This window comes from Bombus huntii, chromosome 1, assembly GCF_024542735.1.
Source record: "Bombus huntii isolate Logan2020A chromosome 1, iyBomHunt1.1, whole genome shotgun sequence".
In the NCBI taxonomy this organism is placed as follows: Eukaryota; Metazoa; Arthropoda; class Insecta; order Hymenoptera; family Apidae; genus Bombus; species Bombus huntii.
In genome coordinates, this window is record NC_066238.1 from 23225824 (window position 1) to 23370002 (window position 144179).

Below are 144179 nucleotides of genomic sequence, written 5' to 3' on the forward strand. Positions count from 1 at the left end.
TTACGTTCTATGTTATAACGTTCTAACGTATTACGTTATATGGTATACGGTTATAACGTATTACGTTATATGGTATGACGTTATAACGTATTACGTTATAGGGGAAGACGTTATAACGTATTACGTTATATGTTATAGCGTTCTAACGTATTACGTTATATGGTATACAGTTATAACGTATTACGTTATATGGTATGACGTTATAACGTATTACGTTATAGGGGATGACGTTACAACGTATTACGTTATATGTTATGACGTTATAACGTATTACGTTATATGGTATGACGTTATAACGTATTACGTTATATGGCATAACGTTATAACGTATTACGTTATATGGTATGACGTTATAAGGTATTACGTTATATGGTATAACGTTATAACGTATGACGTTATATATTATAATGTTATAACGTAGTAATTTATATGGTATGACGTTATAACGTATTACGTTATATGGGATGACGTTATAACGTATTACGTTATATGGTATAACGTTATAACGTATTACGTTATATGGTATAACGTTACGACGTATTACGTTATATATTATAACGTTATAACGTAATAATTTATATGGTATGACGTTATAACGTATTACGTTATATGGTATGACGTTATAACGTATTACGTTATATGGTATGTCGTTATAACGTACTACGTTATATGGCATAACGTTATAACGTATTACGTTATATGGTATGTCGTTATAACGTATTACTTTACATGTTATAACGTTATAACGTATTACGTTATATGGTATGACGTTATAACGTATTACGTTATATGGCATAACGTTATAACGTATTACGTTATACAATATAACGTTATAACGTAATACGTTATATGGGATGACGTTATAACGTAATAGGTTGTATGATATGACGTTATAACGTATTACGTTATATGGTATGACGTTATAACGTATTACGTTATATGGGACGACGTTATAACGTCTTACGTTGTATGGTATAAAGTCATAACTTATTACGTTATATGTTATAACGTTATAACGTATTACGTTATAGGGGATGACGTTATAACGTATTACGTTAAATGTTATGACGTTATAACGTATTACGTTATATGATATGACGTTATAACGTATTAAGCTATGTGGCATAACGTTATAACGTATTACGTTATATGTTATAACGTTATAACGTATTACGTTATATGGTATGTCGTTATAACGTATTACTTTATATGTTATAACGTTATAACGTATTACGTTATATGTTATAACGTTATAACGTATTACGTTATATGTTATAACGTTATAACGTATTACGTTATAGGGGATGACGTTATAACGTATTACGTTAAATGTTATGACGTTATAACGTATTACGTTATATGATATGTCGTTATAACGTATTACGTTATATGGCATAACGTTATAACGTATTACGTTATATGTTATATCGTTATAACGTATTACGTTATATGGTATGTCGTTATAACGTATTACGTTATATGGCATAACGTTATACGTTATATGGGATGACGTTATAACGTATTACGTTATATGTTATAACGTTATAACGTATTACGTTATAGGGGATGACGTTATAACGTATTACTTTATATGTTATAACGTTATAACGTATTACGTTATATGGTATGACGTTAGAACGTATTACGTTATATGTTATATCGTTATAACGTATTACGTTATATGGTATGTCGTTATAACGTATTACGTTATATGGCATAACGTTATACGTTATATGGGATGACGTTATAACGTATTACGTTATATGGCATAACGTTATAACGTATTACGTAATATGGTATGCCGTTATAACATATTACGTTATATGGCATTACGTTATAACGTATTACGTTATATGGTATGACGTTATAACGTATTACGTTATATGGTATGCCGTTATAACGTATTACGTTATATGGCATTACGTTATAACGTATTTCGTTATATGGTATGACGTTATAACGTATTACGTTATATGGTATGCCGTTATAACGTAATAGGTTATATGGTATGACGTTATAACGTAATAGGTTGTATGATATGACGTTATAACGTATTACGTGATATGGTATGCCGTTATAACGTATTACGTTATATGGTATGACGTTATAACGTATTACGTTATATGGTATACAGTTGTAACGTATTACGTTATATGGTATGACGTTATAAGGTATTACGTTATATGGTATAACGTTATAACGTATGACGTTATATATTATAACGTTATAACGTAATAATTTATATGGTATGACGTTATAACGTATTACGTTATATGGGATGACGTTATAACGTAATAGGTTATATGGTATGACGTTATAACATAATACGTTATATGTTATGACGTTATAACGTATTAAGTTATGTGGCATAACGATATAACGTATTACGTTATAGGGGATGACGTTATAACGTATTACGTAAAATGTTATGACGTTTTAACGTATTACGTTATATGGTATGACGTTATAACGTATTACGTTATAGGGGATGACGTTACAACGTATTACGTTATATGTTATGACGTTATAACGTATTACGTTATATGGTATAACGTTAGAACGTATTACGTTATATGTTATATCGTTATAACGTATTACGTTATATGGTATGTCGTTATAACGTATTACGTTATATGGCATAACGTTATACGTTATATGGGATGACGTTATAACGTATTACGTTATATGTTATAACGTTATAACGTATTACGTTATATGGTACAACGTTATAACGTATTACGTTATATGTTATAACGTTATAACGTAATACGTTATATGGGATCACGTTATAACGTAATAAGATATATGGGATGACGTTATAACGTATTACGTTATATGGTATGACGTTATAACGTATTACGTTATATGGTATAACGTTATAACGTATTACGTTATATGGCATAACGTTATACGTTATATGGGATGACGTTATAACGTATTACGTTATATGGGATGACGTTATAACGTATTACGTTCCATGTTATAATGTTGTAACGTATTACGTTATATGGTATACAGTTGTAACGTATTACGTTATATGGTATGACGTTATAACGTATTACGTTATATGTTATAACGTTATAACGTATTACGTAATATGGTATGTCGTTATAACGCATTACGTTATATGGCATTACGTTATAACGTATTACCTTCTATGTTATAACGTTGTAACGTATTACGTTATATGGTTTACAGTTATAACGCAGTACGTTATATGGTATGACGTTATAACGTATTACGTTATATGGGACGACGTTATAACGTATTACGTTATATGGGACGACGTTATAACGTATTACGTTATATGGTATAACGTCATAACGTATTACGTTATATGTTATAACGTTATAACGTATTACGTTATATGGTATGTCGTTGTAACGTATTAAGTTATATGGGATGACGTTATAACGTATTACGTTATATGGTATTACGTTATAACGCATTACGTTATATGGGATAACGTTATAACGTATTACGTTATATGGTATGACGTTATAACTTAATACGTTATTTGTTATGACGTTATAACGTACTACGTTATATGGGATGACGTTATAACGTATTACGTTATATGCGACTCGTTATAACGTATTACGTTCTGTGTTATAACGTTGTAACGTATTACGTAATATGGTATGTCGTTATAACGTATTACGTTATATGGCATTACGTTATAACGTATTACGTTATATGGCATAACGTTATAACGTATTACGTTATATGGGATGACGTTATAACGTATTACGTTCCATGTTATAACGTTGTAACGTATTACGTTATATGGTATACAGTTGTAACATATTACGTTATATGGTATGACGTTATAACGTATTACGTTATATGTTATAACGTTATAACGTATTACGTAATATGGTATGTCGTTATAACGTATTACGTTATATGGCATTACGTTATAACGTATTACGTTATATGGGACGACGTTATAACGCATTACATTATATGGTATAACGTTATAACGTATTACGTTATATGATATAACGTTATAACGTAATACGTTATATGGGATGACGTTATAACGTAATAGGTTGTATGATATGACGTTATAACGTATTACGTTATATGGGATAACGTTATAACGTATTACGTTCTATGTTATAACGTTCTAACGTATTACGTTATATGGTATACGGTTATAACGTATTACGTTATATGGTATGACGTTATAACGTATTACGTTATAGGGGATGACGTTATAACGTATTACGTTATATGCTATAGCGTTCTAACGTATTACGTTAAATGGTATACAGTTATAACGTATTACGTTATATGGTATGACGTTATAACGTATTACGTTATAGGGGATGACGTTACAACGTATTACGTTATATGTTATGACGTTATAACGTATTACGTTATATGGTATGACGTTATAACGTATTACGTTATATGGGACGACGTTATAACGTCTTACGTTGTATGGTATAAAGTCATAACGTATTACGTTATATGTTATAACGTTATAACGTATTACGTTATAGGGGATGACGTTATAACGTATTACGTTAAATGTTATGACGTTATAACGTATTACGTTATATGATATGACGTTATAACGTATTAAGCTATGTGGCATAACGTTATAACGTATTACGTTATATGTTATAACGTTATAACGTATTACGTTATATGGTATGTCGTTATAACGTATTACTTTATATGTTATAACGTTATAACGTATTACGTTATATGGTATGACGTTATAACGTATTACGTTATATGTTATAACGTTATAACGTATTACGTTATATCTTATGTCGTTATAACGTATTACGTTATATGGCATAACGTTATAACGTATTACGTTATATGGTATGTCGTTATAACGTATTACGTTATAGGGGATGACGTTGTAACGTATTACGTTAAATCTTATGACGTTTTAACGTATTACGTTATATGGTATGACGTTATAACGTATTACGTTATAGGGGATGACGTTACAACGTATTACGTTATATGTTATGACGTTATAACGTATTACGTTATGTGGTATAACGTTAGAACGTATTACGTTATATGTTATATCGTTATAACGTATTACGTTATATGGTATGTCGTTATAACGTATTACGTTATATGGCATAACGTTATACGTTATATGGGATGACGTTATAACGGATTACGTTATATGTTATAACGTTATAACGTATTACGTTATATGGTATGTCGTTATAACGTATTACTTTATATGTTATAACGTTATAACGTATTACGTTATATGGTATGACGTTATAACGTATTACGTTATATGGCATAACGTTATAACGTATTACGTAATATGGTATGTCGTTATAACGTATTACGTTATATGGCATTACGTTATAACGTATTACGTTATATGGGACGACGTTATAACGCATTACATTATATGATATAACGTTATAACGTATTACGTTATATGATATAACGTTATAACGTAATACGTTATATGGGATGACGTTATAACGTAATAGGTTGTATGATATGACGTTATAACGTATTACGTTATATGGGATAACGTTATAACGTATTACGTTCTATGTTATAACGTTCTAACGTATTACGTTATATGGTATACGGTTATAACGTATTACGTTATATGGTATGACGTTATAACGTATTACGTTATAGGGGAAGACGTTATAACGTATTACGTTATATGGTATGACGTTATAACGTATTACGTTATATGGTATGTCGTTATAACGTACTACGTTATATGGCATAACGTTATAACGTATTACGTTATATGGTATGTCGTTATAACGTATTACTTTACATGTTATAACGTTATAACGTATTACGTTATATGGTATGACGTTATAACGTATTACGTTATATGGCATAACGTTATAACGTATTACGTTATACAATATAACGTTATAACGTAATACGTTATATGGGATGACGTTATAACGTAATAGGTTGTATGATATGACGTTATAACGTATTACGTTATATGGTATGACGTTATAACGTATTACGTTATATGGGACGACGTTATAACGTCTTACGTTGTATGGTATAAAGTCATAACGTATTACGTTATATGTTATAACGTTATAACGTATTACGTTATAGGGGATGACGTTATAACGTATTACGTTAAATGTTATGACGTTATAACGTATTACGTTATATGATATGACGTTACAACGTATTAAGCTATGTGGCATAACGTTATAACGTATTACGTTATATGTTATAACGTTATAACGTATTACGTTATATGGTATGTCGTTATAACGTATTACTTTATATGTTATAACGTTATAACGTATTACGTTATATGGTATGACGTTATAACGTATTACGTTATATGTTATAACGTTATAACGTATTACGTTATATGTTATAACGTTATAACGTATTACGTTATAGGGGATGACGTTATAACGTATTACGTTAAATGTTATGACGTTATAACGTATTACGTTATATGATATGTCGTTATAACGTATTACGTTATATGGCATAACGTTATAACGTATTACGTTATATGTTATATCGTTATAACGTATTACGTTATATGGTATGTCGTTATAACGTATTACGTTATATGGCATAACGTTATACGTTATATGGGATGACGTTATAACGTATTACGTTATATGTTATAGCGTTATAACGTATTACGTTATAGGGGATGACGTTATAACGTATTACTTTATATGTTATAACGTTATAACGTATTACGTTATATGGTATGACGTTAGAACGTATTACGTTATATGTTATATCGTTATAACGTATTACGTTATATGGTATGTCGTTATAACGTATTACGTTATATGGCATAACGTTATACGTTATATGGGATGACGTTATAACGTATTACGTTATATGGCATAACGTTATAACGTATTACGTAATATGGTATGCCGTTATAACATATTACGTTATATGGCATTACGTTATAACGTATTACGTTATATGGTATGACGTTATAACGTATTACGTTATATGGTATGCCGTTATAACGTAATAGGTTATATGGTATGACGTTATAACGTAATAGGTTGTATGATATGACGTTATAACGTATTACGTGATATGGTATGCCGTTATAACGTATTACGTTATATGGTATGACGTTATAACGTATTACGTTATATGGTATACAGTTGTAACGTATTACGTTATATGGTATGACGTTATAAGGTATTACGTTATATGGTATAACGTTATAACGTATGACGTTATATATTATAACGTTATAACGTAATAATTTATATGGTATGACGTTATAACGTATTACGTTATATGGGATGACGTTATAACGTAATAGGTTATATGGTATGACGTTATAACATAATACGTTATATGTTATGACGTTATAACGTATTAAGTTATGTGGCATAACGATATAACGTATTACGTTATAGGGGATGACGTTATAACGTATTACGTAAAATGTTATGACGTTTTAACGTATTACGTTATATGGTATGACGTTATAACGTATTACGTTATAGGGGATGACGTTACAACGTATTACGTTATATGTTATGACGTTATAACGTATTACGTTATATGGTATAACGTTAGAACGTATTACGTTATATGTTATATCGTTATAACGTATTACGTTATATGGTATGTCGTTATAACGTATTACGTTATATGGCATAACGTTATACGTTATATGGGATGACGTTATAACGTATTACGTTATATGTTATAACGTTATAACGTATTACGTTATATGGTATAACGTTATAACGTATTACGTTATATGTTATAACGTTATAACGTAATACGTTATATGGGATCACGTTATAACGTAATAAGATATATGGGATGACGTTATAACGTATTACGTTATATGGTATGACGTTATAACGTATTACGTTATATGGTATAACGTTATAACGTATTACGTTATATGGCATAACGTTATACGTTATATGGGATGACGTTATAACGTATTACGTTATATGGGATGACGTTATAACGTATTACGTTCCATGTTATAATGTTGTAACGTATTACGTTATATGGTATACAGTTGTAACGTATTACGTTATATGGTATGACGTTATAACGTATTACGTTATATGTTATAACGTTATAACGTATTACGTAATATGGTATGTCGTTATAACGCATTACGTTATATGGCATTACGTTATAACGTATTACCTTCTATGTTATAACGTTGTAACGTATTACGTTATATGGTTTACAGTTATAACGCAGTACGTTATATGGTATGACGTTATAACGTATTACGTTATAGGGGATGACGTTATAACGTATTACGTTATATGCTATAGCGTTATAACGTATTACGTTAAATGGTATACAGTTATAACGTATTACGTTATATCGTATGACGTTATAACGTATTACGTTATAGGGGATGACGTTACAACGTATTACGTTATATGTTATGACGTTATAACGTATTACGTTATATGGTATGACGTTATAACGTATTACGTTATATGGGACGACGTTATAACGTCTTACGTTGTATGGTATAAAGTCATAACGTATTACGTTATATGTTATAACGTTATAACGTATTACGTTATAGGGGATGACGTTATAACGTATTACGTTAAATGTTATGACGTTATAACGTATTACGTTATATGATATGACGTTATAACGTATTAAGCTATGTGGCATAACGTTATAACGTATTACGTTATATGTTATAACGTTATAACGTATTACGTTATATGGTATGTCGTTATAACGTATTACTTTATATGTTATAACGTTATAACGTATTACGTTATATGGTATGACGTTATAACGTATTACGTTATATGTTATAACGTTATAACGTATTACGTTATATCTTATGTCGTTATAACGTATTACGTTATATGGCATAACGTTATAACGTATTACGTTATATGGTATGTCGTTATAACGTATTACGTTATAGGGGATGACGTTGTAACGTATTACGTTAAATCTTATGACGTTTTAACGTATTACGTTATATGGTATGACGTTATAACGTATTACGTTATAGGGGATGACGTTACAACGTATTACGTTATATGTTATGACGTTATAACGTATTACGTTATGTGGTATAACGTTAGAACGTATTACGTTATATGTTATATCGTTATAACGTATTACGTTATATGGTATGTCGTTATAACGTATTACGTTATATGGCATAACGTTATACGTTATATGGGATGACGTTATAACGGATTACGTTATATGTTATAACGTTATAACGTATTACGTTATATGGTATGTCGTTATAACGTATTACTTTATATGTTATAACGTTATAACGTATTACGTTATATGGTATGACGTTATAACGTATTACGTTATATGGCATAACGTTATAACGTATTACGTAATATGGTATGTCGTTATAACGTATTACGTTATATGGCATTACGTTATAACGTATTACGTTATATGGGACGACGTTATAACGCATTACATTATATGATATAACGTTATAACGTATTACGTTACATGATATAACGTTATAACGTAATACGTTATATGGGATGACGTTATAACGTAATAGGTTGTATGATATGACGTTATAACGTATTACGTTATATGGGATAACGTTATAACGTATTACGTTCTATGTTATAACGTTCTAACGTATTACGTTATATGGTATACGGTTATAACGTATTACGTTATATGGTATGACGTTATAACGTATTACGTTATAGGGGAAGACGTTATAACGTATTACGTTATATGTTATAGCGTTCTAACGTATTACGTTATATGGTATACAGTTATAACGTATTACGTTATATGGTATGACGTTATAACGTATTACGTTATAGGGGATGACGTTACAACGTATTACGTTATATGTTATGACGTTATAACGTATTACGTTATATGGTATGACGTTATAACGTATTACGATATATGGCATAACGTTATAACGTATTACGTTATATGGTATGACGTTATAAGGTATTACGTTATATGGTATAACGTTATAACGTATGACGTTATATATTATAATGTTATAACGTAGTAATTTATATGGTATGACGTTATAACGTATTACGTTATATGGGATGACGTTATAACGTATTACGTTATATGGTATAACGTTATAACGTATTACGTTATATGGTATAACGTTACGACGTATTACGTTATATATTATAACGTTATAACGTAATAATTTAGATGGTATGACGTTATAACGTATTACGTTATATGGTATGACGTTAAAACGTATTACGTTATATGGTATGTCGTTATAACGTACTACGTTATATGGCCTAACGTTATAACGTATTACGTCATATGGTATGTCGTTATAACGTATTACTTTACATGTTATAACGTTATAACGTATTACGTTATATGGTATGACGTTATAACGTATTACGTTATATGGCATAACGTTATAACGTATTACGTTATACAATATAACGTTATAACGTAATACGTTATATGGGATGACGTTATAACGTAATAGGTTGTATGATATGACGTTATAACGTATTACGTTATATGGTATGACGTTATAACGTATTACGTTATATGGGATGACGTTATAACGTATTACGTTCCATGTTATAATGTTGTAACGTATTACGTTATATGGTATACAGTTGTAACGTATTACGTTATATGGTATGACGTTATAACGTATTACGTTATATGTTATAACGTTATAACGTATTACGTAATATGGTATGTCGTTATAACGCATTACGTTATATGGCATTACGTTATAACGTATTACCTTCTATGTTATAACGTTGTAACGTATTACGTTATATGGTTTACAGTTATAACGCAGTACGTTATATGGTATGACGTTATAACGTATTACGTTATATGGGACGACGTTATAACGTATTACGTTATATGGGACGACGTTATAACGTATTACGTTATATGGTATAACGTCATAACGTATTACGTTATATGTTATAACGTTATAACGTATTACGTTATATGGTATGTCGTTGTAACGTATTAAGTTATATGGGATGACGTTATAACGTATTGCGTTATATGGTATTACGTTATAACGCATTACGTTATATGGGATAACGTTATAACGTATTACGTTATATGGTATGACGTTATAACTTAATACGTTATTTGTTATGAAGTTATAACGTACTACGTTATATGGGATGACGTTATAACGTATTACGTTATATGCGACTCGTTATAACGTATTACGTTCTGTGTTATAACGTTGTAACGTATTACGTAATATGGTATGTCGTTATAACGTATTACGTTATATGGCATTACGTTATAACGTATTACGTTATATGGCATAACGTTATAACGTATTACGTTATATGGGATGACGTTATAACGTATTACGTTCCATGTTATAACGTTGTAACGTATTACGTTATATGGTATACAGTTGTAACGTATTACGTTATATGGTATGACGTTATAACGTATTACGTTATATGTTATAACGTTATAACGTATTACGTAATATGGTATGTCGTTATAACGTATTACGTTATATGGCATTACGTTATAACGTATTACGTTATATGGGACGACGTTATAACGCATTACATTATATGGTATAACGTTATAACGTATTACGTTATATGATATAACGTTATAACGTAATACGTTATATGGGATGACGTTATAACGTAATAGGTTGTATGATATGACGTTATAACGTATTACGTTATATGGGATAACGTTATAACGTATTACGTTCTATGTTATAACGTTCTAACGTATTACGTTATATGGTATACGGTTATAACGTATTACGTTATATGGTATGACGTTATAACGTATTACGTTATAGGGGATGACGTTATAACGTATTACGTTATATGCTATAGCGTTCTAACGTATTACGTTAAATGGTATACAGTTATAACGTATTACGTTATATGGTATGACGTTATAACGTATTACGTTATAGGGGATGACGTTACAACGTATTACGTTATATGTTATGACGTTATAACGTATTACGTTATATGGTATGACGTTATAACGTATTACGTTATATGGGACGACGTTATAACGTCTTACGTTGTATGGTATAAAGTCATAACGTATTACGTTATATGTTATAACGTTATAACGTATTACGTTATAGGGGATGACGTTATAACGTATTACGTTAAATGTTATGACGTTATAACGTATTACGTTATATGATATGACGTTATAACGTATTAAGCTATGTGGCATAACGTTATAACGTATTACGTTATATGGTATGTCGTTATAACGTATTACTTTATATGTTATAACGTTATAACGTATTACGTTATATGGTATGACGTTATAACGTATTACGTTATATGTTATAACGTTATAACGTATTACGTTATATCTTATGTCGTTATAACGTATTACGTTATATGGCATAACGTTATAACGTATTACGTTATATGGTATGTCGTTATAACGTATTACGTTATAGGGGATGACGTTGTAACGTATTACGTTAAATCTTATGACGTTTTAACGTATTACGTTATATGGTATGACGTTATAACGTATTACGTTATAGGGGATGACGTTACAACGTATTACGTTATATGTTATGACGTTATAACGTATTACGTTATGTGGTATAACGTTAGAACGTATTACGTTATATGTTATATCGTTATAACGTATTACGTTATATGGTATGTCGTTATAACGTATTACGTTATATGGCATAACGTTATACGTTATATGGGATGACGTTATAACGGATTACGTTATATGTTATAACGTTATAACGTATTACGTTATATGGTATGTCGTTATAACGTATTACTTTATATGTTATAACGTTATAACGTATTACGTTATATGGTATGACGTTATAACGTATTACGTTATATGGCATAACGTTATAACGTATTACGTAATATGGTATGTCGTTATAACGTATTACGTTATATGGCATTACGTTATAACGTATTACGTTATATGGGACGACGTTATAACGCATTACATTATATGATATAACGTTATAACGTATTACGTTATATGGTATGTCGTTATAACGTATTACTTTATATGTTATAACGTTATAACGTATTACGTTATATGGTATGACGTTAGAACGTATTACGTTATATGTTATATCGTTATAACGTATTACATTATATGGTATGTCGTTATAACGTATTACGTTATATGGCATAACGTTATACGTTATATGGGATGACGTTATAACGTATTACGTTATATGGCATAACGTTATAACGTATTACGTAATATGGTATGCCGTTATAACATATTACGTTATATGGCATTACGTTATAACGTATTACGTTATATGGTATGACGTTATAACGTATTACGTTATATGGTATGCCGTTATAACGTATTACGTTATATGGCATTACGTTATAACGTATTACGTTATATGGTATGACGTTATAACGTATTACGTTATATGGTATACAGTTATAACGTATTACGTTATATGGTATGACGTTATAACGTATTACGTTATAGGGGATGACGTTACAACGTATTACGTTATATGTTATGACGTTATAACGTATTACGTTATATGGTACGACGTTATAACGTATTACATTATATGTTATAACGTTATAACGTATTACGTAATATGGTATGCCGTTATAACGTATTACGTTATATGGCATTACGTTATAACGTATTACGTTATATGTTATAACGTTATAACGCATTACGTTATATGGGATGACGTTATAACGTATTACGTTCTATGTTATAACGTTGTAACGTATTACGTTATATGGTATACAGTTGTAACGTATTACGTTATATGGTATGACGTTAAAACGTATTACGTTATATGTTATAACGTTATAACGTATTACGTTCTATGTTATAACGTTGTAACGTATTACGTTATATATTATAACGTTATAACGTAATAATTTATATGGTATGACGTTATAACGTATTACGTTATATGGGATGACGTTATAACGTAATAGGTTATATGGTATGACGTTATAACGTAATAGGTTGTATGATATGACGTTATAACGTATTACGTGATATGGTATGCCGTTATAACGTATTACGTTATATGGTATGACGTTATAACGTATTACGTTATATGTTATAACGTTATAACGTATTACGTTATATCTTATGTCGTTATAACGTATTACGTTATATGGCATAACGTTATAACGTATTACGTTATATGTTATATCGTTATAACGTATTACGTTATATGGTATGTCGTTATAACGTATTACGTTATATGGCATAACGTTATACGTTATATGGGATGACGTTATAACGTATTACGTTATATGTTATAACGTTATAACGTATTACGTTATAGGGGATGACGTTATAACGTATTACTTTATATGTTATAACGTTATAACGTATTACGTTATATGGTATGACGTTATAACGTATTACGTTATAGGGGATGACGTTACAACGTATTACGTTATATGTTATGACGTTATAACGTATTACGTTATATGGTATAACGTTAGAACGTATTACGTTATATGTTATATCGTTATAACGTATTACGTTATATGGTATGTCGTTATAACGTATTACGTTATATGGCATAACGTCATACGTTATATGGGATGACGTTATAACGTATTACGTTATATGTTATAACGTTATAACGTATTACGTTATATGGTATGTCGTTATAACGTATTACTTTATATGTTATAACGTTATAACGTATTACGTTATATGGTATGACGTTATAACGTATTACGTTATATGGCATAACGTTATAACGTATTACGTAATATGGCATGCCGTTATAACGTATTACGTTATATGGCATTACGTTATAACGTATTACGTTATATGGTATGACGTTATAACGTATTACGTTATATGGTATGCCGTTATAACGTATTACGTTATATGGCATTACGTTATAACGTATTACGTTATATGGTATGACGTTATAACGTATTACGTTATATGGTATACAGTTATAACGTATTACGTTATATGGTATGACGTTATAACGTATTACGTTATAGGGGATGACGTTACAACGTATTACGTTATATGTTATGACGTTATAACGTATTACGTTATATGGTACGACGTTATAACGTATTACATTATATGTTATAACGTTATAACGTATTACGTAATATGGTATGCCGTTATAACGTATTACGTTATATGGCATTACGTTATAACGTATTACGTTATATGTTATAACGTTATAACGTATTACGTTATATGGGATGACGTTATAACGTATTACGTTCTATGTTATAACGTTGTAACGTATTACGTTATATGGTATACAGTTGTAACGTATTACGTTATATGGTATGACGTTATAACGTATTACGTTCTATGTTATAACGTTGTAACGTATTACGTTATATGGTATGACGTTATAACGTATTACGTTATATGGTATGCCGTTATAACGTATTACGTTATATGGCATTACGTTATAACGTATTACGTTATATGGTATGACGTTATAACGTATTACGTTATATGGTATACAGTTATAACGTATTACGTTATATGGTATGACGTTATAACGTATTACGTTATAGGGGATGACGTTACAACGTATTACGTTATATGTTATGACGTTATAACGTATTACGTTATATGGTACGACGTTATAACGTATTACATTATATGTTATAACGTTATAACGTATTACGTAATATGGTATGCCGTTATAACGTATTACGTTATATGGCATTACGTTATAACGTATTACGTTATATGTTATAACGTTATAACGTATTACGTTATATGGGATGACGTTATAACGTATTACGTTCTATGTTATAACGTTGTAACGTATTACGTTATATGGTATACAGTTGTAACGTATTACGTTATATGGTATGACGTTATAACGTATTACGTTATATGTTATAACGTTATAACGTATTACGTTCTATGTTATAACGTTGTAACGTATTACGTTATATATTATAACGTTATAACGTAATAATTTATATGGTATGACGTTATAACGTATTACGTTATATGGGATGACGTTATAACGTAATAGGTTATATGGTATGACGTTATAACGTAATAGGTTGTATGATATGACGTTATAACGTATTACGTGATATGGTATGCCGTTATAACGTATTACGTTATATGGTATGACGTTATAACGTATTACGTTATATGGTATACAGTTGTAACGTATTACGTTATATGGTATGACGTTATAAGGTATTACGTTATATGGTATAACGTTATAACGTATGACGTTATATATTATAACGTTATAACGTAATAATTTATATGGTATGACGTTATAACGTATTACGTTATATGGGATGACGTTATAACGTAATAGGTTATATGGTATGACGTTATAACATAATACGTTATATGTTATGACGTTATAACGTATTAAGTTATGTGGCATAACGATATAACGTATTACGTTATAGGGGATGACGTTATAACGTATTACGTAAAATGTTATGACGTTTTAACGTATTACGTTATATGGTATGACGTTATAACGTATTACGTTATAGGGGATGACGTTACAACGTATTACGTTATATGTTATGACGTTATAACGTATTACGTTATATGGTATAACGTTAGAACGTATTACGTTATATGTTATATCGTTATAACGTATTACGTTATATGGTATGTCGTTATAACGTATTACGTTATATGGCATAACGTTATACGTTATATGGGATGACGTTATAACGTATTACGTTATATGTTATAACGTTATAACGTATTACGTTATATGGTATAACGTTATAACGTATTACGTTATATGTTATAACGTTATAACGTAATACGTTATTTGGGATCACTTTATAACGTAATAAGATATATGGGATGACGTTATAACGTATTACGTTATATGGTATGACGTTATAACGTATTACGTTATATGGTATAACGTTATAACGTATTACGTTATATGGCATAACGTTATACGTTATATGGGATGACGTTATAACGTATTACGTTATATGGGATGACGTTATAACGTATTACGTTCCATGTTATAATGTTGTAACGTATTACGTTATATGGTTTACAGTTATAACGCAGTACGTTATATGGTATGACGTTATAACGTATTACGTTATATGGGACGACGTTGTAACGTATTAAGTTATATGGGATGACGTTATAACGTATTACGTTATATGGTATTACGTTATAACGCATTACGTTATATGGGATAACGTTATAACGTATTACGTTATATGGTATGACGTTATAACTTAATACGTTATTTGTTATGACGTTATAACGTACTACGTTATATGGGATGACGTTATAACGTATTACGTTATATGGCATAACGTTATAACGTATTACGTTATATGGGATGACGTTATAACGTATTACGTTCCATGTTATAACGTTGTAACGTATTACGTTATATGGTATACAGTTGTAACGTATTACGTTATATGGTATGACGTTATAACGTATTACGTTATATGTTATAACGTTATAACGTATTACGTAATATGGTATGTCGTTATAACGTATTACGTTATATGGCATTACGTTATAACGTATTACGTTATATGGGACGACGTTATAACGCATTACATTATATGGTATGTCGTTATAACGTATTACGTTATATGGCATTACGTTATAACGTATTACGTTATATGATATAACGTTATAACGTAATACGTTATATGGGATGACGTTATAACGTAATAGGTTGTATGATATGACGTTATAACGTATTACGTTATATGGGATAACGTTATAACGTATTACGTTCTATGTTATAACGTTCTAACGTATTACGTTATATGGTATACGGTTATAACGTATTACGTTATATGGTATGACGTTATAACGTATTACGTTATAGGGGATGACGTTATAACGTATTACCTTATATGTTATAGCGTTCTAACGTATTACGTTAAATGGTATACAGTTATAACGTATTACGTTATATGGTATGACGTTATAACGTATTACGTTATAGGGGATGACGTTACAACGTATTACGTTATATGTTATGACGTTATAACGTATTACGTTATATGGTATGACGTTATAACGTATTACGTTATATGGCATAACGTTATAACGTATTACGTTATATGGTATGACGTTATAAGGTATTACGTTATATGGTATAACGTTATAACGTATGACGTTATATATTATAATGTTATAACGTAGTAATTTATATGGTATGACGTTATAACGTATTACGTTATATGGGATGACGTTATAACGTATTACGTTATATGGTATAACGTTATAACTTATTACGTTATATGGTATAACGTAACGACGTATTACGTTATATATTATAACGTTATAACGTATTACGTTATACGATATAACGTTATAACGTAATACGTTATATGGGATGACGTTATAACGTAATGGGTTGTATGATATGACGTTATAACGTATTACGTTATATGGTATGACGTTATAACGTATTACGTTATATGGGACGACGTTATAACGTCTTACGTTGTATGGTATAAAGTCATAACGTATTACGTTATATGTTGTAACGTTATAACGTATTACGTTATAGGGGATGACGTTATAACGTATTACGTTAAATGTTATGACGTTATAACGTATTACGTTATATGATATGACGTTATAACGTATTAAGCTATGTGGCATAACGTTATAACGTATTACGTTATATGTTATAACGTTATAACGTATAACGTTATATGGTATGTCGTTATAACGTATTACTTTATATGTTATAACGTTATAACGTATTACGTTATATGGTATGACGTTATAACGTATTACGTTATATGTTATAACGTTATAACGTATTACGTTATATCTTATGTCGTTATAACGTATTACGTTATATGGCATAACGTTATAACGTATTACGTTATATGGTATGTCGTTATAACGTATTACGTTATAGGGGATGACGTTGTAACGTATTACGTTAAATCTTATGACGTTTTAACGTATTACGTTATATGGTATGACGTTATAACGTATTACGTTATAGGGGATGACGTTACAACGTATTACGTTATATGTTATGACGTTATAACGTATTACGTTATATGGTATAACGTTAGAACGTATGACGTTATATATTATAATGTTATAACGTAGTAATTTATATGGTATGACGTTATAACGTATTACGTTATATGGGATGACGTTATAACGTATTACGTTATATGGTATAACGTTATAACGCATTACGTTATATGGTATAACGTTACGACGTATTACGTTATATATTATAACGTTATAACGTAATAATTTATATGGTATGACGTTATAACGTATTACGTTATATGGTATGTCGTTATAACGTATTACGTTATATGGTATGTCGTTATAACGTACTACGTTATATGGCATAACGTTATAACGTATTACGTTATATGGTATGTCGTTATAACGTATTACTTTACATGTTATAACGTTATAACGTATTACGTTATATGGTATGACGTTATAACGTATTACGTTATATGGCATAACGTTATAACGTATTACGTTATACAATATAACGTTATAACGTAATACGTTATATGGGATGACGTTATAACGTAATAGGTTGTATGATATGACGTTATAACGTATTACGTTATATGGTATGACGTTATAACGTATTACGTTATATGGGACGACGTTATAACGTAATACGTTATATGGGATGACGTTATAACGTAATAGGTTGTATGATATGACGTTATAACGTATTACGTTATATGGGATAACGTTATAACGTATTACGTTCTATGTTATAACGTTCTAACGTATTACGTTATATGGTATACGGTTATAACGTATTACGTTATATGGTATGACGTTATAACGTATTACGTTATAGGGGATGACGTTATAACGTATTACCTTATATGTTATAGCGTTCTAACGTATTACGTTAAATGGTATACAGTTATAACGTATTACGTTATATGGTATGACGTTATAACGTATTACGTTATAGGGGATGACGTTACAACGTATTACGTTATATGTTATGACGTTATAACGTATTACGTTATATGGTATGACGTTATAACGTATTACGTTATATGGCATAACGTTATAACGTATTACGTTATATGGTATGACGTTATAAGGTATTACGTTATATGGTATAACGTTATAACGTATGACGTTATATATTATAATGTTATAACGTAGTAATTTATATGGTATGACGTTATAACGTATTACGTTATATGGGATGACGTTATAACGTATTACGTTATATGGTATAACGTTATAACTTATTACGTTATATGGTATAACGTAACGACGTATTACGTTATATATTATAACGTTATAACGTATTACGTTATACGATATAACGTTATAACGTAATACGTTATATGGGATGACGTTATAACGTAATGGGTTGTATGATATGACGTTATAACGTATTACGTTATATGGTATGACGTTATAACGTATTACGTTATATGGGACGACGTTATAACGTCTTACGTTGTATGGTATAAAGTCATAACGTATTACGTTATATGTTGTAACGTTATAACGTATTACGTTATAGGGGATGACGTTATAACGTATTACGTTAAATGTTATGACGTTATAACGTATTACGTTATATGATATGACGTTATAACGTATTAAGCTATGTGGCATAACGTTATAACGTATTACGTTATATGTTATAACGTTATAACGTATAACGTTATATGGTATGTCGTTATAACGTATTACTTTATATGTTATAACGTTATAACGTATTACGTTATATGGTATGACGTTATAACGTATTACGTTATATGTTATAACGTTATAACGTATTACGTTATATCTTATGTCGTTATAACGTATTACGTTATATGGCATAACGTTATAACGTATTACGTTATATGGTATGTCGTTATAACGTATTACGTTATAGGGGATGACGTTGTAACGTATTACGTTAAATCTTATGACGTTTTAACGTATTACGTTATATGGTATGACGTTATAACGTATTACGTTATAGGGGATGACGTTACAACGTATTACGTTATATGTTATGACGTTATAACGTATTACGTTATATGGTATAACGTTAGAACGTATGACGTTATATATTATAATGTTATAACGTAGTAATTTATATGGTATGACGTTATAACGTATTACGTTATATGGGATGACGTTATAACGTATTACGTTATATGGTATAACGTTATAACGTATTACGTTATATGGTATAACGTTACGACGTATTACGTTATATATTATAACGTTATAACGTAATAATTTATATGGTATGACGTTATAACGTATTACGTTATATGGTATGTCGTTATAACGTATTACGTTATATGGCATAACGTTATACGTTATATGGGATGACGTTATAACGTATTACGTTATATGTTATAACGTTATAACGTATTACGTTATAGGGGATGACGTTATAACGTATTACTTTATATGTTATAACGTTATAACGTATTACGTTATATGGTATGACGTTAGAACGTATTACGTTATATGTTATATCGTTATAACGTATTACGTTATATGGTATGTCGTTATAACGTATTACGTTATATGGCATAACGTTATACGTTATATGGGATGACGTTATAACGTATTACGTTATATGGCATAACGTTATAACGTATTACGTTATATGGTATGTCGTTGTAACGTATTAAGTTATATGGGATGACGTTATAACGTATTACGTTATATGGTATTACGTTATAACGCATTACGTTATATGGGATAACGTTATAACGTATTACGTTATATGGTATGACGTTATAACTTAATACGTTATTTGTTATGACGTTATAACGTACTACGTTATATGGGATGACGTTATAACGTATTACGTTATATGCGACTCGTTATAACGTATTACGTTCTATGTTATAACGTTGTAACGTATTACGTAATATGGTATGTCGTTATAACGTATTACGTTATATGGCATTACGTTATAACGTATTACGTTATATGGCATAACGTTATAACGTATTACGTTATATGGGATGACGTTATAACGTATTACGTTCCATGTTATAACGTTGTAACTTATTACGTTATATGGTATGCAGTTGTAACGTATTACGTTATATGGTATGACGTTATAACGTATTACGTTATATGTTATAACGTTATAACGTATTACGTAATATGGTATGTCGTTATAACGTATTACGTTATATGGCATTACGTTATAACGTATTACGTTATATGGGACGACGTTATAACGCATTACATTATATGATATAACGTTATAACGTATTACGTTATATGATATAACGTTATAACGTAATACGTTATATGGGATGACGTTATAACGTAATAGGTTGTATGATATGACGTTATAACGTATTACGTTATATGGGATAACGTTATAACGTATTACGTTCTATGATATAACGTTATAACGTATTACGTTATATGTTATATCGTTATAACGTATTACGTTATATGGTATGTCGTTATAACGTATTACGTTATATGGCATAACGTTATACGTTATATGGGATGACGTTATAACGTATTACGTTATATGGCATAACGTTATAACGTATTACGTAATATGGTATGCCGTTATAACATATTACGTTATATGGCATTACGTTATAACGTATTACGTTATATGTTATGACGTTATAACGTATTACGTTATATGATATGACGTTATAACGTATTAAGCTATGTGGCATAACGTTATAACGTATTACGTTATATGTTATAACGTTATAACGTATTACGTTATATCTTATGTCGTTATAACGTATTACGTTATATGCCATAACGTTATAACGTATTACGTTATATGGTATGTCGTTATAACGTATTACGTTATAGGGGATGACGTTGTAACGTATTACGTTAAATCTTATGACGTTTTAACGTATTACGTTATATGGTATGACGTTATAACGTATTACGTTATAGGGGATGACGTTATAACGTATTACGTTATATGTTATGACGTTATAACGTATTACGTTATATGGTATAACGTTAGAACGTATTACGTTATATGTTATATCGTTATAACGTATTACGTTATATGGTATGTCGTTATAACGTATTACGTTATATGGCATAACGTTATACGTTATATGGGATGACGTTATAACGGATTACGTTATATGTTATAACGTTATAACGTATTACGTTATATGGTATGTCGTTATAACGTATTACTTTATATGTTATAACGTTATAACGTATTACGTTATATCTTATGTCGTTATAACGTATTACGTTATATGGCATAACGTTATAACGTATTACGTTATATGTTATATCGTTATAACGTATTACGTTATATGGTATGTCGTTATAACGTATTACGTTATATGGCATAACGTTATACGTTATATGGGATGACGTTATAACGTATTACGTTATATGTTATAACGTTATAACGTATTACGTTATAGGGGATGACGTTATAATGTATTACTTTATATGTTATAACGTTATAACGTATTACGTTATATGGTATGACGTTATAACGTATTACGTTATAGGGGATGACGTTACAACGTATTACGTTATATGTTATGACGTTATAACGTATTACGTTATATGGTATAACGTTAGAACGTATTACGTTATATGTTATATCGTTATAACGTATTACGTTATATGGTATGTCGTTATAACGTATTACGTTATATGGCATAACGTTATACGTTATATGGGATGACGTTATAACGTATTACGTTATATGTTATAACGTTATAACGTATTACGTTATATGGTATGTCGTTATAACGTATTACTTTATATGTTATAACGTTATAACGTATTACGTTATATGGTATGACGTTATAACGTATTACGTTATATGGCATAACGTTATAACGTATTACGTAATATGGTATGCCGTTATAACGTATTACGTTCTATGTTATAACGTTGTAACGTATTACGTTATATATTATAACGTTATAACGTAATAATTTATATGGTATGACGTTATAACGTATTACGTTATATGGGATGACGTTATAACGTAATAGGTTATATGGTATGACGTTATAACGTAATAGGTTGTATGATATGACGTTATAACGTATTACGTGATATGGTATGCCGTTATAACGTATTACGTTATATGGTATGACGTTATAACGTATTACGTTATATGGTATACAGTTGTAACGTATTACGTTATATGGTATGACGTTATAAGGTATTACGTTATATGGTATAACGTTATAACGTATGACGTTATATATTATAACGTTATAACGTAATAATTTATATGGTATGACGTTATAACGTATTACGTTATATGGGATGACGTTATAACGTAATAGGTTATATGGTATGACGTTATAACATAATACGTTATATGTTATGACGTTATAACGTATTAAGTTATGTGGCATAACGATATAACGTATTACGTTATAGGGGATGACGTTATAACGTATTACGTAAAATGTTATGACGTTTTAACGTATTACGTTATAGGGGATGACGTTATAACGTATTACTTTATATGTTATAACGTTATAACGTATTACGTTATATGGTATGACGTTATAACGTATTACGTTATAGGGGATGACGTTACAACGTATTACGTTATATGTTATGACGTTATAACGTATTACGATATATGGTATAACGTTAGAACGTATTACGTTATATGTTATATCGTTATAACGTATTACGTTATATGGTATGTCGTTATAACGTATTACGTTATATGGCATAACGTTATACGTTATATGGGATGACGTTATAACGTATTACGTTATATGTTATAACGTTATAACGTATTACGTTATATGGTATGTCGTTATAACGTATTACTTTATATGTTATAACGTTATAACGTATTACGTTATATGGTATGACGTTATAACGTATTACGTTATATGGCATAACGTTATAACGTATTACGTAATATGGTATGCCGTTATAACGTATTACGTTATATGGCATTACGTTATAACGTATTACGTTATATGGTATGACGTTATAACGTATTACGTTATATGGTATGCCGTTATAACGTATTACGTTATATGGCATTACGTTATAACGTATTACGTTATATGGTATGACGTTATAACGTATTACGTTATATGGTATACAGTTATAACGTATTACGTTATATGGTATGACGTTATAACGTATTACGTTATAGGGGATGACGTTACAACGTATTACGTTATATGTTATGACGTTATAACGTATTACGTTATATGGTACGACGTTATAACGTATTACATTATATGTTATAACGTTATAACGTATTGCGTTATATGGTATGACGTTATAACGTATTACGTTATATGTTATAACGTTATAACGTATTACGTTCTATGTCATAACGTTGTAACGTATTACGTTATATATTATAACGTTATAACGTAATAATTTATATGGTATGACGTTATAACGTATTACGTTATATGGGATGACGTTATAACGTAATAGGTTATATGGTATGACGTTATAACGTAATAGGTTGTATTATATGACGTTATAACGTATTACGTGATATGGAATGCCGTTATAACGTATTACGTTATATGGTATGACGTTATAACGTATTACGTTATATGGTATACAGTTGTAACGTATTACGTTATATGGTATGACGTTATAAGGTATTACGTTATATGGTATAACGTTATAACGTATGACGTTATATATTATAACGTTATAACGTAATAATTTATATGGTATGACGTTATAACGTATTACGTTATATGGGATGACGTTATAACGTAATAGGTTATATGGTATGACGTTATAACATAATACGTTATATGTTATGACGTTATAACGTATTAAGTTATGTGGCATAACGATATAACGTATTACGTTATAGGGGATGACGTTATAACGTATTACGTAAAATGTTATGACGTTTTAACGTATTACGTTATATGGTATGACGTTATAACGTATTACGTTATAGGGGATGACGTTACAACGTATTACGTTATATGTTATGACGTTATAACGTATTACGTTATATGGGATCACGTTATAACGTAATAAGATATATGGGATGACGTTATAACGTATTACGTTATATGGTATGACGTTATAACGTATTACGTTATATGGTATAACGTTATAACGTATTACGTTATATGGCATAACGTTATACGTTATATGGGATGACGTTATAACGTATTACGTTATATGCGACTCGTTATAACGTATTACGTTCTGTGTTATAACGTTGTAACGTATTACGTAATATGGTATGTCGTCATAACGTATTACGTTATATGGCATTACGTTATAACGTATTACGTTATATGGCATAACGTTATAACGTATTACGTTATATGGGATGACGTTATAACGTATTACTTTCCATGTTATAACGTTGTAACGTATTACGTTATATGGTATACAGTTGTAACGTATTACGTTATATGGTATGACGTTATAACGTATTACGTTATATGTTATAACGTTATAACGTATTACGTAATATGGTATGTCGTTATAACGTATTACGTTATATGGCATTACGTTATAACGTATTACGTTATATGGGACGACGTTATAACGCATTACATTATATGGTATAACGTTATAACGTATTACGTTATATGATATAACGTTATAACGTAATACGATATATGGGATGACGTTATAACGTAATAGGTTGTATGATATGACGTTATAACGTATTACGTTATATGGGATAACGTTATAACGTATTACGTTCTATGTTATAACGTTCTAACGTATTACGTTATATGGTATACGGTTATAACGTATTACGTTATATGGTATGACGTTATAACGTATTACGTTATAGGGGATGACGTTATAACGTATTACGTTATATGTTATAGCGTTCTAACGTATTACGTTAAATGGTATACAGTTATAACGTATTACGTTATATGGTATAACGTTATAACGTATTACGTTATATGATATAACGTTATAACGTAATACGTTATATGGGATGACGTTATAACGTAATAGGTTGTATGATATGACGTTATAACGTATTACGTTATATGGGATAACGTTATAACGTATTACGTTCTATGTTATAACGTTCTAACGTATTACGTTATATGGTATACGGTTATAACGTATTACGTTATATGGTATGACGTTATAACGTATTACGTTATATGGGACGACGTTATAACGTCTTACGTTGTATGGTATAAAGTCATAACGTATTACGTTATATGTTATAACGTTATAACGTATTACGTTATAGGGGATGACGTTATAACGTATTACGTTAAATGTTATGACGTTATAACGTATTACGTTATATGATATGAAGTTATAACGTATTAAGCTATGTGGCATAACGTTATAACGTATTACGTTATATGTTATAACGTTATAACGTATTACGTTATATGGTATGTCGTTATAACGTATTACTTTATATGTTATAACGTTATAACGTATTACGTTATATGGTATGACGTTATAACGTATTACGTTATATGTTATAACGTTATAACGTATTACGTTATATCTTATGTCGTTATAACGTATTACGTTATATGGCATAACGTTATAACGTATTACGTTATATGGTATGTCGTTATAACGTATTACGTTATAGGGGATGACGTTGTAAAGTATTACGTTAAATCTTATGACGTTTTAACGTATTACGTTATATGGTATGACGTTATAACGTATTACGTTATAGGGGATGACGTTACAACGTATTACGTTATATGTTATGACGTTATAACGTATTACGTTATATGGTATAACGTTAGAACGTATTACGTTATATGTTATATCGTTATAACGTATTACGTTATATGGTATGTCGTTATAACGTATTACGTTATATGGCATAACGTTATACGTTATATGGGATGACGTTATAACGGATTACGTTATATGTTATAACGTTATAACGTATTACGTTATATGGTATGTCGTTATAACGTATTACTTTATATGTTATAACGTTATAACGTATTACGTTATATGGTATGACGTTATAACGTATTACGTTATATGGCATAACGTTATAACGTATTACGTAATATGGTATGCCGTTATAACGTATTACGTTATATGGCATTACGTTATAACGTATTACGTTATATGGTATGACGTTATAACGTATTACGTTATATGGTATGCCGTTATAACGTATTACGTTATATGGCATTACGTTATAACGTATTACGTTATATGGTATGACGTTATAACGCATTACATTATATGGTATACAGTTATAACGTATTACGTTATATGCTATGACGTTATAACGTATTACGTTATAGGGGATGACGTTACAACGTATTACGTTATATGTTATGACGTTATAACGTATTACGTTATATGGTACGACGTTATAACGTATTACATTATATGTTGTAACGTTATAACGTATTACGTAATATGGTATGCCGTTATAACGTATTACGTTATATGGCATTACGTTATAACGTATTACGTTATATGTTATAACGTTATAACTTATTACGTTATATGGGATGACGTTATAACGTATTACGTTCTATGTTATAACGTTGTAACGTATTACTTTATATGGTATACAGTTGTAACGTATTACGTTATATGGTATGACGTTATAACGTATTACGTTATATGTTATAACGTTATAACGTATTACGTTCTATGTTATAACGTTGTAACGTATTACGTTATATGGTATACAGTTGTAACGTATTACGTTATATGGTATGACGTTATAACGTATTACGTTATATGGTATACAGTTGTAGCGTATTACGTTATATGGTATGACGTTATAAGGTATTACGTTATATGGTATAACGTTATAACGTATGACGTTACATATTATAACGTTATAACGTAATAATTTATATGGTATGACGTTATAACGTATTACGTTATATGGGATGACGTTATAACGTAATAGGTTATATGGTATGACGTTATAACATAATACGTTATATGTTATGACGTTATAACGTATTAAGTTATGTGGCATAACGTTATAACGTATTACGTTATAGGGGATGACGATATAACGTATTACGTTAAATGTTATGACGTTTTAACGTATTACGTTATATGGTATGACGTTATAACGTATTACGTTATAGGGGATGACGTTACAACGTATTACGTTATATGTTATGACGTTATAACGTATTACGTTATATGGTATAACGTTAGAACGTATTACGTTATATGTTATATCGTTATAACGTATTACGTTATATGGTATGTCGTTATATGGCATAACGTTATACGTTATATGGGATGACGTTATAACGTATTACGTTATATGTTATAACGTTATAACGTATTACGTTATATGGTAAGTCGTTATAACGTATTACTTTATATGTTATAACGTTATAACGTATTACGTTATATGGTATGACGTTATAACGTATTACGTTATATGGCATAACGTTATAACGTATTACGTAATATGGTATGCCGTTATAACGTATTACGTTATATGGCATTACGTTATAACGTATTACGTTATATGGTATGACGTTATAACGAATTACGTTATATGGTATACAGTTATAACGTATTACGTTATATGGTATGACGTTATAACGTATTACGTTATAGGGGATGACGTTACAACGTATTACGTTATATGTTATGACGTTATAACGTATTACGTTATATGGCATTACGTTATAACGTATTACGTTATATGGGACGACGTTATAACGCATTACATTATATGGTATAACGTTATAACGTATTACGTTATATGGCATAACGTTGTAACGTATTACGTTATATGATATAACGTTATAACGTATTACGTTATATGGTATGTCGTTATAACGTATTACTTTATATGTTATAACGTTATAACGTATTACGTTATATGGTATGACGTTATAACGTATTACGTTCTATGTTATAACGTTCTAACGTATTACGTTATATCGTATACGGTTATAACGTATTACGTTATATGGCATAACGTTATAACGTATTACGTTATATGGTATGTCGTTATAACGTATTACGTTATAGGGGATGACGTTGTAAAGTATTACGTTAAATCTTATGACGTTTTAACGTATTACGTTATATGATATGACGTTATAACGTATTAAGCTATGTGGCATAACGTTATAACGTATTACGTTATATGTTATAACGTTATAACGTATTACGTTATATGGTATGTCGTTATAACGTATTACTTTATATGTTATAACGTTATAACGTATTACGTTATATGGTATGACGTTATAACGTATTACTTTATATGTTATAACGTTATAACGTATTACGTTATATGGTATGACGTTATAACGTATTACGTTATATGGCATAACGTTATAACGTATTACGTAATATGGTATGCCGTTATAACGTATTACGTTATATGGCATTACGTTATAACGTATTACGTTATATGGTATGACGTTATAACGTATTACGTTATATGGCATAACGTTATACGTTATATGGGATGACGTTATAACGGATTACGTTATATGTTATAACGTTATAACGTATTACGTTATATGGTATGTCGTTATAACGTATTACGTAATATGGTATGCCGTTATAACGTATTACGTTATATGGCATTACGTTATAACGTATTACGTTATATGGCATAACGTTATAACGTATTACGTTATATGGTATGTCGTTATAACGTATTACGTTATAGGGGATGACGTTGTAAAGTATTACGTTAAATCTTATGACGTTTTAACGTATTACGTTATATGATATGACGTTATAACGTATTAAGCTATGTGGCATAACGTTATAACGTATTACGTTATATGTTATAACGTTATAACGTATTACTTTATATGTTATAACGTTATAACGTATTACGTTATATGGTATGACGTTATAACGTATTACGTTATATGGCATAACGTTATAACGTATTACGTTATATGGTATAACGTTAGAACGTATTACGTTATATGTTATATCGTTATAACGTATTACGTTATATGGTATGTCGTTATAACGTATTACGTTATATGGCATAACGTTATACGTTATATGGGATGACGTTATAACGGATTACGTTATATGTTATAACGTTATAACGTATTACGTTATATGGTATGTCGTTATAACGTATTACTTTATATGTTATAACGTTATAACGTATTACGTTATATGGTATGACGTTATAACGTATTACGTTATATGGCATAACGTTATAACGTATTACGTAATATGGTATGCCGTTATAACGTATTACGTTATATGGCATTACGTTATAACGTATTACGTTATATGGTATGACGTTATAACGTATTACGTTATATGGTATGCCGTTATAACGTATTACGTTATATGGCATTACGTTATAACGTATTACGTTATATGGTATGACGTTATAACGCATTACATTATATGGTATACAGTTATAACGTATTACGTTATATGCTATGACGTTATAACGTATTACGTTATAGGGGATGACGTTACAACGTATTACGTTATATGTTATGACGTTATAACGTATTACGTTATATGGTACGACGTTATAACGTATTACATTATATGTTGTAACGTTATAACGTATTACGTAATATGGTATGCCGTTATAACGTATTACGTTATATGGCATTACGTTATAACGTATTACGTTATATGTTATAACGTTATAACTTATTACGTTATATGGGATGACGTTATAACGTATTACGTTCTATGTTATAACGTTGTAACGTATTACGTTATATGGTATACAGTTGTAACGTATTACGTTATATGGTATGACGTTATAACGTATTACGTTATATGTTATAACGTTATAACGTATTACGTTCTATGTTATAACGTTGTAACGTATTACGTTATATGGTATACAGTTGTAACGTATTACGTTATATGGTATGACGTTATAACGTATTACGTTATATGGTATACAGTTGTAACGTATTACGTTATATGGTATGACGTTATAAGGTATTACGTTATATGGTATAACGTTATAACGTATGACGTTACATATTATAACGTTATAACGTAATAATTTATATGGTATGACGTTATAACGTATTACGTTATATGGGATGACGTTATAACGTAATAGGTTATATGGTATGACGTTATAACATAATACGTTATATGTTATGACGTTATAACGTATTAAGTTATGTGGCATAACGTTATAACGTATTACGTTATAGGGGATGACGATATAACGTATTACGTTAAATGTTATGACGTTTTAACGTATTACGTTATATGGTATGACGTTATAACGTATTACGTTATAGGGGATGACGTTACAACGTATTACGTTATATGTTATGACGTTATAACGTATTACGTTATATGGTATAACGTTAGAACGTATTACGTTATATGTTATATCGTTATAACGTATTACGTTATATGGTATGTCGTTATATGGCATAACGTTATACGTTATATGGGATGACGTTATAACGTATTACGTTATATGTTATAACGTTATAACGTATTACGTTATATGGTAAGTCGTTATAACGTATTACTTTATATGTTATAACGTTATAACGTATTACGTTATATGGTATGACGTTATAACGTATTACGTTATATGGCATAACGTTATAACGTATTACGTAATATGGTATGCCGTTATAACGTATTACGTTATATGGCATTACGTTATAACGTATTACGTTATATGGTATGACGTTATAACGAATTACGTTATATGGTATACAGTTATAACGTATTACGTTATATGGTATGACGTTATAACGTATTACGTTATAGGGGATGACGTTACAACGTATTACGTTATATGTTATGACGTTATAACGTATTACGTTATATGGTATGACGTTATAACGTATTACATTATATGTTATAACGTTATAACGTATTACGTAATATGGTATGCCGTTATAACGTATTACGTTATATGGCATTACGTTATAACGTATTACGTTATATGTTATAACGTTATAACGTATTACGTTATATGGGATGACGTTATAACGTATTACGTTCTATGTTATAACGTTGTAACGTATTACGTTATATGGTATACAGTTGTAGCGTATTACGTTATATGCTATGACGTTATAACGTATTACGTTATATGTTATAACGTTATAACGTATTACGTTATATGGTATAACGTTATAACGTATTACGTTATATGTTATAACGTTATAACGTAATACGTTATATGGGATCACGTTATAACGTAATAAGATATATGGGATGACGTTATAACGTATTACGTTATATGGTATGACGTTATAACGTATTACGTTATATGGTATAACGTTATAACGTATTACGTTATATGGCATAACGTTATACGTTATATGGGATGACGTTATAACGTATTACGTTATATGATATGACGTTATAACGTATTAAGCTATGTGGCATAACGTTATAACGTATTACGTTATATGGTATGTCGTTATAACGTATTACTTTATATGTTATAACGTTATAACGTATTACGTTATATGGTATGACGTTATAACGTATTAAGCTATGTGGCATAACGTTATAACGTATTACGTTATATGGTATGTCGTTATAACGTATTACGCTATATGTTATAACGTTATAACGTATTACGTAATATGGTATGTCGTTATAACGTATTACGTTATATGGCATTACGTTATAACGTATTACGTTATATGGGACGACGTTATAACGCATTACATTATATGGTATAACGTTATAACGTATTACGTTATATGGCATAACGTTGTAACGTATTACGTTATATGATACAACGTTATAACGTAATACGTTACATGGGATGACGTTATAACGTAATAGGTTGTATGATATGACGTTATAACGTATTACGTTATATGGGATAACGTTATAACGTATTACGTTCTATGTTATAACGTTCTAACGTATTACGTTATATCGTATACGGTTATAACGTATTACGTTATATGGTATGACGTTATAACGTATTACGTTATAGGGGATGACGTTATAACGTATTACGTTATATGTTATAGCGTTCTAACGTATTACGTTATATGGTATACAGTTATAACGTATTACGTTATATGGTATGACGTTATAACGTAGTACGTTATAGGGGATGACGTTACAACGTATTACGTTATATGTTATGACGTTATAACGTATTACGTTATATGGTATAACGTTAGAACGTATTACGTTATATGTTATATCGTTATAACGTATTACGTTATATGGTATGTCGTTATAACGTATTACGTTATATGGCATAACGTTATACGTTATATGGGATGACGTTATAACGTATTACGTTATATGTTATAACGTTATAACGTATTACGTTATATGGTGTAACGTTATAACGTATTACGTTATATGTTATAACGTTATAACGTAATACGTTATATGGGATCACGTTATAACGTAATAAGATATATGGGATGACGTTATAACGTATTACGTTATATGGTATGACGTTATAACGTATTACGTTATATGGTATAACGTTATAACGTATTACGTTATATGGCATAACGTTATACGTTATATGGGATGACGTTATAACGTATTACGTTATATGGGATGACGTTATAACGTATTACGTTCCATGTTATAATGTTGTAACGTATTACGTTATATGGTATACAGTTGTAACGTATTACGTTATATGGTATGACGTTATAACGTATTACGTTATATGTTATAACGTTATAACGTATTACGTAATATGGTATGTCGTTATAACGTATTACGTTATATGGCATTACGTTATAACGTATTACCTTCTATGTTATAACGTTGTAACGTATTACGTTATATGGTTTACAGTTATAACGCAGTACGTTATATGGTATGACGTTATAACGTATTACGTTATATGGGACGACGTTATAACGTATTACGTTATATGGGACGACGTTATAACGTATTACGTTATATGGTATGACGTTATAACTTAATACGTTATTTGTTATGACGTTATAACGTACTACGTTATATGGGATGACGTTATAACGTATTACGTTATATGCGACTCGTTATAACGCATTACGTTCTGTGTTATAACGTTGTAACGTATTACGTAATATGGTATGTCGTTATAACGTATTACGTTATATGGCATTACGTTATAACGTATTACGTTATATGGCATAACGTTATAACGTATTACGTTATATGGGATGACGTTATAACGTAATAGGTTATATGGTATGACGTTATAACATAATACGTTATATGTTATGACGTTATAACGTATTAAGTTATGTGGCATAACGTTATAACGTATTACGTTATAGGGGATGACGTTATAACGTATTACGTTAAATGTTATGACGTTTTAACGTATTACGTTATATGGTATGACGTTATAACGTATTACGTTATAGGGGATGACGTTACAACGTATTACGTTATATGTTATGACGTTATAACGTATTACGTTATATGGTATAACGTTAGAACGTATTACGTTATATGTTATATCGTTATAACGTATTACGTTATATGGTATGTCGTTATAACGTATTACGTTATATGGCATAACGTTATACGTTATATGGGATGACGTTATAACGTATTACGTTATATGTTATAACGTTATAACGTATTACGTTATATGGTAAGTCGTTATAACGTATTACTTTATATGTTATAACGTTATAACGTATTACGTTATATGGTATGACGTTATAACGTATTACGTTATATGGCATAACGTTATAACGTATTACGTAATATGGTATGCCGTTATAACGTATTACGTTATATGGCATTACGTTATAACGTATTACGTTATATGGTATGACGTTATAACGTATTACGTTATATGGTATACAGTTATAACGTATTACGTTATATGGTATGACGTTATAACGTATTACGTTATAGGGGATGACGCTACAACGTATTACGTTATATGTTATGACGTTATAACGTATTACGTTATATGGTATGACGTTATAACGTATTACATTATATGTTATAATGTTATAACGTATTACGTAATATGGTATGCCGTTATAACGTATTACGTTATATGGCATTACGTTATAACGTATTACGTTATGTGTTATAACGTTATAACGTATTACGTTATATGGGATGACGTTATAACGTATTACGTTCTATGTTATAACGTTGTAACGTATTACGTTATATGGTATGACGTTATAACGTATTACGTTATATGGTATAACGTTATAACGTATTACGTTATATGGCATAACGTTATACGTTATATGGAATGACGTTATAACGTATTACGTTATATGGGATGACGTTATAACGTATTACGTTCCATGTTATAATGTTGTAACGTATTACGTTATATGGTATACAGTTGTAACGTATTACGTTATATGGTATGACGTTATAACGTATTACGTTATATGTTATAACGTTATAACGTATTACGTAATATGGTATGTCGTTATAACGTATTACGTTATATGGCATTACGTTATAACGTATTACCTTCTGTGTTATAACGTTGTAACGTATTACGTTATATGGTTTACAGTTATAACGCAGTACGTTATATGGTATGACGTTATAACGTATTACGTTATATGGGACGACGTTATAACGTATTACGTTATATGGGACGACGTTATAACGTATTACGTTATATGGTATAACGTCATAACGTATTACGTTATATGTTATAACGTTATAACGTATTACGTTATATGGTATGTCGTTGTAACGTATTAAGTTATATGGGATGACGTTATAACGTATTACGTTATATGGTATTACGTTATAACGCATTACGTTATATGGGATAACGTTATAACGTATTACGTTATATGGTATGACGTTATAACTTAATACGTTATTTGTTATGACGTTATAACGTACTACGTTATATGGGATGACGTTATAACGTATTACGTTATATGCGACTCGTTATAACGTATTACCTTCTGTGTTATAACGTTGTAACGTATTACGTAATATGGTATGTCGTTATAACGTATTACGTTATATGGCATTACGTTATAACGTATTACGTTATATGGCATAACGTTATAACGTATTACGTTATATGGGATGACGTTATAACGTATTACGTTCCATATTATAACGTTGTAACGTATTACGTTATATGGTATACAGTTGTAACGTATTACGTTATATGGTATGACGTTATAACGTATTACGTTATATGTTATAACGTTATAACGTATTACGTAATATGGTATGTCGTTATAACGTATTACGTTATATGGCATTACGTTATAACGTATTACGTTATATGGGACGACGTTATAACGCATTACATTATATGGTATAACGTTATAACGTATTACGTTATATGATATACGGTTATAACGTATTACGTTATATGGTATGACGTTATAACGTATTACGTTATATGGGATGACGTTATAACGTATTACGTTATATGTTATAGCGTTCTAACGTATTACGTTAAATGGTATACAGTTATAACGTATTACGTTATATGGTATGACGTTATAACGTATTACGTTATAGGGGATGACGTTACAACGTATTACGTTATATGTTATGACGTTATAACGTATTACGTTATATGGTATGACGTTATAACGTATTACGTTATATGGCATAACGTTATAACGTATTACGTTATATGGTATGACGTTATAAGGTATTACGTTATATGGTATAACGTTATAACGTATGACGTTATATATTATAATGTTATAACGTAGTAATTTATATGGTATGACGTTATAACGTATTACGTTATATGGGATGACGTTATAACGTATTACGTTATATGGTATAACGTTATAACGTATTACGTTATATGGTATAACGTAACGACGTATTACGTTATATATTATAACGTTATAACGTATTACGTCATACGATATAACGTTATAACGTAATACGTTATATGGGATGACGTTATAACGTAATAGGTTGTATGATATGACGTTATAACGCATTACGTTATATGGTATGACGTTATAACGTATTACGTTATATGGGACGACGTTATAACGTCTTACGTTGTATGGTATAAAGTCATAACGTATTACGTTATATGTTATAACGTTATAACGTATTACGTTATAGGGGATGACGTTATAACGTATTACGTTAAATGTTATGACGTTATAACGTATTACGTTATATGATATGACGTTATAACGTATTAAGCTATGTGGCATAACGTTATAACCTTATTACGTTATATGTTATAACGTTATAACGTATTACGTTATATGGTATGTCGTTATAACGTATTACTTTATATGTTATAACGTTATAACGTATTACGTTATATGGTATGACGTTATAACGTATTACGTTATATTGCATAACGTTATAACGTATTACGTAATATGGTATGCCCTTATAACGTATTACGTTATATGGCATTACGTTATAACGTATTACGTTATATGGTATGACGTTATAACGTATTACGTTATATGGCATAACGTTATAACGTATTACGTAATATGGTATGCCCTTATAACGTATTACGTTATATGGCATTACGTTATAACGTATTACGTTATATGGCATTACGTTATAACGTATTACGTTATATGGTATGACGTTATAACGCATTACATTATATGGTATACAGTTATAACGTATTACGTTATATGCTATGACGTTATAACGTATTACGTTATAGGGGATGACGTTACAACGTATTACGTTATATGTTATGACGTTATAACGTATTACGTTATATGGTACGACGTTATAACGTATTACATTATATGTTGTAACGTTATAACGTATTACGTAATATGGTATGCCGTTATAACGTATTACGTTATATGGCATTACGTTATAACGTATTACGTTATATGTTATAACGTTATAACGTATTACGTTATATGGGATGACGTTATAACGTATTACGTTCTATGTTATAACGTTGTAACGTATTACGTTATATGGTATACAGTTGTAACGTATTACGTTATATGGTATGACGTTATAACGTATTACGTTATATGTTATAACGTTATAACGTATTACGTTCTATGTTATAACGTTGTAACGTATTACGTTATATGGTATACAGTTGTAACGTATTACGTTATATGGTATGACGTTATAACGTATTACGTTATATGGTATACAGTTGTAACGTATTACGTTATATGGTATGACGTTATAAGGTATTACGTTATATGGTATAACGTTATAACGTATGACGTTACATATTATAACGTTATAACGTAATAATTTATATGGTATGACGTTATAACGTATTACGTTATAGGGGATGACGTTATAACGTATTAAGTTATGTGGCATAACGTTATAACGTATTACGTTATAGGGGATGACGTTATAACGTATTACGTTAAATGTTATGACGTTTTAACGTATTACGTTATATGGTATGACGTTATAACGTATTACGTTATAGGGGATGACGTTACAACGTATTACGTTATATGTTATGACGTTATAACGTATTACGTTATATGGTATAACGTTAGAACGTATTACGTTATATGGTATACAGTTATAACGTATTACGTTATATGGTATGACGTTATAACGTATTACGTTATAGGGGATGACGTTATAACGTATTACGTTATATGGCATTACGTTATAACGTATTACGTTATATGTTATAACGTTATAACGTATTACGTTATATGGGATGACGTTATAACGTATTACGTTCTATGTTATAACGTTGTAACGTATTACGTTATATGGTATACAGTTGTAGCGTATTACGTTATATGGTATGACGTTATAACGTATTACGTTATATGTTATAACGTTATAACGTATTACGTTATATGGTATAACGTTATAACGTATTACGTTATATGTTATAACGTTATAACGTAATACGTTATATGGGATCACGTTATAACGTAATAAGATATATGGGATGACGTTATAACGTATTACGTTATATGGTATGACGTTATAACGTATTACGTTATATGGTATAACGTTATAACGTATTACGTTATATGGCATAACGTTATACGTTATATGGGATGACGTTATAACGTATTACGTTATATGATATGACGTTATAACGTATTAAGCTATGTGGCATAACGTTATAACGTATTACGTTATATGGTATGTCGTTATAACGTATTACTTTATATGTTATAACGTTATAACGTATTACGTTATATGGTATGACGTTATAACGTATTAAGCTATGTGGCATAACGTTATAACGTATTACGTTATATGGTATGTCGTTATAACGTATTACGCTATATGTTATAACGTTATAACGTATTACGTAATATGGTATGTCGTTATAACGTATTACGTTATATGGCATTACGTTATAACGTATTACGTTATATGGGACGACGTTATAACGCATTACATTATATGGTATAACGTTATAACGTATTACGTTATATGGCATAACGTTGTAACGTATTACGTTATATGATATAACGTTATAACGTAATACGTTATATGGGATGACGTTATAACGTAATAGATTGTATGATATGACGTTATAACGTATTACGTTATATGGGATAACGTTATAACGTATTACGTTCTATGTTATAACGTTCTAACGTATTACGTTATATGGTATACGGTTATAACGTATTACGTTATATGGTATGACGTTATAACGTATTACGTTATAGGGGATGACGTTATAACGTATTACGTTATATGTTATAGCGTTCTAACGTATTACGTTATATGGTATACAGTTATAACGTATTACGTTATATGGTATGACGTTATAACGTAGTACGTTATAGGGGATGACGTTACAACGTATTACGTTATATGTTATGACGTTATAACGCATTACGTTATATGGTATGACGTTATAACGTATTACGTTTTATGGCATAACGTTATAACGTATTACGTTATATGGTATGACGTTATAACGTATTACATTATATGGTATACAGTTATAACGTATTACGTTATATGCTATGACGTTATAACGTATTACGTTATAGGGGATGACGTTACAACGTATTACGTTATATGTTATGACGTTATAACGTATTACGTTATATGGTACGACGTTATAACGTATTACATTATATGTTATAACGTTATAACGTATTACGTAATATGGTATGCCGTTATAACGTATTACGTTAAATGGCATTACGTTATAACGTATTACGTTATATGTTATAACGTTATAACGTATTACGTTATATGGGATGACGTTCTAACGTATTACGTTCTATGTTATAACGTTGTAACGTATTACGTTATATGGTATACAGTTGTAACGTATTACGTTATATGGTATGACGTTATAACGTATTACGTTATATGTTATAACGTTATAACGTATTACGTTCTATGTTATAACGTTGTAACGTATTACGTTATATGGTATACAGTTGTAACGTATTACGTTATATGGTATGACGTTATATCGTATTACGTTATATGGTATACAGTTGTAACGTATTACGTTATATGGTATGACGTTATAAGGTATTACGTTATATGGTATAACGTTATAACGTATGACGTTACATATTATAACGTTATAACGTAATAATTTATATGGTATGACGTTATAACGTATTACGTTATATGGGATGACGTTATAACGTAATAGGTTATATGGTATGACGTTATAACGTAATAGGTTGTATGATATGACGTTATAACGTATTACGTGATATGGTATGTCGTTATAACGTATTACGTTATATGGTATGACGTTATAACGTATTACGTTATATGGTATACAGTTGTAACGTATTACGTTATATGGTATGACGTTATAAGGTATTACGTTATATGGTACAACGTTATAACGTATGACGTTATATATTATAACGTTATAACGTAATAATTTATATGGTATGACGTTATAACGTATTACGTTATATGGGATGACGTTATAACGTAATAGGTTATATGGTATGACGTTATAACATAATACGTTATATGTTATGACGTTATAACGTATTAAGTTATGTGGCATAACGTTATAACGTATTACGTTATAGGGGATGACGTTATAACGTATTACGTTAAATGTTATGACGTTTTAACGTATTACGTTATATGGTATGACGTTATAACGTATTACGTTATAGGGGATGACGTTACAACGTATTACGTTATATGTTATGACGTTATAACGTATTACGTTATATGGTATAACGTTAGAACGTATTACGTTATATGTTATATCGTTATAACGTATTACGTTATATGGTATGTCGTTATAACGTATTACGTTATATGGCATAACGTTATACGTTATATGGGATGACGTTATAACGTATTACGTTATATGTTATAACGTTATAACGTATTACGTTATATGGTAAGTCGTTATAACGTATTACGTAATATGGTATGCCGTTATAACGTATTACGTTATATGGCATTACGTTATAACGTATTACGTTATATGTTATAACGTTATAACGTATTACGTTATATGGTAAGTCGTTATAACGTATTACTTTATATGTTATAACGTTATAACGTATTACGTTATATGGTATGACGTTATAACGTATTACGTTATAGGGGATGACGTTACAACGTATTACGTTCTATGTTATAACGTTGTAACGTATTACGTTATATGGTATACAGTTGTAGCGTATTACGTTATATGGTATGACGTTATAACGTATTACGTTATATGTTATAACGTTATAACGTATTACGTTCTATGTTATAACGTTGTAACGTATTACGTTATATGGTATACAGTTATAACGTATTACGTTATATGGTATGACGTTATAACGTATTACATTATATGGTATACAGTTATAACGTATTACGTTATATGCTATGACGTTATAACGTATTACGTTATAGGGGATGACGTTACAACGTATTACGTTATATGTTATGACGTTATAACGTATTACGTTATATGGTACGACGTTATAACGTATTACATTATATGTTATAACGTTATAACGTATTACGTAATATGGTATGCCGTTATAACGTATTACGTTAAATGGCATTACGTTATAACGTATTACGTTATATGTTATAACGTTATAACGTATTACGTTATATGGGATGACGTTCTAACGTATTACGTTCTATGTTATAACGTTGTAACGTATTACGTTATATGGTATACAGTTGTAACGTATTACGTTATATGGTATGACGTTATAACGTATTACGTTATATGTTATAACGTTATAACGTATTACGTTCTATGTTATAACGTTGTAACGTATTACGTTATATGGTATACAGTTGTAACGTATTACGTTATATGGTATGACGTTATATCGTATTACGTTATATGGTATAACGTTATAACGTATGACGTTACATATTATAACGTTATAACGTAATAATTTATATGGTATGACGTTATAACGTATTACGTTATATGGGATGACGTTATAACGTAATAGGTTATATGGTATGACGTTATAACGTAATAGGTTGTATGATATGACGTTATAACGTATTACGTGATATGGTATGTCGTTATAACGTATTACGTTATATGGTATGACGTTATAACGTATTACGTTATATGGTATACAGTTGTAACGTATTACGTTATATGGTATGACGTTATAAGGTATTACGTTATATGGTACAACGTTATAACGTATGACGTTATATATTATAACGTTATAACGTAATAATTTATATGGTATGACGTTATAACGTATTACGTTATATGGGATGACGTTATAACGTAATAGGTTATATGGTATGACGTTATAACATAATACGTTATATGTTATGACGTTATAACGTATTAAGTTATGTGGCATAACGTTATAACGTATTACGTTATAGGGGATGACGTTATAACGTATTACGTTAAATGTTATGACGTTTTAACGTATTACGTTATATGGTATGACGTTATAACGTATTACGTTATAGGGGATGACGTTACAACGTATTACGTTATATGTTATGACGTTATAACGTATTACGTTATATGGTATAACGTTAGAACGTATTACGTTATATGTTATATCGTTATAACGTATTACGTTATATGGTATGTCGTTATAACGTATTACGTTATATGGCATAACGTTATACGTTATATGGGATGACGTTATAACGTATTACGATATATGTTATAACGTTATAACGTATTACGTTATATGGTAAGTCGTTATAACGTATTACGTAATATGGTATGCCGTTATAACGTATTACGTTATATGGCATTACGTTATAACGTATTACGTTATATGTTATAACGTTATAACGTATTACGTTATATGGTAAGTCGTTATAACGTATTACTTTATATGTTATAACGTTATAACGTATTACGTTATATGGTATGACGTTATAACGTATTACGTTATAGGGGATGACGTTACAACGTATTACGTTCTATGTTATAACGTTGTAACGTATTACGTTATATGGTATACAGTTGTAGCGTATTACGTTATATGGTATGACGTTATAACGTATTACGTTATATGTTATAACGTTATAACGTATTACGTTCTATGTTATAACGTTGTAACGTATTACGTTATATGGTATACAGTTGTAACGTATTACGTTATATGGTATGACGTTATAACGTATTACGTTATATGTTATAACGTTATAACGTATTACGTTATATGGTATAACGTTATAACGTATTACGTTATATGTTATAACGTTATAACGTAATACGTTATATGGGATCACGTTATAACGTAATAAGATATATGGGATGACGTTATAACGTATTACGTTATATGGTATGACGTTATAACGTATTACGTTATATGGTATAACGTTATAACGTATTACGTTATATGGCATAACGATATACGTTATATGGGATGACGTTATAACGTATTACGTTATATGATATGACGTTATAACGTATTAAGCTATGTGGCATAACGTTATAACGTATTACGTTATATGGTATGTCGTTATAACGTATTACTTTATATGTTATAACGTTATAACGTATTACGTTATATGGTATGACGTTATAACGTATTACGTTATAGGGGATGACGTTACAACGTATTACGTTATATGTTATGACGTTATAACGTATTACGTTATATGGTATAACGTTAGAACGTATTACGTTATATGTTATATCGTTATAACGTATTACGTTATATGGTATGTCGTTATAACGTATTACGTTATATGGCATAACGTTATACGTTATATGGGATGACGTTATAACGTATTACGTTATATGTTATAACGTTATAACGTATTACGTTATATGGTAAGTCGTTATAACGTATTACTTTATATGTTATAACGTTATAACGTATTACGTTATATGGTATGACGTTATAACGTATTACGTTGTATGGCATAACGTTATAACGTATTACGTAATATGGTATGCCGTTATAACGTATTACGTTATATGGCATTACGTTATAACGTATTACGTTATATGGTATGACGTTATAACGTATTACGTTATATGGTATACAGTTATAACGTATTACGTTATATGGTATGACGTTATAACGTATTACGTTATAGGGGATGACGTTACAACGTATTACGTTATATGTTATGACGTTATAACGTATTACGTTATATGGTATGACGTTATAACGTATTACATTATATGTTATAACGTTATAACGTATTACGTAATATGGTATGCCGTTATAACGTATTACGTTATATGGCATTACGTTATAACGTATTACGTTATATGTTATAACGTTATAACGTATTACGTTATATGGGATGACGTTATAACGTATTACGTTCTATGTTATAACGTTGTAACGTATTACGTTATATGGTATACAGTTGTAGCGTATTACGTTATATGGTATGACGTTATAACGTATTACGTTATATGTTATAACGTTATAACGTATTACGTTATATGGTATAACGTTATAACGTATTACGTTATATGTTATAACGTTATAACGTAATACGTTATATGGGATCACGTTATAACGTAATAAGATATATGGGATGACGTTATAACGTATTACGTTATATGGTATGACGTTATAACGTATTACGTTATATGGTATAACTTTATAACGTATTACGTTATATGGCATAACGTTATACGTTATATGGGATGACGTTATAACGTATTACGTTATATGATATGACGTTATAACGTATTAAGCTATGTGGCATAACGTTATAACGTATTACGTTATATGGTATGTCGTTATAACGTATTACTTTATATGTTATAACGTTATAACGTATTACGTTATATGGTATGACGTTATAACGTATTAAGCTATGTGGCATAACGTTATAACGTATTACGTTATATGGTATGTCGTTATAACGTATTACGCTATATGTTATAACGTTATAACGTATTACGTAATATGGTATGTCGTTATAACGTATTACGTTATATGGCATTACGTTATAACGTATTACGTTATATGGGACGACGTTATAACGCATTACATTATATGGTATAACGTTATAACGTATTACGTTATATGGCATAACGTTGTAACGTATTACGTTATATGATATAACGTTATAACGTAATACGTTATATGGGATGACGTTATAACGTAATAGGTTGTATGATATGACGTTATAACGTATTACGTTATATGGGATAACGTTATAACGTATTACGTCCTATGTTATAACGTTCTAACGTATTACGTTATATGGTATACGGTTATAACGTATTACGTTATATGGTATGACGTTATAACGTATTACGTTATAGGGGATGACGTTATAACGTATTACGTTATATGTTATAGCGTTCTAACGTATTACGTTATATGGTATACAGTTATAACGTATTACGTTATATGGTATGACGTTATAACGTAGTACGTTATAGGGGATGACGTTACAACGTATTACGTTATATGTTATGACGTTATAACGTATTACGTTATATGGTATGACGTTATAACGTATTACGTTTTATGGCATAACGTTATAACGTATTACGTTATATGGTATGACGTTATAAGGTATTACGTTATATGGTATAACGTTATAACGTATGACGTTATATATTATAATGTTATAACGTAGTAATTTATATGGTATGACGTTATAACGTATTACGTTATATGGGATGACGTTATAACGTATTACGTTATATGGTATAACGTTATAACGTATTACGTTATATGGTATAACGTTACGACGTATTACGTTATATATTATAACGTTATAACGTAATAATTTATATGGTATGACGTTATAACGTATTACGTTATATGGTATGACGTTATAACGTATTACGTTATATGGTATGTCGTTATAACGTACTACGTTATATGGCATAACGTTATAACGTATTACGTTATATGGTATGTCGTTATAACGTATTACTTTACATGTTATAACGTTATGACGTATTCCGTTATATGGTATGACGTTATAACGTATTACGTTATATGGCATAACGTTATAACGTATTACGTTATATGGTATGTCGTTATAACGTATTACGTTATAGGGGATGACGTTGTAACGTATTACGTTAAATGTTATGACGTTTTAACGCATTACGTTATATGGTATGACGTTATAACGTATTACGTTATAGGGGATGACGTTACAACGTATTACGTTATATGTTATGACGTTATAACGTATTACGTTATATGGTATAACGTTAGAACGTATTACGTTATATGTTACATCGTTATAACGTATTACGTTATATGGTATGTCGTTATAACGTATTACGTTATATGGCATAACGTTATACGTTATATGGGATGACGTTATAACGTATTACGTTATATGTTATAACGTTATAACGTATTACGTTATATGGTATGTCGCTATAACGTATTACTTTATATGTTATAACGTTATAACGTATTACGTTATATGGTATGACGTTATAACGTATTACGTTATATGGCATAACGTTATAACGTATTACGTAATATGGTATGCCGTTATAACGTATTACGTTATATGGCATTACGTTAAAACGTATTACGTTATATGGTATGACGTTATAACGTATTACGTTATATGGTATGCCGTTATAACGTATTACGTTATATGGCATTACGTTATAACGTATTACGTTATATGGTATGACGTTATAACGTATTACATTATATGGTATACAGTTATAACGTATTACGTTATATGCTATGACGTTATAACGTATTACGTTATAGGGGATGACGTTACAACGTATTACGTTATATGTTATGACGTTATAACGTATTACGTTATATGGTACGACGTTATAACGTATTACATTATATGTTATAACGTTATAACGTATTACGTAATATGGTATGCCGTTATAACGTATTACGTTAAATGGCATTACGTTATAACGTATTACGTTATATGTTATAACGTTATAACGTATTACGTTATATGGGATGACGTTATAACGTATTACGTTCTATGTTATAACGTTGTAACGTATTACGTTATATGGTATACAGTTGTAACGTATTACGTTATATGGTATGACGTTATAACGTATTACGTTATATGTTATAACGTTATAACGTATTACGTTCTATGTTATAACGTTGTAACGTATTACGTTATATGGTATACAGTTGTAACGTATTACGTTATATGGTATGACGTTATATCGTATTACGTTATATGGTATACAGTTGTAACGTATTACGTTATATGGTATGACGTTATAAGGTATTACGTTATATGGTATAACGTTATAACGTATGACGTTACATATTATAACGTTATAACGTAATAATTTATATGGTATGACGTTATAACGTATTACGTTATATGGGATGACGTTATAACGTAATAGGTTATATGGTATGACGTTATAACGTAATAGGTTGTATGATATGACGTTATAACGTATTACGTGATATGGTATGTCGTTATAACGTATTACGTTATATGGTATGACGTTATAACGTATTACGTTATATGGTATACAGTTGTAACGTATTACGTTATATGGTATGACGTTATAAGGTATTACGTTATATGGTATAACGTTATAACGTATGACGTTATATATTATAACGTTATAACGTAATAATTTATATGGTATGACGTTATAACGTATTACGTTATATGGGATGACGTTATAACGTAATAGGTTATATGGTATGACGTTATAACATAATACGTTATATGTTATGACGTTATAACGTATTAAGTTATGTGGCATAACGTTATAACGTATTACGTTATAGGGGATGACGTTATAACGTATTACGTTAAATGTTATGACGTTTTAACGTATTACGTTATATGGTATGACGTTATAACGTATTACGTTATAGGGGATGACGTTACAACGTATTACGTTATATGTTATGACGTTATAACGTATTACGTTATATGGTATAACGTTAGAACGTATTACGTTATATGTTATATCGTTATAACGTATTACGTTATATGGTATGTCGTTATAACGTATTACGTTATATGGCATAACGTTATACGTTATATGGGATGACGTTATAACGTATTACGTTATATGTTATAACGTTATAACGTATTACGTTATATGGTATGACGTTATAACGTATTACGTTATAGGGGATGACGTTACAACGTATTACGTTCTATGTTATAACGTTGTAACGTATTACGTTATATGGTATACAGTTGTAGCGTATTACGTTATATGGTATGACGTTATAACGTATTACGTTATATGTTATAACGTTATAACGTATTACGTTCTATGTTATAACGTTGTAACGTATTACGTTATATGGTATACAGTTGTAACGTATTACGTTATATGGTATGACGTTATAACGTATTACGTTATATGTTATAACGTTATAACGTATTACGTTATATGGCATAACGATATACGTTATATGGGATGACGTTATAACGTATTACGTTATATGATATGACGTTATAACGTATTAAGCTATGTGGCATAACGTTATAACGTATTACGTTATATGGTATGTCGTTATAACGTATTACTTTATATGTTATAACGTTATAACGTATTACGTTATATGGTATGACGTTATAACGTATTACGTTATATGGCATAACGTTATAACGTATTACGTTATATGATATAACGTTATAACGTAATACGTTATATGGGATGACGTTATAACGCAATAGGTTATATGGTATGACGTTATAACGTATTGCGTTATATGGTATGACGTTATAACGTATTACGTTATAGGGGATGACGTTACAACGTATTACGTTATATGTTATGACGTTATAACGTATTACGTTATATGGTATAACGTTAGAACGTATTACGTTATATGTTATATCGTTATAACGTATTACGTTATATGGTATGTCGTTATAACGTATTACGTTATATGGCATAACGTTATACGTTATATGGGATGACGTTATAACGTATTACGTTATATGTTATAACGTTATAACGTATTACGTTATATGGTAAGTCGTTATAACGTATTACGTAATATGGTATGCCGTTATAACGTATTACGTTATATGGCATTACGTTATAACGTATTACGTTATATGTTATAACGTTATAACGTATTACGTTATATGGTAAGTCGTTATAACGTATTACTTTATATGTTATAACGTTATAACGTATTACGTTATATGGTATGACGTTATAACGTATTACGTTATAGGGGATGACGTTACAACGTATTACGTTCTATGTTATAACGTTGTAACGTATTACGTTATATGGTATACAGTTGTAGCGTATTACGTTATATGGTATGACGTTATAACGTATTACGTTATATGTTATAACGTTATAACGTATTACGTTCTATGTTATAACGTTGTAACGTATTACGTTATATGGTATACAGTTGTAACGTATTACGTTATATGGTATGACGTTATAACGTATTACGTTATATGTTATAACGTTATAACGTATTACGTTATATGGCATAACGATATACGTTATATGGGATGACGTTATAACGTATTACGTTATATGATATGACGTTATAACGTATTAAGCTATGTGGCATAACGTTATAACGTATTACGTTATATGGTATGTCGTTATAACGTATTACTTTATATGTTATAACGTTATAACGTATTACGTTATATGGTATGACGTTATAACGTATTACGTTATATGGCATAACGTTATAACGTATTACGTTATATGATATAACGTTATAACGTAATACGTTATATGGGATGACGTTATAACGCAATAGGTTATATGGTATGACGTTATAACGTATTGCGTTATATGGTATGACGTTATAACGTATTACGTTATAGGGGATGACGTTACAACGTATTACGTTATATGTTATGACGTTATAACGTATTACGTTATATGGTACGACGTTATAACGTATTACATTATATGTTATAACGTTATAACGTATTACGTAATATGGTATGCCGTTATAACGTATTACGTTATATGGCATTACGTTATAACGTATTACGTTATATGGTATGACGTTATAACGTATTACGTTATATGGTATAACGTTATAACGTATTACGTTATATGTTATAACGTTATAACGTATTACGTTATATCTTATGTCGTTATAACGTATTACGTTATATGGCATAACGTTATAACGTATTACGTTATATGGTATGTCGTTATAACGTATTACGTTATAGGGGATGACGTTATAACGTATTACGTTAAATGTTATGACGTTATAACGTATTACGTTATTGGGGATGACGTTACAACGTATTACGTTATATGTTATGACGTTATAACGTATTACGTTATATGGTACGACGTTATAACGTATTACATTATATGTTATAACGTTATAACGTATTACGTAATATGGTATGCCGTTATAACGTATTACGTTATATGGCATTACGTTATAACGTATTACGTTATATGTTATAACGTTATAACGTATTACGTTATATGGGATGACGTTATAACGTATTACGTTCTATGTTATAACGTTGTAACGTATTACGTTATATGGTATGCAGCTGCAACGTATTACGTTATATGGTATGACGTTATAACGTATTACGTTATATGTTATAACGTTATAACGTATTACGTTCTATGTTATAACGTTGTAACGTATTACGTTATATGGTATACAGTTGTAACGTATTACGTTATATGGCATTACGTTATAACGTATTACGTTATATGGTATGACGTTATAACGTATTACGTTATATGGTATACAGTTATAACGTATTACGTTATTTGGTATGACGTTATAACGTATTACGTTATAGGGGATGACGTTACAACGTATTACGTTATATGTTATGACGTTATAACGTATTACGTTATATGGTATGACGTTATAACGTATTACGTTCTATGTTATAACGTTGTAACGTATTACGTTATATGGTATACAGTTGTAGCGTATTACGTTATATGGTATGACGTTATAACGTATTACGTTATATGTTATAACGTTATAACGTATTACGTTCTATGTTATAACGTTGTAACGTATTACGTTATATGGTATACAGTTGTAACGTATTACGTTATATGGTATGACGTTATAACGTATTACGTTATATGTTATAACGTTATAACGTATTACGTTATATGGTATAACGTTATAACGTATTACGTTATATGTTATAACGTTATAACGTAATACGTTATATGGGATCACGTTATAACGTAATAAGATATATGGGATGACGTTATAACGTATTACGTTATATGGTATGACGTTATAACATATTACGTTATATGGTATAACGTTATAACGTATTACGTTATATGGCATAACGTTATACGTTATATGGGATGACGTTATAACGTATTACGTGCTATGTTATAACGTTGTAACGTATTACGTAATATGGTATACAGTTATAACGTATTACGTTATATGGTATGACGTTATAACTTATTACGTTATAGGGGATGACGTTACAACGTATTACGTTATATGTTATGACGTTATAACGTATTACGTTCTATGTTATAACGTTGTAACGTATTACGTTATATGGTATGACGTTATAACGTATTACGTTATAGGGGATGACGTTACAACGTATTACGTTATATGTTATGACGTTATAACGTATTACGTTATATGGTACGACGTTATAACGTATTACATTATATGTTATAACGTTATAACGTATTACGTAATATGGTATGCCGTTATAACGTATTACGTTATATGGCATTACGTTATAACGTATTACGTTATATGTTATAACGTTATAACGTATTACGTTATATGGGATGACGTTATAACGTATTACGTTCTATGTTATAACGTTGTAACGTATTGCGTTATATGGTATGCAGTTGTAACGTATTACGTTATATGGTATGACGTTATAACGTATTACGTTATATGTTATAACGTTATAACGTATTACGTTCTATGTTATAACGTTGTAACGTATTACGTTATATGGTATACAGTTGTAACGTATTACGTTATATGGTATGACGTTATAACGTATTACGTTATATGGTATACAGTTGTAACGTATTACGTTATATGGTATGACGTTATAAGGTATTACGTTATATGGTATAACGTTATAACGTATGACGTTATATATTATAACATTATAACGTAATAATTTATATGGTATGACGTTATAACGTATTACGTTATATGGGATGACGTTATAACGTAATAGGTTATATGGTATGACGTTATAAGGTATTACGTTATATGGTATAACGTTATAACGTATGACGTTATATATTATAACGTTATAACGTAATAATTTATATGGTATGACGTTATAACGTATTACGTTATATGGGATGACGTTATAACGTAATAGGTTATATGGTATGACGTTATAACATAATACGTTATATGTTATGACGTTATAACGTATTAAGTTATGTGGCATAACGTTATAACGTATTTCGTTATAGGGGATGACGTTATGACGTATTACGTTAAATGTTATGACGTTTTAACGTATTACGTTATATGGTATGACGTTATAACGTATTACGTTATATGGTATGCCGTTATAACGTATTATGTTATATGGCATTACGTTATAACGTATTACGTTATATGGTATGACGTTATAACGTATTACGTTATATGGTATACAGTTATAACGTATTACGTTATTTGGTATGATTTTATAACGTATTACGTTATAGGGTATGACGTTACAACGTATTACGTTATATGTTATGACGTTATAACGTATTACGTTATATGGTTTGACGTTATAACGTATTACACTATATGTTATAACGTTATAACGTATTACGTAATATGGTATGCCGTTATAACGTATTACGTTATATGGCATTACGTTATAACGTATTACGTTATATGTTATAACGTTATAACGTATTACGTTATATGGGATGACGTTATAACGTATTACGTTCTATGTTATAACGTTGTAACGTATTACGTTATATGGTATACAGTTGTAGCGTATTACGTTATATGGTATGACGTTATAACGTATTACGTTATATGTCATAACGTTATAACGTATTACGTTCTATGTTATAACGTTGTAACGTATTACGTTATATGGTATACAGTTGTAACGTATTACGTTATATGGTATGACGTTATAACGTATTACGTTATATGTTATAACGTTATAACGTATTACGTTATATGGTATAACGTTATAACGTATTACGTTATATGTTATAACGTTATAACGTAATACGTTATATGGGATCACGTTATAACGTAATAAGATATATGGGATGACGTTATAACGTATTACGTTATATGGTATGACGTTATAACGTATTACGTTATATGGTATGCCGTTATAACGTATTACGTTATATGGCATTACGTTATAACGTATTACGTTATATGGTATGACGTCATAACGTATTAAGCTATGTGGCATAACGTTATAACGTATTACGTTATATGGTATGTCGTTATAACGTATTACTTTATATGTTATAACGTTATAACGTATTACGTTATATGGTATGACGTTATAACGTATTACGTTCTATGTTATAACGTTGTAACGTATTACGTTATATGGTATACAGTTGTAACGTATTACGTTATATGGTATGACGTTATAACGTATTACGTTATATGTTATAACGTTATAACGTATTACGTAATATGGTATGTCGTTATAACGTATTACGTTATATGTTATAACGTTATAACGTATTACGTTATATGGTATGACGTTATAACGTATTACGTTATATGGGATGACGTAATAACGTATTACGTTCTATGTTATAGCGTTCTAACGTATTACGTTATATGGTATACAGTTATAACGTATTACGTTATATCTTATATCGTTATAACGTATTACTTTATATGGCATAACGTTATAACGTATTACGTTATATGGTATGACGTTATAAGGTATTACGTTATATGGTATAACGTTATAACGTATGACGTTATATATTATAACGTTATAACGTAATAATTTATATGGTATGACGTTATAACGTATTACGTTATATGGTATGACGTTATAACGTATTACGTTATAGGGGATGACGTTACAACTTATTACGTTATATGTTATGACGTTATAACGTATTACGTTATATGGTATGACGTTATAACGTATTACGTTATATGGTATACAGTTGTAACGTATTACGTTATATGGTATGACGTTATAAGGTATTACGTTATATGGTATAACGTTATAACGTATGACGTTATATATTATAACATTATAACGTAATAATTTATATGGTATGACGTTATAACGTATTACGTTATATGGGATGACGTTATAACGTAATAGGTTATATGGTATGACGTTATAAGGTATTACGTTATATGGTATAACGTTATAACGTATGACGTTATATATTATAACGTTATAACGTAATAATTTATATGGTATGACGTTATAACGTATTACGTTATATGGGATGACGTTATAACGTAATAGGTTATATGGTATGACGTTATAACATAATACGTTATATGTTATGACGTTATAACGTATTAAGTTATGTGGCATAACGTTATAACGTATTTCGTTATAGGGGATGACGTTATGACGTATTACGTTAAATGTTATGACGTTTTAACGTATTACGATATATGGTATGACGTTATAACGTATTACGTTATATGGTATGCCGTTATAACGTATTACGTTATATGGCATTACGTTATAACGTATTACGTTATATGGTATGACGTTATAACGTATTACGTTATATGGTATACAGTTATAACGTATTACGTTATTTGGTATGATTTTATAACGTATTACGTTATAGGGGATGACGTTACAACGTATTACGTTATATGTTATGACGTTATAACGTATTACGTTATATGGTTTGACGTTATAACGTATTACACTATATGTTATAACGTTATAACGTATTACGTAATATGGTATGCCGTTATAACGTATTACGTTATATGGCATTACGTTATAACGTATTACGTTATATGTTATAACGTTATAACGTATTACGTTATATGGGATGACGTTATAACGTATTACGTTCTATGTTATAACGTTGTAACGTATTACGTTATATGGTATACAGTTGTAGCGTATTACGTTATATGGTATGACGTTATAACGTATTACGTTATATGTCATAACGTTATAACGTATTACGTTCTATGTTATAACGTTGTAACGTATTACGTTATATGGTATACAGTTGTAACGTATTACGTTATATGGTATGACGTTATAACGTATTACGTTATATGTTATAACGTTATAACGTATTACGTTATATGGTATAACGTTATAACGTATTACGTTATATGTTATAACGTTATAACGTAATACGTTATATGGGATCACGATATAACGTAATAAGATATATGGGATGACGTTATAACGTATTACGTTATATGGTATGACGTTATAACGTATTACGTTATATGGGATGACGTTATAACGTATTACGTTCTATGTTATAACGTTGTAACGTATTACGTTATATGGTATACAGTTGTAACGTATTACGTTATATGGTATGACGTTATAACGTATTACGTTATATGGTATAACGTTATAACGTATTACGTTCTATGTTATAACGTTGTAACGTATTACGTTATATGGTATACAGTTGTAGCGTATTACGTTATATGGTATGACGTTATAACGTATTACGTTATATGTCATAACGTTATAACGTATTACGTTATATGTTATAACGTTATAACGTATTACGTTATATGGGATGACGTTATAACGTATTACGTTCTATGTTATAACGTTGTAACGTATTACGTTATATGGTATACAGTTGTAGCGTATTACGTTATATGGTATGACGTTATAACGTATTACGTTATATGTCATAACGTTATAACGTATTACGTTCTATGTTATAACGTTGTAACGTATTACGTTATATGGTATACAGTTGTAACGTATTACGTTATATGGTATGACGTTATAACGTATTACGTTATATGTTATAACGTTATAACGTATTACGTTATATGGTATAACGTTATAACGTATTACGTTATATGTTATAACGTTATAACGTAATACGTTATATGGGATCACGATATAACGTAATAAGATATATGGGATGACGTTATAACGTATTACGTTATATGGTATGACGTTATAACGTATTACGTTATATGGTATGCCGTTATAACGTATTACGTTATATGGCATTACGTTATAACGTATTACGTTATATGGTATGACGTCATAACGTATTAAGCTATGTGGCATAACGTTATAACGTATTACGTTATATGGTATGTCGTTATAACGTATTACTTTATATGTTATAACGTTATAACGTATTACGTTATATGGTTTGACGTTATAATGTATTACACTATATGTTATAACGTTATAACGTATTACGTAATATGGTATGCCGTTATAACGTATTACGTTATATGGCATTACGTTATAACGTATTACGTTATATGTTATAACGTTATAACGTATTACGTTATATGGGATGACGTTATAACGTATTACGTTCTATGTTATAACGTTGTAACGTATTACGTTATATGGTATACAGTTGTAGCGTATTACGTTATATGGTATGACGTTATAACGTATTACGTTATATGTCATAACGTTATAACGTATTACGTTCTATGTTATAACGTTGTAACGTATTACGTTATATGGTATACAGTTGTAACGTATTACGTTATATGGTATGACGTTATAACGTATAACGTTATATGTTATAACGTTATAACGTATTACGTTATATGGTATAACGTTATAACGTATTACGTTATATGTTATAACGTTATAACGTAATACGTTATATGGGATCACGATATAACGTAATAAGATATATGGGATGACGTTATAACGTATTACGTTATATGGTATGACGTTATAACGTATTACGTTATATGGTATGCCGTTATAACGTATTACGTTATATGGCATTACGTTATAACGTATTACGTTATATGGTATGACGTCATAACGTATTAAGCTATGTGGCATAACGTTATAACGTATTACGTTATATGGTATGTCGTTATAACGTATTACTTTATATGTTATAACGTTATAACGTATTACGTTATATGGTATGACGTTATAACGTTGTAACGTATTACGTTATATGGTATACAGTTGTAACGTATTACGTTATATGGTATGACGTTATAACGTATTACGTTATATGGTATGACGTTATAACGTATTACGTTATATGGTATACAGTTGTAACGTATTACGTTATATGGTATGACGTTATAACGTATTACGTTATATGTTATAACGTTATAACGTATTACGTAATATGGTATGTCGTTATAACGTATTACGTTATAGGGGATGTCGTTATAACGTATTACGTTACATGGTATAACGTTATAACGTATTACGTTATATGGGACGACGTTATAACGCATTACATTATATGGTATAACGTTATAAAGTATTACGTTATATGGGATGACGTTATAACGTATTACGTTATATGTTATAACGTTATAACGTATTACGTTATATGGGATGACGTTATAACGTATTACGTTCCATGTTATAATGTTGTAACGTATTACGTTATATGGTATACAGTTGTAACGTATTACGTTATATGGTATGACGTTATAACGTATTACGTTATATGGTATACAGTTGTAACGTATTACGTTATAGGGGATGACGTTACAACGTATTACGTTATATGTTATGACGTTATAACGTATTACGTTATATGGTATGACGTTATAACGTATTACACTATATGTTATAACGTTATAACGTATTACGTAATATGGTATGCCGTTATAACGTATTACGTTATATGGCATTACGTTATAACGTATTACGTTATATGTTATAACGTTATAACGTATTACGTTATATGGGATGACGTTATAACGTATTACGTTCTATGTTATAACGTTGTAACGTATTACGTTATATGGTATACAGTTGTAGCGTATTACGTTATATGGTATGACGTTATAACGTATTACGTTATATGTTATAACGTTATAACGTATTACGTTCTATGTTATAACGTTGTAACGTATTACGTTATATGGTATACAGTTGTAACGTATTACGTTATATGGTATGACGTTATAACGTATTACGTTATATGTTATAACGTTATAACGTATTACGTTATATGGTATAACGTTATAACGTATTACGTTATATGTTATAACGTTATAACGTAATACGTTATATGGGATCACGTTATAACGTAATAAGATATATGGGATGACGTTATAACGTATTACGTTATATGGTATGACGTTATAACATATTACGTTATATGGTATAACGTTATAACGTATTACGTTATATGGCATAACGTTATACGTTATATGGGATGACGTTATAACGTATTACGTTATATGATATGACGTTATAACGTATTAAGCTATGTGGCATAGCGTTATAACGTATTACGTTATATGGTATGTCGTTATAACGTATTACTTTATATGTTATAACGTTATAACGTATTACGTTATATGGTATGACGTTATAACGTATTACGTTATATGGCATAACGTTATAACGTATTACGTTATATGATATAACGTTATAACGTAATACGTTATATGGGATGACGTTATAACGCAATAGGTTATATGGTATGACGTTATAACGTATTGCGTTATATGGGATGACGTTATAACGTATTACGTTCTATGTTATAACGTTGTAACGTATTACGTTATATGGTATACAGTTATAACGTATTACGTTATATGGTATGACGTTATAACTTATTACGTTATAGGGGATGACGTTACAACGTATTACGTTATATGTTATGACGTTATAACGTATTACGTTCTATGTTATAACGTTGTAACGTATTACGTTATATGGTATGACGTTATAACGTATTACGTTATAGGGGATGACGTTACAACGTATTACGTTATATGTTATGACGTTATAACGTATTACGTTATATGGTACGACGTTATAACGTATTACATTATATGTTATAACGTTATAACGTATTACGTAATATGGTATGCCGTTATAACGTATTACGTTATATGGCATTACGTTATAACGTATTACGTTATATGTTATAACGTTATAACGTATTACGTTATATGGGATGACGTTATAACGTATTACGTTCTATGTTATAACGTTGTAACGTATTACGTTATATGGTATGCAGTTGTAACGTATTACGTTATATGGTATGACGTTATAACGTATTACGTTATATGTTATAACGTTATAACGTATTACGTTCTATGTTATAACGTTGTAACGTATTACGTTATATGGTATACAGTTGTAACGTATTACGTTATATGGTATGACGTTATAACGTATTACGTTATATGGTATACAGTTGTAACGTATTACGTTATATGGTATGACGTTATAAGGTATTACGTTATATGGTATAACGTTATAACGTATGACGTTATATATTATAACATTATAACGTAATAATTTATATGGTATGACGTTATAACGTATTACGTTATATGGGATGACGTTATAACGTAATAGGTTATATGGTATGACGTTATAAGGTATTACGTTATATGGTATAACGTTATAACGTATGACGTTATATATTATAACGTTATAACGTAATAATTTATATGGTATGACGTTATAACGTATTACGTTATATGGGATGACGTTATAACGTAATAGGTTATATGGTATGACGTTATAACATAATACGTTATATGTTATGACGTTATAACGTATTAAGTTATGTGGCATAACGTTATAACGTATTACGTTATAGGGGATGACGTTATAACGTATTACGTTAAATGTTATGACGTTTTAACGTATTACGTTATATGGTATGACGTTATAACGTATTACGTTATATGGTATGCCGTTATAACGTATTACGTTATATGGCATTACGTTATAACGTATTACGTTATATGGTATGACGTTATAACGTATTACGTTATATGGTATACAGTTATAACGTATTACGTTATTTGGTATGACGTTATAACGTATTACGTTATAGGGGATGACGTTAAAACGTATTACGTTATATGTTATGACGTTATAACGTATTACGTTATATGGTTTGACGTTATAACGTATTACACTATATGTTATAACGTTATAACGTATTACGTAATATGGTTTGCCGTTATAACGTATTACGTTATATGGCATTACGTTATAACGTATTACGTTATATGTTATAACGTTATAACGTATTACGTTATATGGGATGACGTTATAACGTATTACGTTCTATGTTATAACGTTGTAACGTATTACGTTATATGGTATACAGTTGTAGCGTATTACGTTATGTGGTATGACGTTATAACGTATTACGTTATATGTCATAACGTTATAACGTATTACGTTCTATGTTATAACGTTGTAACGTATTACGTTATATGGTATACAGTTGTAACGTATTACGTTATATGGTATGACGTTATAACGTATTACGTTATATGTTATAACGTTATAACGTATTACGTTATATGGTATAACGTTATAACGTATTACGTTATATGTTATAACGTTATAACGTAATACGTTATATGGGATCACGTTATAACGTAATACGTTATATGGGATCACGTTATAACGTAATAAGATATATGGGATGACGTTATAACGTATTACGTTATATGGTATGACGTTATAACGTATTACGTTATATGGTATGCCGTTATAACGTATTACGTTATATGGCATTACGTTATAACGTATTACGTTATATGGTATGACGTCATAACGTATTAAGCTATGTGGCATAACGTTATAACGTATTACGTTATATGGTATGTCGTTATAACGTATTACTTTATATGTTATAACGTTATAACGTATTACGTTATATGGTATGACGTTATAACGTATTACGTTCTATGTTATAACGTTGTAACGTATTACGTTATATGGTATACAGTTGTAACGTATTACGTTATATGGTATGACGTTATAACGTATTACGTTATATGTTATAACGTTATAACGTATTACGTAATATGGTATGTCGTTATAACGTATTACGTTATATGTTATAACGTTATAACGTATTACGTTATATGGTATGACGTTATAACGTATTACGTTATATGGGATGACGTAATAACGTATTACGTTCTATGTTATAGCGTTCTAACGTATTACGTTATATGGTATACAGTTATAACGTATTACGTTATATGGTATGACGTTATAACGTATTACGTTATAGGGGATGACGTTACAACTTATTACGTTATATGTTATGACGTTATAACGTATTACGTCATATGGTATGACGTTATAACGTATTACGTTATATGTTATAACGTTATAACGTATTACGTTATATCTTATGTCGTTATAACGTATTACTTTATATGGCATAACGTTATAACGTATTACGTTATATGGTACGACGTTATAAGGTATTACGTTATATGGTATAACGTTATAACGTATGACGTTATATATTATAACGTTATAACGTAATAATTTATATGGTATGACGTTATAACGTATTACGTTATATGGTATGACGTTATAACGTATTACGTTATAGGGGATGACGTTACAACTTATTACGTTATATGTTATGACGTTATAACGTATTACGTTATATGGTATGACGTTATAACGTATTACGTTATATGGTATAACGTTATAACGTATGACGTTATATATTATAACGTTATAACGTAATAATTTATATGGTATGACGTTATAACGTATTGCGTTATATGGGATGACGTTATAACGTAATAGGTTATATGTTATGACGTTATAACATAATACGTTATATGTTATGACGTTATAACGTATTAAGATATGTGGCATAACGTTATAACGTATTACGTTATATGGTATGACGTTATAACGTATTACGTTATATGATATGACGTTATAACTTAATACGTTATTTGTTATGACGTTATAACGTACTACGTTATATGGAACGACTTTATAACATATTACGTTATTTGTTATGACGTTATTACGTACTACCTTATATGGGACTACGTTATAACGTATTACGTTATATGTTATAACGCTATAACGTATTACGTGATATGGTATGTCGTTGTAACGTATTACGTTATATGGTATGACGTTATAACGTATTACGTTATATGGTATACAGTTGTAACGTATTACGTTATATGGTATGACGTTATAACGTATTACGTTATATGTTATAACGTTATAACGTATTACGTAATATGGTATGTCGTTATAACGTATTACGTTATAGGGGATGTCGTTATAACGTATTACGTTACATGGTATAACGTTATAACGTATTACGTTATATGGGACGACGTTATAACGCATTACATTATATGGTATAACGTTATAAAGTATTACGTTATATGGGATGACGTTATAACGTATTACGTTATATGTTATAACGTTATAACGTATTACGTTATATGGGATGACGTTATAACGTATTACGTTCCATGTTATAATGTTGTAACGTATTACGTTATATGGTATGACGTTATAACGTATTACGTAATATGGTATGTCGTTATAACGTATTACGTTATACGTTATAACGTTATAACGTATTACGTTATATCTTATGTCGTTATAACGTATTACTTTATATGGCATAACGTTATAACGTATTACGTTATATGGTATGACGTTATAAGGTATTACGTTATATGGAATAACGTTATAACGTATGACGTTATATATTATAACGTTATAACGTAATAATTTATATGGTATGACGTTATAACGTATTACGTTATATGGGATGACGTTATAACGTATTACGTTATATGGTATGACGTTATAACAGAATACGTTATTTGTTATGACGTTATAACGTATTACGTTATATGGTATACAGTTGTAACGTATTACGTTATATGGTATGACGTTATAACGTATTACGTTATATGTTATAACGTTATAACGTATTACGTAATATGGTATGTCGTTATAACGTATTACGTTATACGGGATGTCGTTATAACGTATTACGTTACATGGTATAACGTTATAACGTATTACGTTATATGGGACGACGTTATAACGCATTACATTATATGGTATAACGTTATAAAGTATTACGTTATATGGGATGACGTTATAACGTATTACGTTATATGGTATGACGTTATAACGTATTACGTTATATGGCATAACGTTATAACGTATTACGTAATATGGTATGCCGTTATAACGTATTACGTTATATGGCATTACGTTATAACGTATTACGTAATATGGTATGTCGTTATAACGTATTACGTTATACGGGATGTCGTTATAACGTATTACGTTACATGGTATAACGTTATAACGTATTACGTTATATGGGACGACGTTATAACGCATTACATTATATGGTATAACGTTATAAAGTATTACGTTATATGGGATGACGTTATAACGTATTACGTTATATGGTATGACGTTATAACGTATTACGTTATATGGCATAACGTTATAACGTATTACGTAATATGGTATGCCGTTATAACGTATTACGTTATATGGCATTACGTTATAACGTATTACGTTATATGGTATGACGTTATAACGTATTACGTTATATGGTATGCCGTTATAACGTATTACGTTATATGGCATTACGTTATAACGTATTACGTTATATGTTATAACGTTATAACGTATTACGTTATATGGGATGACGTTATAACGTATTACGTTCTATGTTATAACGTTGTAACGTATTACGTTATATGGTATACAGTTGTAGCGTATTACGTTATGTGGTATGACGTTATAACGTATTACGTTATATGTCATAACGTTATAACGTATTACGTTCTATGTTATAACGTTGTAACGTATTACGTTATATGGTATACAGTTGTAACGTATTACGTTATATGGTATGACGTTATAACGTATTACGTTATATGTTATAACGTTATAACGTATTACGTTATATGGTATAACGTTATAACGTATTACGTTATATGTTATAACGTTATAACGTAATACGTTATATGGGATCACGTTATAACGTAATAAGATATATGGGATGACGTTATAACGTATTACGTTATATGGTATGACGTTATAACGTATTACGTTATATGGTATGCCGTAATAACGTATTACGTTATATGGCATTACGTTATAACGTATTACGTTATATGGTATGACGTCATAACGTATTAAGCTATGTGGCATAACGTTATAACGTATTACGTTATATGGTATGTCGTTATAACGTATTACTTTATATGTTATAACGTTATAACGTATTACGTAATATGGTATGTCGTTATAACGTATTACGTTATATGTTATAACGTTATAACGTATTACGTTATATGGTATGACGTTATAACGTATTACGTTATATGGGATGACGTAATAACGTATTACGTTCTATGTTATAGCGTTCTAACGTATTACGTTATATGGTATACAGTTATAACGTATTACGTTATATGGTATGACGTTATAACGTATTACGTTATAGGGGATGACGTTACAACTTATTACGTTATATGTTATGACGTTATAACGTATTACGTCATATGGTATGACGTTATAACGTATTACGTTATATGTTATAACGTTATAACGTATTACGTTATATCTTATGTCGTTATAACGTATTACTTTATATGGCATAACGTTATAACGTATTACGTTATATGGTACGACGTTATAAGGTATTACGTTATATGGTATAACGTTATAACGTATGACGTTATATATTATAACGTTATAACGTAATAATTTATATGGTATGACGTTATAACGTAATAATTTATATGGTATGACGTTATAACGTATTACGTTATATGGTATGACGTTATAACGTATTACGTTATAGGGGATGACGTTACAACTTATTACGTTATATGTTATGACGTTATAACGTATTACGTTATATGGTATGACGTTATAACGTATTACGTTATATGGTATAACGTTATAACGTATGACGTTATATATTATAACGTTATAACGTAATAATTTATATGGTATGATGTTATAACGTATTGCGTTATATGGGATGACGTTATAACGTAATAGGTTATATGTTATGACGTTATAACATAATACGTTATATGTTATGACGTTATAACGTATTAAGATATGTGGCATAACGTTATAACGTATTACGTTATATGGTATGACGTTATAACGTATTACGTTATATGATATGACGTTATAACTTAATACGTTATTTGTTATGACGTTATAACGTACTACGTTATATGGAACGACTTTATAACATATTACGTTATTTGTTATGACGTTATTACGTACTACCTTATATGGGACGACGTTATAACGTATTACGTTATATGTTATAACGCTATAACGTATTACGTGATATGGTATGTCGTTGTAACGTATTACGTTATATGGTATGACGTTATAACGTATTACGTTATATGGTATACAGTTGTAACGTATTACGTTATATGGTATGACGTTATAACGTATTACGTTATATGTTATAACGTTATAACGTATTACGTAATATGGTATGTCGTTATAACGTATTACGTTATAGGGGATGTCGTTATAACGTATTACGTTACATGGTATAACGTTATAACGTATTACGTTATATGGGACGACGTTATAACGCATTACATTATATGGTATAACGTTATAAAGTATTACGTTATATGGGATGACGTTATAACGTATTACGTTATATGTTATAACGTTATAACGTATTACGTTATATGGGATGACGTTATAACGTATTACGTTCCATGTTATAATGTTGTAACGTATTACGTTATATGGTATGACGTTATAACGTATTACGTAATATGGTATGTCGTTATAACGTATTACGTTATACGTTATAACGTTATAACGTATTACGTTATATCTTATGTCGTTATAACGTATTACTTTATATGGCATAACGTTATAACGTATTACGTTATATGGTATGACGTTATAAGGTATTACGTTATATGGTATACAGTTGTAACGTATTACGTTATATGGTATGACGTTATAACGTATTACGTTATATGTTATAACGTTATAACGTATTACGTAATATGGTATGTCGTTATAACGTATTACGTTATACGGGATGTCGTTATAACGTATTACGTTACATGGTATAACGTTATAACGTATTACGTTATATGGGACGACGTTATAACGCATTACATTATATGGTATGACGTTATAACGTATTACGTTATATGGTATGCCGTTATAACGTATTACGTTATATGGCATTACGTTATAACGTATTACGTTATATGTTATAACGTTATAACGTATTACGTTATATGGGATGACGTTATAACGTATTACGTTCTATGTTATAACGTTGTAACGTATTACGTTATATGGTATACAGTTGTAGCGTATTACGTTATGTGGTATGACGTTATAACGTATTACGTTATATGTCATAACGTTATAACGTATTACGTTCTATGTTATAACGTTGTAACGTATTACGTTATATGGTATACAGTTGTAACGTATTACGTTATATGGTATGACGTTATAACGTATTACGTTATATGTTATAACGTTATAACGTATTACGTTATATGGTATAACGTTATAACGTATTACGTTATATGTTATAACGTTATAACGTAATACGTTATATGGGATCACGTTATAACGTAATAAGATATATGGGATGACGTTATAACGTATTACGTTATATGGTATGACGTTATAACGTATTACGTTATATGGTATACAGTTGTAGCGTATTACGTTATGTGGTATGACGTTATAACGTATTACGTTATATGTCATAACGTTATAACGTATTACGTTCTATGTTATAACGTTGTAACGTATTACGTTATATGGCATTACGTTATAACGTATTACGTTATATGGTATAACGTTATAACGTATTACGTTATATGGGATGACGTTATAACGTATTACGTTCTATGTTATAACGTTGTAACGTATTACGTTATATGGTATACAGTTGTAGCGTATTACGTTATGTGGTATGACGTTATAACGTATTACGTTATATGTCATAACGTTATAACGTATTACGTTCTATGTTATAACGTTGTAACGTATTACGTTATATGGTATACAGTTGTAACGTATTACGTTATATGGTATGACGTTATAACGTATTACGTTATATGTTATAACGCTATAACGTATTACGTGATATGGTATGTCGTTGTAACGTATTACGTTATATGGTATGACGTTATAACGTATTACGTTATATGGTATACAGTTGTAACGTATTACGTTATATGGTATGACGTTATAACGTATTACGTTATATGTTATAACGTTATAACGTATTACGTAATATGGTATGTCGTTATAACGTATTACGTTATAGGGGATGTCGTTATAACGTATTACGTTACATGGTATAACGTTATAACGTATTACGTTATATGGGACGACGTTATAACGCATTACATTATATGGTATAACGTTATAAAGTATTACGTTATATGGGATGACGTTATAACGTATTACGTTATATGTTATAACGTTATAACGTATTACGTTATATGGGATGACGTTATAACGTATTACGTTCCATGTTATAATGTTGTAACGTATTACGTTATATGGTATGACGTTATAACGTATTACGTAATATGGTATGTCGTTATAACGTATTACGTTATACGTTATAACGTTATAACGTATTACGTTATATCTTATGTCGTTATAACGTATTACTTTATATGGCATAACGTTATAACGTATTACGTTATATGGTATGACGTTATAAGGTATTACGTTATATGGTATACAGTTGTAACGTATTACGTTATATGGTATGACGTTATAACGTATTACGTTATATGTTATAACGTTATAACGTATTACGTAATATGGTATGTCGTTATAACGTATTACGTTATACGGGATGTCGTTATAACGTATTACGTTACATGGTATAACGTTATAACGTATTACGTTATATGGGATGACGTTATAACGTATTACGTTCTATGTTATAACGTTGTAACGTATTACGTTATATGGTATACAGTTGTAGCGTATTACGTTATGTGGTATGACGTTATAACGTATTACGTTATATGTCATAACGTTATAACGTATTACGTTCTATGTTATAACGTTGTAACGTATTACGTTATATGGTATACAGTTGTAACGTATTACGTTATATGGTATGACGTTATAACGTATTACGTTATATGTTATAACGTTATAACGTATTACGTTATATGGTATAACGTTATAACGTATTACGTTATATGTTATAACGTTATAACGTAATACGTTATATGGGATCACGTTATAACGTAATAAGATATATGGGATGACGTTATAACGTATTACGTTATATGGTATGACGTTATAACGTATTACGTTATATGGTATGCCGTAATAACGTATTACGTTATATGGCATTACGTTATAACGTATTACGTTATATGGTATGACGTCATAACGTATTACGTTATATGGTACGACGTTATAAGGTATTACGTTATATGGTATAACGTTATAACGTATGACGTTATATATTATAACGTTATAACGTAATAATTTATATGGTATGACGTTATAACGTAATAATTTATATGGTATGACGTTATAACGTATTACGTTATATGGTATGACGTTATAACGTATTACGTTATAGGGGATGACGTTACAACTTATTACGTTATATGTTATGACGTTATAACGTATTACGTTATATGGTATGACGTTATAACGTATTACGTTATATGGTATAACGTTATAACGTATGACGTTATATATTATAACGTTATAACGTAATAATTTATATGGTATGATGTTATAACGTATTGCGTTATATGGGATGACGTTATAACGTAATAGGTTATATGTTATGACGTTATAACATAATACGTTATATGTTATGACGTTATAACGTATTAAGATATGTGGCATAACGTTATAACGTATTACGTTATATGGTATGACGTTATAACGTATTACGTTATATGATATGACGTTATAACTTAATACGTTATTTGTTATGACGTTATAACGTACTACGTTATATGGAACGACTTTATAACATATTACGTTATTTGTTATGACGTTATTACGTACTACCTTATATGGGACGACGTTATAACGTATTACGTTATATGTTATAACGCTATAACGTATTACGTGATATGGTATGTCGTTGTAACGTATTACGTTATATGGTATGACGTTATAACGTATTACGTTATATGGTATACAGTTGTAACGTATTACGTTATATGGTATGACGTTATAACGTATTACGTTATATGTTATAACGTTATAACGTATTACGTAATATGGTATGTCGTTATAACGTATTACGTTATAGGGGATGTCGTTATAACGTATTACGTTACATGGTATAACGTTATAACGTATTACGTTATATGGGACGACGTTATAACGCATTACATTATATGGTATAACGTTATAAAGTATTACGTTATATGGGATGACGTTATAACGTATTACGTTATATGTTATAACGTTATAACGTATTACGTTATATGGGATGACGTTATAACGTATTACGTTCCATGTTATAATGTTGTAACGTATTACGTTATATGGTATGACGTTATAACGTATTACGTAATATGGTATGTCGTTATAACGTATTACGTTATACGTTATAACGTTATAACGTATTACGTTATATCTTATGTCGTTATAACGTATTACTTTATATGGCATAACGTTATAACGTATTACGTTATATGGTATGACGTTATAAGGTATTACGTTATATGGTATACAGTTGTAACGTATTACGTTATATGGTATGACGTTATAACGTATTACGTTATATGTTATAACGTTATAACGTATTACGTAATATGGTATGTCGTTATAACGTATTACGTTATACGGGATGTCGTTATAACGTATTACGTTACATGGTATAACGTTATAACGTATTACGTTATATGGGACGACGTTATAACGCATTACATTATATGGTATAACGTTATAAAGTATTACGTTATATGGGATGACGTTATAACGTATTACGTTATATGGTATGACGTTATAACGTATTACGTTATATGGCATAACGTTATAACGTATTACGTAATATGGTATGCCGTTATAACGTATTACGTTATATGGTATGACGTTATAACTTAATACGTTATTTGTTATGACGTTATAACGTATTACGTTATATGGTATACAGTTGTAACGTATTACGTTATATGGTATGACGTTATAACGTATTACGTTATATGTTATAACGTTATAACGTATTACGTAATATGGTATGTCGTTATAACGTATTACGTTATACGGGATGTCGTTATAACGTATTACGTTACATGGTATAACGTTATAACGTATTACGTTATATGGGACGACGTTATAACGCATTACATTATATGGTATAACGTTATAAAGTATTACGTTATATGGGATGACGTTATAACGTATTACGTTATATGGTATGACGTTATAACGTATTACGTTATATGGCATAACGTTATAACGTATTACGTAATATGGTATGCCGTTATAACGTATTACGTTATATGGCATTACGTTATAACGTATTACGTTATATGGTATGACGTTATAACGTATTACGTTATATGGTATGCCGTTATAACGTATTACGTTATATGGCATTACGTTATAACGTATTACGTTATATGTTATAACGTTATAACGTATTACGTTATATGGGATGACGTTATAACGTATTACGTTCTATGTTATAACGTTGTAACGTATTACGTTATATGGTATACAGTTGTAGCGTATTACGTTATGTGGTATGACGTTATAACGTATTACGTTATATGTCATAACGTTATAACGTATTACGTTCTATGTTATAACGTTGTAACGTATTACGTTATATGGTATACAGTTGTAACGTATTACGTTATATGGTATGACGTTATAACGTATTACGTTATATGTTATAACGTTATAACGTATTACGTTATATGGTATAACGTTATAACGTATTACGTTATATGTTATAACGTTATAACGTAATACGTTATATGGGATCACGTTATAACGTAATAAGATATATGGGATGACGTTATAACGTATTACGTTATATGGTATGACGTTATAACGTATTACGTTATATGGTATGTCGTTATAACGTATTACTTTATATGTTATAACGTTATAACGTATTACGTTATATGGTATGACGTTATAACGTATTACGTTCTATGTTATAACGTTGTAACGTATTACGTTATATGGTATACAGTTGTAACGTATTACGTTATATGGTATGACGTTATAACGTATTACGTTATATGTTATAACGTTATAACGTATTACGTAATATGGTATGTCGTTATAACGTATTACGTTATATGTTATAACGTTATAACGTATTACGTTATATGGTATGACGTTATAACGTATTACGTTATATGGGATGACGTAATAACGTATTACGTTCTATGTTATAGCGTTCTAACGTATTACGTTATATGGTATACAGTTATAACGTATTACGTTATATGGTATGACGTTATAACGTATTACGTTATAGGGGATGACGTTACAACTTATTACGTTATATGTTATGACGTTATAACGTATTACGTCATATGGTATGACGTTATAACGTATTACGTTATATGTTATAACGTTATAACGTATTACGTTATATCTTATGTCGTTATAACGTATTACTTTATATGGCATAACGTTATAACGTATTACGTTATATGGTACGACGTTATAAGGTATTACGTTATATGGTATAACGTTATAACGTATGACGTTATATATTATAACGTTATAACGTAATAATTTATATGGTATGACGTTATAACGTATTACGTTATATGGTATGACGTTATAACGTATTACGTTATAGGGGATGACGTTACAACTTATTACGTTATATGTTATGACGTTATAACGTATTACGTTATATGGTATGACGTTATAACGTATTACGTTATATGGTATAACGTTATAACGTATGACGTTATATATTATAACGTTATAATGTAATAATTTATATGGTATGACGTTATAACGTATTGCGTTATATGGGATGACGTTATAACGTAATAGGTTATATGTTATGACGTTATAACATAATACGTTATATGTTATGACGTTATAACGTATTAAGATATGTGGCATAACGTTATAACGTATTACGTTATATGGTATGACGTTATAACGTATTACGTTATATGATATGACGTTATAACTTAATACGTTATTTGTTATGACGTTATAACGTACTACGTTATATGGAACGACTTTATAACATATTACGTTATTTGTTATGACGTTATTACGTACTACCTTATATGGGACGACGTTATAACGTATTACGTTATATGTTATAACGCTATAACGTATTACGTGATATGGTATGTCGTTGTAACGTATTACGTTATATGGTATGACGTTATAACGTATTACGTTATATGGTATACAGTTGTAACGTATTACGTTATATGGTATGACGTTATAACGTATTACGTTATATGTTATAACGTTATAACGTATTACGTAATATGGTATGTCGTTATAACGTATTACGTTATAGGGGATGTCGTTATAACGTATTACGTTACATGGTATAACGTTATAACGTATTACGTTATATGGGACGACGTTATAACGCATTACATTATATGGTATAACGTTATAAAGTATTACGTTATATGGGATGACGTTATAACGTATTACGTTATATGTTATAACGTTATAACGTATTACGTTATATGGGATGACGTTATAACGTATTACGTTCCATGTTATAATGTTGTAACGTATTACGTTATATGGTATGACGTTATAACGTATTACGTAATATGGTATGTCGTTATAACGTATTACGTTATACGTTATAACGTTATAACGTATTACGTTATATCTTATGTCGTTATAACGTATTACTTTATATGGCATAACGTTATAACGTATTACGTTATATGGTATGACGTTATAAGGTATTACGTTATATGGTATACAGTTGTAACGTATTACGTTATATGGTATGACGTTATAACGTATTACGTTATATGTTATAACGTTATAACGTATTACGTAATATGGTATGTCGTTATAACGTATTACGTTATACGGGATGTCGTTATAACGTATTACGTTACATGGTATAACGTTATAACGTATTACGTTATATGGGACGACGTTATAACGCATTACATTATATGGTATAACGTTATAAAGTATTACGTTATATGGGATGACGTTATAACGTATTACGTTATATGGTATGACGTTATAACGTATTACGTTATATGGCATAACGTTATAACGTATTACGTAATATGGTATGCCGTTATAACGTATTACGTTATATGGTATGACGTTATAACTTAATACGTTATTTGTTATGACGTTATAACGTATTACGTTATATGGTATACAGTTGTAACGTATTACGTTATATGGTATGACGTTATAACGTATTACGTTATATGTTATAACGTTATAACGTATTACGTAATATGGTATGTCGTTATAACGTATTACGTTATACGGGATGTCGTTATAACGTATTACGTTACATGGTATAACGTTATAACGTATTACGTTATATGGGACGACGTTATAACGCATTACATTATATGGTATAACGTTATAAAGTATTACGTTATATGGGATGACGTTATAACGTATTACGTTATATGGTATGACGTTATAACGTATTACGTTATATGGCATAACGTTATAACGTATTACGTAATATGGTATGCCGTTATAACGTATTACGTTATATGGCATTACGTTATAACGTATTACGTAATATGGTATGTCGTTATAACGTATTACGTTATACGGGATGTCGTTATAACGTATTACGTTACATGGTATAACGTTATAACGTATTACGTTATATGGGACGACGTTATAACGCATTACATTATATGGTATAACGTTATAAAGTATTACGTTATATGGGATGACGTTATAACGTATTACGTTATATGGTATGACGTTATAACGTATTACGTTATATGGCATAACGTTATAACGTATTACGTAATATGGTATGCCGTTATAACGTATTACGTTATATGGCATTACGTTATAACGTATTACGTTATATGGTATGACGTTATAACGTATTACGTTATATGGTATGCCGTTATAACGTATTACGTTATATGGCATTACGTTATAACGTATTACGTTATATGTTATAACGTTATAACGTATTACGTTATATGGGATGACGTTATAACGTATTACGTTCTATGTTATAACGTTGTAACGTATTACGTTATATGGTATACAGTTGTAGCGTATTACGTTATGTGGTATGACGTTATAACGTATTACGTTATATGTCATAACGTTATAACGTATTACGTTCTATGTTATAACGTTGTAACGTATTACGTTATATGGTATACAGTTGTAACGTATTACGTTATATGGTATGACGTTATAACGTATTACGTTATATGTTATAACGTTATAACGTATTACGTTATATGGTATAACGTTATAACGTATTACGTTATATGTTATAACGTTATAACGTAATACGTTATATGGGATCACGTTATAACGTAATAAGATATATGGGATGACGTTATAACGTATTACGTTATATGGTATGACGTTATAACGTATTACGTTATATGGTATGTCGTTATAACGTATTACTTTATATGTTATAACGTTATAACGTATTACGTTATATGGTATGACGTTATAACGTATTACGTTCTATGTTATAACGTTGTAACGTATTACGTTATATGGTATACAGTTGTAACGTATTACGTTATATGGTATGACGTTATAACGTATTACGTTATATGTTATAACGTTATAACGTATTACGTAATATGGTATGTCGTTATAACGTATTACGTTATATGTTATAACGTTATAACGTATTACGTTATATGGTATGACGTTATAACGTATTACGTTATATGGGATGACGTAATAACGTATTACGTTCTATGTTATAGCGTTCTAACGTATTACGTTATATGGTATACAGTTATAACGTATTACGTTATATGGTATGACGTTATAACGTATTACGTTATAGGGGATGACGTTACAACTTATTACGTTATATGTTATGACGTTATAACGTATTACGTCATATGGTATGACGTTATAACGTATTACGTTATATGTTATAACGTTATAACGTATTACGTTATATCTTATGTCGTTATAACGTATTACTTTATATGGCATAACGTTATAACGTATTACGTTATATGGTACGACGTTATAAGGTATTACGTTATATGGTATAACGTTATAACGTATGACGTTATATATTATAACGTTATAACGTAATAATTTATATGGTATGACGTTATAACGTATTACGTTATATGGTATGACGTTATAACGTATTACGTTATAGGGGATGACGTTACAACTTATTACGTTATATGTTATGACGTTATAACGTATTACGTTATATGGTATGACGTTATAACGTATTACGTTATATGGTATAACGTTATAACGTATGACGTTATATATTATAACGTTATAATGTAATAATTTATATGGTATGACGTTATAACGTATTGCGTTATATGGGATGACGTTATAACGTAATAGGTTATATGTTATGACGTTATAACATAATACGTTATATGTTATGACGTTATAACGTATTAAGATATGTGGCATAACGTTATAACGTATTACGTTATATGGTATGACGTTATAACGTATTACGTTATATGATATGACGTTATAACTTAATACGTTATTTGTTATGACGTTATAACGTACTACGTTATATGGAACGACTTTATAACATATTACGTTATTTGTTATGACGTTATTACGTACTACCTTATATGGGACGACGTTATAACGTATTACGTTATATGGGACGACGTTATAACGCATTACATTATATGGTATAACGTTATAAAGTATTACGTTATATGGGATGACGTTATAACGTATTACGTTATATGTTATAACGTTATAACGTATTACGTTATATGGGATGACGTTATAACGTATTACGTTCCATGTTATAATGTTGTAACGTATTACGTTATATGGTATGACGTTATAACGTATTACGTAATATGGTATGTCGTTATAACGTATTACGTTATACGTTATAACGTTATAACGTATTACGTTATATCTTATGTCGTTATAACGTATTACTTTATATGGCATAACGTTATAACGTATTACGTTATATGGTATGACGTTATAAGGTATTACGTTATATGGAATAACGTTATAACGTATGACGTTATATATTATAACGTTATAACGTAATAATTTATATGGTATGACGTTATAACGTATTACGTTATATGGTATGACGTTATAACGTATTACGTTATAGGGGATGACGTTACAACTTATTACGTTATATGTTATGACGTTATAACGTATTACGTTATATGGTATGACGTTATAACGTATTACGTTATATGGTATAACGTTATAACGTATGACGTTATATATTATAACGTTATAATGTAATAATTTATATGGTATGACGTTATAACGTATTGCGTTATATGGGATGACGTTATAACGTAATAGGTTATATGTTATGACGTTATAACATAATACGTTATATGTTATGACGTTATAACGTATTAAGATATGTGGCATAACGTTATAACGTATTACGTTATATGGTATGACGTTATAACGTATTACGTTATATGATATGACGTTATAACTTAATACGTTATTTGTTATGACGTTATAACGTACTACGTTATATGGAACGACTTTATAACATATTACGTTATTTGTTATGACGTTATTACGTACTACCTTATATGGGACGACGTTATAACGTATTACGTTATATGGGACGACGTTATAACGCATTACATTATATGGTATAACGTTATAAAGTATTACGTTATATGGGATGACGTTATAACGTATTACGTTATATGTTATAACGTTATAACGTATTACGTTATATGGGATGACGTTATAACGTATTACGTTCCATGTTATAATGTTGTAACGTATTACGTTATATGGTATGACGTTATAACGTATTACGTAATATGGTATGTCGTTATAACGTATTACGTTATACGTTATAACGTTATAACGTATTACGTTATATCTTATGTCGTTATAACGTATTACTTTATATGGCATAACGTTATAACGTATTACGTTATATGGTATGACGTTATAAGGTATTACGTTATATGGAATAACGTTATAACGTATGACGTTATATATTATAACGTTATAACGTAATAATTTATATGGTATGACGTTATAACGTATTACGTTATATGGGATGACGTTATAACGTATTACGTTATATGGTATGACGTTATAACTTAATACGTTATTTGTTATGACGTTATAACGTATTACGTTATATGGTATACAGTTGTAACGTATTACGTTATATGGTATGACGTTATAACGTATTACGTTATATGTTATAACGTTATAACGTATTACGTAATATGGTATGTCGTTATAACGTATTACGTTATACGGGATGTCGTTATAACGTATTACGTTACATGGTATAACGTTATAACGTATTACGTTATATGGGACGACGTTATAACGCATTACATTATATGGTATAACGTTATAAAGTATTACGTTATATGGGATGACGTTATAACGTATTACGTTATATGGTATGACGTTATAACGTATTACGTTATATGGCATAACGTTATAACGTATTACGTAATATGGTATGCCGTTATAACGTATTACGTTATATGGCATTACGTTATAACGTATTACGTAATATGGTATGTCGTTATAACGTATTACGTTATACGGGATGTCGTTATAACGTATTACGTTACATGGTATAACGTTATAACGTATTACGTTATATGGGACGACGTTATAACGCATTACATTATATGGTATAACGTTATAAAGTATTACGTTATATGGGATGACGTTATAACGTATTACGTTATATGGTATGACGTTATAACGTATTACGTTATATGGCATAACGTTATAACGTATTACGTAATATGGTATGCCGTTATAACGTATTACGTTATATGGCATTACGTTATAACGTATTACGTTATATGGTATGACGTTATAACGTATTACGTTATATGGTATGCCGTTATAACGTATTACGTTATATGGCATTACGTTATAACGTATTACGTTATATGGTATGACGTTATAACGTATTACGTTATATGGTATACAGTTATAACGTATTACGTTATATGGTATGACGTTATAACGTATTACGTCATATGGTATGACGTTATAACGTATTACGTTATATGTTATAACGTTATAACGTATTACGTTATATCTTATGTCGTTATAACGTATTACTTTATATGGCATAACGTTATAACGTATTACGTTATATGGTATGACGTTATAAGGTATTACGTTATATGGTATAACGTTATAACGTATGACGTTATATATTATAACGTTATAACGTAATAATTTATATGGTATGACGTTATAACGTATTACGTTATATGGTATGACGTTATAACGTATTACGTTATAGGGGATGACGTTACAACTTATTACGTTATATGTTATGACGTTATAACGTATTACGTTATATGGTATGACGTTATAACGTATTACGTTATATGGCATAACGTTATAACGTATTACGTAATATGGTATGCCGTTATAACGTATTACGTTATATGGCATTACGTTATAACGTATTACGTAATATGGTATGTCGTTATAACGTATTACGTTATACGGGATGTCGTTATAACGTATTACGTTACATGGTATAACGTTATAACGTATTACGTTATATGGGACGACGTTATAACGCATTACATTATATGGTATAACGTTATAAAGTATTACGTTATATGGGATGACGTTATAACGTATTACGTTATATGGTATGACGTTATAACGTATTACGTTATATGGCATAACGTTATAACGTATTACGTAATATGGTATGCCGTTATAACGTATTACGTTATATGGCATTACGTTATAACGTATTACGTTATATGGTATGACGTTATAACGTATTACGTTATATGGTATGCCGTTATAACGTATTACGTTATATGGCATTACGTTATAACGTATTACGTTATATGGTATGACGTTATAACGTATTACGTTATATGGTATACAGTTATAACGTATTACGTTATATGGTATGACGTTATAACGTATTACGTCATATGGTATGACGTTATAACGTATTACGTTATATGTTATAACGTTATAACGTATTACGTTATATCTTATGTCGTTATAACGTATTACTTTATATGGCATAACGTTATAACGTATTACGTTATATGGTATGACGTTATAAGGTATTACGTTATATGGTATAACGTTATAACGTATGACGTTATATATTATAACGTTATAACGTAATAATTTATATGGTATGACGTTATAACGTATTACGTTATATGGTATGACGTTATAACGTATTACGTTATAGGGGATGACGTTACAACTTATTACGTTATATGTTATGACGTTATAACGTATTACGTTATATGGTATGACGTTATAACGTATTACGTTATATGGTATAACGTTATAACGTATGACGTTATATATTATAACGTTATAACGTAATAATTTATATGGTATGACGTTATAACGTATTACGTTATATGGTATGACGTTATAACGTATTACGTTATAGGGGATGACGTTACAACTTATTACGTTATATGTTATGACGTTATAACGTATTAAGTTATGTGGCATAACGTTATAACGTATTACGTTATATGGCATGACGTTATAACGTATTACGTTATATGGTATGACGTTATAACTTAATACGTTACTTGTTATGACGTTATAACGTACTACGTTATATGGAACGACTTTATAACATATTACGTTATTTGTTATGACGTTATTACGTACTACCTTATATGGGACGACGTTATAACGTATTACGTTATATGTTATAACGCTATAACGTATTACGTTATATGGTATGACGTTATAACGTATTACGTTATATGGTATGACGTAATAACTTAATACGAAATTTGTTATGACGTTATAACGTACTACGTTATATGGAACGACTTTATAACATATTACGTTATTTGTTATGACGTTATTACGTACTACCTTATATGGGACGACGTTATAACGTATTACGTTATATGTTATAACGCTATAACGTATTACGTGATATGGTATGTCGTTATAACGTATTACGTTATATGGTATGACGTTATAACGTATTACGTTATATGGTATACAGTTGTAACGTTTTACGTTATATGGTATGACGTTATAACGTATTACGTTATATGTTATAACGTTATAACGTATTACGTAATATGGTATGTCGTTATAACGTATTACGTTATAGGGGATGTCGTTATAACGTATTACGTTACATGGTATAACGTTATAACGTATTACGTTGTATGGGACGACGTTATAACGCATTACATTATATGGTATAACGTTATAAAGTATTACGTTATATGGGATGACGTTATAACGTATTACGTTATATGTTATATCGTTATAACGTATTACGTTATATGGGATGACGTTATAACGTATTACGTTCCATGTTATAATGTTGTAACGTATTACGTTATATGGTATACAGTTGTAACGTATTACGTTATATGGTATGACGTTATAACGTATTACGTTATATGTTATGACGTTGTAACGTATTACGTTATATGGTATACAGTTGTAACGTATTACGTTATATGGTATGACGTTATAACGTATTACGTTATATGTTATAACGTTATAACGTATTACGTTATATGGTATAACGTTATAACGTATTACGTTATATGTTATAACGTTATAACGTAATACGTTATATGGGATCACGTTATAACGTAATAAGATATATGGGATGACGTTATAACGTATTACGTTATATGGTATAACGTTATAACGTATGACGTTATATATTATAACGTTATAACGTAATAATTTATATGGTATGACGTTATAACGTATTACCTTATATGGGATGACGTTATAACGTAATAGGTTATATGGTATGACGTTATAACATAATACGTTATATGTTATGACGTTATAACGTATTAAGTTATGTGGCATAACGTTATAACGTATTACGTTATATGGTATGACGTTATAACGTATTACGTTATATGGTATAACGTTATAACGTATGACGTTATATATTATAACGTTATAACGTAATAATTTATATGGTATGACGTTATAACGTATTACCTTATATGGGATGACGTTATAACGTAATAGGTTATATGGTATGACGTTATAACATAATACGTTATATGTTATGACGTTATAACGTATTAAGTTATGTGGCATAACGTTATAACGTATTACGTTATATGGTATGACGTTATAACGTATTACGTTATATGGGATGACGTTATAACGTAATAGGTTATATGGTATGACGTTATAACATAATACGTTATATGTTATGACGTTATAACGTATTAAGTTATGTGGCATAACGTTATAACGTATTACGTTATATGGTATGACGTTATAACGTATTACGTTATATGGTATGACGTTATAACGTATTACGTTATATATTATAACGTTATAACGTAATAATTTATATGGTATGACGTTATAACGTATTACGTTATATGGTATACAGTTGTAACGTATTACGTTATATCGTATGACGTTATAACGTATTACGTTATATGTTATAACGTTATAACGTATTACGTAATATGGTATGTCGTTATAACGTATTACGTTATAGGGGATGTCGTTATAACGTATTACGTTACATGGTATAACGTTATAACGTATTACGTTATATGGGACGACGTTATAACGCATTACATTATATGGTATAACGTTATAAAGTATTACGTTATATGGGATGACGTTATAACGTATTACGTTATATGTTATAACGTTATAACGTATTACGTTATATGGGATGACGTTATAACGTATTACGTTCCATGTTATAATGTTGTAACGTATTACGTTATATGGTATACAGTTGTAACGTATTACGTTATATGGTATGACGTTATAACGTATTACGTTATATGTTATAACGTTATAACGTATTACGTAATATGGTATGTCGTTATAACGTATTATGTTATATGTTATAACCTTATAACGTATTACGTTATATCTTATGTCGTTATAACGTATTACTTTATATGGCATAACGTTATAACGTATTACGTTATATGGTATGACGTTATAAGGTATTACGTTATATGGTATAACGTTATAACGTATGACGTTATATATTATAACGTTATAACGTAATAATTTATATGGTATGACGTTATAACGTATTACGTTATATGGGATGACGTTATAACGTATTACGTTATATGGTATGACGTTATAACTTAATACGTTATTTGTTATGACGTTATAACATAATACGTTATATGTTATGACGTTATAACGTATTAAGTTATGTGGCATAACGTTATAACGTATTACGTTATATGGTATGACGTTATAACGTATTACGTTATATGTTATAACGTTATAACGTATTACGTAATATGGTATGTCGTTATAACGTATTATGTTATATGTTATAACGTTATAACGTATTACGTTATATCTTATGTCGTTATAACGTATTACTTTATATGGCATAACGTTATAACGTATTACGTTATATGGTATGACGTTATAAGGTATTACGTTATATGGTATAACGTTATAACGTATGACGTTATATATTATAACGTTATAACGTAATAATTTATATGGTATGACGTTATAACGTATTACGTTATATGGGATGACGTTATAACGTATTACGTTATATGGTATGACGTTATAACTTAATACGTTATTTGTTATGACGTTATAACGTATTAAGTTATGTGGCATAACGTTATAACGTATTGCGTTATATGGTATGACGTTATAACGTATTACGTTATATGGTATGACGTTATAACTTAATACGTTATTTGTTATGACGTTATAACGTACTACGTTATATGGAACGACTTTATAACATATTACGTTATTTGTTATGACGTTATTACGTACTACCTTATATGGGACGACGTTATAACGTATTACGTTATATGTTATAACGCTATAACGTATTACGTGATATGGTATGTCGTTATAACGTATTACGTTATATGGTATGACGTTATAACGTATTACGTTATATGGTATACAGTTGTAACGTATTACGTTATATGGTATGACGTTATAACGTATTACGTTATATGTTATAACGTTATAACGTATTACGTAATATGGTATGTCGCTATAACGTATTACGTTATACGGGATGTCGTTATAACGTATTACGTTACATGGTATAACGTTATAACGTATTACGTTATATGGGACGACGTTATAACGCATTACATTATATGGTATAACGTTATAAAGTATTACGTTATATGGTATGACGTTATAAGGTATTACGTTATATGGTATAACGTTATAACGTAATACGTTATATGGGATCACGTTATAACGTAATAAGATATATGGGATGACGTTATAACGTATTACGTTATATGTTATAACGTTATAACGTATTACGTTATATGTTATAACGTTATAACGTATTACGTAATATGGTATGTCGTTATAACGTATTACGTTATATGGCATTACGTTATAACGTATTACGTTATATGGGACGACGTTATAACGCATTACATTATATAGTATAACGTTATAACGTATTACGTTATATGGCATAACGTTATAACGTATTACGTTATATGATATAACGTTATAACGTAATACGTTATATGGGATGACGTTATAACGTAATAGGTTGTATGATATGACGTTATAACGTATTACGTTATATGGGATAACGTTATAACGTATTACGTTCTATGTTATAACGTTCTAACGTATTATGTTATATGGTATACGGTTATAACGTATTACGTTATATGGTATGACGTTATAACGTATTACGTTATAGGGGATGACGTTATAACGTATTACGTTATATGTTATGACGTTATAACGTATTACGTTATATGGTATGTCGTTATAACGTATTACGTTATATGTTATAACGTTATAACGTATTACGTTATATGGTATGACGTTATAACGTATTAAGTTATGTGGCATAACGTTGTAACGTATTGCGTTATATGGTATGACGTTATAACGTATTACGTTATATGGTATGACGTTATAACTTAATACGTTATTTGTTATGACGTTATAACGTACTACGTTATATGGAACGACTTTATAACATATTACGTTATTTGTTATGACGTTATTACGTACTACCTTATATGGGACGACGTTATAACGTATTACGTTATATGTTATAACGCTATAACGTATTACGTGATATGGTATGTCGTTATAACGTATTACGTTATATGGTATGACGTTATAACGTATTACGTTATATGGTATACAGTTGTAACGTATTACGTTATATGGTATGACGTTATAACGTATTACGTTATATGTTATAACGTTATAACGTATTACGTAATATGGTATGTCGCTATAACGTATTACGTTATACGGGATGTCGTTATAACGTATTACGTTACATGGTATAACGTTATAACGTATTACGTTATATGGGACGACGTTATAACGCATTACATTATATGGTATAACGTTATAAAGTATTACGTTATATGGTATGACGTTATAAGGTATTACGTTATATGGTATAACGTTATAACGTAATACGTTATATGGGATCACGTTATAACGTAATAAGATATATGGGATGACGTTATAACGTATTACGTTATATGTTATAACGTTATAACGTATTACGTTATATGTTATAACGTTATAACGTATTACGTAATATGGTATGTCGTTATAACGTATTACGTTATATGGCATTACGTTATAACGTATTACGTTATATGGGACGACGTTATAACGCATTACATTATATAGTATAACGTTATAACGTATTACGTTATATGGCATAACGTTATAACGTATTACGTTATATGATATAACGTTATAACGTAATACGTTATATGGGATGACGTTATAACGTAATAGGTTGTATGATATGACGTTATAACGTATTACGTTATATGGGATAACGTTATAACGTATTACGTTCTATGTTATAACGTTCTAACGTATTATGTTATATGGTATACGGTTATAACGTATTACGTTATATGGTATGACGTTATAACGTATTACGTTATAGGGGATGACGTTATAACGTATTACGTTATATGTTATGACGTTATAACGTATTACGTTATATGGTATGTCGTTATAACGTATTACGTTATATGTTATAACGTTATAACGTATTACGTTATATGGTATGACGTTATAACGTATTACGTTATATGTTATAACGTTATAACGTATTACGTTATATGGGATGACGTTATAACGTATTACGTTCCATGTTATAATGTTGTAACGTATTACGTTATATGGTATACAGTTGTAACGTATTACGTTATATGGTATGACGTTATAACGTATTACGTTATATGTTATAACGTTATAACGTATTACGTAATATGGTATGTCGTTATAACGTATTATGTTATATGTTATAACCTTATAACGTATTACGTTATATCTTATGTCGTTATAACGTATTACTTTATATGGCATAACGTTATAACGTATTACGTTATATGGTATGACGTTATAAGGTATTACGTTATATGGTATAACGTTATAACGTATGACGTTATATATTATAACGTTATAACGTAATAATTTATATGGTATGACGTTATAACGTATTACGTTATATGGGATGACGTTATAACGTATTACGTTATATGGTATGACGTTATAACTTAATACGTTATTTGTTATGACGTTATAACGTATTAAGTTATGTGGCATAACGTTATAACGTATTGCGTTATATGGTATGACGTTATAACGTATTACGTTATATGGTATGACGTTATAACGTATTACGTTATATGTTATAACGTTATAACGTATTACGTAATATGGTATGTCGTTATAACGTATTATGTTATATGTTATAACGTTATAACGTATTACGTTATATCTTATGTCGTTATAACGTATTACTTTATATGGCATAACGTTATAACGTATTACGTTATATGGTATGACGTTATAAGGTATTACGTTATATGGTATAACGTTATAACGTATGACGTTATATATTATAACGTTATAACGTAATAATTTATATGGTATGACGTTATAACGTATTACGTTATATGGGATGACGTTATAACGTATTACGTTATATGGTATGACGTTATAACTTAATACGTTATTTGTTATGACGTTATAACGTATTAAGTTATGTGGCATAACGTTATAACGTATTGCGTTATATGGTATGACGTTATAACGTATTACGTTATATGGTATGACGTTATAACTTAATACGTTATTTGTTATGACGTTATAACGTACTACGTTATATGGAACGACTTTATAACATATTACGTTATTTGTTATGACGTTATTACGTACTACCTTATATGGGACGACGTTATAACGTATTACGTTATATGTTATAACGCTATAACGTATTACGTGATATGGTATGTCGTTATAACGTATTACGTTATATGGTATGACGTTATAACGTATTACGTTATATGGTATACAGTTGTAACGTATTACGTTATATGGTATGACGTTATAACGTATTACGTTATATGTTATAACGTTATAACGTATTACGTAATATGGTATGTCGCTATAACGTATTACGTTATACGGGATGTCGTTATAACGTATTACGTTACATGGTATAACGTTATAACGTATTACGTTATATGGGACGACGTTATAACGCATTACATTATATGGTATAACGTTATAAAGTATTACGTTATATGGTATGACGTTATAAGGTATTACGTTATATGGTATAACGTTATAACGTAATACGTTATATGGGATCACGTTATAACGTAATAAGATATATGGGATGACGTTATAACGTATTACGTTATATGTTATAACGTTATAACGTATTACGTTATATGTTATAACGTTATAACGTATTACGTAATATGGTATGTCGTTATAACGTATTACGTTATATGGCATTACGTTATAACGTATTACGTTATATGGGACGACGTTATAACGCATTACATTATATAGTATAACGTTATAACGTATTACGTTATATGGCATAACGTTATAACGTATTACGTTATATGATATAACGTTATAACGTAATACGTTATATGGGATGACGTTATAACGTAATAGGTTGTATGATATGACGTTATAACGTATTACGTTATATGGGATAACGTTATAACGTATTACGTTCTATGTTATAACGTTCTAACGTATTATGTTATATGGTATACGGTTATAACGTATTACGTTATATGGTATGACGTTATAACGTATTACGTTATAGGGGATGACGTTATAACGTATTACGTTATATGTTATGACGTTATAACGTATTACGTTATATGGTATGTCGTTATAACGTATTACGTTATATGTTATAACGTTATAACGTATTACGTTATATGGTATGACGTTATAACGTATTACGTTATATGGGATGACGTAATAACGTATTACGTTCTATGTTATAGCGTTCTAACGTATTACGTTATATGGTATACAGTTATAACGTATTACGTTATATGGTATGACGTTATAACGTATTACGTTATAGGGGATGTCGTTATAACGTATTACGTTACATGGTATAACGTTATAACGTATTACGTTATATGGGACGACGTTATAACGCATTACATTATATGGTATAACGTTATAAAGTATTACGTTATATGGGATGACGTTATAACGTATTACGTTATATGGTATGACGTTATAACGTATTACGTTATATGGCATAACGTTATAACGTATTACGTAATATGGTATGCCGTTATAACGTATTACGTTATATGGCATTACGTTATAACGTATTACGTTATATGGTATGACGTTATAACGTATTACGTTATAGGGGATGTCGTTATAACGTATTACGTTACATGGTATAACGTTATAACGTATTACGTTATATGGGACGACGTTATAACGCATTACATTATATGGTATAACGTTATAAAGTATTACGTTATATGGGATGACGTTATAACGTATTACGTTATATGGTATGCCGTTATAACGTATTACGTTATATGGCATTACGTTATAACGTATTACCTTATATGGGATGACGTTATAACGTATTACGTTCCATGTTATAATGTTGTAACGTATTACGTTATATGGTATACAGTTGTAACGTATTACGTTATATGTTAAGACGTTATAACGTATTACGTTATATGTTATGACGGTGTAACGTATTACGTTATATGGTATACAGTTGTAACGTATTACGTTATATGGTATGACGTTATAACGTGTTACGTTATATGTTATAACGTTATAACGTATTACGTTATATGGTATAACGTTATAACGTATTACGTTATATGTTATAACGTTATAACGTAATACGTTATATGGGATCACGTTATAACGTAATAAGATATATGGGATGACGTTATAACGTATTACGTTATATGGTATGCCGTTATAACGTATTACGTTATATGGTATAACGTTATAACGTAATACGTTATATGGGATCACGTTATAACGTAATAAGATATATGGGATGACGTTATAACGTATTACGTTATATGGTATGCCGTTATAACGTATTACGTTATATGGGATGACGTTATAACGTATTACGTTCCATGTTATAATGTTGTAACGTATTACGTTATATGGTATACAGTTGTAACGTATTACGTTATATGGTATGACGTTATAACGTATTACGTTATATGTTATAACGTTATAACGTATTACGTTATATGGTATAACGTTATAACGTATTACGTTATATGTTATAACGTTATAACGTAATACGTTATATGGGATCACGTTATAACGTAATAAGATATATGGGATGACGTTATAACGTATTACGTTATATGTTATAACGTTATAACGTATTACGTTATATGTTCTAACGTTATAACGTATTACGTTATATGGTATGACGTTATAACGTATTACGTTATATGGCATAACGTTATAACGTATTACGTTATATGGCATTACGTTATAACGTATTACGTTATATGGTATGACGTTATAACGTATTACGTTATATGGTATACAGTTATAACGTATTACGTTATATGGCATTACGTTATAACGTATTACGTTATATGGTATGACGTTATAACGTATTACGTTATATGGTATACAGTTATAACGTATTACGTTATATGGTATGACGTTATAACGTATTACGTTATAGGGGATGACGTTACAACGTATTACGTTCTATGTTATAACGTTGTAACGTATTACGTTATATGGTATACAGTTGTAACGTATTACGTTATATGGTATGACGTTATAACGTATTACGTTATATGTTATAACGTTATAACGTATTACGTTCTATGTTATAACCTTATAACGTATTACGTTATATGGGATGACGTTATAACGTATTACGTTATATGTTATAACGTTGTAACGTATTACGTTATATGGTATACAGTTGTAACGTATTACGTTATATGGTATGACGTTATAACGTATTACGTTATATGTTATAACGTTATAACGTATTACGTTATATGGTATGACGTTATAACGTATGACGTTATATGTTATAACGTTATAACGTATTACGTTATATGGTATAACGTTATAACGTATTACGTTATATGGTATAACGTTATAACGTATTACGTTATATGTTATAACGTTATAACGTAATACGTTATATGGGATCACGTTATAACGTAATAAGATATATGGGATGACGTTATAACGTATTACGTTATATGTTATAACGTTATAACGTATTACGTTATATGTTATAACGTTATAACGTATTACGTTATATGGTATGACGTTATAACGTATTACGTTATATGGCATAACGTTATAACGTATTACGTAATATGGTATGCCGTTATAATGTATTACGTTATATGGCATTACGTTATAACGTATTACGTTATATGGTATGACGTTATAACGTATTACGTTATATGGTATGCCGTTATAACGTATTACGTTATATGGCATTACGTTATAACGTATTACGTTATATGGTATGACGTTATAACGTATTACGTTATATGGTATACAGTTATAACGTATTACGTTATATGGTATGACGTTATAACGTATTACGTTATAGGGGATGACGTTACAACGTATTACGTTCTATGTTATAACGTTGTAACGTATTACGTTATATGGTATACAGTTGTAACGTATTACGTTATATGGTATGACGTTATAACGTATTACGTTATATGTTATAACGTTATAACGTATTACGTTCTATGTTATAACCTTATAACGTATTACGTTATATGGGATGACGTTATAACGTATTACGTTATATGTTATAACGTTGTAACGTATTACGTTATATGGTATACAGTTGTAACGTATTACGTTATATGGTATGACGTTATAACGTATTACGTTATATGTTATAACGTTATAACGTATTACGTAATATGGTATGTCGTTATAACGTATTACGTTATATGGCATTACGTTATAACGTATTACGTTATATGGTATGACGTTGTAACGTATTACGTTATATGGTATACAGTTATAACGTATTACGTTATATGGTATGACGTTATAACGTATTACGTTATATGTTATAATGTTATAACGTATTTCGTTATATGGTATGACGTTATAACGTATTACGTTCCATGTTATAACGTTGTAACGTATTACGTTATATGGTATACAGTTGTAACGTATTACGTTATATGGTATGACGTTATAACGTATTACGTTATATGTTATAACGTTATAACGTATTACGTAATATGGTATGTCGTTATAACGTATTACGTTATATGATATAACGTTATAACGTAATACGTTATATGGGATCACGTTATAACGTAATAAGATATATGGGATGACGTTATAACGTATTACGTTATATGGGACGACGTTATAACGCATTACATTATATGGTATAACGTTATAACGTATTACGTTATATGGCATAACGTTATAACGTATTACGTTATATGTTAAGACGTTATAACGTATTACGTTATATGTTATGACGGTGTAACGTATTACGTTATATGGTATACAGTTGTAACGTATTACGTTATATGGTATGACGTTATAACGTGTTACGTTATATGTTATAACGTTATAACGTATTACGTTATATGGTATAACGTTATAACGTATTACGTTATATGTTATAACGTTATAACGTAATACGTTATATGGGATCACGTTATAACGTAATAAGATATATGGGATGACGTTATAACGTATTACGTTATATGGTATGCCGTTATAACGTATTACGTTATATGGTATAACGTTATAACGTAATACGTTATATGGGATCACGTTATAACGTAATAAGATATATGGGATGACGTTATAACGTATTACGTTATATGGTATGCCGTTATAACGTATTACGTTATATGGGATGACGTTATAACGTATTACGTTCCATGTTATAATGTTGTAACGTATTACGTTATATGGTATACAGTTGTAACGTATTACGTTATATGGTATGACGTTATAACGTATTACGTTATATGTTATAACGTTATAACGTAATACGTTATATGGGATCACGTTATAACGTAATAAGATATATGGGATGACGTTATAACGTATTACGTTATATGGTATGCCGTTATAACGTATTACGTTATATGGTATAACGTTATAACGTAATACGTTATATGGTATAACGTTATAACGTATTACGTTATATGTTATAACGTTATAACGTAATACGTTATATGGGATCACGTTATAACGTAATAAGATATATGGGATGACGTTATAACGTATTACGTTATATGTTATAACGTTATAACGTATTACGTTATATGTTATAACGTTATAACGTATTACGTTATATGGTATGACGTTATAACGTATTACGTTATATGGCATAACGTTATAACGTATTACGTAATATGGTATGCCGTTATAACGTATTACGTTATATGGCATTACGTTATAACGTATTACGTTATATGGTATGACGTTATAACGTATTACGTTATATGGTATGCCGTTATAACGTATTACGTTATATGGCATTACGTTATAACGTATTACGTTATATGGTATGACGTTATAACGTATTACGTTATATGGTATACAGTTATAACGTATTACGTTATATGGTATGACGTTATAACGTATTACGTTATAGGGGATGACGTTACAACGTATTACGTTCTATGTTATAACGTTGTAACGTATTACGTTATATGGTATACAGTTGTAACGTATTACGTTATATGGTATGACGTTATAACGTATTACGTTATATGTTATAACGTTATAACGTATTACGTTCTATGTTATAACCTTATAACGTATTACGTTATATGGGATGACGTTATAACGTATTACGTTATATGTTATAACGTTGTAACGTATTACGTTATATGGTATACAGTTGTAACGTATTACGTTATATGGTATGACGTTATAACGTATTACGTTATATGTTATAACGTTATAACGTATTACGTTATATGTTATAACGTTATAACGTATTACGTTATATGGTATAACGTTATAACGTATTACGTTATATGGTATAACGTTATAACGTATTACGTTATATGTTATAACGTTATAACGTAATACGTTATATGGGATCACGTTATAACGTAATAAGATATATGGGATGACGTTATAACGTATTACGTTATATGTTATAACGTTATAACGTATTACGTTATATGTTATAACGTTATAACGTATTACGTTATATGGTATGACGTTATAACGTATTACGTTATATGGCATAACGTTATAACGTATTACGTAATATGGTATGCCGTTATAACGTATTACGTTATATGGCATTACGTTATAACGTATTACGTTATATGGTATGACGTTATAACGTATTACGTTATATGGTATGCCGTTATAACGTATTACGTTATATGGCATTACGTTATAACGTATTACGTTATATGGTATGACGTTATAACGTATTACGTTATATGGTATACAGTTATAACGTATTACGTTATATGGTATGACGTTATAACGTATTACGTTATAGGGGATGACGTTACAACGTATTACGTTCTATGTTATAACGTTGTAACGTATTACGTTATATGGTATACAGTTGTAACGTATTACGTTATATGGTATGACGTTATAACGTATTACGTTATATGTTATAACGTTATAACGTATTACGTTCTATGTTATAACCTTATAACGTATTACGTTATATGGGATGACGTTATAACGTATTACGTTATATGTTATAACGTTGTAACGTATTACGTTATATGGTATACAGTTGTAACGTATTACGTTATATGGTATGACGTTATAACGTATTACGTTATATGTTATAACGTTATAACGTATTACGTAATATGGTATGTCGTTATAACGTATTACGTTATATGGCATTACGTTATAACGTATTACGTTATATGGTATGACGTTGTAACGTATTACGTTATATGGTATACAGTTATAACGTATTACGTTATATGGTATACAGTTATAACGTATTACGTTATATGGTATGACGTTATAACGTATTACGTTATATGTTATAATGTTATAACGTATTTCGTTATATGGTATAACGTTATAACGTATTACGTTATATGGCATAACGTTATAACGTATTACGTTATATGATATAACGTTATAACGTAATACGTTATATGGGATGACGTTATAACGTAATAGGTTGTATGATATGACGTTATAACGTATTACGTTATATGGGATAACGTTATAACGTATTACGTTCTATGTTATAACGTTCTAACGTATTATGTTATATGGTATACGGTTATAACGTATTACGTTATATGGTATGACGTTATAACGTATTACGTTATAGGGGATGACGTTATAACGTATTACGTTATATGTTATGACGTTATAACGTATTACGTTATATGGTATGACGTTATAACGTATTACGTTATATGTTATAACGTTATAACGTATTACGTTATATGGTATGACGTTATAACGTATTACGTTATATGGGATGACGTAATAACGTATTACGTTCTATGTTATAGCGTTCTAACGTATTACGTTATATGGTATACAGTTATAACGTATTACGTTATATGGTATGACGTTATAACGTATTACGTTATAGGGGATGTCGTTATAACGTATTACGTTACATGGTATAACGTTATAACGTATTACGTTATATGGGACGACGTTATAACGCATTACATTATATGGTATAACGTTATAAAGTATTACGTTATATGGGATGACGTTATAACGTATTACGTTATATGGTATGACGTTATAACGTATTACGTTATATGGCATAACGTTATAACGTATTACGTAATATGGTATGCCGTTATAACGTATTACGTTATATGGCATTACGTTATAACGTATTACGTTATATGGTATGACGTTATAACGTATTACGTTATATGGTATGCCGTTATAACGTATTACGTTATATGGCATTACGTTATAACGTATTACGTTATATGGTATGACGTTATAACGTATTACGTTATATGGTATACAGTTATAACGTATTACGTTATATGGTATGACGTTATAACGTATTACGTCATATGGTATGACGTTATAACGTATTACGTTATATGTTATAACGTTATAACGTATTACGTTATATCTTATGTCGTTATAACGTATTACTTTATATGGCATAACGTTATAACGTATTACGTTATATGGTATGACGTTATAACGTATTACGTTATATGGTATGACGCTATAACTTAATACGTTATTTGTTATGACGTTATAACGTACTACGTTATATGGAACGACTTTATAACATATTACGTTATTTGTTATGACGTTATTACGTACTACCTTATATGGGACGACGTTATAACGTATTACGTTATATGTTATAACGCTATAACGTATTACGTGATATGGTATGTCGTTATAACGTATTACGTTATATGGTATGACGTTATAACGTATTACGTTATATGGTATACAGTTGTAACGTATTACGTTATATGGTATGACGTTATAACGTATTACGTTATATGTTATAACGTTATAACGTATTACGTAATATGGTATGTCGTTATAACGTATTACGTTATACGGGATGTCGTTATAACGTATTACGTTACATGGTATAACGTTATAACGTATTACGTTATATGGGACGACGTTATAACGCATTACATTATATGGTATAACGTTATAAAGTATTACGTTATATGGGATGACGTTATAACGTATTACGTTATATGTTATAACGTTATAACGTATTACGTTATATGGGATGACGTTATAACATATTACGTTCCATGTTATAATGTTGTAACGTATTACGTTATATGGTATACAGTTGTAACGTATTACGTTATATGTTATAACGTTATAACGTATTACGTATTATGGTATGTCGTTATAACGTATTACGTTATATGTTATAACGTTATAACGTATTACGTTATATCTTATGTCGTTATAACGTATTACTTTATATGGCATAACGTTATAACGTATTACGTTATATGGTATGACGTTATAAGGTATTACGTTATATGGTATAACGTTATAACGTATGACGTTATATATTATAACGTTATATCGTAATAATTTATATGGTATGACGTTATAACGTATTACGTTATATGGGATGACGTTATAACGTAATAGGTTATATGATATGACGTTATAACATAATACGTTATATGTTATGACGTTATAACGTATTAAGTTATGTGGCATAACGTTATAACGTATTACGTTATATGGTATGACGTTATAACGTATTACGTTATATGGTATGACGTAATAACTTAATACGAAATTTGTTATGACGTTATAACGTACAACGTTATATGGAACGACTTTATAACATATTACGTTATTTGTTATGACGTTATTACGTACTACCTTATATGGGACGACGTTATAACGTATTACGTTATATGTTATAACGCTATAACGTATTACGTGATATGGTATGTCGTTATAACGTATTACGTTATATGTTATGACGTTATAACGTATTACGTTATATGGTATACAGTTGTAACGTATTACGTTATATGGTATGACGTTATAACGTATTACGTTATATGTTATAACGTTATAACGTATTACGTAATATGGTATGTCGTTATAACGTATTACGTTATAGGGGATGTCGTTATAACGTATTACGTTACATGGTATAACGTTATAACGTATTACGTTATATGGGACGACGTTATAACGCATTACATTATATGGTATAACGTTATAAAGTATTACGTTATATGGGATGACGTTATAACGTATTACGTTATATGTTATAACGTTATAACGTATTACGTTATATGGGATGACGTTATAACGTATTACGTTCCATGTTATAATGTTGTAACGTATTACGTTATATGGTATACAGTTGTAACGTATTACGTTATATGGTAAGACGTTATAACGTATTACGTTATATGTTATGACGGTGTAACGTATTACGTTATATAGTATACAGTTGTAACGTATTACGTTATATGGTATGACGTTATAACGTGTTACGTTATATGTTATAACGTTATAACGTATTACGTTATATGGTATAACGTTATAACGTATTACGTTATATGTTATAACGTTATAACGTAATACGTTATATGGGATCACGTTATAACGTAATAAGATATATGGGATGACGTTATAACGTATTACGTTATATGGTATGCCGTTATAACGTATTACGTTATATGGTATAACGTTATAACGTAATACGTTATATGGGATCACGTTATAACGTAATAAGATATATGGGATGACGTTATAACGTATTACGTTATATGGTATGCCGTTATAACGTATTACGTTATATGGGATGACGTTATAACGTATTACGTTCCATGTTATAATGTTGTAACGTATTACGTTATATGGTATACAGTTGTAACGTATTACGTTATATGGTATGACGTTATAACGTATTACGTTATATGTTATAACGTTATAACGTATTACGTTATATGGTATAACGTTATAACGTATTACGTTATATGTTATAACGTTATAACGTAATACGTTATATGGGATCACGTTATAACGTAATAAGATATATGGGATGACGTTATAACGTATTACGTTATATGGTATGCCGTTATAACGTATTACGTTATATGGTATAACGTTATAACGTAATACGTTATATGGGATCACGTTATAACGTAATAAGATATATGGGATGACGTTATAACGTATTACGTTATATGGTATGCCGTTATAACGTATTACGTTATATGGGATGACGTTATAACGTATTACGTTATATGGTATGACGTTATAACGTATTACGTTATATGGTATACAGTTGTAACGTATTACGTTATATGGTATGACGTTATAACGTATTACGTTATATGTTATAACGTTATAACGTATTACGTAATATGGTATGTCGTTATAACGTATTACGTTATACGGGATGTCGTTATAACGTATTACGTTACATGGTATAACGTTATAACGTATTACGTTATATGGGACGACGTTATAACGCATTACATTATATGGTATAACGTTATAAAGTATTACGTTATATGGGATGACGTTATAACGTATTACGTTATATGTTATAACGTTATAACGTATTACGTTATATGGGATGACGTTATAACATATTACGTTCCATGTTATAATGTTGTAACGTATTACGTTATATGGTATACAGTTGTAACGTATTACGTTATATGGTATGACGTTATAACGTATTACGTTATATGTTATAACGTTATAACGTATTACGTATTATGGTATGTCGTTATAACGTATTACGTTATATGTTATAACGTTATAACGTATTACGTTATATCTTATGTCGTTATAACGTATTACTTTATATGGCATAACGTTATAACGTATTACGTTATATGGTATGACGTTATAAGGTATTACGTTATATGGTATAACGTTATAACGTATGACGTTATATATTATAACGTTATATCGTAATAATTTATATGGTATGACGTTATAACGTATTACGTTATATGGGATGACGTTATAACGTAATAGGTTATATGATATGACGTTATAACATAATACGTTATATGTTATGACGTTATAACGTATTAAGTTATGTGGCATAACGTTATAACGTATTACGTTATATGGTATGACGTTATAACGTATTACGTTATATGGTATGACGTAATAACTTAATACGAAATTTGTTATGACGTTATAACGTACAACGTTATATGGAACGACTTTATAACATATTACGTTATTTGTTATGACGTTATTACGTACTACCTTATATGGGACGACGTTATAACGTATTACGTTATATGTTATAACGCTATAACGTATTACGTGATATGGTATGTCGTTATAACGTATTACGTTATATGGTATGACGTTATAACGTATTACGTTATATGGTATACAGTTGTAACGTATTACGTTATATGGTATGACGTTATAACGTATTACGTTATATGTTATAACGTTATAACGTATTACGTAATATGGTATGTCGTTATAACGTATTACGTTATAGGGGATGTCGTTATAACGTATTACGTTACATGGTATAACGTTATAACGTATTACGTTATATGGGACGACGTTATAACACATTACATTATATGGTACAACGTTATAAAGTATTACGTTATATGGGATGACGTTATAACGTATTACGTTATATGTTATAACGTTATAACGTATTACGTTATATGGGATGACGTTATAACGTATTACGTTCCATGTTATAATGTTGTAACGTATTACGTTATATGGTATACAGTTGTAACGTATTACGTTATATGGTAAGACGTTATAACGTATTACGTTATATGTTATGACGGTGTAACGTATTACGTTATATGGTATACAGTTGTAACGTATTACGTTATATGGTATGACGTTATAACGTGTTACGTTATATGTTATAACGTTATAACGTATTACGTTATATGGTATAACGTTATAACGTAATAAGATATATGGGATGACGTTATAACGTATTACGTTATATGGTATGCCGTTATAACGTATTACGTTATATGGTATAACGTTATAACGTAATACGTTATATGGGATCACGTTATAACGTAATAAGATATATGGGATGACGTTATAACGTATTACGTTATATGGTATGCCGTTATAACGTATTACGTTATATGGGATGACGTTATAACGTATTACGTTCCATGTTATAATGTTGTAACGTATTACGTTATATGGTATACAGTTGTAACGTATTACGTTATATGGTATGACGTTATAACGTATTACGTTATATGTTATAACGTTATAACGTATTACGTTATATGGTATAACGTTATAACGTATTACGTTATATGTTATAACGTTATAACGTAATACGTTATATGGGATCACGTTATAACGTAATAAGATATATGGGATGACGTTATAACGTATTACGTTATATGTTATAACGTTATAACGTATTACGTTATATGTTATAACGTTATAACGTATTACGTTATATGGTATGACGTTATAACGTATTACGTTATATGGCATAACGTTATAACGTATTACGTAATATGGTATGCCGTTATAACGTATTACGTTATATGGCATTACGTTATAACGTATTACGTTATATGGTATGACGTTATAACGTATTACGTTATATGGTATGCCGTTATAACGTATTACGTTATATGGCATTACGTTATAACGTATTACGTTATATGGTATGACGTTATAACGTATTACGTTATATGGTATACAGTTATAACGTATTACGTTATATGGTATGACGTTATAACGTATTACGTTATAGGGGATGACGTTACAACGTATTACGTTCTATGTTATAACGTTGTAACGTATTACGTTATATGGTATACAGTTGTAACGTATTACGTTATATGGTATGACGTTATAACGTATTACGTTATATGTTATAACGTTATAACGTATTACGTTCTATGTTATAACCTTATAACGTATTACGTTATATGGGATGACGTTATAACGTATTACGTTATATGTTATAACGTTGTAACGTATTACGTTATATGGTATACAGTTGTAACGTATTACGTTATATGGTATGACGTTATAACGTATTACGTTATATGTTATAACGTTATAACGTATTACGTAATATGGTATGCCGTTATAACGTATTACGTTATATGGCATTACGTTATAACGTATTACGTTATATGGTATGACGTTATAACGCATTACATTATATGGTATAACGTTATAACGTATTACGTTATATGGCATAACGTTATAACGTATTACGTTATATGATATAGCGTTATAACGTAATACGTTATATGGGATGACGTTATAACGTAATAGGTTGTATGATATGACGTTATAACGTATTACGTTATATGGGATAACGTTATAACGTATTACGTTCTATGTTATAACGTTCTAACGTATTATGTTATATGGTATACGGTTATAACGTATTACGTTATATGGTATGACGTTATAACGTATTACGTTATAGGGGATGACGTTATAACGTATTACGTCATATGTTATGACGTTATAACGTATTACGTTATATGGTATGACGTTATAACGTATTACGTTATATGTTATAACGTTATAACGTATTACGTTATGTGGTATGACGTTATAACGTATTACGTTATATGGGATGACGTAATAACGTATTACGTTCTATGTTATAGCGTTCTAACGTATTACGTTATATGGTATACAGTTATAACGTATTACGTTATATGGTATGACGTTATAACGTATTACGTTATAGGGGATGACGTTACAACGTATTACGTTATATGTTATGACGTTATAACGTATTACGTTATATGGTATGACGTTATAACGTATTACGTTATATGTTATAACGTTGTAACGTATTACGTTATATCTTATGTCGTTATCACGTATTACTTTATATGGCATAACGTTATAACGTATTACGTTATATGGTATGACGTTATAAGGTATTACGTTATATGGTATAACGTTATAACGTATGACGTTATATATTATAACGTTATAACGTAATAATTTATATGGTATGACGTTATAACGTATTATCTTATATGGGATGACGTTATAACGTAATAGGTTATATGGTATGACGTTATAACATAATACGTTATTTGTTATGACGTTATAACGTATTAAGTTATGTGGCATAACGTTATAACGTATTACGTTATATGGTATGACGTTATAACGTATTACGTTATATGGTATGACGTTGTAACGTATTACGTTATATGGTATAACGTTATAACGTATTACGTTATATATTATAACGCTATAACGTAATAATTTATATGGTATGACGTTATAACGTATTACGTTATATGGTATACGGTTATAACGTATTACGTTATATGGTATGACGTTATAACGTATTACGTTATAGGGGATGACGTTATAACGTATTACGTTATATGTTATGACGTTATAACGTATTACGTTATATGATATGACGTTATAACGTATTAAGCTATGTGGCATAACGTTATAACGTATTACGTTATATGTTATAACGTTATAACGTATTACGTGATATGGTATGTCGTTATAACGTATTACTTTATATGTTATAACGTTATAACGTATTACGTTAAATGATATAACGTTATAACGTATTACGTTATATGGTATGACGTTATAACGTATTACGTTATAGGGGATGACGTTACAACGTATTACGTTATATGTTATGACGTTATAACGTATTACGTTATATGGTATGACGTTATAACGTATTACGTTATATGTTATAACGTTATAACGTATTACGTTATATCTTATGTCGTTATCACGTATTACTTTATATGGCATAACGTTATAACGTATTACGTTATATGGTATGACGTTATAACGTATTACGTTATAGGGGATGACGTTATAACGTATTACGTTATATGTTATGACGTTATAACGTATTACGTTATATGGTATGACGTTATAACGTATTACGTTATATGTTATAACGTTATAACGTATTACGTTATATGGTATGACGTTATAACGTATTACGTTATATGGGATGACGTAATAACGTATTACGTTCTATGTTATAGCGTTCTAACGTATTACGTTATATGCTATACAGTTATAACGTATTACGTTATATGGTATGACGTTATAACATAATACGTTATATGTTATGACGTTATAACGTATTAAGTTATGTGGCATAACGTTATAACGTATTACGTTATATGGTATGACGTTATAACGTATTACGTTATATGGTATGACGTTGTAACGTATTACGTTATATGGTATAACGTTATAACGTATTACGTTATATATTATAACGTTATAACGTAATAATTTATATGGTATGACGTTATAACGTATTACGTTATATGGTATACGGTTATAACGTATTACGTTATATGGTATGACGTTATAACGTATTACGTTATAGGGGATGACGTTATAACGTATTACGTTATATGTTATGACGTTATAACGTATTACGTTATATGATATGACGTTATAACGTATTAAGCTATGTGGCATAACGTTATAACGTATTACGTTATATGTTATAACGTTATAACGTATTACGTGATATGGTATGTCGTTATAACGTATTACTTTATATGTTATAACGTAATAACGTATTACGTTAAATGATATAACGTTATAACGTAATAGGTTATATGGGATGTCGTTATAAGGTAATAGGTTATATGGTATGACGTTATAACGTATTACGTTATATGGTATAACCTCATAACGTATTATGCTATATGATATAACGTTATAACGTAATACGTCTTATGGAACGACTTTATAACATATTACGTTATTTGTTATGACGTTATTACGTACTACCTTATATGGGACGACGTTATAACGTATTACGTTATATGTTATAACGTTATAACGTATTTCGTGATATGGTATGTCGTTATAACGTATTACGTTATATGGCACAACGTTATAACGTATTACGTTAAATGATATAACGTTATAACGTAATAGGTTATATGGGATGTCGTTATAAGGTAATAGGTTATATGGTATGACGTTATAACGTATTACGTTATATGGGATGACGTTGTAACGTATTACGTTCTATGTTATAACGTTGTAGCGTGTTACGTTATATGGTATACAGTTGTAACGTATTACGTTATATGTTAAGACGTTATAACGTATTACGTTATAGGGGATGACGTTACAACGTATTACGTTATATGTTATGACGTTATAACGTATTACGTTATAGAGGATGACGTTATAACTTATTACGTTATATGTTATGACGTTATAACGTATTACGTTATATGGTATGACGTTATTTCGTATTACGTTATATGGCATAACGTTGTAACGTATTACGTTATATGTTATAACGTTATAACGTATTACGTTATATGGTATGTCGTTATAACGTATTACGTTATATGGCATAACGTTATACGTTATATGGGATGACGTTATAACGTATTACGTTATATGATATGACGTTATAACGTATTACGTTATATGATATGACGTTATAACGTATTGAGCTATGTGGCATAACGTTATAACGTATTACGTTATATGGTATGTCGTTATAACGTATTACTTTATATGTTATAACGTTATAACGTATTACGTTATATGGTATGACGTTATAACGTATTACGTTATATGGCATAACGTTATAACGTAATACGTCTTATGGAACGACTTTATAACATATTACGTTATTTGTTATGACGTTATTACGTACTACCTTATATGGGACGACGTTATAACGTATTACGTTATATGTTATAACGTTATAACGTATTACGTGATATGGTATGTCGTTATAACGTATTACGTTATATGGCACAACGTTATAACGTATTACGTTAAATGATATAACGTTATAACGTAATAGGTTATATGGGATGTCGTTATAACGTAATAGGTTATATGGTATGACGTTATAACGTATTACGTTATATGGTATAACGTCATAACGTATTATGCTATATGATATAACGTTATAACGTAATACGTCTTATGGAACGACTTTATAACATATTACGTTATTTGTTATGACGTTATTACGTACTACCTTATATGGGACGACGTTATAACGTATTACGTTATATGTTATAACGTTATAACGTATTACGTGATATGGTATGTCGTTATAACGTATTACGTTATATGGCACAACGTTATAACGTATTACGTTAAATGATATAACGTTATAACGTAATAGGTTATATGGGATGTCGTTATAACGTAATAGGTTATATGGTATGACGTTATAACGTATTACGTTATATGGGATGATGTTGTAACGTATTACGTTCTATGTTATAACGTTGTAACGTATTACGTTATATGGTATACAGTTATAACGTATTACGTTATATGTTAAGACGTTATAACGTATTACGTTATAGGGGATGACGTTACAACGTATTACGTTATATGTTATGACGTTATAACGTATTACGTTATAGGGGATGACGTTATAACGTATTACGTTATATGTTATGACGTTATAACGTATTACGTTATATGGTATGACGTTATTTCGTATTACGTTATATGGCATAACGTTGTAACGTATTACGTTAAATGATATAACGTTATAACGTAATAGGTTATATGGGATGTCGTTATAACGTAATAGGTTATATGGTATGACGTTATACGTTATATGGGATGACGTTATAACGTTATAACGTATTACGTTATATGGCATAACGTTATAACGTAATACGTTATATGGGATAACGTTATAACGTAATAGGTTATATGGTATGACGTTATAACGTATTGCGTTATATGGGATGACGTTATAACGTATTACGTTCTATGTTATAACGTTATAACGTATTACGTTATATGTTATAACGTTATAACGTATTACGTTATATGTTATAACGTTATAACGTATTACGTTATATGGTATGTCGTTATAACGTATTACTTTATATGTTATAACGTTATAACGTATTACGTTATATGGAATGACGTTATAACGTATTACGTTATATGGCATAACGTTATAACGTATTACGCTATATGATGTAACGTTATAACTTAATATGTTATATGGGATGACGTTATAACGTAATAGGTTATATGGTATGACGTTATAACGTATTACGTTATATGGTATAACGTCATAACGTATTATGCTATATGATATAACGTTATAACGTAATACGTCTTATGGAACGACTTTATAACATATTACGTAATTTGTTATGACGTTATTACGTACTACCTTATATGGGACGACGTTATAACGTATTACGTTATATGTTATAACGTTATAACGTATTACGTGATATGGTATGTCGTTATAACGAATTACGTTATATGGCACAACGTTATAACGTATTACGTTAAATGATATAACGTTATAACGTAATAGGTTATATGGGATGTCGTTATAACGTAATAGGTTATATGGTATGACGTTATAACGTATTACGTTATATGGGATGACGTTGTAACGTATTACGTTCTATGTTATAACGTTGTAACGTATTACGTTATATGGTATACAGTTATAACGTATTACGTTATATGTTAAGACGTTATAACGTATTACGTTATAGGGGATGACGTTACAACGTATTACGTTATATGTTATGACGTTATAACGTATTACGTTATAGGGGATGACGTTATAACGTATTACGTTATATGTTATGACGTTATAACGTATTACGTTATATGGTATGACGTTATTTCGTATTACGTTATATGGCATAACGTTGTAACGTATTACGTTAAATGATATAACGTTATAACGTAATAGGTTATATGGGATGTCGTTATAACGTAATAGGTTATATGGTATGACGTTATACGTTATATGGGATGACGTTATAACGTATTACGTTATATGTTATAACGTTATAACGTATTACGTTATATGGCATAACGTTATAAGGTATTACGTTATATGGTATGACGTTATAAGGTATTACGTTATATGGTATAACGTTATAACGTATGACGTTATATATTATAACGTTATAACGTAATAATTTATATGGTATGACGTTATAACGTATTACGTTATATGGTATGACGTTATAACGTATTACGTTATAGGGGATGACGTTACAACTTATTACGTTATATGTTATGACGTTATAACGTATTACGTTATATGGTATGACGTTATAACGTATTACGTTATATGGTATAACGTTATAACGTATGACGTTATATATTATAACGTTATAACGTAATAATTTATATGTTATGACGTTATAACGTATTACGTTATATGGGATGACGTTGTAACGTATTACGTTAAATGATATAACGTTATAACGTAATAGGTTATATGGGATGTCGTTATAACGTAATAGGTTATATGGTATGACGTTATACGTTATATGGGATGACGTTATAACGTATTACGTTATATGTTATAACGTTATAACGTATTACGTTATATGGCATAACGTTATAAGGTATTACGTTATATGGTATGACGTTATAAGGTATTACGTTATATGGTATAACGTTATAACGTATGACGTTATATATTATAACGTTATAACGTAATAATTTATATGGTATGACGTTATAACGTATTACGTTATATGGTATGACGTTATAACGTATTACGTTATAGGGGATGACGTTACAACTTATTACGTTATATGGTATGTCGTTATAACGTATTACGTTATATGGCACAACGTTATAACGTATTACGTTAAATGATATAACGTTATAACGTAATAGGTTATATGGGATGTCGTTATAACGTAATAGGTTATATGGTATGACGTTATAACGTATTACGTTATATGGGATGATGTTGTAACGTATTACGTTCTATGTTATAACGTTGTAACGTATTACGTTATATGGTATACAGTTATAACGTATTACGTTATATGTTAAGACGTTATAACGTATTACGTTATAGGGGATGACGTTACAACGTATTACGTTATATGTTATGACGTTATAACGTATTACGTTATAGGGGATGACGTTATAACGTATTACGTTATATGTTATGACGTTATAACGTATTACGTTATATGGTATGACGTTATTTCGTATTACGTTATATGGCATAACGTTGTAACGTATTACGTTAAATGATATAACGTTATAACGTAATAGGTTATATGGGATGTCGTTATAACGTAATAGGTTATATGGTATGACGTTATACGTTATATGGGATGACGTTATAACGTTATAACGTATTACGTTATATGGCATAACGTTATAACGTAATACGTTATATGGGATAACGTTATAACGTAATAGGTTATATGGTATGACGTTATAACGTATTGCGTTATATGGGATGACGTTATAACGTATTACGTTCTATGTTATAACGTTATAACGTATTACGTTATATGTTATAACGTTATAACGTATTACGTTATATGTTATAACGTTATAACGTATTACGTTATATGGTATGTCGTTATAACGTATTACTTTATATGTTATAACGTTATAACGTATTACGTTATATGGAATGACGTTATAACGTATTACGTTATATGGCATAACGTTATAACGTATTACGCTATATGATGTAACGTTATAACTTAATATGTTATATGGGATGACGTTATAACGTAATAGGTTATATGGTATGACGTTATAACGTATTACGTTATATGGGATGACGTTGTAACGTATTACGTTCTATGTTATAACGTTGTAACGTATTACGTTATATGGTATACAGTTATAACGTATTACGTTATATGTTAAGACGTTATAACGTATTACGTTATAGGGGATGACGTTACAACGTATTACGTTATATGTTATGACGTTATAACGTATTACGTTATAGGGGATGACGTTATAACGTATTACGTTATATGTTATGACGTTATAACGTATTACGTTATATGGTATGACGTTATTTCGTATTACGTTATATGGCATAACGTTGTAACGTATTACGTTAAATGATATAACGTTATAACGTAATAGGTTATATGGGATGTCGTTATAACGTAATAGGTTATATGGTATGACCTTATACGTTATATGGGATGACGTTATAACGTATTACGTTATATGTTATAACGTTATAACGTATTACGTTATATGGCATAACGTTATAACGTAATACGTTATATGGGATAACGTTATAACGTAATAGGTTATATGGTATGACGTTATAACGTATTGCGTTATATGGGATGACGTTATAACGTATTACGTTCTATGTTATAACGTTATAACGTATTACGTTATATGTTATAACGTTATAACGTATTACGTTATATGTTATAACGTTATAACGTATTACGTTATATGGTATGACGTTATAACGTATTACGTTATATGGGATGACGTTGTAACGTATTACGTTCTATGTTATAACGTTGTAACGTATTACGTTATATGGTATACAGTTATAACGTATTACGTTATATGTTAAGACGTTATAACGTATTACGTTATAGGGGATGACGTTACAACGTATTACGTTATATGTTATGACGTTATAACGTATTACGTTATATGGTATGACGTTATTTCGTATTACGTTATATGGCATAACGTTGTAACGTATTACGTTAAATGATATAACGTTATAACGTAATAGGTTATATGGGATGTCGTTATAACGTAATAGGTTATATGGTATGACGTTATAACGTATTACGTTATATGGGTTGACGTTGTAACGTATTACGTTCTATGTTATAACGTTGTAACGTGTTACGTTATATGGTATACAGTTGTAACGTATTACGTTATATGTTAAGACGTTATAACGTATTACGTTATATGTTATAACGTTATAACGTATTACGTTATATCTTATGTCGTTATAACGTATTACTTTATATGGCATAACGTTATAACGTATTACGTTATATGGTATGACGTTATAAGGTATTACGTTATATGGTATAACGTTATAACGTATGACGTTATATATTATAACGTTATAACGTAATAATTTATATGTTATGACGTTATAACGTATTACGTTATATGGGATGACGTTATAACGTAATAGGTTATATGGTATGACGTTATAACATAATACGTTATATGTTATGACGTTATAACGTATTAAGTTATGTGGCATAACGTTATAACGTATTACGTTATATGGTATGACGTTATAACGTATTACGTTATATGGTATGACGTTATAACTTAATACGTTATTTGTTATGACGTTATAACGTACTACGTTATATGGAACGACTTTATAACATATTACGTTATTTGTTATGACGTTATTACGTACTACCTTATATGGGACGACGTTATAACGTATTACGTTATATGTTATAACGCTATAACGTATTACGTGATATGGTATGTCGTTATAACGTATTACGTTATATGGTATGACGTTATAACGTATTACGTTATATGGTATACAGTTGTAACGTATTACGTTATATGGTATGACGTTATAACGTATTACGTTATATGTTATAACGTTATAACGTATTACGTTATATGGGATGACGATATAACGTATTACGTTGCATGTTATAATGTTGTAACGTATTACGTTATATGGTATACAGTTGTAACGTATTACGTTATATGGTATGACGTTATAACGTATTACGTTATATGTTATAACGTTATAACGTATTACGTAATATGGTATGTCGTTAGAACGTATTACGTTATATGGCATTACGTTATAACGTATTACGTTCTATGTTATAACGTTGTAACGTATTACGTTATATGGTATACAGTTATAACGCAGTACGTTATATGGTATGACGTTATAACTTATTACGTTATATGGGACGACGTTATAACGTATTACGTTATATGGGACGACGTTATAACGTATTACGTTATATGGTATAACGTCATAACGTATTACGTTATATGTTATAACGTTATAACGTATTACGTTATATGGTATGTCGTTGTAACGTATTTAGTTATATGGGATGACGTTATAACGTATTACGTTATATGGTATTACGTTATAACGCATTACGTTATATGGGATAACGTTATAACGTATTACGTTATATGGTATGACGTTATAACTTAATACGTTATTTGTTATGACGTTATAACGTACTACGTTATATGGGATGACGTTATAACGTATTACGTTATATGCGACTCGTTATAACGTATTACGTTCTATGTTATAACGTTGTAACGTATTACGTAATATGGTATGTCGTTATAACGTATTACGTTATATGGCATTACGTTATAACGTATTACGTTATATGTTATAACGTTATCACGTATTACGTTATATGGGATGACGTTATAACGTATTACGTTATATGTTATAACGTTATAACGTATTACGTTCTATGTTATAACGTTGTAACGTATTACGTTATATGGTATACAGTTGTAACGTATTACGTTATATGGTATGACGTTATAACGTATTACGTTATATGGTATACAGTTGTAACGTATTACGTTATATGGTATGACGTTATAAGGTATTACGTTATATGTTATAACGTTATAACGTATTACGTTATATCTTATGTCGTTATAACGTATTACGTTATATGGCATAACGTTATAACGTATTACGTTATATGGTATGACGTTATTAGGTATTACGTTATATGGTATAACGTTATAACGTATGACGTTATATATTATAATGTTATAACGTAATAATTTATATGGTATGACGTTATAACGTATTACGTTATATGGGATGACGTTATAACGTATTACGTTATATGTTATAGCGTTCTAACGTATTACGTTATATGGTATACAGTTATAACGTATTACGTTATATGGTATGACGTTATAACGTATTACGTTATAGGGGATGACGTTACAACGTATTACGTTATATGTTATGACGTTATAACGTATTACGTTATATGGTATGACGTTATAACGTATTACGTTATATGTTATAACGTTATAACGTATTACGTTATATCTTATGTCGTTATAACGTATTACGTTATATGGCATAACGTTATAACGTATTACGTTATATGGTATGACGTTATTAGGTATTACGTTATATGGTATAACGTTATAACGTATGACGTTATATATTATAATGTTATAACGTAATAATTTATATGGTATGACGTTATAACGTATTACGTTATATGGGATGACGTTATAACGTATTACGTTATATGGGATGACGTTATAACGTATTACGTTATATGGTATAACGTTATAACGTATTACGTTATATGGTATAACGTTACGACGTATTACGTTATATATTATAACGTTATAACGTAATTATTTATATGGTATGACGTTATAACGTATTACGTTATATGGTATAACGTTATAACGTATTACGTTATACGATATAACGTTATAACGTAATACGTTATATGGGATGACGTTATAACGTAATAGGTTGTATGATATGACGTTATAACGTATTACGTTATATGGTATGACGTCATAACGTATTACGTTATATGGGACGACGTTATAACGTCTTACGTTGTATGGTATAACGTCATAACGTATTACGTTATATGTTATAACGTTATAACGTATTACGTTATAGGGGATGACGTTATAACGTATTACGTTAAATGTTATGACGTTATAACGTATTACGTTATATGATATGACGTTATAACGTATTAAGCTATGTGGCATAACGTTATAACGTATTACGTTGTATGTTACAACGTTATAACGTATTACGTTATATGGTATGTCGTTATAACGTATTACTTTATATGTTATAACGTTATAACGTATTACGTTATATGGTATGACGTTATAACGTATTACGTTATATGTTATAACGTTATAACGTATTACGTTATATCTTATGTCGTTATAACGTATTACGTTATATGGCATAACGTTATAACGTATTACGTTATATGGTATGTCGTTATAACGTATTACGTTATAGGGGATGACGTTATAACGTATTACGTTAAATGTTATGACGTTTTAACGTATTACGTTATATGGTATGACGTTATAACGTATTACGTTATAGGGGATGACGTTACAACGTATTACGTTATATGTTATGACGTTATAACGTATTACGTTATATGGTATAACGTTAGAACGTATTACGTTATATGTTATATCGTTATAACGTATTACGTTATATGGTATGACGTTATAACGTATTACGTTATATGGCATAACGTTATACGTTATATGGGATGACGTTATAACGTATTACGTTATATGGTATGACGTTATAACGTATTACGTTATATGTTATAACGTTATAACGTATTACGTTATATCTTATGTCGTTATAACGTATTACGTTATATGGCATAACGTTATAACGTATTACGTTATATGGTATGTCGTTATAACGTATTACGTTATAGGGGATGACGTTATAACGTATTACGTTAAATGTTATGACGTTTTAACGTATTACGTTATATGGTATGACGTTATAACGTATTACGTTATAGGGGATGACGTTACAACGTATTACGTTATATGTTATGACGTTATAACGTATTACGTTATATGGTATAACGTTAGGACGTATTACGTTATATGTTATATCGTTATAACGTATTACGTTATATGGTATGTCGTTATAACGTATTACGTTATATGGCATAACGTTATACGTTATATGGGATGACGTTATAACGTATTACGTTATATGGCATAACGTTATAACGTATTACGTAATATGGTATGACGTTATAACGTATTACGTTATATGGCATTACGTTATAACGTATTACGTTATATGGTATAACGTTATAACGTATTACGTTATATGGTATGCCGTTATAACGTATTACGTTATATGGCATTACGTTATAACGTATTACGTTATATGTTATGACGTTATAACGTATTACGTTATATGGTATGCAGTTATAACGTATTACGTTATATTGTATGACGTTATAACGTATTACGTTATAGGGGATGACGTTACAACGTATTACGTTATATGTTATGACGTTATAACGTATTACGTTATATGGTACGACGTTATAACGTATTACATTATATGTTATAACGTTAAAAAGTATTACATAATATGGTATGCCGTTATAACGTATTACGTTATATGGCATTACGTTATAACGTATTACGTTATATGTTATAACGTTATCACGTATTACGTTATATGGGATGACGTTATAACGTATTACGTTATATGTTATAACGTTATAACGTATTACGTTCTATGTTATAACGTTGTAACGTATTACGTTATATGGTATACAGTTGTAACGTATTACGTTATATGGTATGACGTTATAACGTATTACGTTATATGGTATACAGTTGTAACGTATTACGTTATATGGTATGACGTTATAAGGTATTACGTTATATGGTATAACGTTATAACGTATGACGTTATATATTATAACGTTATAACGTAATAATTTATATGGTATGACGTTATAACGTATTACGTTATATGGGATGACGTTATAACGTAATAGGCTATATGGTATGACGTTATAACGTAATAGGTTGTATGATATGACGTTATAACGTATTACGTGATATGGTATGTCGTTATAACGTATTACGTTATATGGCATAACGTTATACGTTATATGGGATGACGTTATAACGTATTACGTTATATGTTATAACGTTATAACGTATTACGTTATATGGTAAGTCGTTATAACGTATTACTTTATATGTTATAACGTTATAACGTATTACATTATATGGTATGACGTTATAACGTATTACGTTATATGGCATAACGTTATAACGTATTACGTAATATGGTATGCCGTTATAACGTATTACGTTACATGGCATTACGTTATAACGTATTACGTTATATGGTATGACGTTATAACGTATTACGTTATATGGTATGCCGTTATAACGTATTACGTTATATGGCATTACGTTATAACGTATTACGTTATATGGTATGACGTTATAACGTATTACGTTATATGGCATTACGTTATAACGTATTACGTTATATGTTATAACGTTATAACGTATTACGTTATATGGGATGACGTTATAACGTATTACGTTCTATGTTATAACGTTGTAACGTATTACGTTATATGGTATACAGTTGTAGCGTATTACGTTATATGGTATGACGTTATAACGTATTACGTTATATGTTATAACGTTATAACGTATTACGTTCTATGTTATAACGTTGTAACGTATTACGTTATATGGTATACAGTTGTAACGTATTACGTTATATGGTATACAGTTGTAGCCTATTACGTTATATGGTATGACGTTATAACGTATTACGTTATATGTTATAACGTTATAACGTATTATGTTCTATGTTATAACGTTGTAACGTATTACGTTATATGGTATACAGTTGTAACGTATTACGTTATATGGTATGACGTTATAACGTATTACGTTATATGTTATAACGTTATAACGTATTACGTTATATGGTACAACGTTATAACGTATTACGTTATATGTTATAACGTTATAACGTAATACGTTATATGGGATCACGTTATAACGTAATAAGATATATGGGTTGACGTTATAACGTATTACGTTATATGGTATGACGTTATAACGTATTACGTTATATGGTATAACATTATAACGTATTACGTTATATGGCATAACGTTATACGTTATATGGGATGACGTTATAACGTATTACGTTATATGATATGACGTTATAACGTATTAAGCTATGTGGCATAACGTTATAACGTATTAAGTTATATGGTATGTCGTTATAACGTATTACTTTATATGTTATAACGTTATAACGTATTACGTTATATGGTATGACGTTATAACGTATTACGTTATATGGCATAACGTTATAACGTATTACGTTATATGATATAACGTTATATCGTAATACGTTATATGGGATGACGTTATAACGCAATAGGTTATATGGTATGACGTTATAACGTATTGCGTTATATGGGATGACGTTATAACGTATTACGTTCTATGTTATAACGTTGTAACGTATTACGTTATATGGTATACAGTTATAACGTATTACGTTATATGGTATGACGTTATAACGTATTACGTTATAGGGGATGACGTTACAACGTATTACGTTATATGTTATGACGTTATAACGTATTACGTTCTATGTTATAACGTTGTAACGTATTACGTTATATGGTATACAGTTGTAACGTATTACGTTATATGGTATGACGTTATAACGTATTACGTTATATGTTATAACGTTATAACGTATTACGTAATATGGTATGTCGTTATAACGTATTACGTTATATGGCATTACGTTATAACGTATTATGTTATATGGTATGACGTTGTAACGTATTACGTTATATGGTTTGACGTTATAACGTATTACGTTATATGTTATAATGTTATAACGTATTTCGTTTTATGGTATGACGTTATAACGTATTACGTTCCATGTTATAACGTTGTAACGTATTACGTTATATGGTATACAGTTGTAACGTATTACGTTATATGGTATGACGTTATAACGTATTACGTTATATGTTATAACGTTATAACGTATTACGTAATATGGTATGTCGTTATAACGTATTACGTTATATGGCATTACGTTATAACGTATTACGTTATATGGGACGACGTTATAACGCATTACATTATATGGTATAACGTTATAACGTATTACGTTATATGGCATAACGTTATAACGTATTACGTTATATGATATAACGTTATAACGTAATACGTTATATGGTATGACGTTATAACGTATTACGTTATAGGGGATGACGTTACAACGTATTACGTTATATGTTATGACGTTATAACGTATTACGTTCTATGTTATAACGTTGTAACGTATTACGTTATATGGTATACAGTTATAACGTATTACGTTATATTGTACGACGTTATAACGTATTACATTATATGTTATAACGTTAAAAAGTATTACATAATATGGTATGCCGTTATAACGTATTACGTTATATGGCATTACGTTATAACGTATTACGTTATATGTTATAACGTTATCACGTATTACGTTATATGGGATGACGTTATAACGTATTACGTTCTATGTTATAACGTTGTAACGTATTACGTTATATGGTATGAAGTTATAACGTATTACGTTATATGGTATACAGTTGTAACGTATTACGTTATATGGTATGACGTTATAAGGTATTACGTTATATGGTATAACGTTATAACGTATGACGTTATATATTATAACGTTATAACGTAATAATTTATATGGTATGACGTTATAACGTATTACGTTATATGGGATGACGTTATAACGTAATAGGTTATATGGTATGACGTTATAACATAATACGTTATATGTTATGACGCTATAACGTATTAAGTTATGTGGCATAACGTTATAACGTATTACGTTATAGGGGATGACGTTATAACGTATTACGTTAAATGTTATAACGTTATAACGTATTACGTAATATGGTATGTCGTTATAACGTATTACGTTATATGGCATTACGTTATAACGTATTACGTTATATGGTATGAAGTTATAACGTATTACGTTATATGGTATACAGTTGTAACGTATTACGTTATATGGTATGACGTTATAAGGTATTACGTTATATGGTATAACGTTATAACGTATGACGTTATATATTATAACGTTATAACGTAATAATTTATATGGTATGACGTTATAACGTATTACGTTATATGGGATGACGTTATAACGTATTACGTTATATGGTATGACGTTATAACGTATTACGTTATAGGGGATGACGTTACAACGTATTACGTTATATGTTATGACGTTATAACGTATTACGTTATATGGTATAACGTTAGAACGTATTACGTTATATGTTATACCGTTATAACGTATTACGTTATATGGTATGTCGTTATAACGTATTACGTTATATGGCATAACGTTATACGTTATATGGGATGACGTTATAACGTATTACGTTATATGTTATAACGTTATAATGTATTACGTTATATGGTAAGTCGTTATAACGTATTACTTTATATGTTATAACGTTATAACGTATTACGTTATATGGTATGACGTTATAACGTATTACGTTATATGGCATAACGTTATAACGTATTACGTAATATGGTATGCCGTTATAACGTATTACGTTACATGGCATTACGTTATAACGTATTACGTTATATGGTATGACGTTATAACGTATTACGTTATATGGTATGCCGTTATAACGTATTACGTTATATGGCATTACGTTATAACGTATTACGTTATATGGTATGACGTTATAACGTATTACGTTATATGGTATGTCGTTATAACGTATTACGTTATATGGCATAACGTTATACGTTATATGGGATGACGTTATAACGTATTACGTTATATGTTATAACGTTATAACGTATTACGTTATATGGTAAGTCGTTATAACGTATTACTTTATATGTTATAACGTTATAACGTATTACGTTATATGGTATGACGTTATAACGTATTACGTTATATGGCATAACGTTGTAACGTATTACGTTATATGGTATACAGTTGTAGCGTATTACGTTATATGGTATGACGTTATAACGTATTACGTTATATGTTATAACGTTATAACGTTTTACGTTCTATGTTATAACGTTGTAACGTATTACGTTATATGGTATACAGTTGTAACGTATCACGTTATATGGTATGACGTTATAACGTATTACGTTATATGTTATAACGTTATAACGTATTACGTTATATGGTACAACGTTATAACGTATTACGTTATATGTTATAACGTTATAACGTAATGCGTTATATGGGATCACGTTATAACGTAATAAGATATATGGGTTGACGTTATAACGTATTACGTTATATGGTATGACGTTATAACGTATTACGTTATATGGTATAACGTTATAACGTATTACGTTATATGGCATAACGTTATACGTTATATGGGATGACGTTATAACGTATTACGTTATATGATATGACGTTATAACGTATTACGTTATATGATATAACGTTATATCGTAATACGTTATATGGGATGACGTTATAACGCAATAGGTTATATGGTATGACGTTATAACGTATTGCGTTATATGGGATGACGTTATAACGTATTACGTTCTATGTTATAACGTTGTAACGTATTACGTTATATGGTATACAGTTATAACGTATTACGTTATATGGTATGACGTTATAACGTATTACGTTATAGGGGATGACGTTACAACGTATTACGTTATATGTTATGACGTTATAACGTATTACGTTCTATGTTATAACGTTGTAACGTATTACGTTATATGGTATACAGTTGTAACGTATTACGTTATATGGTATGACGTTATAACGTATTACGTTATATGTTATAACGTTATAACGTATTACGTAATATGGTATGTTGTTATAACGTATTACGTTATATGGCATTACGTTACAACGTATTATGTTATATGGTATGACGTTGTAACGTATTACGTTATATGGTATGACGCTATAACGTATTACGTTATATGTTATAATGTTATAACGTATTTCGTTTTATGGTATGACGTTATAACGTATTACGTTCCATGTTATAACGTTGTAACGTATTACGTTATATGGTATACAGTTGTAACGTATTACGTTATATGGTATGACGTTATAACGTATTACGTTATATGTTATAACGTTATAACGTATTACGTAATATGGTATGTCGTTATAACGTATTACGTTATATGGCATTACGTTATAACGTATTACGTTATATGGGACGACGTTATAACGCATTACATTATATGGTATAACGTTATAACGTATTACGTTATATGTTATAACGTTATAACGTATTACGTTATATCTTATGTCGTTATAACGTATTACATTATATGGCATAACGGTATAACGTATTACGTTATATGGTATGACGTTATAACGTATTACGTTATATGGTATAACGTTATAACGTATGACGTTATATATTATAACGTTATAACGTAATAATTTATATGGTATGACGTTATAACGTATTACGATATATGGGATGACGTTATAACGTAATAGGTTATATGGTATGACGTTATAACATAATACGTTATATGTTATGACGTTATAACGTATTAAGTTATGTGGCATAACGTTATAACGTATTACGTTATATGGTATGACGTTATAACGTATTACGTTATATGGTATGACGTTATAACTTAATACGTTATTTGTTATGACGTTATAACGTACTACGTTATATGGAACGACTTTATAACATATTACGTTATTTGTTATGACGTTATTACGTACTACCTTATATGGGACGACGTTATAACGTATTACGTTATATGTTATAACGCCATAACGTATTACGTGATATGGTATGTCGTTATAACGTATTACGTTATATGGTATGACGTTATAACGTATTACGTTATATGGTATGACGTTATAAGGTATTACGTTATATGGTATAACGTTATAACGTATGACGTTATATATTATAACGTTATAACGTAATAATTTATATGGTATGACGTTATAACGTATTACGTTATATGGGACGACGTTATAACGCATTACATTATATGGTATAACGTTATAAAGTATTACGTTATATGGGATGACGTTATAACGTATTACGTTATATGTTATAACGTTATAACGTATTACGTTATATGGGATGACGTTATAACGTATTACGTTCCATGTTATAATGTTGTAACGTATTACGTTATATGGTATACAGTTGTAACGTATTACGTTATATGGTATGACGTTATAACGTCTTACGTTATATGTTATAACGTTATAACGTATTACGTAATATGGTATGTCGTTATAACGTATTACGTTATATGTTATAACGTTATAACGTATTACGTTATATCTTATGTCGTTATAACGTATTACTTTATATGGCATAACGTTATAACGTATTACGTTATATGGTATGACGTTATAAGGTATTACGTTATATGGTATAACGTTATAACGTATGACGTTATATATTATAACGTTATAACGTAATAATTTATATGGTATGACGTTATAACGTATTACGTTATATGGGATGACGTTATAACGTTATAGGTTATATGGTATGACGTTATAACATAATACGTTATATGTTATGACGTTATAACGTATTAAGTTATGTGGCATAACGTTATAACGTATTACGTTATATGGTATGACGTTATAACGTATTACGTTATATGTTATAACGTTATAACGTATTACGTAATATGGTATGTCGTTATAACGTATTACGTTATAGGGGATGTCGTTATAACGTATTACGTTACATGGTATAACGTTATAACGTATTACGTTATATGGGTCGACGTTATAACGCATTACATTATATGGTATAACGTTATAAAGTATTACGTTATATGGGATGACGTTATAACGTATTACGTTATATGTTATAACGTTATAACGTATTACGTTATATGGGATGACGTTATAACGTATTACGTTCCATGTTATAATGTTGTAACGTATTACGTTATATGGTATACAGTTGTAACGTATTACGTTATATGGTATGACGTTATAACGTATTACGTTATATGTTATAACGCTATAACGTATTACGTAATATGGTATGTCGTTATAACGTATTACGTTATATGGCATTACGTTATAACGTATTACGTTATATGATATACAGTTGTAACGTATTACGTTATATGGTATGACGTTATAACGTATTACGTTATATGGTATAACGTTAGAACGTATTACGTTATATGTTATATCGTTATAACGTATTACGTTATATGGTATGTCGTTATAACGTATTACGTTATATGGCATAACGTTATACGTTATATGGGATGACGTTATAACGTATTACGTTATATGTTATAACGTTATAACGTATTACGTTATATGGTAAGTCGTTATAACGTATTACTTTATATGTTATAACGTTATAACGTATTACGTTATATGGTATGACGTTATAACGTATTACGTTATATGTTATGACGTTATAACGTATTACGTTATATGGTATGACGTTATAACGTATTACGTTATATGTTATAACGTTATAACGTATTACGTTATATGGTATGACGTTATAACGTATTACGTTATATGGGATGACGTAATAACGTATTACGTTCTATGTTATAGCGTTCTAACGTATTACGTTATATGGTATACAGTTATAACGTATTACGTTATATGGTATGACGTTATAACGTATTACGTTATAGGGGATGACGTTACAACATATTACGTTATATGTTATGACGTTATAACGTATTACGTTATATGGTATGACGTTATAACGTATTACGTTATATGTTATAACGTTATAACGTATTACGTTATATCTTATTTCGTTATAACGTATTACTTTATATGGCATAACGGTATAACGTATTACGTTATATGGAATGACGTTATAACGTATTACGTTATATGGTATAACGTTATAACGTATGACGTTATATATTATAAAGTTATAACGTAATAATTTATATGGTATGACGTTATAACGTATTACGTTATATGGGATGACGTTATAACGTAATAGGTTATATGGTTTGACGTTATAACATAATACGTTATATGTTATGACGTTATAACGTATTAAGTTATGTGGCATAACGTTATAACGTATTACGTTATATGGTATGACGTTATAACGTATTACGTTATATGTTATAACGTTATAACGTATTACGTTATATGGGATGACGTTATAACGTATTACGTTCCATGTTATAATGTTGTAACGTATTACGTTATATGGTATACAGTTGTAACGTATTACGTTATATGGTATGACGTTATAACGTATTACGTTATATGTTATAACGTTATAACGTATTACGTAATATGGTATGTCGTTATAACGTATTACGTTATATGTTATAACGTTATAACGTATTACGTTATATCTTATGTCGTTATAACGTATTACTTTATATGGCATAACGTTATAACGTATTACGTTATATGGTATGACGTTATAAGGTATTACGTTATATGGTATAACGTTATAACGTATGACGTTATATATTATAACGTTATAACGTAATAATTTATATGGTATGACGTTATAACGTATTACGTTATATGGGATGACGTTATAACGTTATAGGTTATATGGAATGACGTTATAACATAATACGTTATATGTTATGACGTTATAACGTATTAAGTTATGTGGCATAACGTTATAACGTATTACGTTATATGGTATGACGTTATAACGTATTACGTTATATCGTATGACGTTATAACGTATTACGTTATATGGTATACAGTTGTAACGTATTACGTTATATGGTATGACGTTATAACGTATTACGTTATATGTTATAACGTTATAACGTATTACGTAATATGGTATGTCGTTATAACGTATTACGTTATAGGGGATGTCGTTATAACGTATTACGTTACATGGTATAACGTTATAACGTATTACGTTATATGGGACGACGTTATAACGCATTACATTATATGGTATAACGTTATAAAGTATTACGTTATATGGGATGACGTTATAACGTATTACGTTATATGGGATGACGTTATAACGTATTACGTTCCATGTTATAATGTTGTAACGTATTACGTTATATGGTATACAGTTGTAACGTATTACGTTATATGGTATGACGTTATAACGTATTACGTTATATGTTATAACGTTATAACGTATTACGTAATATGGTATGTCGTTATAACGTATTACGTTATATGGCATTACGTTATAACGTATTACGTTATATGGTATACAGTTGTAACGTATTACGTTATATGGTATGACGTTATAACGTATTACGTTATATGTTATAACGTTATAACGTATTACGTAATATGGTATGTCGTTATAACGTATTACGTTATATGGTATGACGTTATAACGTATTACGTTATATGTTATAACGTTATAACGTATTACGTTATATGGGATGACGTTATAACGTATTACGTTCCATGTTATAATGTTGTAACGTATTACGTTATATGGTATACAGTTGTAACGTATTACGTTATATGGTATGACGTTATAACGTATTACGTTATATGTTATAACGTTATAACGTATTACGTAATATGGTATGTCGTTATAACGTATTACGTTATATGGCATTACGTTATAACGTATTACGTTCTATGTTATAACGTTGTAACGTATTACGTTATATGGTATACAGTTATAACGCAGTACGTTATATGGTATGACGTTATAACGTATTACGTTATATGGGACGACGTTATAACGTATTAAGTTATGTGGCATAACGTTATAACGTATTACGTTATATGGTATGACGTTATAACGTATTACGTTATATGGTATGACGTTATAACTTAATACGTTATTTGTTATGACGTTATAACGTTCTACGTTATATGGTATGTCGTTCTAACGTATTACGTTATATGGTATACAGTTATAACGTATTACGTTATATGGTATGACGTTATAACGTATTACGTTATATGGTATGACGTTATAACGTATTACGTTATATTTTATAACGTTATAACGTATTACGTAATATGGTATGTCGTTATAACGTATTACGTTATATGGCATTACGTTATTACGTATTACGTTCTATGTTATAACGTTGTAACGTATTACGTTATATGGTATACAGTTATAACGCAGTACGTTATATGGTATGACGTTATAACGTATTACGTTATATGGGACGACGTTATAACGTATTACGTTCTATGTTATAACGTTGTAACGTATTACGTTATATGGTATACAGTTGTAACGTATTACGTTATATGGTATGACGTTATATGTTATAACGTTATAACGTATTACGTTATATGGTATAACGTTATAACGTATTACGTTATATGTTATAACGTTATAACGTAATACGTTATATGGGATCACGTTATAACGTAATAAGATATATGGGATGACGTTACAACATAATACGTTATATGTTATGACGTTATAACGTATTAAGTTATGTGGCATAACGTTATAACGTATTACGTTATATGGTATGACGTTATAACGTATTACGTTATATGGTATGACGTTATAACTTAATACGTTATTTGTTATGACGTTATAACGTACTACGTTATATGGTATGTCGTACTAACGTATTACGTTATATGGTATACAGTTATAACGTATTACGTTATATGGTATGACGTTATAACGTATTACGTTATATGGTATGACGTTATAACGTATTACGTTATATGTTATAACGTTATAACGTATTACGTAATATGGTATGTCGTTATAACGTATTACGTTATATGGCATTACGTTATTACGTATTACGTTCTATGTTATAACATTGTAACGTATTACGTTATATGGTATACAGTTATAACGCAGTACGTTATATGGTATGACGTTATAACGTATTACGTTATATGGGACGACGTTATAACGTATTACGTTCTATGTTATAACGTTGTAACGTATTACGTTATATGGTATACAGTTGTAACGTATTACGTTATATGGTATGACGTTATAACGTATTACGTTATATGTTATAACGTTATAACGTATTACGTTATATGGTATAACGTTATAACGTATTACGTTATATGTTATAACGTTATAACGTAATACGTTATATGGGATCACGTTATAACGTAATAAGATATATGGGATGACGTTATAACGTATTACGTTATATGGTATGACGTTATAACGTATTACGTTATATGGTATAACGTTATAACGTATTACGTTATATGTTATAACGTTATAACGTTATAACGTAATACGTTATATGGGATCACGTTATAACGTAATACGTTATATGGGATGACGTTATAACGTATTACGTTATTTGTTATGACGTTATAACGTACTACGTTATATTGGACGACGTTATAGCGCATTACATTATATGGTATAACCTTATAACGTATTACGTTATATGGGATGACGTTATAACGTATTACGTTATATGTTATAATGTTATAACGTATTTCGTTATATGTTATAACGTTATAACGTATTACGTTATATGGTATGACGTTATAACGTATTACGTTATATGGCATAACGTTATAACGTATTACGTAATATGGTATGCCGTTATAACGTATTACGTTTATGGCATTACGTTATAACGTATTACGTTATATGGTATGACGTTATAACGTATTACGTTATATGGTATGCCGTTATAACGTATTACGTTATATGGCATTACGTTATAACGTATTACGTTATATGGTATGACGTTATAACGTATTACGTTATATGGTATACAGTTATAACGTATTACGTTATATGGTATGACGTTATAACGTATTACGTTATAGGGGATGACGTTACAACGTATTACGTTATATGTTGTGACGTTATAACGTATTACGTTATATGGTACGACGTTATAACGTATTACATTATATGTTATAACGTTATAACGTATTACGTAATATGGTATGCCGTTATAACGTATTACGTTATATGGCATTACGTTATAACGTATTACATTATATGTTATAACGTTATAACGTATTACGTTATATGGGATGACGTTATAACGTATTACGTTCTATGTTATAACGTTGTAACGTATTACGTTATATGGTATACAGTTGTAACGTATTACGTTATATGGTATGACGTTATAACGTATTACGTTATATGTTATAACGTTATAACGTATTACGTTCTATGTTATAACCTTATAACGTATTACGTTATATGGTATGACGTTATAACGTATTACGTTCTATGTTATAACGTTGTAACGTATTGCGTTATATGGTATACAGTTGTAACGTATTACGTTATATGGTATGACGTTATAACGTATTACGTTATATGTTATAACGTTATAACGTATTACGTGATATGGTATGTCGTTATAACGTATTACGTTATATGGCACAACGTTATAACGTATTACGTTAAATGATATAACGTTATAACGTAATAGGTTATATGGGATGTCGTTATAACGTAATAGGTTATATGGTATGACGTTATAACGTATTACGTTATATGGGATGACGTTGTAACGTATTAGGTTCTATGTTATAACGTTGTAACGTGTTACGTTATATGGTATACAGTTGTAACGTATTACGTTATATGTTAAGACGTTATAACGTATTACGTTATAGGGGATGACGTTACAACGTATTACGTTATATGTTATGACGTTATAACGTATTACGTTATAGAGGAAGACGTTATAACGTATTACGTTATATGTTATGACGTTATAACGTATTACGTTATATGGTATGACGTTGTTTCGTATTACGTTATATGGCATAACGTTGTAACGTATTACGTTATATGTTATAACGTTATAACGTATTACGTTATATGGTATGCCGTTATAACGTATTACGTTATATGGCATAACGTTATACGTTATATGGGATGACGTTATAACGTATTACGTTATATGATATGACGTTATAACGTATTACGTTATATGATATGACGTCATAACGTATTAAGCTATGTGGCATAACGTTATAACGTATTACGTTATATGGTATGTCGTTATAACGTATTACTTTATATGTTATAACGTTATAACGTATTACGTTATATGGTATGACGTTATAACGTATTACGTTATATGGCATAACGTTATAACGTATTACGTTATATGATATAACGTTATAACGTAATACGTTATATGGGATAACGTTATAACGTAATAGGTTATATGGTATGACGTTATAACGTATTGCGTTATATGGGATGACGTTATAACGTATTACGTTCTATGTTATAACGTTGTAACGTATTACGTTATATGGTATACAGTTATAACGTATTACGTTATATGGTATGACGTTATAACGTATTACGTTATAGGGGATGACGTTACAACGTATTACGTTATATGTTATGACGTTGTAACGTATTACGTTCTATGTTATAACGTTGTAACGTATTACGTTATATGGTATACAGTTGTAACGTATTACGCTATATGGTATGACGTTATAACGTATTACGTTATATGTTATAACGTTATAACGTATTACGTTATATGGTATGTCGTTATAACGTATTACTTTATATGTTATAACGTTATAACGTATTACGTTATATGGAATGACGTTATAACGTATTACGTTATATGTTATAACGTTATAACGTATTACGTTATATGGTATGTCGTTATAACGTATTACGTTATATGATATGACGTTATAACGTATTAAGCTATGTGGCATAACGTTATAACGTATTACGTTATATGGTATGTCGTTATAACGTATTACTTTATATGGTATACAGTTATAACGTATTACGTTATATGGTATGTCGTTATAACGTATTACTTTATATGTTATAACGTTATAACGTAATACGTTATATGGGATGACGTTATAACGTAATAGGTTGTATGATATGACGTTATAACGTATTACGTTATATGGCATTACGTTATAACGTATTACGTTATATGGTATGACGTTGTAACGTATTACGTTATATGGTATACAGTTATAACGTATTACGTTATATGGTATGTCGTTATAACGTATTACTTTATATGTTATAACGTTATAACGTATTACGTTATATGGAATGACGTTATAACGTATTACGTTATATGGCATAACGTTATAACGTATTACGTTATATGATGTAACGTTATAACTTAATATGTTATATGGGATGACGTTATAACGTAATAGGTTATATGGTATGACGTTATAACGTATTACGTTATATGGTATAACGTCATAACGTATTATGCTATATGATATAACGTTATAACGTAATACGTCTTATGGAACGACTTTATAACATATTACGTTATTTGTTATGACGTTAATACGTACTACCTTATATGGGACGACGTTATAACGTATTACGTTATATGTTATAACGTTATAACTTATTACGTGATATGGTATGTCGTTATAACGTATTACGTTATATGGCACAACGTTATAACGTAATACGTTAAATGATATAACGTTATAACGTATTACGTTATATGTTATAACGTTATAACGTATTACGTTATATGGTATGTCGTTATAACGTATTACTTTATATGTTATAACGTTATAACGTATTACGTTATATGGAATGACGTTATAACGTATTACGTTATATGGCATAACGTTATAACGTATTACGTTATATGATGTAACGTTATAACTTAATATGTTATATGGGATGACGTTATAACGTAATAGGTTATATGGTATGACGTTATAACGTATTACGTTATATGGTATAACGTCATAACGTATTATGCTATATGATATAACGTTATAACGTAATACGTCTTATGGAACGACTTTATAACATATTACGTTATTTGTTATGACGTTATTACGTACTACCTTATATCGGACGACGTTATAACGTATTACGTTATATGTTATAACGTTATAACGTATTACGTGATATGGTATGTCGTTATAACGTATTACGTTATATGGCACAACGTTATAACGTATTACGTTAAATGATATAACGTTATAACGTAATAGGTTATATGGGATGTCGTTATAACGTAATAGGTTATATGGTATGACGTTATAACGTATTATGTTATATGGGATGACGTTGTAACGTATTACGTTCTATGTTATAACGTTGTAACGTATTACTTTATATGGTATACAGTTATAACGTATTACGTTATATGGTATGACGTTATATGTTATAACGTTATAACGTATTACGTTATATGGTATAACGTTATAACGTATTACGTTATATGTTATAACGTTATAACGTAATACGTTATATGGGATCACGTTATAACGTAATAAGATATATGGGATGACGTTACAACATAATACGTTATATGTTATGACGTTATAACGTATTAAGTTATGTGGCATAACGTTATAACGTATTACGTTATATGGTATGACGTTATAACGTATTACGTTATATGGTATGACGTTATAACTTAATACGTTATTTGTTATGACGTTATAACGTACTACGTTATATGGTATGTCGTACTAACGTATTACGTTATATGGTATACAGTTATAACGTATTACGTTATATGGTATGACGTTATAACGTATTACGTTATATGGTATGACGTTATAACGTATTACGTTATATGTTATAACGTTATAACGTATTACGTAATATGGTATGTCGTTATAACGTATTACGTTATATGGCATTACGTTATTACGTATTACGTTCTATGTTATAACATTGTAACGTATTACGTTATATGGTATACAGTTATAACGCAGTACGTTATATGGTATGACGTTATAACGTATTACGTTATATGGGACGACGTTATAACGTATTACGTTCTATGTTATAACGTTGTAACGTATTACGTTATATGGTATACAGTTGTAACGTATTACGTTATATGGTATAACGTTATAACGTAATACGTTATATGGGATCACGTTATAACGTAATAAGATATATGGGATGACGTTATAACGTATTACGTTATATGGTATGACGTTATAACGTATTACGTTATATGGTATAACGTTATAACGTATTACGTTATATGTTATAACGTTATAACGTTATAACGTAATACGTTATATGGGATCACGTTATAACGTAATACGTTATATGGGATGACGTTATAACGTATTACGTTATTTGTTATGACGTTATAACGTACTACGTTATATTGGACGACGTTATAGCGCATTACATTATATGGTATAACCTTATAACGTATTACGTTATATGGGATGACGTTATAACGTATTACGTTATATGTTATAATGTTATAACGTATTTCGTTATATGTTATAACGTTATAACGTATTACGTTATATGGTATGACGTTATAACGTATTACGTTATATGGCATAACGTTATAACGTATTACGTAATATGGTATGCCGTTATAACGTATTACGTTTATGGCATTACGTTATAACGTATTACGTTATATGGTATGACGTTATAACGTATTACGTTATATGGTATGCCGTTATAACGTATTACGTTATATGGCATTACGTTATAACGTATTACGTTATATGGTATGACGTTATAACGTATTACGTTATATGGTATACAGTTATAACGTATTACGTTATATGGTATGACGTTATAACGTATTACGTTATAGGGGATGACGTTACAACGTATTACGTTATATGTTGTGACGTTATAACGTATTACGTTATATGGTACGACGTTATAACGTATTACATTATATGTTATAACGTTATAACGTATTACGTAATATGGTATGCCGTTATAACGTATTACGTTATATGGCATTACGTTATAACGTATTACATTATATGTTATAACGTTATAACGTATTACGTTATATGGGATGACGTTATAACGTATTACGTTCTATGTTATAACGTTGTAACGTATTACGTTATATGGTATACAGTTGTAACGTATTACGTTATATGGTATGACGTTATAACGTATTACGTTATATGTTATAACGTTATAACGTATTACGTTCTATGTTATAACCTTATAACGTATTACGTTATATGGTATGACGTTATAACGTATTACGTTCTATGTTATAACGTTGTAACGTATTGCGTTATATGGTATACAGTTGTAACGTATTACGTTATATGGTATGACGTTATAACGTATTACGTTATATGTTATAACGTTATAACGTATTACGTGATATGGTATGTCGTTATAACGTATTACGTTATATGGCACAACGTTATAACGTATTACGTTAAATGATATAACGTTATAACGTAATAGGTTATATGGGATGTCGTTATAACGTAATAGGTTATATGGTATGACGTTATAACGTATTATGTTATATGGGATGACGTTGTAACGTATTACGTTCTATGTTATAACGTTGTAACGTATTACTTTATATGGTATACAGTTATAACGTATTACGTTATATGTTAAGACGTTATAACGTATTACGTTATAGGGGATGACGTTACAACGTATTACGTTATATGTTATGACGTTATAACGTATTACGTTATAGGGGATGACGTTATAACGTATTACGTTATATGTTATGACGTTATAACGTATTACGTTATAGGGGATGACGTTATAACGTATTACGTTATATGTTATGACGTTATAACGTATTACGTTATATGGTATGACGTGATAACGTATTACGTTATATGTTATAACGTTATAACGTATTACGTTATATGGCATTACGTTATAACGTATTACGTTATATGTTATAACGTTATAACGTATTACGTTATATGGGATGACGTTATAACGTATTACGTTCTATGTTATAACGTTGTAACGTATTACGTTATATGGTATACAGTTGTAACGTATTACGTTATATGGTATGACGTTATAACGTATTACGTTATATGTTATAACGTTATAACGTATTACTTTCTATGTTATAACGTTGTAACGTATTACGTTATATGGTATACAGTTGTAACGTATTACGTTATATGGTATGACGTTATAACGTATTACGTTATATGGTATAACGTTATAACGTATTACGTTATATGTTATAACGTTATAACGTTATAACGTAATACGTTATATGGGATCACGTTATAATGTAATACGTTATATGGGATGACGTTATAACGTATTACGTTATTTGTTATGACGTTATAACGTACTACGTTATATGGGACGACGTTATAGCCCATTACATTATATGGTATAACCTTATAACGTATTACGTTATATGGGATGACGTTATAACGTATTACGTTATATGTTATAACGTTATAACTTATTACGTTATATGGTATGTCGTTATAACGTATTACTTTATATGTTATAAAGTTATAACGTATTACGTTATATGGTATGACGTTATAACGTATTACGTTCTATGTTATAACGTTGTAACGTATTACTTTATATGGTATACAGTTGTAACGTATTACGTTATATGGTATGACGCTGTAACGTATTACGTTATATGGTATACAGTTATAACGTATTAGGTTATATGGTATGACGTTATAACGTATTACGTTATATGTTATAATGTTATAACGTATTTCGTTATATGGTATGACGTTATAACGTATTACGTTCCATGTTATAACGTTGTAACGTATTACGTTATATGGTATACAGTTGTAACGTATTACGTTATATGGTATCACGTTATAACGTATTACGTTATATGTTATAACGTTATAACGTATTACGTAATATGGTATGTCGTTATAACCTATTACGTTATATGGCATTACGTTATAACGTATTACGTTATATGGGACGACGTTATAACGCATTACATTATATGGTAAAACGCTATAACGTATTACGTTATATGGCATAACGTTATAACGTATTACGTTATATGATATAACGTTATAACGTAATACGTTATATGGGATGACGTTATAACGTAATAGGTTGTATGATATGACGTTATAACGTATTACGTTATATGGGATAACGTTATAACGTATTACGTTCTATGTTATAACGTTCTAACGTATTATGTTATATGGTATACGGTTATAACATATTACGTTATATGGTATACAGTTATAACGTATTACGTTATATGTTAAGACGTTATAACGTATTACGTTATAGGGGATGACGTTACAACGTATTACGTTATATGTTATGACGTTATAACGTATTACGTTATAGGGGATGACGTTATAACGTATTACGTTATATGTTATGACGTTATAACGTATTACGTTATAGGGGATGACGTTATAACGTATTACGTTATATGTTATGACGTTATAACGTATTACGTTATATGGTATGACGTGATAACGTATTACGTTATATGTTATAACGTTATAACGTATTACGTTATATGGCATTACGTTATAACGTATTACGTTATATGTTATAACGTTATAACGTATTACGTTATATGGGATGACGTTATAACGTATTACGTTCTATGTTATAACGTTGTAACTTATTACGTTATATGGTATACAGTTGTAACGTATTACGTTATATGGTATGACGTTATAACGTATTACGTTATATGTTATAACGTTATAACGTATTACTTTCTATGTTATAACGTTGTAACGTATTACGTTATATGGTATACAGTTGTAACGTATTACGTTATATGGTATGACGTTATAACGTATTACGTTATATGGTATAACGTTATAACGTATTACGTTATATGTTATAACGTTATAACGTTATAACGTAATACGTTATATGGGATCACGTTATAATGTAATACGTTATATGGGATGACGTTATAACGTATTACGTTATTTGTTATGACGTTATAACGTACTACGTTATATGGGACGACGTTATAGCCCATTACATTATATGGTATAACCTTATAACGTATTACGTTATATGGGATGACGTTATAACGTATTACGTTATATGTTATAACGTTATAACTTATTACGTTATATGATATGTCGTTATAACGTATTACTTTATATGTTATAAAGTTATAACGTATTACGTTATATGGTATGACGTTATAACGTATTACGTTATATGTTATAACGTTATAACGTATTACGTAATATGGTATGTCATTATAACGTATTACGTTATATGGCATTACGTTATTACGTATTACGTTCTATGTTATAACATTGTAACGTATTACGTTATATGGTATACAGTTATAACGCAGTACGTTATATGGTATGACGTTATAACGTATTACGTTATATGGGACGACGTTATAACGTATTACGTTCTATGTTATAACGTTGTAACGTATTACGTTATATGGTATACAGTTGTAACGTATTACGTTATATGGTATGACGTTATAACGTATTACGTTATATGTTATAACGTTATAACGTATTACGTTATATGGTATAACGTTATAACGTATTACGTTATATGTTATAACGTTATAACGTAATACGTTATATGGGATCACGTTATAACGTAATAAGATATATGGGATGACGTTATAACGTATTACGTTATATGGTATGACGTTATAACGTATTACGTTATATGGTATAACGTTATAACGTATTACGTTATATGTTATAACGTTATAACGTTATAACGTAATACGTTATATGGGATCACGTTATAACGTAATACGTTATATGGGATGACGTTATAACGTATTACGTTATTTGTTATGACGTTATAACGTACTACGTTATATTGGACGACGTTATAGCGCATTACATTATATGGTATAACCTTATAACGTATTACGTTATATGGGATGACGTTATAACGTATTACGTTATATGTTATAATGTTATAACGTATTTCGTTATATGTTATAACGTTATAACGTATTACGTTATATGGTATGACGTTATAACGTATTACGTTATATGGCATAACGTTATAACGTATTACGTAATATGGTATGCCGTTATAACGTATTACGTTTATGGCATTACGTTATAACGTATTACGTTATATGGTATGACGTTATAACGTATTACGTTATATGGTATGCCGTTATAACGTATTACGTTATATGGCATTACGTTATAACGTATTACGTTATATGGTATGACGTTATAACGTATTACGTTATATGGTATACAGTTATAACGTATTACGTTATATGGTATGACGTTATAACGTATTACGTTATAGGGGATGACGTTACAACGTATTACGTTATATGTTGTGACGTTATAACGTATTACGTTATATGGTACGACGTTATAACGTATTACATTATATGTTATAACGTTATAACGTATTACGTAATATGGTATGCCGTTATAACGTATTACGTTATATGGCATTACGTTATAACGTATTACATTATATGTTATAACGTTATAACGTATTACGTTATATGGGATGACGTTATAACGTATTACGTTCTATGTTATAACGTTGTAACGTATTACGTTATATGGTATACAGTTGTAACGTATTACGTTATATGGTATGACGTTATAACGTATTACGTTATATGTTATAACGTTATAACGTATTACGTTCTATGTTATAACCTTATAACGTATTACGTTATATGGTATGACGTTATAACGTATTACGTTCTATGTTATAACGTTGTAACGTATTGCGTTATATGGTATACAGTTGTAACGTATTACGTTATATGGTATGACGTTATAACGTATTACGTTATATGTTATAACGTTATAACGTATTACGTGATATGGTATGTCGTTATAACGTATTACGTTATATGGCACAACGTTATAACGTATTACGTTAAATGATATAACGTTATAACGTAATAGGTTATATGGGATGTCGTTATAACGTAATAGGTTATATGGTATGACGTTATAACGTATTACGTTATATGGGATGACGTTGTAACGTATTACGTTCTATGTTATAACGTTGTAACGTGTTACGTTATATGGTATACAGTTGTAACGTATTACGTTATATGTTAAGACGTTATAACGTATTACGTTATAGGGGATGACGTTACAACGTATTACGTTATATGTTATGACGTTATAACGTATTACGTTATAGAGGAAGACGTTATAACGTATTACGTTATATGTTATGACGTTATAACGTATTACGTTATATGGTATGACGTTGTTTCGTATTACGTTATATGGCATAACGTTGTAACGTATTACGTTATATGTTATAACGTTATAACGTATTACGTTATATGGTATGCCGTTATAACGTATTACGTTATATGGCATAACGTTATACGTTATATGGGATGACGTTATAACGTATTACGTTATATGATATGACGTTATAACGTATTACGTTATATGATATGACGTCATAACGTATTAAGCTATGTGGCATAACGTTATAACGTATTACGTTATATGGTATGTCGTTATAACGTATTACTTTATATGTTATAACGTTATAACGTATTACGTTATATGGTATGACGTTATAACGTATTACGTTATATGGCATAACGTTATAACGTATTACGTTATATGATATAACGTTATAACGTAATACGTTATATGGGATAACGTTATAACGTAATAGGTTATATGGTATGACGTTATAACGTATTGCGTTATATGGGATGACGTTATAACGTATTACGTTCTATGTTATAACGTTGTAACGTATTACGTTATATGGTATACAGTTATAACGTATTACGTTATATGGTATGACGTTATAACGTATTACGTTATAGGGGATGACGTTACAACGTATTACGTTATATGTTATGACGTTGTAACGTATTACGTTCTATGTTATAACGTTGTAACGTATTACGTTATATGGTATACAGTTGTAACGTATTACGTTATATGGTATGACGTTATAACGTTATAACGTATTACGTTATATGGTATGTCGTTATAACGTATTACTTTATATGTTATAACGTTATAACGTATTACGTTATATGGAATGACGTTATAACGTATTACGTTATATGTTATAACGTTATAACGTATTACGTTATATGGTATGTCGTTATAACGTATTACGTTATATGATATGACGTTATAACGTATTAAGCTATGTGGCATAACGTTATAACGTATTACGTTATATGGTATGTCGTTATAACGTATTACTTTATATGGTATACAGTTATAACGTATTACGTTATATGGTATGTCGTTATAACGTATTACTTTATATGTTATAACGTTATAACGTAATACGTTATATGGGATGACGTTATAACGTAATAGGTTGTATGATATGACGTTATAACGTATTACGTTATATGGCATTACGTTATAACGTATTACGTTATATGGTATGACGTTGTAACGTATTACGTTATATGGTATACAGTTATAACGTATTACGTTATATGGTATGTCGTTATAACGTATTACTTTATATGTTATAACGTTATAACGTATTACGTTATATGGAATGACGTTATAACGTATTACGTTATATGGCATAACGTTATAACGTATTACGTTATATGATGTAACGTTATAACTTAATATGTTATATGGGATGACGTTATAACGTAATAGGTTATATGGTATGACGTTATAACGTATTACGTTATATGGTATAACGTCATAACGTATTATGCTATATGATATAACGTTATAACGTAATACGTCTTATGGAACGACTTTATAACATATTACGTTATTTGTTATGACGTTAATACGTACTACCTTATATGGGACGACGTTATAACGTATTACGTTATATGTTATAACGTTATAACTTATTACGTGATATGGTATGTCGTTATAACGTATTACGTTATATGGCACAACGTTATAACGTAATACGTTAAATGATATAACGTTATAACGTATTACGTTATATGTTATAACGTTATAACGTATTACGTTATATGGTATGTCGTTATAACGTATTACTTTATATGTTATAACGTTATAACGTATTACGTTATATGGAATGACGTTATAACGTATTACGTTATATGGCATAACGTTATAACGTATTACGTTATATGATGTAACGTTATAACTTAATATGTTATATGGGATGACGTTATAACGTAATAGGTTATATGGTATGACGTTATAACGTATTACGTTATATGGTATAACGTCATAACGTATTATGCTATATGATATAACGTTATAACGTAATACGTCTTATGGAACGACTTTATAACATATTACGTTATTTGTTATGACGTTATTACGTACTACCTTATATCGGACGACGTTATAACGTATTACGTTATATGTTATAACGTTATAACGTATTACGTGATATGGTATGTCGTTATAACGTATTACGTTATATGGCACAACGTTATAACGTATTACGTTAAATGATATAACGTTATAACGTAATAGGTTATATGGGATGTCGTTATAACGTAATAGGTTATATGGTATGACGTTATAACGTATTATGTTATATGGGATGACGTTGTAACGTATTACGTTCTATGTTATAACGTTGTAACGTATTACTTTATATGGTATACAGTTATAACGTATTACGTTATATGTTAAGACGTTATAACGTATTACGTTATAGGGGATGACGTTACAACGTATTACGTTATATGTTATGACGTTATAACGTATTACGTTATAGGGGATGACGTTATAACGTATTACGTTATATGTTATGACGTTATAACGTATTACGTTATAGGGGATGACGTTATAACGTATTACGTTATATGTTATGACGTTATAACGTATTACGTTATATGGTATGACGTGATAACGTATTACGTTATATGTTATAACGTTATAACGTATTACGTTATATGGCATTACGTTATAACGTATTACGTTATATGTTATAACGTTATAACGTATTACGTTATATGGGATGACGTTATAACGTATTACGTTCTATGTTATAACGTTGTAACGTATTACGTTATATGGTATACAGTTGTAACGTATTACGTTATATGGTATGACGTTATAACGTATTACGTTATATGTTATAACGTTATAACGTATTACTTTCTATGTTATAACGTTGTAACGTATTACGTTATATGGTATACAGTTGTAACGTATTACGTTATATGGTATGACGTTATAACGTATTACGTTATATGGTATAACGTTATAACGTATTACGTTATATGTTATAACGTTATAACGTTATAACGTAATACGTTATATGGGATCACGTTATAATGTAATACGTTATATGGGATGACGTTATAACGTATTACGTTATTTGTTATGACGTTATAACGTACTACGTTATATGCGACGACGTTATAGCCCATTACATTATATGGTATAACCTTATAACGTATTACGTTATATGGGATGACGTTATAACGTATTACGTTATATGTTATAACGTTATAACTTATTACGTTATATGGTATGTCGTTATAACGTATTACTTTATATGTTATAAAGTTATAACGTATTACGTTATATGGTATGACGTTATAACGTATTACGTTCTATGTTATAACGTTGTAACGTATTACTTTATATGGTATACAGTTGTAACGTATTACGTTATATGGTATGACGCTGTAACGTATTACGTTATATGGTATACAGTTATAACGTATTAGGTTATATGGTATGACGTTATAACGTATTACGTTATATGTTATAATGTTATAACGTATTTCGTTATATGGTATGACGTTATAACGTATTACGTTCCATGTTATAACGTTGTAACGTATTACGTTATATGGTATACAGTTGTAACGTATTACGTTATATGGTATCACGTTATAACGTATTACGTTATATGTTATAACGTTATAACGTATTACGTAATATGGTATGTCGTTATAACCTATTACGTTATATGGCATTACGTTATAACGTATTACGTTATATGGGACGACGTTATAACGCATTACATTATATGGTAAAACGCTATAACGTATTACGTTATATGGCATAACGTTATAACGTATTACGTTATATGATATAACGTTATAACGTAATACGTTATATGGGATGACGTTATAACGTAATAGGTTGTATGATATGACGTTATAACGTATTACGTTATATGGGATAACGTTATAACGTATTACGTTCTATGTTATAACGTTCTAACGTATTATGTTATATGGTATACGGTTATAACATATTACGTTATATGGTATAGAGTTATAACGTATTACGTTATATGTTAAGACGTTATAACGTATTACGTTATAGGGGATGACGTTACAACGTATTACGTTATATGTTATGACGTTATAACGTATTACGTTGTAGGGGATGACGTTATAACGTATTACGTTATATGTTATGACGTTATAACGTATTACGTTATAGGGGATGACGTTATAACGTATTACGTTATATGTTATGACGTTATAACGTATTACGTTATATGGTATGACGTGATAACGTATTACGTTATATGTTATAACGTTATAACGTATTACGTTATATGGCATTACGTTATAACGTATTACGTTATATGTTATAACGTTATAACGTATTACGTTATATGGGATGACGTTATAACGTATTACGTTCTATGTTATAACGTTGTAACGTATTACTTTATATGGTATACAGTTGTAACGTATTACGTTATATGGTATGACGTTATAACGTATTACGTTATATGTTATAACGTTATAACGTATTACTTTCTATGTTATAACGTTGTAACGTATTACGTTATATGGTATACAGTTGTAACGTATTACGTTATATGGTATGACGTTATAACGTATTACGTTATATGGTATAACGTTATAACGTATTACGTTATATGTTATAACGTTATAACGTTATAACGTAATACGTTATATGGGATCACGTTATAATGTAATACGTTATATGGGATGACGTTATAACGTATTACGTTATTTGTTATGACGTTATAACGTACTACGTTATATGGGACGACGTTATAGCCCATTACATTATATGGTATAACCTTATAACGTATTACGTTATATGGGATGACGTTATAACGTATTACGTTATATGTTATAACGTTATAACTTATTACGTTATATGATATGTCGTTATAACGTATTACTTTATATGTTATAAAGTTATAACGTATTACGTTATATGGTATGACGTTATAACGTATTACGTTCTATGTTATAACGTTGTAACGTATTACTTTATATGGTATACAGTTGTAACGTATTACGTTATATGGTATGACGCTGTAACGTATTACGTTATATGGTATACAGTTATAACGTATTAGGTTATATGGTATGACGTTATAACGTATTACGTTATATGTTATAATGTTATAACGTATTTCGTTATATGGTATGACGTTATAACGTATTACGTTCCATGTTATAACGTTGTAACGTATTACGTTATATGGTATACAGTTGTAACGTATTACGTTATATGGTATCACGTTATAACGTATTACGTTATATGTTATAACGTTATAACGTATTACGTAATATGGTATGTCGTTATAACCTATTACGTTATATGGCATTACGTTATAACGTATTACGTTATATGGGACGACGTTATAACGCATTACATTATATGGTAAAACGCTATAACGTATTACGTTATATGGCATAACGTTATAACGTATTACGTTATATGATATAACGTTATAACGTAATACGTTATATGGGATGACGTTATAACGTAATAGGTTGTATGATATGACGTTATAACGTATTACGTTATATGGGATAACGTTATAACGTATTACGTTCTATGTTATAACGTTCTAACGTATTATGTTATATGGTATACGGTTATAACATATTACGTTATATGGTATACAGTTATAACGTATTCCGTTATATGGTATGACGTTATAACGTATTACGTTATAGGGGATGACGTTACAACGTATTACGTTATATGTTATGACGTTATAACGTATTACGTTATATGGTATGACGTTATAACGTATTACGTTATATGGTATGTCGTTATAACGTACTACGTTATATGGCATAACGTTATAACGTATTACGTTATACGATATAACGTTATAACGTAATACGTTATATGGGATGACGTTATAACGTAATAGGTTGTATGATATGACGTTATAACGTATTACGTTATATGGTATGACGTTATAACGTATTACGTTATATGGGACGACGTTATAACGTCTTACGTTGTATGGTATAACGTCATAACGTATTACGTTATATGTTATAACGTTATAACGTATTACGTTATAGGGGATGACGTTATAACGTATTACGTTATATGTTATGACGTTATAACGTATTACGTTATATGATATGACGTTATAACGTATTAAGCTATGTGGCATAACGTTATAACGTATTACGTTATGTGTTATAACGTTATAACGTATTACGTTATATGGTATGTCGTTATAACATATTACGTTATATGGTATAACGTTAGAACGTATTACGTTATATGATATGACGTTATAACGTATTAAGCTATGTGGCATAACGTTATAACGTATTACGTTATATGGTATGACGTTATAACGTATTACGTTATATGGTATAACGTCATAACGTATTATGCTATATGATATAACGTTATAACGTAATACGTCTTATGGAACGACTTTATAACATATTACGTTATTTGTTATGACGTTATTACGTACTACCTTATATGGGACGACGTTATAACGTATTACGTTATATGTTATAACGTTATAACGTATTACGTGATATGGTATGTCGTTATAACGTATTACGTTATATGGCACAACGTTATAACGTATTACGTTAAATGATATAACGTTATAACGTAATAGGTTATATGGGATGTCGTTATAACGTAATAGGTTATATGGTATGACGTTATAACGTATTACGTTATATGGGATGACGTTGTAACGTATTACGTTCTATGTTATAACGTTGTAACGTATTACGTTATATGGTATACAGTTATAACGTATTACGTTATATGTTAAGACGTTATAACGTATTACGTTATAGGGGATGACGTTACAACGTATTACGTTATATGTTATGACGTTATAACGTATTACGTTATAGCGGATGACGTTATAACGTATTACGTTATATGTTATGACGTTATAACGTATTACGTTATATGGTATGACGTTATTTCGTATTACGTTATATGGCATAACGTTGTAACGTATTACGTTATATGGTATACAGTTATAACGTATTACGTTATATGTTATGATGTTATAACATATTACGTTATATGGTATAACTTTAGAACGTATTACGTTATATGATATGACGTTATAACGTATTAAGCTATGTGGCATAACGTTATAACGTATTACGTTATATGTTATAACGTTATAACTTATTACGTTATATGGTATGTCGTTTATATGTTATAACGTTGTAACGTATTACGTTATATGGAATGACGTTATAACGTATTACGTCATATGGCATAACGTTATAACGTATTACGTTATATGGTATGACGTTAGAACGTATTACGTTATATGGGACGACGTTATAACGTCTTACGTTGTATGGTATAACGTCATAACGTATTACGTTATATGTTATGACGTTATAACGTATTACGTTATATGATATGACGTTATAACGTATTAAGCTATGTGGCATAACGTTATAACGTATTACGTGATATGGTATGTCGTTATAACGTATTACGTTATATGGTATGACGTTATAATGTATTACGTTATATGGTATGTCGTTATAACGTACTACGTTATATGGCATAACGTTATAACGTATTACGTTATACGATATAACGTTATAACGTAATACGTTATATGGGATGACGTTATAACGTAATAGGTTGTATGATATGACGTTATAACGTATTACGTTATATGGTATGACGTTATAACGTATTACGTTATATGGGACGACGTTATAACGTCTTACGTTGTATGGTATAACGTCATAACGTATTACGTTATATGTTATAACGTTATAACGTATTACGTTATAGGGGATGACGTTATAACGTATTACGTTATATGTTATGACGTTATAACGTATTACGTTATATGATATGACGTTATAACGTATTAAGCTATGTGGCATAACGTTATAACGTATTACGTTAAATGATATAACGTTATAACGTATTACGATATATGGCATAACGTTATAACGTATTACGTTATACGATATAACGTTATAACTTAATATGTTATATGGGATGACGTTATAACGTAATAGGTTATATGGTATGACGTTATAACGTATTACGTTATATGGTATAA